This window comes from Pituophis catenifer, unplaced genomic scaffold (assembly GCF_029215685.1).
Source record: "Pituophis catenifer annectens isolate HBS135680 unplaced genomic scaffold, rPitCat1.0.hap2 SCAF_3, whole genome shotgun sequence".
In the NCBI taxonomy this organism is placed as follows: Eukaryota; Metazoa; Chordata; class Lepidosauria; order Squamata; family Colubridae; genus Pituophis; species Pituophis catenifer.
The window spans coordinates 121,255,690-121,399,868 of record NW_027256883.1 but is presented as its reverse complement, the minus strand read 5'-3'; positions in this window follow the sequence as shown (position 1 = coordinate 121,399,868).

The following is a 144,179-nucleotide window of genomic DNA, read 5'->3' as shown; positions in this document are numbered from 1 at the left end:
TGGCCTTGACCCCATTAAAAAAAATGTAAGTTGGTTATCATGTTAACCGGAAATAAGAAGCATCAGTCTATTCCCAGTCCTGTGCTAAATAAGATAATCAGTACTCAAAAGAGCAAAGAATTAGCACTCAGTCAGTACTTGGATTAATGTGAAGCACTACTAGCCATCAGTACTGCAACTAAGACTCAGCTTCTCATGTAGAGCTTAGAGAACTATTAAAAGATATCCAGAGATCCAATCATAGTAATTTTCCTTTCCTCTTATTTTAACCCTGTTATCGTCCATGACCTCTACGGAATCTTCCATCTGAACTTGGGAGGGTCTAGTTCATACACTGTGCAGATGTTCCTGTATAAAATGCCAGTTACTTGGTTGTGCTGTTCATTGTACTAGGTTTCTGCCCTCATCTCAGGGGTGAAATGTTCCCAGTTCGGTCCGGTTCGCCCGAACCAGTAGTAAAAAAGGCTACTGGTTCACCGAACCGGTAGTAAAAAATCCTTTAAAAAGAAAAAAAAAAAGTTCCAAAGATCGCGTGTCGCACAGCTGATTGTCGGAACTTTTTTTTTTTTTTTTTTTTTTTTACTTTTTAGGCATTTTTTTTACTACTGGTTCTCCAGAAGGCATTTTTTTTTACAACCTATTCGGCCGAGTAACTTGTAAAAATGCTTTTAAAAGTAAAAAAAAAAGGCTACGAAGATCACGCACCACAGCTGATCACCCCCCCCCCCCCGCACGCTGTTCTACTTACCTATACCCATCCTTTTGGCATGCATTGTGCATGCACATGTGCACACGTGCACCTCACATTTGGTGCATGGTGCGTACTGTGCATGTGCACACACAGCACTCATTTGTTGCGCAGTGCACATGGACAGCCAGCGAACCGGCTGTGCATGTTCAGATTTCACCACTGTCTCATCTTACTTCCTGCCACTTTGCGTTGGGCTGTCTCTGAGGCCTCTCCACATAATCTGCACCTTGACTTCAGTCTACTGCAGTAGGCACCTACTTCTGTGCATTTAGTGCTTAGGGCTTCCTCTTGTGTGCTGCTATCTTTTAGTCCAACTCTACCTACTCAGCTATCTCTTGACAGTATATCCCATGCAGGTGCTTCTCTTAGCAGGGCTTTTCTTTTTCTTGATCTTCCTCCCATGTCTGCTGCTATCTTGGCATTCTCTTAGCAGTTCACATCTGTATGTTCACAACGGCTTTCTTTTTAAGATTCTTAGAATGAAAAGTGGTATGAACTGGGAAACTAGCATGCTGCAATGCATCCATCTCCAACACTGTCAGAATGCACTTGGAAATAAAAATAATTTCAGGAACTAATATTTGCACGTGGGCTCCCAGGCATTCAGAATAACAGAATAACAGAATTAGAAGGTATTTTGGAGGTCTTCTAGTCCAACCCCCTGCTCAGTCAGGAAGCTCTATATAATTTCAGACAATCTCTTCAAAAAAAGATTGGTTGTTCAATCTCTTCTTAAAAACTTCCAGTGTTGGAGCATTTACAACTTCTAGAATCAAGTTGTTCTATTGAATAATTGTTCTGTCAGTCAGGAAACTTCTCCTTAGTTCTAGGCTGGTTCTCTCCTTGATTAGTTTCCATCAGGGTTGAAATCCAGCAGGTTCTGACAGGTTCTGGAGAACTGGTAGCGGAAATTTTGAGTAGTTCACAGAACTGGTAAATACCATCTCTGGCTGGCCCCAGAGTGGGGTGGGAATGGAGATTTTGCAACATCCTTCCCCCAGGAGTGATGAGGGAATGGAGATTTTGCAGTATCCTTCCCCTGCCATGCCCACCAAGCCATATCCACCAAGCCACACCATGCCCACAAGCCATGCCCACAGAACCAGTAGTAAAAAAAATTGGATTTCACCACTGGTTTCCATCCATTGCTTTTTATTCTACCTTCAAGTGCTTTCGAGAACAAGTTGATACCCTCTTCTTTGTGGCATTCTTAGTTGAGAAAGTCTTTAGATGAGAGTCCACCATCCAGCAAGCAATTCAGTGATGAAGTAAAGATAAAGGAAGCATCCTGGTAGTGAGGCACATCTGCTTTAGCATGCATTCTGGTGCATTGTTAACAGATACCTGGCTACATTTACACTGGTGACTGCTTTGTAAATGGACAAACCCCTCCTCTATTGCAAGCATTTTCTAAAAGCTGTTGATATGCTTGCAATATCCTTGGCATCAAAGGAAAATTGAAGATCTTCTGATGTTTGAAGGTGAAGGAAAGAGGATCCAAGAAGTATCAAGATGTCCCTGGGTAAAGATACCTTAGCAAGATTCTCCATTGCATGGTGGAGGACAATTATTGCTTACCACTTTTTTTGCAGAAAATTTTTTGTCACACTCTGATCCTAGCACTGGATTTTAGTTTTGCATAAATATCTTTTAATTATCTAGATTTAAAGTAATCACAGACTTAATTCTATCAGGAACAATGTTAAATAAAACCATTCTAGAGAATGGTCTCCATAGGAATGAATGAATGAATGAATGAATGAATGAATGATAAATGCAAACTTCCAAAGAAATGTGTCAAGCATCAGGGCTTCCCCATCAGACTCCATTCTATTCCTGTAATCATTAGCATACCATACCTGGGTGAGTCTGAATTGTGAAACTGCATACCACTAGACTGGTAGTTTGTCATTTATTTGTGCAGAGCCATGGCAAATCATAGCTTGGAATATGAGAGGATGAGAGGCAACAGAAATGTCAACTGTGTGCTTTACAACTAAGGTAATGCAACATGGCTGCCTGAAGCAACTGCTACATCCTGCATGACTAAGCTAAAAGTTGCTTAACTGTAACACTCTTGGAAGTCTTTTGAATGGGTAATGGAATGCATTCTGTAAAAATGCAAATTAGCCAGATAGAAAAACTCACTCTTGCTCATTCCCCCCAGACATGTCCTTGCTATAATAAATAAAAGCCCTCTGATGATCCTTTTGAAAGATGGCATTCACATTTGATTATCTCACAATGCATGGCTTTATTACCAATCAACCATCCACCATTACCCTGAGAAGTTCTCCTTTGACTTAGATGAGAAGCAAGACTTTGTACACTTCAGTACCCCTGACACCCAGTTCAACGGCTTGCTAAGCTTAAGCCTTTCAAAGGTACACATATCTCAAGGAATATGAAGAAGAATGTCTTCAAAAGTAACAACTATATTTGTGCCTGTCACTAAAATAAAAATAACGTTCTGCATAAACAGATAAGCCGGGGGAACTGCCCAAGCAATGATCATATTTCAAAATTGTACTGGTGTTCCTGGGAGCCAACAAGTGATGCGTATTCACACTGTACAATCAATATGTGGATGTTTACATTATGACCTGGGAGAGAACTCTTGGCAAACAGGTGAGCATTATCTAAACAGCTGCTGAACGATTTTGCAAATGCTAAGCTGGTTTTAACTGAGCTGAGGGAGTTTGCCCATTATTTCTTTTCCGGAAAGTAGAAAAAAGTAGAACTATGGGAAAGTAGAACTAATAGATCCCAGAGAGGTCGTTGCGATTGCCAAAGCCCCTTGTCCGTAATCTTCCTAAAAATTGTTGCCTATTCATTTCCTATCCTTGTGATGAAATTCAGTGGGCAAAATATCTGTGTCTTTTCTGAATTTTTCTGTTTTTTGAAACAGACATTTTGTTTCATCTGTGACAGCAAGTGATTGAGCTATATACAAGAGCACAGAAATGAGAAAACAGTCACATCATTCCTATGCACTTCCCAAATATAAAGCTCATATTAGAATAGCAAAAGAAGTAAGATGAAGTTTCTGTTTTCAGATGAATGTTTTGTCTTAAGTCTACACTCATGACATTAATGTCATTTTTCTGGATTAATATGTGTGACTTTCAGTCAGGAAATAGGAGAAACCCATGTATTTTCCCGTGCTGTTTTCTCTTTACCTGGAGTCACAAGATACAAGAACTTGCCATAAATTTTGCAATCCCAAATTGCAGTCCTAATTGGTTTCTTTCTTCGTCAGTTTCAAATATCAGCATGACTTCACCACCACCACTCACTCAGTTATCAGCCTGTTATGCAGTTATTTTTCTTTTGTTAAGCACTACTTACTGTGTCTGCAGTAGATTCTAATCATAAATGCCATGTACATTAGTAATAAGATTATAGTAATTTGACTTCCAAGGTGTTTTAAACATCCTGTGATCAGAATCTTAGCTATTCCCCTTTCTGCTAATGCAAGCTATCCCAACATCATCAAAAGGGATGAATAGATCCACCAGTAAAATTAATGCAATCCAAATACTTACAGTAGTAAAACATAATTGTATATTTCTTCCACAGTACAGTTGAATTACTATTGTTATATATTTCCTTCCTCTTCATTAACAAAAAAAATATAATGCAAAAAAGGAAGCCGTATAAATCAAATCTAATTGAAGTGGTGGGAAGTATATCAAAAAGTGAAATTAGTGTTAAAGTTAACAGGTTAGTATATTAACTTTAGACAGCATGGGGTAAAAAAAACCAGCATCTGTCAACTGTTTCAAGCTTCAAGTTCAATAATGCCAGCCAGCATGAAGAATGGCAAGGAATGTTGGGAACTGTACTCCAAGACAGGCCTTAAAGTTATAGTTTAACATTCTGCTAAAAAACTAATCTTGCATGTAAGAGATTGTCTTTCTTCCAATAATTAATTGATCATAACAACCATCTTGTTATGGTTGTTATGGACAATCTTTTTATGGTTCTGGGGATGATATTTTTTTTTGTCTGGAGAAGGCAGAAATATTATAACAGACACTATACATGTACATAATTGATAAATGAGCTGTTGCATTATTGATATCTGCAGTGGTACTGCCAGGGTTGAAAAGGCTCTTGGAAAATGGCCTCAGGAAGCTGTATACATATTCCATGCTAGATTCTTCTGCCCTCTCTGTAGAGAGTAATTAGGATGACCTTGACATGGAGAGGGAAGGTGTGTTACCAAGGCAACAAGGAGATAAACATTGCAGAAGCCCAGTTAAGGAGGGAGCAGTACAAAGATAGGCACCCACTAATTACAGATTAAGATAAAACAGGAAAGAGGATATTTAGACTTGGAAGATTGTAGCCAATCTTAGTAAAAGTAGATTTAGATACACATAGAACCTATTTCGTGATCCTGTCTACCTTGAAGGCTGGCACCATCGTACTTTGCTGTGCAGGCCAGGGACGGAGGGAGGAAGCTGATTTGATGGGAAAATATGCAAGGAAAAAACAATGGGAGAAGAAGTGCATATAGGACTAGGTTGTCAGGATACCAGACCTGTGGTCCATCTTTAGGAATTGTGAACTTTCTGAACAGTCATCCATCACTCAGTAACCATGAATTTGGACAGTGCTGATTTTGGTATCCCAACCGTGAACATATGAACATATGACCCAACAGATGACCTCATCTCTATTATTACTATTTCTATTACAATTGCTATCACATCAAAGTAGATTGCCAATTCCACAGATGTCTATTGGATACTTCTCTCTAATGGTTCACTTATCTTGCCCACTGTCAGTATGTAGCATTCCTCCCTTTATTACGGAGAAAGCCTAGTGAGAAAATCTGAAATTGCTGCAAAATTTCACATCCAAACAAGTCACATTTACTCTTCACTCGTGCTCAATTGTTATAGAAATGGGTGTCTGAAGAAACAAACTGCTCTTTTTTTATATTTTCTTAACATTTATTTTAAGAATAGGATATTTTAATATAACACAGGCCAACAGTTCACAAATCATATCTATATTTAAAACTATTTGGAAATAACAATTTTCTGCCTAACTTTATTTGGCAATGCATGAGGACAATTCACTCCCAAATTCCTTGCAGGCTTCTCCAAAGATTTTAGGAGGTGGGATTCCCCATTTAAATATGAATCAGAACAAGACAAACATAATGTTTGCCCCTTTGGACCTTCCCATATAACAAATAGTGATTATTCCCCCTTCAAGTAAAGGTGAACAATATAAAATGTTCTAAGAACAAATGTTAATTCTTTAAAAATATGGGGAAAGAGTCTTTGAGAAAGTATTTTGCACAATGAAACACAATAGCTTTATTTCACCTACTTATTTTCTACTACTTCGTCACATAGAAGCTTTCTAGAACTTCTTGTAATACTGGCCATATGGAATAATTTGTCAGGTATTAAACTAGGGCAAAATAATTAGGAATGAAAAAGCATTCAAGATCATTTGAGCATGCAGTGTGATAGATATCAGATTTTACAGCTGCCATGGGGGCCTTCATTTTCATTTCTGTCAGTTGGCAGTGAAAGTCTTGTCTAATTTTATAACATCCTGATTGTTCACATTCTCTTTTCTTGACTGATGTGAATGGCACAACAGGAAGAGAATGAAGTACCAAAGTTAGTCTTAAAAGAAATTCAGAGAAGGTCCCATAATACATCTGAACCTGAACCACAACTTTCCATCACAACTCACTGTAATACCTTGGTAGGTAGAATCACAATTTGATTAGAACTGAAAATTTAAGGAAAGAGGGAATAGTTGAATATCTTAAATGCTGTTTTTTTTCTCAAAAACTAAACTAAATCAAAACATTGTTTGGTTTTTTGTTCCGGGGGAAAAAGTCACTAATCATAGGAAAAATCATATTCTGTGATAAATAGGACATTTAGATTAATAATTTATGTAGTAAGCTTATTCATATATACAATATGAATAGTTACAGGCTAAAACAGAGCATTTATCTGTTCAGCTTCATACTTCCCACTTTGGACCACCTACATTGCAATTTCCAGATAATTTTGCAGCATCCAAGACCACCCAAATCAGAGTTTGAGGGCACATAAGGAATTGTGGAAGCCAAAAGAAAAAAATGTTTCCAAGTTCCATTGAGATGTCAATGAAAACACATTATTCCATCTCCCTAAAAATGATGGCATTTTCACATCACATTGAAACATCATAAAGTTAGTTTGGTGACTTCTGCAGGTTGTATGAAGCCAGCCATTCCATTTTGTAAATCAGATTGCATTAGGCATGAACAAGGAAATTTGTTCTACTAATGATTGCCCAAACCAACCATTACTTAATTTAATTTAATTTAATTTAATAACTTTATTGTCATTGTATGTATATACACAGTATACCCATAAATGAAATTCACTTAATACCCAAAGACCAGGCCCAACACACATAACAATCCCCAAACACCCACCACCCACCCACCACAAATTCCCCATCCCTAAACCACCCAAACATCCACACAACAGACCAAGTAATGCTGTCCAACAGCTCACTGATGGTGGCCCTTTAGTTCATTGTTGACTGCAATTATAGCTCTGGGATAAAAACTATTAGAAAATGTGTGGTCCAAGTTTTAATTGTTCTGTATCTTCTGCCAGAAGGCAACAGTCCAAAAAGATTGTAAGCAGTATGGGAAGAGTCTCTGAGAATGTTATGCAACTTCCTCAAACAGTGACATTCGAAGATGTCATCCAGGGCTGGTAGCTGGAGCCCGATGATATTCTGGGCAGTTTTAATGATTCTCTGTAGAGCTTTTTTTTTTTTTTTAATGTGATGTATGAATCCAAGTGGTCTCTTAGCAGAATTTTAGGGGCCAAGTGACTGAGCTGGTGACTATCTCTCAGCCATACCTATATTATAGACCTGATTTTTTGGGGGTGGGGGCAGAATGGGAAAGCATAGCCAGATATGCTGCCTTCCACACCTGGAGAAGTTAGGAAATAAATCTAATATATAATGACATAGTGAATAAATAAAGCTATTTATAACAAAAACAACATGTGTTTTCTCTAATGTATGTGCATATGGTAGAGAAAATGCATGCTGCTTTTGATTGATTTTATATTAATAATATTTATATATATCAATGTAATATAAATATAAAATCAGTGGCACGATCATAGCTAGAGAGTTCTTTAAATCTGAACATCCAGTCTCGAACAGAACAGAAAAATGGTTTGTGGACTCTTCAGGACAAAGACTATTTTTATTTTGCTCAGGCTACTTAATAAATGGTGATAATTCTTGGTCACACTGCATGAAAAACAATATGAAGTGAAGTGAAGTCATCCAGAAGTAGGTAAGGTAAAATGCATGTATCAGTTTAATTGCTATTTATTTATTTATTTATTTATTTATTTATTTATTTATTACATGTATTTATATGCCGCCATTCTCCCGAAGGACTCAGGGCAGCAAACACAAGTTAAGAAACAAGTACAATAAAATCATAATTTAATCCAAATAATTAATTAATAGTAAATAATAAAGCCCGGAATCAGTCTCAGCCCATTTGTTTGAAAAGCCAAGTCTTCAAGTCCCGACGGAAGGAACGGAGATCAGGAGCCATCCAGAGCTCAGTAGGTAATTCATTCCAGAGGGTGGGATCACCCACAGAGAACACCCTATCTCTGCACACAGCAAGGCGACATTGGCTTGCCGTCGGAACCCTGAGGAGAGCGGCCCTATGTGAGCGAACAGGATGGTGAGAGGCAGGCAGGAGAAGGTCATGCAAATATCCTGGACCTAAGTCATGAAGGGCCTTATAGGTGAGGACTAGCACCTTGAAGCGGACCCGGAGAACCACTGGTAACCAGTGCAGCTCACGCAGGAGGGGTGTTATATGGGAGTAACAAGGAGCTCTCATAACAACCCGTGCAGCTGCATTCTGGATCAGCTGGAGTCTCCGGGTGCATCTCAGGGGCAGGCCCATGTACAGGGAATTACAGTAATCCAAGCGGGAAGTAACCAGGGCATGAGTGACTGTGCGAAGGTCATCTCGGTCCAGGAAAGGGCGCAACTGGCACACCAGGCGAACCTGTGTGAAGGCCCCCCTGGTCACGGCCGTTAGATGGTCTTCTAGGGACAGCTGAGCATCCAGGAGGACACCCAAGTTACGAGCCCTATCAACGGGTGCAAGTTTTTCCCCATCTATCAAAAGTGATGGAGCCTCTGAAACCCGAGATGCCGGCATCCACAGCCACTCAGTCTTAGAGGGATTGAGTTTGAGTCTGTTTCTGCCCATCCAGGCCCGTACCTCCTCCAGGCAACGGGACATCACGGAAAGGGCATCTCTGGTCATAATATATGACATTAGTCCTACATCAACTGCATTATTTACTTTTTTTTTTGTCTCTGAGCCAAAATTTAAGAAGCTAATTGTCACCATTAAGCCTTAAATTGCTCTTTGCAAGATTATATGAAGGACTGTTTTGTTTTATTTGATCCTATTAGCTCCTTGAGCCACTTTGGTGCCGTGGACATCAAGCTAGGAACCAGGGGATGGTGAGTTCTAATCCCACTTTAGGTGCAAAGCAAACTGGACACTCTTGGGCAGTCCCTCTCTCAGCCCTAGGAAGCAGGCAATGTCAAGCCACTTCCAAGGACAGGCTTCAACAAGCACTACAATATTGTACTTTATTGCTGTAAGAATACAGTAACAGAATCTTGAATTCCTGGCAGAGGTTCTTTCTCCCCTACCACTTTATATGTAAGATAATCAAGGCAGGGTAATATTAAGTTTCTTTCTCACCCAGTTTTCTCATTCAGGGCTAAGTTTGTGTTTACATAACTGCTTTTGCATGCTCCTTTGCAGATTCTAGTAAACAAGCCAAGCAATCAGCAAACAGTTTATGAGAATGACTGATCTTAGAAGTGTGGCCATGCTTCTTCTTCCACATATTACAGCTGCAAAGGAGAGAAAAAAGATCATAGATGGGCTTTTCTCTTTCCCAGCTTACTTATTTAATTTTGGGTGGATGCATTGCTGTGTTTATTACCTGATCTATTTCCTCTAGTTCAGTTTTAATGCATAATGTTTTATACTTTAATCATAGGCACAAACATGTTCAGAGTGATGGGAATGGCACAATAATCAAGGTCCCAACTTATATGTGTCTACTGACACATTCAAAAGGGGTAGGATTTTGAAAAAAATCATTAGTTTAGGAAATTGCAGGGTTGAACAACATCATATTGTCCCATTGAGTTGCATAATTGCTTCCCAGGGTCTCCTGTTGATCTCAGATCCGTGGTAGGTCAACTGGAAGAAACATTACCATGATTGTTTTGCTTTTTGTTGACTTGAAACACAACATCGACAGCTAGAACCCTTTTGGCATATAATTATATGATGTGCTAAGAAAGTATTGTTTGTATAGCATAATAGTGAGTTCACACCAGATAGCAATGCAGGTCAACAGACTCCAGATCACTAATTGTAAGGCGTAGTTGTCTTCGGCTATTTTAGCAAACAACAGCAAGAATTATATAGTATATAAATCATTCCAGCAGTGGAAAAAGTGTAGCTTTTATGAACAGACACACAGAGAGACAAATTGATTTATTAAACACATTTGTACACCATCACAATCAAAATTACTTTGATGGATCACACAGAATATAAATAGGCAAATACAAAGTATCCGACTATCAGATATAAAACAAACACTAATGAACAAACAATGAACAACAATCAGCCTGAAAAAGAAAAGGCTAAGAATGTCAAAGAAAAGATAAGGTGGCAAACTCAGGGCAAAAGCCTCCAAAACAGCTCTGTCTTCCAATAATGTCTACATCATTAACCAGGTAGCTTTGCTAGACAATGGCCATGGTTTTTTTTTTTTAAAAAGCAATATTGTAAAGAATGGCTAAATGTAAAAAAGCCCCACAATTTTATGGATTTTCAAAAGCCACTTGAAAGGGAAGTAAAAAGGTAACAACAAATATTAAGGGTTTTTCATTTTGAATAACTGTATTCAAAACCTATATTCAGAATGTCAATAATTGTGCATGCATATCTGTATGGGAGAAATGCTCCCTTGTTCCTATTTTATTCACAAATCTTCTATGTCAGAGTCACTTGATCTGAGTTTCCAGGTCTACTTTTATCTCCAAGGGCTTGTGTGTATCCTCTAAATACCTCTAGAAGATATGATCAACTCAACATTTTGAAAGGGATGTGTTAAATGTATAACTGGAGAAAAATTGAGTAAATAAAATTTTGATTTAATATAAATGAAACTTAATGTAATCTTTGTCTCATTAACCACTTTTTTCTCGCAGCAGAAAATAAATTGCAGAATGAACCCTTGTCATAGAAAGGGTTGGTGTCTTTGTTCTTTGTAATTCTGTACTATTATTTATTTATAATATTTGGACAGTTGAGTATATATGTAAGAAGGTATGGGTTTTTTTTTCCAATTCTTTTATGGTGGCTATAATTTATAAGCATAAATTCATCTAATTGCCCTTCTTGCCATTATGAATGATTATACATTTCTACTTATCATGGCCTGTAATTCCCAATGGTCCAAGAAGAAATTTATCAATACTTTATTAGAAAGCCATCTAAACTGCCCCATAGACCTCAAAAGCTCTCTCTGATGGCAAATGTTGATGCCCCTGGTCTTGGAATTGCCATCCTTTGTGTTTTGCGTTGTGGTGATGCGTTGCTGTTCCAGTAAAAAGAATGATAAGGTTGCCTTTATGATTGCAACCCAGATTTTAGGTCAAGCCTATGCCTGCTTTTTTTTAATCATCACATCTCAGTTTGTTATTTCCTGGGCAGAACTTACATAATAGACTTGTGTAATAGACTTACTCCAAGTTTACCACCTATCTGAAATCTATGTTTTGCTCAGTCACTGTGAAATTAAGTGACTCAATATACGCTGTTCCAGTGACAAGGTATTCATTAAAGCATGGTGCTGATTAATTTGGGCTATTGCTTCAGAAACTTCCTATCCCCCATCCCCCCCCCCCCAGTTTCCCTCTGGCATAGGAATAGTCCTAGCTCAGAACTGTGTAAGGTCAAATTCAGTTAGCAAACTCTTCAGCACAGCATAGTAGCAGGAAGTAAGACCTAATAATCCTTTAAGGCATGATTGAAAACCATTCAAGGTCCACAATGCTGTTTTAGCACTTTTTATTTCTGCCATATAATCACTGAAGGATGTGTGTCGCAAGGACAAATGTCTTTGTGAATTGGAATGGATTCCACAGATAACCCTGGGCAATTAAGACTTCACTGGTGCTGTGAATGGGAGGGAAAGGTCTTCAATCTACTGCCACCTAAATATCTGATGGGTTTGCTGCTGCTAAGAAAAAAGTGGGGTTAGCAAAGCCACTCCTTTATGGTTCATAGGTTCATGTTCATGTTCTATAGTAAAGGTTCATGTTCTATAGTAAAAAGGTAAGATAAAGAGAAATTGAGATAGAAGTGCTATTGGTTACTAATAAGAAGCCTGAAGAAACTTTCCATTTTTCCTCTGGCACATTGAGCAAGCAAATTTTCATTTTTCCCTCCTAGAAGATTGTGCTTTTTCCTTCTATCATGCATCGCTGTTCCAAATATATCCTCCGTAGGGAAGATTTCAAAATGGAAAGAGAAATATGAGCAGACTAGAATTGATTAAAAATGGAAAGTTAAATGCTTTTGCAGAAGAAAAAGGCAAGATTTCAGCGAATAATAAGTGTAGATATATAACATTGAAGTTGGACTACTGAAATGTATGGCAGAGTCCCTTGAGAAATAGTGCTAATTTTATTTAAATTATTCTAATCTTCTGCATGAGTTGAAGCTTCTGTCAGCCTTACTTTAGACAAAATTCAACATAACTCAAATATATATATATATATATATATATATATATATATATATATATATATATATATATATATATAAAAATATATGAAAAAACATCATGATCTCTCCCCCAAATAAATTTATATAAAATTAAATTTTCTATAGATTATCATGGTTTCCAAAGTTGCTTTGAGAGTCTAATTTAACAAAGAAATCCCAATGCTAAAATCATTTTAAATGATATTCATACAGTAACAGTTGTCATAATATTTGGTTCTAGAAAAGAACATTAATGGAATCATTAATGGAATAGATACAAATCTCTATACCCATATAGGAGTACCCATGTATGTACATACAGTACCCATATAGGAGAAGTGGACTCTTATAGTAGAATCTGAGTTTGAGCCAAATTAGGCCTCCCTTTATAAATAAGGGATGGGATCTGGCTTGCTGTAGTTGCACCAGTCAAGGAAGAATCTTTCATAAGTGTAACTTTTTAATCTAAACTGAGTTTCCTCTGTGAACAAAACCATTATGTTGGGTTTCCCTTTACCAGGGGTGAATTCCAGCAGGTTCTGACAGGTTCTGGAGAACCAGTAGCAGAAATTTTGAGCAATTCAGAGAACCAGCGAATACCAACTCTGGCTGGCCCCAGAGTGGGGAGGGAATGCGGATTTTGTAGTATCCTTCCCCTGGAGTGGGGTGGGAATGGAGATTTTGCAGTATCCTTTCTCTGGAGTGGGGTGGGAATGGAGATTTTGCAGTATTCTTCTCCTGCCATGCCCACAAAGCCATGCCCACCAAGCCACACCATGCCCACCAAGCCATGCCCACAGAACCAGTAGTAAAAAAATTGGATTTCACCACTGCCCTTTACTATATGTTTTGAAGTTTTTGATCTTCAATATATCAGAAATGTTGTTTCTTTTTATTTTTATGCTGATAGTTGCATCATCTACAGTCCTGTTCATATGTTCTCCTTGAACAAAGTATTCCAACTCTACTAGCTTCAGTAAGCCTCTTCTTCCCCCATCATCTCCATTCCCAAATTTCATGCTTGCTGAGGCAGGAATCTTATTCTTTGTTGATTTGCTGCTAACTGGCACTAGTTTGAGTATAAGGTACCTGACAATTTGGCCACCCAGTCTCTTGTTTGGAACATCTGAGAAATTGGTTGGGGGCAGCTATGAAGTCTCCATTATCCCATAACATTCTATCAAGCCCCCATTGTTATATCTTTCTCTTTCTATCACTGTCCCATTATGAGATCAATCTCTTTACCCCAGATCAGTGATGGGTTTCAAATTCTTTTATTACTGGTTCTGTGGGTGTGGCTTGGTGGGTATGTCATGGCTTGGTGGATGTGGTTGGTGGGCATGGCTTGGTGGGCGTGGCAGGGGAAGGATACTGTAAAATCTCCATTCCCTCCCCACTCCAGGAAGGTTACTGCAAAATCCCCATTTACTCCCAATCATCTGGGACTCGGGAGGTAGAGAATAAATGGGAGCAGGGCCAGTCAGAGGTGGTATTTACCAGTTCTCCGAACTACTCAAAATTTCTGCTACTGGTTCTCCAGAACTGATCAGAACCTGCTGAAACCCACCTCTGCCTCAGATCCCATTCTGGCATTTAATTCAACATTTTTTAGCCTTGTATATATTCTAAGGAAACAACATGGAAACTATCAACTGGCCAAGAACAGAGTTCACCACTGCATATCAATAGAAGAATTCAACCTGAAATTTTCTCAGTTCGTCTTACTCTATTCCTAGCTTGTTAGCCTAAAGTTTATCCCATGCATATGCCTTCCACAATGCCTTCCCTGCTCCCTATATACTCCTGTCATTAATATTTTTACTGAAGAAGTAAGGAACTTCTCTCACCACCCATTTTCACATTCTGGAAGATGCTGTTACCTTTCCTTCCTGTTCCTCACCCTATGAGCAAAACCCTGTTCAAATCTACTCTCTCCTTCCTGATCTCATTCCATATTCATTGAATCAATGTTATTTCCATTTCCACACACCACCATGACAGTTTCAAGGGAACTTCAGAAAAGCCACTTCGAGCCACTGACTCTTTTCTCCTCACTTAATCCTTTTTTTTTTTTTCACTGTCCCAGTGATTACCATTCTCATTGGTATTTGCGGGTAGCAAATAATAACATATGTAGATTCCACACTTAGTTTAGAAATTAATACAGATCTAAATCTGTGCATTTGCATTTAGAGGATAAGGTAAAAACCATGAAGTATTTTTGTTTCATTCTCTGAGGGTGATGTTAATGTTATAGATTTGTTCAGGAACAAAAAAAGATTTCACAGCCACATCTTCGCAAGGCAATTATAATCTGCATTGGAATGATGAACTGTTGCATAAATGGATGAATTTCCAGACATTTAAAAGTGAGATGCCTGTGAAAAAAAAACTTATGTACATGTTTACAGAAAAACCATATGCTGTCCCACCATTTGTTGCTGTGGAAAGAAGCCTTCCCACCCACAGATTGTATTTGCAGATTGGATTGTGAATCAAGCCTTTATGGGATTGTGTTCTCAGATGCTATCTTCATTAAAACTTTACAGAGCAGTGCTTTTTCTCTTTCAATTTCTTTTCCTCCTGCAGTTCCATTTGGTATCAAAGGAAGACCTTCATCAACATCTGCCATGTTTTTAAGGCCTTAAGCCCTGATCCCTGAGTTGGAATCTGCTTGAATAAATATCTAGTCAGTGACCAGAATTGCAAACAAAAAAATTGTAAATATCCTTTTTAAAATAAAGGAAAAATGAAACAAGGTGAAATATTACAATTGGTGGTGGGTTCATCAGTGGATAATTAAAGTCTGTCTAATTTTATTGGCAGTATAGATAAATTTAACTGCAATCAAGGAGATGGGAGTTATAATGATCTTAAGACAGCAATCATACACAAAAAAGATCATGTGCATGTTAAGATACACACTCACACCTACATCCTCCTACTGCAATATATATGTATATATACAATGCTACACACACACACACACATGTACAATTCAAAAGAAATGTGAATGTATGTGTCAGATGTAAATGCCTTATTCTCTATTGTGTAAATAATGTATATATGGGACATCAGGGGTTAACTTATTCTTTGGATTTTAATGTATTCATAATTTACCACTCCCATTCCTGGCTCCACCCCTTGTATATATAAGGAGCCACCCTCACCATTTTCTTTGCTTCTATCTTGAATATTCAGCGAATATAGAATGCCTATTATTATTAAAGAGAAATATATTTAAATCTCTAATTCTTATTATCTTTATTGAGTCTGATCCTGAAAATATTGCAACAAGCTGGTAGCAGAGGATGGTTAATTGACTCAATAAATAATTAAAAATGTCTAAGAAAGATAGGCCCAACACCAGGGCCTACAGCAAGGAAATAGAAACTGAACAAGAGATGATCAACGAATCCACTAACGCGATTTCGAGAGAATCCGAAGAATACACCACTGAAGAAGAAGAACTGATAAATGAAAATAATGACCAGGAAGAAATCGAAATAGAAAATAACGAACTCAGGTCAGAGATATTGAAGATACTAAAAAGCCAGAAGAACGATGAAAGCCTCATCGCGAACCTCCAAGAAATGCTGAAGAACAACGGAGCAGCGAGAGAGAAAAACATCGTTAAAGAAAAACCCAAAGATCAAAAAACTGTGAGTAAAATGAATACTGAGAAAGTCGTTGTGAAAAAGAAAAGATGTGATCCCGCGCGAAATTTTGAATGGCAGCCATCTTGGTTTCAACGAACTTCAAAAGAGAGTGAAGCAGAGCCAATCAAAACGCTCAGTTCAAAATTTCTGGCGCGAAAAACGCTATCAGACGACGAAAGTGAAAAAGAAGACTCAAACTCTTCAGAAGAACCAGAATCAGAAAGTGAAGACGATTTAACAAAGTCTCAAGTAAAGTCAGCAATGAAAACGCTTTTTGCTGCTTTTGGGCCAAGATTGAAAATTTCCAAGGCACCAACGAAGAAGCAAGAGATCAAACCGACAACTCGAGACCTGCACGCTCCCATCCTGACTTCGAAGGCGACGACACCTGAGCCCAGAGAGCCATGCCGATTCCGTCCTACACCGCAGACCGGATCAAGTGCCAACGCACACGAAAGAAAGAGAAGAGCTGTCGCCACCACCAGAACCCCTAAAACCGAACCAGAGACCGACTCATCTGAAGAGGAGCGGAACGAGAGAGCTGAAATAGAGAGAACCTTCCACGACGACGCCAAGGAAGAAATGAGCAACGCGCATGTGCAAAGCTACGTAGACGGCCCCGAAAGACTTGAACTGGCCAGAGAACCGCGCAGACTCGTTGCGAGCATCCCCATGCCGTTCTGTAATTTCCTGCACTTGCGAGACCACGGACTGCCTCAGGTTGTAAGTAATGGACAAAATAATGTGGGGAACTTACCCAGTGACTTCCCAAAACTTAGAATTGATGGCATTAATTTACAAGAGTGGTATCAACAGCTTCAGGTTGTCTTTATGAAAGAAAATTTACTATTCTTTATAACTAGTCCTCCAAGAAGACCTTGGACTTTAAAAATAGATTGTTTACATCATAGAGCATTTTTCATAATAATATCTAGCGTATCTCCTGCAATGTATCATAGCATCAAATCAAACCTAACTGTGTCAGAAATAATTCAATGCATGTTTAATCTATTTCACAGCGATAGCGTAGCTACAACTACAAGAATGTCTAAGGATTTCTTTTCCTCTAGAGTGAAACCAGGGGTTTCTATAAGTGAGCATTTGATATATCTAAACAAAATAAGAGCTGAGCTGCAATTGAGGGGGGAAGTGATTTCAGATCAAACAATGAAAAGTGTTATTATCAATTCACTTGATCCATCATGGGATAGCTTTATGTCACACTTAGATACTATTAATTTAGGATATTTAACCATAGAAAGTCTATCTAACAAATTGATAGCAGAAGACAATTCAAGAAAAAATCGTTACAGTAATCAAACAGAACACAAATCTTTTAGGAAAGTAGCTTTCCAAGAAAAATATAATGAAGCCTTTAGATGCCACAATTGTGGGTCCAGGGAACACAGTAGAAGAGACTGTCCCAAAGTCTCAAGGGAGAGACATAGGCCAGAATATAGGAGCAAATACAATTATAGACAGTCTTCCACAGATAGACACAAATATAGAAGCCCACCAAATTACAGAGAAAGTAGAGGGGGTAGAGAAAATTCAAAAGAGAGAAAATCTGGGTCACTAAATGGACTAAACAAACAAGAAAGCACCAAAACACAACAAAATGAGAACAATAATTGGCTTATTGATTCTGGTGCAACCAATCACACCACTAACAACAAAAGTATATTATCTTCATTTACAGAAGATAAGTTTGTGATAAAGGTAGCTAATCAAGAAAAGGTTCAAGTATTAGGCAGAGGAAATGTGACCTTGCCTGGTTTAGGTAAAATAGAGGGGGTATTATTAATCCCAGAAATACCTCATAACATACTAAGTGCTATAAAACTAAGTAGAGATTCTGACATCAATATAGTTTTCTCAAAGGGGAAAGCAACTTTAGAGAAGGACAAAACAAATATAGGCACTGTGATGATAAAAGGAGGTCTACCCTATCTGATAACAAAAGAAAGATGGTTACATAACATTGATTCAAATATGGAAGATTGTATTGAAGCAGATGATGAAAATGTTAGTAACAGTGACAATGATGAATGTAAAATACCTCATGATCACAAAAATACACACAATGAGAAGAAACCAAAAATAGGTAAACCAATTCATGATGAGTGTGCTCACATCTTACATAGGAAGTTAGGACATGCAAGCTTTCCTGTAGTTCAAAAAATGACTGAACACGCAGAAGGTGTCAAAATAAAAAATTGTGAAAATTATTTGGAATGCTCAGTATGTAAATCCACCAAACTAAAAACCAGTCCCAGACCAAAAAAATCTAACAGATCAACTAACAATATTTTTGACTTAGTACATATGGATTTAGTTGGTCCATTAACTCCATCAATTACCTATAGAAAACGTTACTTTCTAACAATAGTGGATGATTATAGTCGCTATGGTTTTGTTTACACATTAAAGCACAAGGATGAAACCTTTCAGAAATTTAAGGAATTCTACAAACGCATAGAAACACAACATAATATCAGAATAAAACAAATTATGACAGATAGGGGATGTGAATTCATGTCTAAAGAATTCTCCCAATGGTTAAAGGATAGGGGAATGCTACATTTCACGTCCAATCCATTTTCTGCGTTTCAAAACGGGATTGCAGAGAGAAAGAATTCCACACTACAAACCATGATTAGATGCACATTAGAGGATGCTGGTTTAGGCAAACAATTCTGGTCAGAAGCCCTACATTATTCAAATTACACTCAAAATAGAACCTGGTCCAGTATTGTGAATAAGACACCGTATGAGGTGATGTACAATAGGAAACCTAAATTAGCACACATGCACATATTTGGAGTCACTGCAGATGTGCACATACCTAAGCAGTTGAGGAGAAAGGGAGAAAACGTATCCAGAAGATTAAGATTTATGGGATATGAAACTGGAACCAAAGGGTACAGATTCATTGATAATAATAACAAATTTATAGTCTCCAGAACAGCTGTGTTTCATGAGCAGGCCAATTGGTCTAAACTGCACCTTAATGAAATATTTCCAAATAAATGCAAAGATGCGATATCTTGCGAGGAAGGGACAATAGAAAATCAAAACATTAACAAAAATAAGAACAAAACCAAAACTTGGACAAATAGTCAGCATAAAATAAAGACAGACACATTAACAAAAAAGGAAGCTAGATATTTGCACGACAACCATAGCAAACCTGAAAGAGCTATTAGAAACAATAGAAATCAAATACCAAGTAAATACAAAGATTACATAATGCATATGAATGGAGAACAAATAACACCTAATACATATGAGGAAGTATTAAAACTCCCTCGTGAAGAAAGAGAAAAATGGGAACTAGCTATGAAAAAAGAGATGGAAAGTTTGCAAGGATTAAATGTATTCACTCCTGCGATCGCACCTAAGGATAAAACAATTATAGGTACCAGGTGGATTTATAAAATTAAGAACCTAGAAGGAGGCAATACTTTATACAAGGCTAGACTAGTTGCACAAGGTTATGCACAAAAATATCCAGAAGATTATACTGACACATACTCCCCCACGGTGAGGACAGAGAGTGTTAAAACAGCTCTAGTAGTAGCATCTGCACTCAATCTGGACGTATTTCAATATGACATACAGACTGCGTATTTACACGCAAAACTAGATAAGGAAATATATGTAAGAGCACCACATAGTCAATACACTAATAAGAATGAAATTTGGTTATTAAACAAGAGTCTATACGGATTAAAGCAATCTGGCAAGAGATGGTACGATTGCTTGGTAAAAGTACTAAAGACCATGGATTTCAACGCTACCACTGCTGATAACTGTTTCTTTGTAAAAAAGAGTGATGATCACATTGAATTTGTATTAATTTATGTGGATGATATTTTATATATAGGAAAACACAAAGAGAGCAGAGAAATCTTTGTAAATAAGTTAAACGAACATTTCTCGTTGAAATCTCTAGGTAAAGTGAATAAATACCTTGGTGTACAAATTAACAAAACTAGAAGGGGATTCAAACTTACTCAGAAAGATAAGATCATTGAACTTCTAAACAAATGTAATTTAAACAATGCCAAAACCTGTGACACTCCTATGCAAACTGATTTCCTTAGAAACACTGATGAGTCTTCCCCTGAATTTAAAGATAATACATTTTACAGATCAGTTATAGGCTCACTCCTTTATATATCTAATTGGACCAGACCAGATATTGCATTACCTCTCAATTTATTGTCAAGATATGTTAGCAAACCAACCATGTATCATTGGGAAGCTGTCAAAAGAATTCTAAGATATTTGAAAAGTACATTAGATTTTTGTTTAGTATTAGAACCTAATAATGACAAAGAACCAAAAATTACCTGTTATGCGGATGCAGATTGGGCTGGTGATACATCATGCAGAAAGAGTACTTCTGGTTATATTTTTCTATTGAATGATTGTCCAGTTTACTGGTACACTGGTAAACAAGAACTGGTAGCCACTTCAACCACAGAAGCGGAATATGTTTGTTTATCCAAAGCTGCAAATAACCTTGTATGGTTCAATGACTTGATCTCAGATGTTTGGAAAAAACCTGCATTACCTTTTGTTGTGCATGAAGATAATAAAGCAGCCATTGAAATATCCAGATCCGATGCCATTGGACAAAGGTCCAGGCATATTGATATAAAATTTAAGCACGTGAGACAATTATCTCAAGATGGATTCATCAAAGCAATACATTGTGATACTTCTGAACAATTAGCTGACATATTAACGAAGCCTTTACCTTCTAAACAGCACAAATATTTAACTTCTAAATTGTATGTATTATATTGTCCTGAATCTGAATGTAATTGGTGTTGTATAGCGAACCGGCATTTAGAGGGGGATTTGTCAGATGTAAATGCCTTATTCTCTATTGTGTAAATAATGTATATATGGGACATCAGGGGTTAACTTATTCTTTGGATTTTAATGTATTCATAATTTACCACTCCCATTCCTGGCTCCACCCGTTGTATATATAAGGAGCCACCCTCACCATTTTCTTTGCTTCTATCTTGAATATTCAGCGAATATAGAATGCCTATTATTATTAAAGAGAAATATATTTAAATCTCTAATTCTTATTATCTTTATTGAGTCTGATCCTGAAAATATTGCAACAGTATGCATTTATTTATACACACACACACATTTATTTTCTTTTGTATTTTATTCTAATTAAGGAGCCTTGGTGGCGCAGTGGACTAAGTGCTGTTAAAATAGTACTTAGCTGCCAGCTGCCTGCAATTACTGCAAGTTCAAATCTCACCAGGCTCAAGGTTGACTCAGCTTCCAACCTTTCGAGGTAGGTAAAATGAGGACCCGGATTGTGGGGGCAATAAACTGACTTTGTATAAAAAAGAACACCGCTTAGGGAGGGCCGAAAGCCCTACTAAGCAGGTATATACAAAAGTATGAAGGCTATGCTTAATGCACTGTAAGCCACCCTGAGTCTCCGGAAAAGGGCGGCATATAAATCGAACTAATAAATAAATAATAAATAAAACTGCAATTTCACTATTTTATATGTAGTCACTAACCAAGTGAGATTAATCTAATCTAATCTATCCACTGCATCTATCTATCTATCTATCTATCTATCTATCTATCTATCTATCTATCTATCTATCATCTATCTATCTATCTATATTTTAGATATCTAAAATATCTAAAAGGGTTAAAATCAATTTTATGGTAACAAGTGAAAATTACTGAATAGTATTTGACCGACTGTGGACACAGACATGGAGTCAGACTGATCTGATAATAGCATTTTAAGCTAAAACAAATCAGAATGACCAGGGTAAGTGGAAATAATGTTTTCCTGCATAGATAGAGCATGGTGTGTTCCAGTGATTTAATTATTCCACCACCGCATGGATTCAACTTTTGTTCAAAGGGGATTTTTTTGTGTCTTCCTTTAATAATGGCAGTTGGAAGGGCATTGAATCTGGTTAAAGAAGGGTTCTTCTGAATTTTGGGATTGTTATGCAACTGAGATATCTGGGTGGTTGGAGAGGATGTGCAGAGTGGCTCAAGAAGGTATTTCTGAGTAGGGCTGAGAAATCTTCTTGCAGATCTAAATCAATGGTCCACTGTCTAAGATCAATTAGAGCCCACTCATAACTCATTAAGGTGATGGTTAGCCATGAATATAGCCATAGAGCTGTAATTTGGCTTCTATTGCCTGCTCTAAGAGCACTGAAAACTGTTGGTCATCATTAGAGGAGTCAAACCAACTGGAAAAAGGGAATTTTAAGTCAGTGGGCAAGATGTAAATCCAGGAAGATATTTCAATTTTGAGAAGGCCAGCTTCATGGTGAAGTACTATGTTTGAAACATAGGGAGGTGTATGAAAGATGGTTGTTGGAAATTTTGGTTGAACTCTTTCTAATAAGGGAAGGAATGATCTGTAGGGGCCCAATTGAGCTCCAAAAAGAACTGGGGTTGAGTCTTAGCTGAGAACACTTTAATCACTGCAGGTATATGCTGGGTTCCTTTGGAGAAGTAAAAGGATTGCTTTGATATTTCTTCTAATTTTTGATTTGGTTTGAATGATTTTCTGTTCAGAGTTTCATGAGTCTTGGAGAGCTGAAGCAAAGTCTCTCCTTGAGAGGCTAGCTAAACAATTGTCTCATGATTTCAGTTGTACCATTTTTACTGAGCAATCTCAATTGGTTATACCCGGAACAGCATATTTCAGTTCTAATAAGACTATGGGGCTGATGCTATTAAAGAACATCCAGCTGGCTTAAAAACAAGAAGCAAATATTAAAACCAAATAAAATTAACTTCTAAAAATAAATGCTTACAAAAAAGTGGAAAGCTGGAGATATTTTTATAATTAATTATCAGGTTCTTGATTTTTTAAAAAATTGAAACTGATTCTAAATTAAGGCATAAATGTGTTCTCAAAAGGCCAACAGTAGTCACTGTTCTGAAGCATATCAAATGGATAGACAGTACAGTGAAAATAAGCAAGTCTTCCATGGTTTATGACAGAAAAGCAAAACCTGGAGACCAGGGGTGAAATTCAGCAGGTTCTGACAGGTTCTGGAGAACCGGTAGCAGAAAGTTTGAGTAGTTTGGAGAAGGCAAATACCACCTCTGGCTGGTCCCAGAGTGGGATGGGAATGGAGATTTTGCAGTATCCTTCCCCTGCCATGCCCACCAAGCCACACAACAGCCACCAAGCCATGCCCACAGAACTGGTAGTAAAAAAATTTGGATTTCACCACTGCTGGAGACTCAAGGATTCATTTAGCCCCTAGGAACTATGTATATATGGCCTACAAGCTGATTCAGAACGTCCTCCAAAACTGTACTTTGATAACATCCCAAGAAAATTATTTCCAGTTTATTTGGAAAGCAAATATTGGAGACTAACCTATCAATTTAATTTAATTACGGATTCAAATATAAGCTTAATTTAATTTAATTTAATTTAATTTAATTTAATTTAATTTAATTTAATTTAATTTAATTGCTTTGACCTCAATCACTTTTTTTTGCCTGGACGCTGCCACTTTTTGATAGCTCCTACCGCAAAGCGTAGCCTAAGCATGTTGTCCAAACTGATAAAAGAACTCAAAATGCCCGTTTGTAATCTAAAATGTTGATTATGGCTATATCATATTTTGGCATAGTGGCATATCCTGATTAGGAGGTAAGAGTTAATGCAGTTTTCTAAGTTGGATGTAATAGAAAGAAACCATAGAAATTCAAAGAAACCATGTTAATTTATTGTATATATTTTAGTTCATGGGGACAGAATATGAGCATCAATTCATTCTCTGTCAATAAACTATAGATTACCAGCCCAAAGTCCTTATATCTGAACTAGGAATGTGCTTTTTTAATATACTTTAGTTCACTTCATTTTTATTTTATTTTATTTTTGTTTTCATTTATGTAATACAACATAGAATATTCAATGAGGTTGGAAGATCCCTTGGAGGTTTCCTAGTCTAATCAGTTGCCCATGGCAGGAGATAATTCTGTACCATTTGGTACAAATGGCTGTCCAATTTCTTCTCGAAAACCTCCAGTGATGGAGCTAGAGTCATTGCGAGAGTTGACAGGAGCACCCACAACTTCTATTTCCTCATCTAAATCATTTATGCAGATGGTAAAGAGTACTGGACCTAAAACAGATCCCTGAGGTACCTGACTGTATGCTTCCTTCCTTCGTTCATGTAGATGTAGTTCCATTAAGGACTACCCACTGAGTGCAGTAGATTAGTCAGTTGTGTGTCCATCTCATGGTGATACTGTCTAGCCCATGTTGTTCTACCTTACTAAGAAGTAGACTGTGGTCTACTTTGTCAAATGCCTCCATAGCAATTTATCCATCCATAGCAATAGCACTTAGCAATAGCTAAGTAATAGCTTAGCAATAGCTATGTTCATAGCATTTCCCTTATCCATTTCGTTGTCAAAGAAGGCAATAGGGTTTATGTGATATGATCTGTTTTGACAAACCCATACTGACTTCTAATAATTGTCTCATTTGTTTCTGTATGATGACAAATGAACTGCTTGATTATCTTTTCCAGGATTTTCCCAGGTATTGATGTCAAGCAGATTGGTATGACCTTTCCTGGATCCACTTTTTGTAGATTGGAATCACATCAGCTCTTTTCCAGTCCTCTGGTCATTTCCTGGTGCTCCAGGAGCTTTGAAAGCTCTGAAACATCATCTGAATTTTGGTTTCCATTTGATGTTGCCTCTGTTAAATTTAGACTTGCTTTCCCATGCATTTCTTTCCTATATTCACCGATACACAAAATTTTAGTGTTTTACATGCAATTTGACTAAAATTTGATGAAGTGTTAATACCAGTTTATAATGCCCTGTTAAGATCACATTTAGAATATTGTATCCAATTTTGGTCACCATGATACAAAAAAGATATTGAAACTCTAGAAAGAGTGCAGAGAAGAGCAACAAAGATAATTAGGAGACGAAAACATAGAAAGAAAGGTGAATGGTTGCAGGAATTGGGTATGTCTAGTTTAATGAAAAGAAGGACTAGGGGTGACATTTATTTATTTATTATTTATTATTCGAATTTCTATACCGCCCTTCTTCTTTCGGACTCAGGGTGGTGAACAGCCAGATAAAAAACATCTATACAAACATCACAGTTAAAAAATAAAATTAAAATAATTTATAAATTTGGCCCATAATTTAAAACTTGTCAATTAAAATAAATATTAAAATTTTAAAACTAACCCTAAAATCAGGACAGAAACTGAAAAAAATAAATTTTTAGGGCCCGATGAAAAATCCGGAGGTCGGAGATCACTCGTATCTCTGGGGGTAGATTGTTCCATAGGGTAGGTGCCACCACAGAGAAGGCTCTCCTCCTGGGGGTCGTCAGCCGGCATTGTCTGGCCGATGGCACCCTGAGGAGGCCCTCTCTGTGGGAGCGAACCGGCCGGTGGGAGGCTATTGGTGGCAGAAGGCGGTCCCGTAAGTACCCTGGCCCTAAGCCATGATAGCAGTGCTCCAATATCTAAGGAGTTGCCATAAAGAAGAACCAATTTTCCAAACTACTTGAAGGCAGGATGGTAACTAATCAAGGAGAGAACCAACCTAGAACTAAGGAGAAAGTTCCTTCAGTTAGAATAATTTATCAGAAGTTTGCTTTAGATTGGGCAATTATTATCTCACCTCAGAGCTCTCTAAAATCTAGCCTCTCTTCAGGACCATACTGAAATCTATCAGTAATTATTTTAATTAAGCAATGTTCTGGAATATGTTTGCCACTTTGAAGAATTCTTCCTGTGAGAAAAAAAATGACACAAATAAAGGCAAGAAATAAAAGGCTTGTGTTGGTCTTTCACATCCATTTCAACTTACTCTTATATGAATTTAATAATAATAATAATAATAATAATAATAATAATAATAATAATAATAATAATATATGGATGAGAATGGAACATATTTTAAAACTAATTAGAAAATGCAATTTGTTTTGCTTCTCATTCATTTTTTAAAAATACATAGAGATTCCTAACCAGGCTCAGTTTATGCAATGCTTTACAACATATGACAAGAGTGATATAGTTGTCTCTGATATACATATCACTGGTGACATACAGTGAAAAGAAAACATTATGCAATACTCATAATCAAAGTGGCATGTGGCAGGAAATTTATTAAATTAGGGGTAGGCTATTGTATTTGATATAGTCACAGGCAATATTCACCTAATATTAACAATGGCTTAGTTTAAGTGTAAAGAAGCACTTATTTACCAAACAGTCCTATTGAATTAATTTATCACCAAACATGAGTGGAATTAAACAACAGCATCTCAACTATTCTTTTGTAAATTAAAACTAGGTAGCTAAACAATAACAGCTTGATATAGTTTCACCAAAGAAGAATACTACACTTCCAGGAGTAAGTTCCCTCTATCCTTGCTTGTATGTATCCTGCATAGCAAGTCTTCTCTTTGAGGTTAAATCATCAAACAAATATATCCTAAAGTGTTTCCTTTCTACAGTGACTTTGAAATTCCTTTGTTTTATTGATATGACAGAGCAATGCAAGCCATATCCTCAGAGTATAACATGACACTCTTGTATTAGTTGTGATCTGCCTATTCATAAAAACAAAATATCTAACAGTTCCTGATCGTCTGTTTCATATTATTTCCCTGAAATCTGACATATATTTTTTTAAGAAAATTTGTTCTGCTTCACAGGCTTTGGGATAAGAAAATTTGTTTAACAGAGGAAGTGGATAGTTGAAAGCAAACTGAAAAATATGGAATTTCCTATGAGAAACTGCAAAGAATTAAACATTTGGATTTAACAAAATCCAGATCCCTTGGCTTCACATTCTACCAAGGGACAATGGCAGCACAATAGCTGAATTTTTACATTTTATTAGATTAGGTTAAACTTGGGCTGAATAGATAGGATAGTTTATGATTCAGCATTTTTGCAAATTAAAGTATGTTTGGGCATATTAGCATTATGTGTTCTTTAAATGCAGGAATAGTATAACGATAAGCTGAATTTAGGGGTTAGTATGTTATTGTAATGGTAGGAGGTTATGACCTTGGAAACAGGAGAAAGAGTCACAACCTAGATAATGCTTTGATAAACTAAATTTCAGTTTGAAGTAGGAGGTGGTGACAAAAGGAACAATACCTAGTTTTTGGGAGAGTAAAAGTGAAGTAAGGGAGGAGTACTTTCAGACCTCCAAGATTCTGTTGATGCTACCTTTCAATAAAGGCAGAACTAGTTGTGAATCTTGCCTGGACTACATGAAAGGGTTAACAGTTATATGAATATTTTAAAATACAATTTATACTTTTTAGAAAGGCTTTCCAAGTTACTTACTATAGCATGTCTTTTGTTCCTTTCTCCCTTGTGCAAGAGATGAACTATTATGTACCATAATAGAGCCCACAAATTTATGCTGTTCTATGTGATTGCATGCTTTTGTTTCTCTTTATCAGCTAAGCTTATCAGATCATTCCTTCCTCTGGTTCCCGGGCTTAAGCCAGGGGTGAAATCTAAAAAATTTCCCTACCAGTTCTGTGGGCATGGTTTAATTGGTGGGCGTGGTTTGATGGTCAGGTGACGGGGTGGGCGTGGCCAATAATAATAAATACTAAAAATAATAAACAAAGTACACAAAACAATAAGAGTCCCAAAAACCAACTTTCACACTTTAACACACACACAACACAACCAGGGTGAAATGCTCCCGGTTCGGACCGGATCGCCTGATCCGGTAGTGATGGCAGTTTGGAGAACCAGTAGCAGAAATCCCTGCCCCATGTTTAAAAGCATTTTTTTCTACAAATGCTTTTAAAAGTTAAAAAACAAAAGCCTCTGATGATCAGGCAACTCAGCTGGGATTCTCAGAGCCTTTTAAAAGCATTTTTTCTGCAACCTCTTCAGTCCACCTAGTCACATTACCCCCCACCACCAAGCCACGCCCACAGAACCGGTAGTAACAAATTTTACATTTCACTACTGAACACAACACAACACAACTGACTCGCACACAATGTAAAAGCAGCTGTACTTGACCCAAAATGGCCCCTGCAACAAGCAGGAACCTCACAGAGGCACCAAGTTACTTACCAAATTGAAGGCACAAGGCAGGCAAATTGAGTTGCTCACTGATTGGATTCATTGCAGGCAGGCAGATTCAGTTGCTCACCAATTGGATTGATTGCAAGCAGCCAGATTGAGTTGCTAGCTGATGCAATTGATTGCAGCAGCTGAAGCAAGGCAGGAAAAGCAAACGAGTCCAAAAGAAGCAGCAAACTGACAAGTGGGCAAGTGGGGACTGGGCGATCGGGTGGGCATGGGTGAGGGGGGGAGAGATTTTTGCTACTGGTTCTCTGAACTATCTGCTGCCATCGCTACCGGATTGCCCAATCCGGTCCAAACCGGGAGCATTTCACCCCTGGCTTAAGCTGCCTATTAGAGCAGCTTCTTGCTTGGTCCCATGGCTTCTCTTTAGTTGACCAGAAGAAATATGGAGGAATAAATGAACAAGACTCTTATCAGTTTGTCCCTCCTCTTCAGGAAAGATTGAGTTACATGTGGAGGTTGAGAGAAAGAGATAAACCATGAAAGACAGGAAGTTTTTCTTTTCTACTTTTATAAGGTGGAAGCTGAAGGAATTTTGTGTCTGTGGAACCTGTTACAACTTGAACTTGGGCAGTGATTTTTATTCCTTGTTTCCAGTGTTTCTGAATCATGTGGATCATTTTCAAACTCTTACAGGGAGCAAAATATACAAACGGTGGGAGGAGACTTTCTCATTGAGAATACACGTGCTACATATGGCTAAATGGCTTACCAAGTTTCAAATACATTTGTAATCTACTCAGAGAACTCCAATTATTGAGTAGATTAAAATACAACATAACAAATAAAAAATTATTCTACTCAAATAATTAAAAGATAAATTAGGAGGAGGGCTATGTGTGACCTCTTTACTAATAGCAGAGAGCGAGGGCAGTGCAGCTCAGAATAGCAGTTTGCATCATTTGGGAACAGCATCCACTGTATAATAAAATAATTATATATGTAGAATATATTTCATGCTAACTGCTAAAGTACTGCTAATACCCAGAAAATCTGATTACTAAGGGTATAGAGAAAGCTTAGGCTACCTCTATTCCAATTTGTAATACTATATATTATTTGAGAGATATTTCCTTATCTAATCAGAGAAATAGAATAACTCCCAAATCAGTGGGAGTGAGAACAACTTCCAACTTCCTGTCAGCTTCCCCATTGATTTTCCTTGTGCCAAAGCTGGCAATGAGCATTGGAAATCTTCCTTCCTTCCTTCCTTCCTTCCTTCCTTCCTTCCTTCCTTCCTTCCTTCCTTCCTTCCTTCCTGCCTTCCTGCCTTCCTGCCTTCCTGCCTTCCTGCCTTCCTGCCTCCCTCCCTCCCTCTCTCCTTCCTTTTTTTCCTTAGAGAATAGAAAGAATCCCTAAACACCCATGGGGGAAAATTGTTGAATACGTTTGTAAAGGTGTGAAATATGAAATCATATCACACACTTTTATAAAGTATTAATATACAGTATGAAAGGAAACACAAGGAGAAAGAGGTGCGATATTTGATGAAATTTTCAGTATGATGAAAATTTCAGCCTGTGGTACATTAGTGCTTTCACATTTAACCCAGCTGTTGAACTGGATATTGCTGCAAACTTCCCAATATTTTATTCTTAGTATTATTTTATATCATACTTCAATATGTGATATATAAACTTTCCTTTGGTCTATCATAAACACAGGCAGTAGTGACTGTTGAAGCAATTTGCTTTTATCCTTCCATTACAATTTCCTTTGAAGGTTTTGCAAAATAAAGAACTGCTTCTATTTTGTGAATTTAAAACCTTGATCAGATCCAACAAGCTAATTAATGTTTCTCTGTGATGCTCAGAGAAACTTCCTACTAATATATAATACCTATCGCTATCCATGTCATTTAACCCTATAATCTGGCAATGAAAGACTGCAAAAATATGATTAAACATAGAATTTACATTTCACTACAATGATTAATAATCTTTGAGCTTTACCCTTGTAAGTAAAGGAAGTATTTTTTGAATTGTATACTCTCAGGTCCCAATAGTTCATGATGAGACAGTCTAATTTCTTTGTTCTGATTCTGGAATGATGGGCAGATTCAAGGCATAGTCATAAATATCATGACCTTAGGTTTACTATATAGCAGAAATAGACTCAAAATGAGTTACCTTGGCAGCTCAGTCCATATATCTCAGTCCCAGTGGTCCAGTAGCATCAATAGCTTTAGGGAGAAGAGATAATATAACTATCAGGAATAATGCTAAGAGTGTTGGAAGGCATGCTAGATGCCTCTATAAATATCTCACTGTTGGTATCTTGTGACATCCCAGAAGTACAGTTTAGGCAGATTTGGTCATTTTTCTGCCAAGTAGGACTTTTTACTTAATCACACATTGGCCTGATATACGGTAATTTTTCATGTATGATAGCTAAGAAAAAGACAAAGAAAAAAATAGAATGAATAATCAGTCAATGGACCACTATTACTCAATAAGTATGTGCAAATAATGACCTAAGTTGGGGCAAGGATTTGAGAGCACTTTCAGGTGCCTTCACAAGCAAATGCTGAACTCTAAGAAACCTCCATATTTTTTATCTTCCTCATGGAAGAAAAGGAAAAGGAAGGAAAGTACTTATTTACCCAGGAGAAGACAAAGAAATGAACAATCAGGAAGTGTCTTCCTCTTCCCCAAATGCTTCTAACAATCAGTAGGACAAAAAGTTGTATTCCCACTTTTATTCTTCCCAAGTATTTATACACACATGCACACACACACACACACATATATACAGACACACATACACATACACACATACACATACACACACCTGTTTGTTTGTTTTTTTGTCTATCGGTGCGGGTGTGTGTCAGTGGTGAGTTGCCCCCAGTTCTCACCAGTTCTATAGAACCGGTAGTAAAACTGGTGGGAGACCCCGCCCACCAACCCCGATGTTACCAAAATGCTTCTGCACATGCGCAGAAGAGCGTGCGTTTGCGGCCTCGTTGCTACCTTTACCGGTAGTAAAGGTAAGTAGAACCCACCCCTGGTGTGTATTGTGTGCGTGTGAGAGAGATGGATTTATCTTATTTTATTCAAAATGAAGTTACATATTAAATCTATAGGGGGGAAAACTGGAGCATAGCTCTGCAACAAGTCATATGAAAAATATTTTGAGAAACAGAATTAAATCCAAACAAAAATATGCTTATGTTAATATGCTTAATGAAAATAAATGGGTCTGTAGTTGGTGATAAAGAATTTGTGAAATTGACTTTACTATATCCTTCAATTAATAGATTATGCAATCTCATTAATTCTCTTTTTTTGTTTTAGAAATCCAAAACCTATATTTTTAAGGTCATATTGCATTAATGAGGCCCATCTAACAAACAGAAAAATGAAAAAGTGTTAGTGGCAGGCAATGAAGAATATATACTGCAGTGGTTAGAACAAGCTTTAAAAAAAAACAGACAAAAGAAAAAGAAGGTGACCAAAAGGAGCTCCAGCTTCTCATTTTTCAATTAGAAGCAGATTTCAAAAATCGATAAAGAGAATCAGTTCTTCAATATTGGTAGATTTCTTTCCATCTATATTAAATAATTCTCTTTGTAAGCCAAAGGTTTCATAGACTCCAAGTTCTTCATTAAATGTCAAATTCCATATTCTGAGGGTATAAATCAGTATCACATTTACATCTTTAATTAACATACCATCTTTTCTCAAAGCCTTATTAACTTATAACTTGAAACCCAGTCCCAGAGGGAACCATGATTGGACACAACTAAGTTCATATGAGCCATAAATCTATGAATTTCTCATATCAGCAGCACAAGAAATCTAACAGCCAACTTTTAAACATTCTTTGAGGACTTTATTAAACAAATATCCAACATCGAAAGTATAAAAATTGTACATTTAAATGTAATTATTTGTCTAATTGTCATATTCAAATTGAGTTTGCTTTATTTCTTGTAATCGAATATTACTTTGATTTGAATGAACATTTCCTGACCAATAGCCAGTTTTAGAGCTACAAATATTATGCTCGTTTTCATAAACCAGCTCCAGTGTAAGGTTGTATGTGGATGAAAAAATATTTTTAAGTATTCAAATGGTAGAAATGCATATTTTTTTTTCTCAGCACTACTGTGTTTTATAGATTTTATTGACTACTATGAAGACTTCATTCTTTTCTGGCAAAGAACCCATAATTACTATTTTTTTTTAAAAAAGAGAGAAATAAATGAATCTTGGCATTTCACTAAACAGTATTTGACTTGAATCACTCCTGCATTTGCTGTATTACAATTACCTTTTAAGATAATCATTGGATCTTGCTAATAGGAATCCATTTTTAACTCACAGTCAATTTTTGTAATAATCTGAAATAAAGTCATCTTCCAACTGAAAGATCAGGCTGATACTAGTAATTACATTGCTGAATAATAAAAACAAAAACAAAACCTCTTAAATAACAGTTTAATAAAAAAAATGAAGGCTGTCGTCATGTACAAGTTTAATCAGAAAATGCAAAGAATCTCAGTATTTTTGCATTTTTTAAACCAATGTAGTGTTGCCTACATTTTCTTAATTATCTCCACTATGGTATAGTTTTTGGCACTGTTATAATTAGACACTGAATAGTTTGCATTGTCTCACCTGTACCAAAAATTATATCCTGGTTTTTTTTCAACCAGGTGCATTCAGAAGAACTTATGTTTTTTTTTTCATTTTTGAAAGTATTGCTGTTTTACAAAGTGAAGAGATAGATAGATAGATAGATGGATAGATGGATGGATAGATAGATAGATAGATAGATAGATAGATAGATAGATAGATAGATAGATAGATGATAGATAGATAGATATGGAAACATATCATGGTCATTCATAAAAGCAAATATACTATATACAAGACCCTGCTGTTTATATTCTATTTAGCAGGATGGACAATTCCTTAATTATAACCTAATCTAAATCCAGTAAAAATAATATAACACAATAGAGTACAAACTTTTTTTTCTCTCTCTCTTCTCGCCAATATATTCCTTTTTTGCCTTAATAACTAAAGTATGTTTTTTGTAAAGAATCCAACTTTTTTCATAATAGCAATAACACTTAGACTTGTATACCACTTCACAGTGCTTTACAGCCCTCTCTAAGTGGTTTACAGAGTCAGTATATTGCCCCCAACAATCTGGGTCCTCATTTTACCAACCTCAGAAGGATGGAAAGCTGAGTCAACCTTGAGTCTGGTGACATTTGATCTGTTAAATTGTAGGCAGCCGGCAGTCAGCAGAAGTAACCTGCAGTACTGCATTCTAATCACAGCGCCACCATGGCTCCTCCAGTAATAGAATAGAAATCCCAACTATATTTGTACCTTGGTACTCAATTGCTCTGCAACTCATCACATTTGGTACACAATGTAGTTTGGTATAAAATTTTGTCCTGGTACTCATGTGATTCACTACATTATTCTTTATGAGAAAAATTTGTTTGGTACTCATCATTTTTGGTACTCATCACCCAGAACCAATTAATGATGAATACCGAGGTACCACTGTATCTAAATCAGAACCAATACAGTTTGTGAAATTGCATAACGTTACAACACAAGTATAACATTAAAAAGAATGATCACAAGACCCAAGCCTGAGATATTTCAAATATCATTAAGATTCTTTAGAACTTTCAAGAAAATTCATATTATATTGAAAAAGAGGGTGCTTCTGTTAAGCTGTGCTATGTACTTTACTGACAAACCTGACAAAGGAAAAGTAGAGATGGAATATTTTCTTTAGTCCACAGTATAATTAACATTTGCTGTGTTTGCATTTCCTGGCTGTGCATTCAAACTAAAGCATGGCTTTTTGATAATGTCTGCTATTTTCCAGATTTTGCTGTGCAGCTCAGAACTCAGAAACTTTTTCACAAAAATATGTTATGTTAGGAAAAGGGCTAATCAAAATGGATATATCAGAAAAGTTTGCCTGAAAGACATACATATTTTTAAGGAGAGCTTTAAAAAATGATGGGGGAGGGAAGGGGGAACAATGTAGAAATAGATTGGGAAGAAGGAAAAGAGATGAGAAGGGGAAGTTAAATGTGTATTTTGCTACAATAGCAGTCATTTAGTCCAAGGATCACAAGATATTGCTGGCAAATAAGCAAATCTATAACAAAAGAGTTTTGGAAAAGAATGACTATTTTGGAAAAAAGAGACATAATAAAGACAGAGACATAAGTGAAAAATGTACCTACAAAATCTCAGAAACTGTAACTTCTAATCAGTAACCTTCAGATTTGCTAGAGCCTGGAAAAGCATTCAAAATCTGAATATCAGCAAATGCCTGCAAAGAAAAATGTGATGTGGATTTACAATATGAACAATTTGAAATTTGTTATGTCTGCCAATGCAGAAAAAGAAACTAAGGATAATATTTTTCAGTGAAAATGAAGGTGATCCTTAATATCATAAATGTGGTGGACAAACTAGATAAAATCTCATTATTGATTTATTGGTTCACATATATTTCATATTTTGCCTTGAACATGATTAATAGTAAAAATAACAGTACTTTGTTTTGTTTCAGTTGAGAAATCAATAATCAACAGGTTTTTCTCATTAGCACAACTGATGGAAGTTATAGTCCATTGCTACCTGGAAGGTGTTTCAGTTATCTTTGGAAAAATAGAAACTATCTGATTATCAAATAAGTTCAGCTCTCATGCTTCCTTGCTCTGAAAGGAAATGAAAGAAGTGGAAATAAAGAAACTAGAGTGGAAATAAAGGAAAGCTTCCAGATACTTTCCTATTCTGCCAGGCATCTATTTTTTTATCACTACTGCTTCTTCTCTAATCAGTGTTATCAACAGCTTTTGGCTCTTAGAAATATAATTGTTGTTTTTCGTTTTTATGGATAGTAAATCTACAGTGATGACTACAGAATAAATAATCACTTTACAATTTATTCCAAGACTAGATCATCTACCCTACTTGACCTACACAAATGGTAGGTCAATGGAACTACATTGCTAATAAATTTGGAGCTGCTAGATATGGAGAATGGCAACTGGCAATCTGGTGAGATAAGGAAGAGAATGTGACATTCTGCTTCAGATTTCAACCATAGATGCTTGAGCACAATTGCTTTGTGGATACAGCATTTTTTTTCTTCAAGGCTGAAGAAATAACAGCAAACAAAGGAATGTAAACAAAACAGCAGGTTGCCTGGAGAGTATGCTTTGAAACAGGAACGCACAGAAGATTGGTTCAAATCTAATCCAGGGTTATGACAGTCAGGTCAGGAATGTCAGGCAATCTAGAGGTCAGATGTTCAAGGTTTCTTTTACCAACAGCCTTCACAGAAACATCATGCTGTAAACTGTGGTGGCACAGTGGTTAGAGTGCAGTATTGCAGGCTACTTCTTCTGACTGCGGGCTGCCTGCAATTTGGCAGTTCAAATCTCACCAGGCTCAAGGTTGACTCAGCCTTTCACTCTTCTGAGGTCAGTAAAATGAGAACCTAAATTGTTGGGGGCAATATGCTGACTCTGTAAACCACTTAAGAGAGGGCTGTAGAGCACTGTGAAGCGATATATAAGTCTAAGTGCTATTGCTATTGCTATACAACAGCCAGAGGACAAATGTTGTTTTCAGGTAGAAAGAATTGCTTCTTAAACCAGGCTGCAGCTAGCTGTCACTAATTAAAGGTCTTCTTCCCTGTTTGGCAAGAAACCTCATGGAAAATCTTTGCTATGCTCTTTTCTCCACTCACTGAAGCTAGAAGGGTTTACCTTATCTTCATCTGAGTGTTCTACTGTAGCTGTCTAGCTGATGCCTGTGTTTGATCAACCTTGGTTTGGTGTCTTCTGAGGTTGACATTTTGAAGGTTCAGCTAGAACCTCTTATTCAGATTCAGATTCAGAATCTGAACCTGGGTCATGACAGGAGATAAGAGACACAGTGAGTTTTAAATATGGACGGTATGTCCTATAGTGAATACTTTTTTTTCCTTCAGACAATCAATCCTCTGATTTCAGCTGGACATTCCCTCTGCGTATAAAAGCACACTGCAGTATAAGTCTGAATCTTTAGTACACAGCTGTCGCACCATGAGGTTTTTCATCGTTATGGACAAAGAAAACTTTTCAAGCTTGTTTCCGTCCATCATAACAAAGATGTTTTCCCAGAATACCAACATGTTGGCAACAGATAGTTGGCAAGAGCATGACCCTGCCATTTTCATACATTTTCTCTATCAACGTATCACCACAGCCAAAGTTGACACTGTCTACTAAATTTGACTGACTTGCTGTCTTTGGGAAAGCACACACAGCTAATTTGCAAACTGGTAACTGAAAAATATATTTTATTCCTTAAAGAATAAAAACCGCACTAAGGAAAACATATGTTTGTGAGTGTGTCTGCCCATCAACTTGTATTTAATTTGTAGAATATGCAAGGATATATGAAGGAGATGTGCTGCTGGGAACCTGTAGTAGGAGGGTGTCTGTCTGTCTGTCTGTCTGTCTGTCTGTCTGTCTGTCTGTCTGTCTGTATCAGTGGTGGGTTCCTCCTGGTTCGGCCCGGTTCCCCTGAGCCAGTAGCAGGGACGATATGATGTCACCAAACCGGTTCTGCCCCCCCGCCCCACCCAAAATCACTCAGCTGATTTTGTGCCTAAAACTAGAACTCACACTCCCAGTTTCTCTCTTACTGCTTTAATGGCTACATCAAGACAGCTGTCAATAGTAATATAGTTCTGCTTTATAATACCTAGAGATGACTTTTTTTAATGTCACACTAAATTTTGGAAAAGAAATGAAATACTGGAAGCAGAGAAAGTTATCAAATGTTCATTTATTTCTTTTCATAAAATTTATTGACTGCCTCAATCCCAAGGGATTTTGGGCAGTATACAGATCTAAAATACAACAAAAAATACGATACAGAACAAAAGGAACCATTCTGGTGGTCTTAGATCAACTCAAAAGACCTCTCTCCGAAAGCTAAGCTATTACTAGCCACTCTCGCCTCCATCTCCAAAGGGAAAGAAAATCCCCCTCCTCCAGAATATTTGTCATTACATTCCATCAATCATGCCATGCAATAAGAGAAAACTTTTAACAGATGCTTCTGGTTATCTGGGTTTGGCTGGCAGAATCTAACCAGGAAAACTGGCTTCTTAGATATCCAGAATTGGGGCCATAAGAAGCTTTGTAAGTGGTGATGAAAACTACATTTGATAATCTGTGTTTTTCTAGCAGTTGTGTTATTGAATGGTAATACTAATCCTGCCCAATAAAAACTTTTTGGATCACATGACATTTCCAGTTTTTCAACAACAGCCACATGTAATTACAGAAATCTGATTGCAAGATGACCAGGGCAGGAGTAATTGTTTGCAATGCATCCTATTTTGGTTAAGGTTACATCTTGCATATTGGTCAAAGCTTCCACCTGCTCTTCTAACAGAAGACATGAGTCCAAAATGACTTCCAATTTGAGGTCTGCTCTCTTCAGAAGAACACAGTCCCGTCAGATGTCAAAATTGGCATTATCAAAAGAAATCAGTAGCCTTTAAAGTGATATCCATACTGTCTTGTTTGAATGGAATCTGTTTTTCCCCAATCCAGCTTTCAGGCACCAGAATGTATGATCTGAATATTAATGATACTTCACTCCAAATTGGGAACTGACCTCCCCCAATAGATTTATGTAAACATTAAACAGAATTAGAGAAAGGACTGAGCCCTAGAGTGTGCCATTTGACTGCTTGAGTTTCTTTCCTGATCTAATCATAGAATGTTGGCCTCCATTTGGCTAGAGCCAGGAACAAGGGCACTGTTTCAATACGTGTTTGTAAAAATCTTCCTGTTGAGATATGCTAAAGGCATAGGATGTAGATTATATGTAAAAATCCCTCCTCAATGCAATACTGGGTATATTAACCAGAAACTGGAATAAATTTGTCTATTTATTATAATGGTGGTACCAGAGACATCTTTAGTAAATATCATGGTAAAGTGAAAATGGTAAATGCTAAATTTACCATGGTAAATTTTAAATTGCCATGTTAAAAACTAAATTTAGCCATACTATATTAGTGCATCTTTGGTAAAGGCCAGATCAAGTGCAAGCCCATAGTTTTTATGGCAGCCATGAATTCAGAACCATTTCTAATGTCAGAGAGATTAGTGGTGAATCCACAATCATCCTTGCAATATTGTTTATTGTATTATGTAGAGCAGTAACTCTACATAAGCAAGAGTGGGTCAGGTTCAATCTTCTTTAGGGTTTTAAATGTTGTAACATGTGGACACAGGTTGTTATGTCTATTGGATTTTTGAAATGTATTGCTTTTTAAAATTTCTGAATGTTGTATTTAATCTATTCAACTTCTCGAGTGGTTGTTCATGAAGCTAATAAAGCTAATAACTAAATGAATTATAAAATGAACTAAATATCACAACATCTGAGTTTCATCTGATGGATAATTGTGTGTGGATTTAAGTTATTAAAATGATCTCAAACACATGCTCATTTCTCAGGACATAGGACATAATCCTGGACATAATCCAGGACACACATAGCTTTTGACAATTATTTGAATTAATAGTTGGGCTTTAGAAATGCTGAATTTTTCATAAAATGTTTTTTTCCAGTTCACCTGCTGATATAATTTGCTCCCCCCCCAAATGATTTATGTTGTGTTTATTTCTTTTCAAAACAAGAATGAAAAAGAAATACACAAAATCATGAACATGTAAGAAATCTCACATTTCTAATTACAAAACATTCTTTCCTGCAATTGATATATTAAATACTTAATCTGAAATGTTTTATCTCCCATTTTAGAAAAATGCTTAGAGAGTTATCATTCTCAAAAGATATTTTGGGTCGTTTTATTTGGGAACACACAATTTCCTGCAGCTTCTTCTATGACATTTCACTGCTGTAAAGGATGATGCTATGTCACATTCCCACTCATTTTTCGTATTGTAGTGATCTATTTTGCAATATAGTCACTACTAACTAGTGAAAAACAGCATCTCAATACTACCATAATAAAGTTTTTGTAGAAGCCAGTTTCAGGCAGCATTCATGTAAGAAGGATATAGAGAGGCATTATAGAATACAATTTGGAACACAATGAGAATTGTGTGATAAACACATGCAAGAAGATTGAATGGAGCCAAGGGGATAATTTGAGGGGAGTCAATATCCAGATTATTTATTGTGAAACTATTCTTGATTCCAGTAATGCATTTAACAATCTTCTTGTTATTATCAATAACCCCATTGGTTCCCATAATAGCTTTCTTAACAAGATGGTAAAATATGGATCAAACCATATTATTCTTGGGTAGATTGGAAATGATAAAACAAATGGCCATTAAGCAATTAATTTCCCTGGATCAACCTGGAAGGAGGCACATTTTTTATTGGCTGTCACTGGGCGGTTTTCCAAGCTTCTGTTGTTCAATATCATATCAATTTATAGAACCCTATATGGCATTGGGTTACATAATTTGAGGGATTGTCTCTCCTTGGTTACAACCACTCACCCCATCAGGATTGACAGGAGAGGCATGTTATTGATTCCACCATTTGAAGAGCCATGGGGTCCTCATTTTGGAACTTCAAACCTGCCCTTCCCAGAGTTTAGATTGCATCAGCCCTATTTGCCTTCCAGAAAGCTTTGGAAACATGGTTCTACCACTATGCCATAGGAATTGAACATTGTTTAGAGGCTGCTCCTATTGTATGGATTGAAAAAATACCACTGATTAAGCTTTTATAGTTTTTAATCTGATTATATATGAGATGAGTGGCTATATCGAATGAATGAATGAATGAATGAATGAACGAACGAATGAACAAACAGAGATTGTCTTTCAAATCACAGATTATAGATTGCTGGGAGAAGTGGCCTTAACTATTTCAACATTCAAAATAATCTTGAAATCTAAAATGCTGGACCAAATTTACAAGATTAAATTTGATAAACTGTGTTGGATTAAGACACATTGTCCATTTCTCTCACATCCCTACCTCAAATCTCAGGAACAACAAAGGACAATTTTGCTTCTTCTTCTACATGACAACTTTTCAAAAATGTCAAGATTATTGACATTTTCTCTTCCTCTGATTATATTTCCAATATGTGGAAATTACAGGAAATCAGATTGATACAACATTTAATAGCAATTGGCTTGGAAAAAGTTGATTGATTGTCCAGAAGTTTACATATTTATCAGTGGATAGTATCCATAAAGAAAACTTCCTGACATGTTGAAGGTTATTCACTAGAGGAGATCCAGTGCCCTCATGCATTTCTTCTAGGCTTCCAGGGGGGTTCGGTTGGCTTCTATTCCTCAGCAGTCATTTCTTTGTAGAATTAGAATGAAATATTTTGTATGTGTGTTTGTGTGTGTATATATACACCTATTGCAGGCTAGAAATGAATCTAAATATATAATAGAAGCATGAGTCAAATAATTTGAGACTTAAACTAATAACGCAATTTAAGTAATTACTAATCTATTCAGGTACGTAGCATGATGAGACACAGAACTGTCTTCAGGAAACAAGCATGTGACAGAATGCGTGTGGAAAGAGTGTGGAAAGAGAACAGAAATATTGTGAAAACTATTTCATGCACAAAGTCCTACATTTAACTGGGCACATACTGGGGATGGGGGATCCTGTTTTTCAATTCAAACCTGGCAGCAGGCTGTGCAGGAAAATTAGATTCTGTGAAGATCACTGCTATGGACAGCAATGACTATGGGAGAGAAAATATTGAGAAGACCAGGGAGAGGGACAGAAGAATCTGTCAGAGTTCCAAGTAACACCCCCAACGAAAGAAGACTCTGAGGCTCAAAGTTCCTCCAAGTTCCATTTTATTAGAGATGTCATTTTGGCACATCTGGGAAAACCCAAATCTGAAAGCTTCCAGTTTTTCCCCACCAAATGAAAATCCCTGCCCAGCACCCACATGTCCATCACATGGCCCAATCAATGCACTGTCCCAACCGGAGATGCCTCCCAGTCACACTCCTCCAGGTGCAGGGCAGGATGTCCTTGACTCCCAGAGAAAGGAATATTATTATGGCTATATATTTCCCCAGCTCCATAAAATATCCCCTTCCAGTTTCCCACAGCACTAAATGTGGTAGGCCTGAAGGTCCAATGCAAAAGATGACTTCCAGGCCTGACAGAAGCCTTTTTGTGGGTTTTTGGAGTTAGCCTGAAGATCATACATACTCCATAACTAGAAGCTACCTGAAATATCTTCTACCTTGGAGTATTCCAAAGACGGTTTGATGGATCTACTTTTTATATCTTGCTGCAGTTAAATATCTGTCAAGGAAACAGTAAAGTTAAAGGTTTCCCTGTCCAGTTGTGTCCAATTCCATTTCTTGGTCATGGGAGCCAGCATTGTCTGAAGACATTTTTTTTTTGGTAGTCATGTAGCCAGCATGGCTATATGCCAAAAGTGCATGGAATACTGTTACCTTCCCACCAAATGGTACCTATTAATCTACTTGCATTTGCATGTTTTCAAACTGCTAGATGGGCAGGAGCTAATGCAGGAACAGGTGCACAGTGCTTAGATCTCAAATCAGGGCTGTCAGCTTTCTATCTGACAATCTCAGCATTTTTAACTACTGAGCAATTATGCCCCCTCAAGGAAACTGTAGTATATCTCAAAATGGCAGGGGTATGTATCTGCATAGAAATTCATGTGATTGTTTTCAACATGAACCTGTTTGAAGGAGCTTATATCCTAGAATTCTGTTGCCATGACATGTCTTACATGGAAGGCTAATTTCAAGACTCTGAGGCCTTCATTTTAGAAGAATGCAAAAATTGCATGTTTACCATCCTGAGATTGTTGATTATACTGGAAAATGAAAATTTTAATTCAAAGGATGCTTCCTTACATTGACTTTGACCCACGGTCAGTTGTATTCATTATATTTTATCCTATTTGTCTGCAGTACAGTACTTTTTCAGAAATGAGCCTTTCCTGCTTTGATGTGCCAAGAATTAATCTTGAAACCTCTGACATATAAAACATGTGTTTTATCATTGAACTGCTATAGCTATACTGAGCTTCTTATAAATCCACTGGTCATGATCCAGCTGAGAGTAAAATATCATTTTTTCCATCCAATTGTGCCTGATTCTCAGAGACTACCTGGATAAGTCCCTGCAGCTGGCAAGGTATTTTAGATTTTTGTCGTTTTCTCCTTAGTAGTTCTGAGAGAAAGTGACTAACCCAAGGTCGCCCAGCTGGCTTTATGCCTAAAACAGAACTAGAACTCACTAGTCTCCCAGTTTCTAACCTGATGCCCTTAACTACTACTGTAAACTGGTTCTCTAAACATAGTTAAGACTCCTAAAATCATTGGTTCATTGATCGTATAAAATTGTAGTCTCAATGCATAAAGAAAAAAATGGTTGATTTCCTGGTATGATTTAGACAATTCAGGGACGGGGCAGTAGATTATCTTTATAACAACTGGCCTTTTTAAAAATAATATTTTCACTCTCTAGATTAGAATGTTAAAACTTTGTTGTCTTGCTTTTTATGTTAACATTTAGCCACTCTTTTTTCTGGAGATCATAAAGTCTATTAAAAATCATTTTGTTAATGTATTATTCCCTTTTCTGTATTGCTCACCTGATACGTTTTCACCAGCAAATTAATGAAATCAGTCTCAGACTTCACAGGGTGACAAAGCATGAGTCAGTTAGGATGATTTATATTGCAAGGAGAAAGCAGAAATGTCATTTTAGATAAATATGCCAATCAGGATGAAGTCATCTTCTAATAAGATAGGTGTATGGAAGTGATAAGGGCATGTCACTTTGAGTTTTGTGGTATGTTTTAAAATTGCCATTGATGAGACTATAATAGGGGATGCATTGATCAGGCATCTGGATTCCCTTTTTTCCCTCCCAGTAAGTAAGCTCCAATGTTTGTTTATTTATAATTTATTAATTTATGAAGCTCAGAAATATTTTGGAATAATCTTGATTTATTCGCGATAACAAGTGAAGCTTCCCAGTTTACGATACCATGGATAAACTAATCATGTTTATTGGTACAAAGAGCCACTTGATAGGGAAAAGGTAACAACCACTCCAACATTTGACTTTCATTTTTCATTAGGAAAGAGGTGCCCAACCACCATTTTCAGGGTTGCATGCAGCTGCTCAAAACTTTGGGTGTGGTCTGCATAGCCCTCCAAAAGTTGCATCTGAAAATGAATTTTTAATATGTTAGATTATGGAAACCAGTAACTGCACATGGAGTAATATTAACAGTAACAAATCAATTAATTATAATGAATATATCAACTTAATTACATTTTCTTTAATTCTGACCTGCCACCTTTTTGGTTCTAGCTCCCTCCAATTTTTTTTGAGTGCACCCCTCTCCCCAACATATCACTCAGATATCTGGCATGCTGAATCCTTAGCCTAAAAAAAGGATAACATTCCTGCATCAGAATATTTGGGAAATTTTGAGAAAACTTACACTTATATTCTTGCCTTTGGTTTGAAACCAATGTCTACTCAGTCCTCAATCTGATGCTTATGACCAGGGGTGAAACGCTCCCAGTTCGGACCGGATTGCCCGATCTAGTAGCGATGGAGGCGGGTGGTTCGGAGAACTGGTAGCAAAAATCCCCGCCCCCCCATTGCCCAGCTGAGCTGTGCAATCATTAGAAGCTTTTTAATTATTATTTTTAAAAGCATTTTTTCTACAACCTTTTTGGCCGAAAAAATGCTTTTAAAAGTTAAAAAAAAAGCCTCTGATGATCGCACAGCTCAGCTGGGATCATCAGAGGCTATTTTTTTTAAAAAAGAAAGCCTCTGCCAATCAGGCAAGTCAGCTGGGATCATCAGAGGCTTTTAAAAGCATTTTTTTACAACCTCTTCAGCTGAAGAGGTTGTAGAAAAAATGATTTCAAAAGTAAAAACAAAAAAAGTTGGCCACGCCCACTCAGTCATATTACCCCCCCAAGCCATGCCCACAGAACTGGTAGTAACAAATTTTACATTTCACCACTGCTTATGACTTATCACTTCCTCTGGAAACACAAGAAAAATTGCCCTTTATTTTACAGATGTGGGCATGACAAACAGAACAGAACAACAACAATAAAACTACTATATTCATAAATTCACAGGGATCTCTCAGTGAGAACAATGGAGAAGCTTTGCAAAGACTTGAGATTATTCCTGTTCTCTGTTTTATGAAAGTATTGGATGTTCTACGTTTGTGCTTACAGCAAATATAAGCCCAAAGATAAGCTTCCCAAACTCCAAATGAACTGACCAAAAACATGGACCAAATATTTTGCATTATTTCATTAAAAGTATAGATATCTTCATAGGAAGTAGATTGTTTGGAGAGTGACAAACCAAGTGTATTTGAAAATTCCTCCGTGTAAAATAGTGACAGATTGTTGTTCTGTAATAATTCCAAATGCTCATACTGACAAGAAACTCCTAGAAACAATTAATAGTAATAGGATTCTTTTTCCTGCTATAGATATGAAGATAAAGCCAGAGTCTAATATAAAAAGGAGAAGAGAGTCATAGAAGAGGACACATTTGCAGTGAATGCTACAGAAGTCTATGTTTATGAGACATTTCATTAAGAATTCATAGGAGCACAGAACTGAGAAGAAGCCAATGAACCAACCAATAAAACTCATCTTCCCCAAACCAGGGTGTCTTTAGGAAGACCGTATATCATACCTTACAGTTTTTAATGAGAAACATCCTCTAGAATGAAATGCTGCAATTACCAAGCCAAGAGCAATATACAAGAAGAGAGAGAATGAGACTCTTATGCCCATCAACAGTTAGGATATCAGTAGCCAAATGAAAATGTACAGGGATCCCTGGATTGCAGTCTTACCCAGTCTGGTGGCATATCTTGAATTTCTATTACAAGATGAATATCTCTTGCTTACCTTGCTTATAAGGTAAGCAAGAGGTCTGAATTTTCTCACATGTATGAGCTTCCTGCAAATCCCAGGTTGGCCACTATAGGAAAAAAAACATTAAATTAGTAAAGCCTTTCATCTGATCTAACAAGGCAGGGACTTAACATTACCAACTTCCTGTCTCATCTTCCTCTTTAACTGAATGAATTAGCCTATGCAACAAGAACTTCTGAGTTTATTTCTCATTTCTAAGGCCAAGTTCCCAAAGCAGTTCACAATTCTGTAATAAAATAAAGTTATATTATAAATAAGAGACCAATAATACAGTAGTCAACTTCTCAGAGGAATGTCTATTTTCTGCTCCTGTTTTCAGAAAAACTGCTAAACCTTTCTTCTGCCAGCATATACTTTCTTTGCCAAGCATATATTTTTAATGCAACATTTTGGTTTTTTAAAATTTTGCTAAACTTGTTTCCATGCTGTTGTCCCAAGCAATGCAAATGCACTGAAGGGATAAGATGTAAGACTAAACAATAAATAAAAAACATAAAGCAATAAATAAACATCATAAAACAAATTACAGGATGATTTCTGGTAAATCTGTATTTCTTTACTTGGCCTGTCACCACCAGTAAGGGCCATTCCCTTCTTTCTAATTGCAAGAATGGATGACATTGTCTCATCCACTTCATTGGATATCCATCCCAAATCTCTATTTTCCAGCTTCAAATCAAAATAGCTGTTTTTTGATCTAAGATTTTAGGCCCTTCAGCCTGGATAATCTCCAGAAATTTTTTTTGTTCCAGTAGCAATCCCAGTTCTGGTTGCACGCAGTGCCTGGTTTGCCCATTCTCTTGACAGCTGTTTCATCTTGAGTTGCCAGATTGTTCTTGGTTGGTTGGCAGTTGTTTATTTCTTGTTTTTTAAAAAATGTTGATTCAACAATGACTTTTTAAATGAATGAATCAACCGAGAAGCTCATGCTCCATTCAACTTTTATATCTGCAGTGGACACCTTTTCTGTTTCTATCCATTCTGGGTGAAGTAATTTTTTTGCATTCCTAACTCACACCCACCAAATGGCAAACTGGGTGGTTTTAAATTACTAACTCTTAGCCTGAGCACCGCATAATCTAGGCTTAAATATGCAGTTCACAAGTCCCTCTTCCATTCTAAAAGTAATGATACACATTCAGCAGTCTAGTACATAGGCTCAGGAAAAAAAGATTAAATGAACTCAAATTCCAAATTCAGTACATTATTAAAAATTAATCCAAGAGTTTGTAGATGATGCATTTGGATAGTGCTTCTTTTAAACACATTTTATACTTTTTAAGTTTTGGCAGAAAGTACTGGATAACATAAATATAATTGTGTGACAAAAGTCAAAATTTTCAGTTGATGACATTTTTTTTTTCAATTACACACTTAGTATGTAGAATATGACAATGGAACAATGTAAATGGATTCTCTGTACTCATATTATGGCCAAAAGATTGGTTTTGCAGGATTGGAAAGATAAATATATGGTGGTTTTCACAAAATGGATTGAGAACCTGATTGCATTTATTGTGTATGAATAGACTGTCTGTAGACCAGTGGTGGGTTTCTACCAGTTCGCCCCGGTTTGGGTAAACCAGTAGTGGTGGCGGTAGGAGGCTCTGCCCACCACGCCCGGACGTCATCACAGACGCTCTGCGCATGCATGCTCACAGTTCCGAACCAGTAGTGAAGGTAAGTGAAACCCACTACTGCTGTAGACATAGATTTTGCACTGACAAATGCAATGAAATATAGAACTCATTTATACAAAATAAACTATATTTAAAGAAATATTTATATAAATGAAATTGAAATATATGTTTACCTGAATATTAGAATGCAGATTAGATATCTGTATATCTACTGTATACCTACTGTATATCTATCTATCTATCTATCTATCTATCTATCTATCTATCTATCTATCCAACTATCCATCTATCTAAACTATTTTCTGTTGATATATTTTTTTCCTTGGCTGTAGTTTTCATTTTAAAAAAAGAGTTTTTATGCATCTTTTCTTTCTTTGATAAGGTTTGTATTTGTATCTTTGTGTTTTGTTTTTTAAAAAGCAATAAAAGAATATTTTTTTTAAAAAAATCCAGGATGAATCATTCTGGTATGTGGATTCAAGTAGATTTTGGTCTGCACATGCTAAACACGTCCCTTATTTAGAGGAATGGGTTGTCAAATAGGAAGCTCTATCTGTCACAGCTACCCACCCAGAATTATGTTAATCAATTCTGTAGCTGAGGAATTGTTTCACACTAATTTGTTTTCTCCTCCCTTTATGAAAAAGCCTAAGCAAAAATCTATAGATAGTTTTGTCAATAAGACCCCTAGTCTGAGTTCCAGCTCAGTTAAATGATTGCAAAATAAATGAAAGGTCAGAAAATAAATCTATAGAGGATAAACCAAGCTTCTTAGCTGAGATTTCTCATCACTCTAAGATTTAGCTTGATCTGCTTATCTGCCCATCCAATTGAGAATTGCACTGCACATATCAGCAGGATATAGTGCTGATAGATCCTAACTTTGGGAACATCATTATATTTACGATTTAATATCACTGAAGAGATTTTGAAAAGGGGAGTAAATCCCATACTACAGGTGGACTACTAAAATGCAATCCCACACATATCTAATCAGAAGTAAGCAATCACACACATGCACACCCACACACAGAGTGTCCAGATTATCTTTAGGATCTTATTTACTGAAGCTGCTTTATTGGACTCCCTTCCCATATTGCCTTAAAAGGCAATGGATGCATTTTGAAAATTATAGTCAAATGATTCCTGCTTTAAAAATCAAACAAAGAAAGAAACAAAGAACCCCCCCCTCCCCAGCACATCTTCTAACCTCTTGTGGAACTCTCTTGATGCTTACTTTTAATCAGATTTTTATCTGATTAAGAACATAATTCAGAGAGGAGCTGGAGCCTTAACACTCCCCTGCCAATGCCTCCAAAATACTGTAGACTGAACTTTTCAAAATTTTCTTTTCCATTTTCATTAGTCTCAGCACTCAGGATTCACTAGACAGTGAACCTGGCCTCCAAAACAAGACTAGCTTTAAAGAGAATCCCTCTCCCTATGACTTTATCCAAACCAGCATCCTTCCCATGTATCTTCATTTACCAATTTATGGCAGTGTGACTGAGTAAGAAGGGTTTTCCTTATATAACTTTACTGCTGTCAGTGACTAGTCACATATAACACAAAGTTATAAAGTGGCATAAAAAACATTTCTTTAAACATAGCTATAAAATCCTAATATTAAGACAATATTTTCTTGCAAAAACAAGTGACAGCTGTAAGAAGTTCCATAATGCCTCTGGAAATATTGAGGCACTGAGCCCTAAATTAAACCAAATAAAATAATCATCCAAACAAATTTACTAGAGTAGAATGCTTCCTTCCTTCCTTCCTTCCTTCCTTCCTTCCTTCCTTCCTTCCTTCCTTCCTTCCTCCCTCCCTCCCCTCCCCTCCCCTCCCCTCCCCTCCCCTCCCCTTCCTGATTTAATACATTGATTTGGTTCACTCATGATGCTAAGTCATTAAAATGACTGTTTGGTTTTAACATTTTGTTTACGCTCAGCCATTTGCAACACATTCAACAAAATGTGGCTAAAAGAAATTATGATTAAAAGGAATGCTTAGTGTAAACTCAGCCATTACAAATATCTGTTTTTTTTCACAAAACTTTATTGAGTTTCAAAGGGTTTTAGTTATCAAATCCAAACCTTAAATTTCATTTCTTCAGTTTCTAGAAAATAGTCCAAATATGGTTTCCAAGAAGAAACAAATTTCAAATCTTTTCTATAATGCAGGCAGTTGGTTTTGCCATCTCTGACAATTCTATTAGCGTTACCCTCCATTTTTCCATTGTAAAAATCTGACAGCCCTTCTACCTCTGCACATAAAGAAATGTTGTTAGTTATTATTTTAAAAACAAAGTTCTATGACAGTTTTTTTCATTTATTTGTGCATCAAATTTATATGTTTTAGTTTCAGTTTTACATTTAATTTGAGTATTCTCTGAATCAAAATACATATCTGATCCCAAGATTTCTTAGCTTTCTTGCATGCCCACCAAAGATGATAAAAAGTACACACAGTTTGATTACATTCCCAACATCTGTATGACAGACCCTTATACTAAGGTGACCAGATTTTAACATTGGTAAAGAGGGACATTGTGGGCGTGGCTTATTTTGTGGGTGTGGCTAGCTCGTCATGTGACTTGGTGGGCGTGGCTAGCTGGTCATGTGACTGGGTGGCCATGGCTATGTGTATAGGGTAAGGTGAACAGATTTTAACATTGGTAAGAAGGACAGCATGGTGGGCGTGGCTTATTGTGTGGGCGTGGCTTGGAGGCCATGTGACTGGGTGGGCATGGCTAGCTGGTCATGTGACCGGGTGGCCATGGCTATGTGTATAGGGACTACTCAGAGGGCTGAAAAGTCATTTCTGACAGGTCCTCACACTTTTGACTGGTCCTCACACTTATGACCATCCTCACATTTATGCCCGTGCAGCATTCTTAACAACCATGTCACTCATTTCACAACTGCTTCTCTTCACCATGATGACAAGATAGGGCAAAAATGTAAAATGTGAGGACAGTCGTAAGTTCGAGGACTGGTCAAAAGTATGAGGACCAGTCAAAAATAACTTTTTCAGCCCTCTGAGTAGTCCATATGCACAAAAGGACTAACCAGAGGGCTGAAAAAAGTCATTTCTGACAGGTCCTCGCACTTTTGACTGGTCCTCACACTTATGACCATCCTCACATTTATGCCCATGCAGCATTCTTAACAACCATGTCACTCATTTCACAACTGCTTCTCTTCACCATGATGACAAGATAGGGCAAAAATGTAAAATGTGAGGACAGTCGTAAGTTCGAGGACTGGTCAAAAGTGTGAGGACCAGTCAAAAATAACTTTTTCAGCCCTCTGAGTAGTCCATATGCACAAAAGGACTAACCAGAGGGCTGAAAAAAGTCATTTCTGACAGGTCCTCGCACTTTTGACTGGTCCTCACACTTATGACCATCCTCACATTTATGCCCATGCAGCATTCTTAACAACCATGTCACTCATTTCACAACTGCTTCTCTTCACCATGATGACAAGATAGGGCAAAAATGTAAAATGTGAGGACAGTCATAAGTTCGAGGACTGGTCAAAAGTGTGAGGACCAGTCAAAAATAACTTTTTCAGCCCTCTGAGTAGTCCATATGCATTAAAGGATACAGCAATAGAGAGGGATGAAGGAATGGAAATTAGAGTAGGAGTGAGGGTAAGAGAGGGAGGAAGAGAGGAGGAGAAGGAGAAAGGAAGAGGAAGTAGGGAGGAGAAAAAGAGGGTGGGGGGAAGAGAAAGTAAGAAGGAAAGAAAAGAGAGAGGTGGTAGGTTTGAGGAGAAAGATTGCTGTACAATAAAAAAGATGAAAGGGAAGAAAGCCAACCCCAAGCAAATATAAAGATATTAAGATAAAGAATGAATTGTTAAACTTTAAAGAATAAAAGAGAACAAATATGAATAAATAGCAATAATTAGAAACACACATACAAACATACAATGTATTTTCTTTGAACAGAATATTTGGCTTTTTCACAAATTTAAACAGCGTTTAGTCATTTCAATTAAATTTACAATTTTTATATTTCCTTTTTGCCATATTTATTCCTCATCTATTTTTTTTACAAAAACAATATTACCCTTCATCCTCATCTCTAATCTTAATCAAATTCAATTTTTCTCTTGTATTCTATATTAAACCCCTTCCCATTGTCATCTATTTTTATATCCATCCTCACATTGGTTAATGATGTAATTATGTAATACAGTTGTTTAATACAAATTCAACATTTTAATATAAATCAATTAGTTATATAACTACCTTTTTTGTATATTAATCAATATGAACATGAATATTCCAATTATTTCCATGCAATCCAATTTCTTACAAATCAATTAATTATATTTACCAATAATAATAAACCAAATAATTTCCCCCATATATTCCTCCAAACTACAACTTAACCATTTCTGCTTTCAACACAATATACAATTATTAATAGTATCTCAATTATTACAATTTCCTAGTTAAATAGAGCTTTTTTTCTTTTGTGTTTTAAAATCTTGAACTCTCCTCTTTTGCCCTAAATTTCCCATTGTTTGCAGTTTTGCACGTACCTTTTTTGGTGAGGAAAAAGAAAAAGAAAAAGAAAGAAATCTCTCTCTGCCTCATTTTGTCACGTTGCAGCTTTACTTTCGCTTTCGCCTTTGTTTTCAGCATAGCTAGGGGGAAAAAAATCTGCTCCAGGAACTTTTTGCAGCTAATTAACCTAGCGGAAGCTGTAGGGGCTGTTTTTTCTATTTTTGCAGGCATGGGTCTACTCATTTTTTTTAACACTGATCAGCTGTAGGTCGGCCCTTTGAAGCCCCGCGGCAAGAGTTTAAACAGTTTTTTTTCCCTCTAGCCATCAGCGGGGACTCAGGAGGCAGCCGGGACTCAGGAGGCAGAATGAAAAATCGGGACTTTTTTAAAACGTCGCGGGACGCGGGACAAATTGCTCAAAAGCAGGACTGTCCCGCCAAAAGCGGGACGTCTGGTCACCTTACCTTATACATCTTCAATAATTTATCAGGTGTTAAATACCAATGATACATCATTGTATAAAAATATCTTTCAAGTTACAGTTCAATTTAAGAATATTTGTGCTTCTACTGAAGTGAGTCTCTGGGAGTTTTGTTGTGTTAAAGAAATAGTGACAAAATATCCTGGAAGAAAATAATGCAAGACGACTTCCAATTTGTTGCTATGTCCATGGAGGGACAAGGAATTCAATCTGGAGAAGGAGCCTTTGCCCATGTCACTGCATACAGATTGGTCTACAGTAAATGGATTGCAATTTATTATCTAATTGCATAGAGCTTGATTATAGCTCATTCTTTCTCTGAAACAAGAACTTTAGTCTAACTTCCAGCTCCTGTCTTTCCATAGAAGCTAAACAATTTAATAATGCTTCTGCTACTCAGTTATTGCAACAAAACATTGCAGAAACACACTATTACAAGTGCTTGATATCTGTTAGTGTGTAAAATGTGATAACAACATAGAGGTTAAAAGGACTGAAATTGTAATAGAGAGGCCTGAAATGGGATTCACAATTTAGGTTCATTTTTTTTTCTTTCTTAGACAGAAATCAGCTAAGACAAATCTTTAAAAGTATGATTACTAGAACCTAGAAGGATCATTTGTTTTGGTAACCTCAAGGCAGATGTGACATGCTGCAAATAACATCCTAGGGTTTCTGCATAGCACCACATAGTACTCCCTGCTCCTTTGGGACATTGATTCATAGTTTTTAAAAGACATACGACCATCAGATTGTGGAGAAACAGACTTGATGGTCTAAATGATTGCTATTTTTTTCTCCTTGCACTATTTCCAATTGGAGCAGTGTTACATTTCTTTTACAATTAGCTACAGGATGTTTCACATAAATATGCATCTCTGTGAGTAGAAAAGCAAGGCCACCTGCAGCTTTTTGAAACTTGGCTTGGTTTTTCCTTATCTATAATCTAGCTGCTCTTCCAGCAGCTTTAGAAAAGGGCGAGATCAGGAAAAAAAAGATGAACCATCTTTTTTTAAGATTAACCAAGTTAAGAAACCAGCAATGTTTGGGTCATTCACTTTCTGAATGGCGGTAATTGTAGCTGTTCATGTTTTGTTTTGTTTTGTTTTGTTTTATGACTAATAATGCCTCATTTCCTTATATTTGGATCACATTAGAAATATAACATCTAGTACAAAGCAGGGGTGGATTCTACTTACCTTTACTACCAGTTCACATCGCGCCCAAAGGTTCTGCACATGCACAAATCACCTATGATGACGTCCTGGTCAGTGGGTGGAGCCTCCCGCCGGTTTTACTACCAGTTCTTGCGAACCGGTCCAAACTGGGGGCAATCCACCACTGGTACAAAGAAATTTCCAGAGAAGATGAGTATTTCCTAACAAATTAAGCTTTTACAATAACAGCTATCAATATTAACAGTAAGATAAATTGAAATAAAAATGAACTATTTAAATCTAATATGAGTTTTCAATCAAACTAGGGAAAAGGTTGGCAGATAAATTACAAAAAGAAAAAGAAAAGAAAATGATACTGTAAGAACAAGAGTGAGATACTGCATTAATGGATAATGTGGCTATGCAAAAAGCATTTCATCAATCTTATTCCAATTTGTATAAAGAACAAGACATTTTTCTAGAGAAAATAGATGAAAACGTAAAACAATATTTATTGAGCATTACAGAAGAACAGATTATGAGTGGACCTATAATAATAAGTTTGTGAAGCTGTAAAAAAGAGTAAACCAAGAAAAATTCCTGGACCAGACAAATTATCAGATTCTTATTGTAAATGTTTTGAGGATGAACTTTTATAACCTTTTCAAGATACAATGAATTCTATTTTATAGGAGGAAAAATGCCAGACAGTTGGAAGGAGACCCCTATAGAATTAACACCTAAAGAAGAACTAATTTTTATTTTGACAAGAAACTATAGGCCAATATTATTATTGAATAATGACTACAAGTTGTTTACAAAGATTTTGGCTGATAGGCTGAAAATATTTTTTTAAGAATTCATTCATAGGGATCAATGTGGATTTTTTACCTAAAAGAGTTAAGGGACAATATAATCGTGTGTGGGACATTCTGGAATATTTGGAGCAACTTAATGAAAAAGAAGTTTCACTGATTTTCTCAGATGTAGAGAAGACTTTTTATAATTTGAACTGGCCTGGTTTTGGAAGATGCAGACTTTGGGAAGAACTTTATAAAATGGATAAGATCAATTTGTACTACAGAAAAAAAAATTAATTGTTAATGGTGATCTAACAAAGCCTTGTGAGAAACAAGAAGGAACCTACTTTCCATTAGTGTCTGTTAATTTGTGTGTTTGTGTGTTTGTGTGTTTGTGTGTGTGTGTGTGTGTGTGTTTGTGTAGTACAAGAACCTTACGACATTAGAAGCTAAAGATCAATTTCCCATATTTCTTTTTCCTACCAATCTCCTTTTCCTTCTGTGTCATGCTTTTCTTAGGTTCAATTGCTGAATGTATGGGCATGTGCTAAACAAGTGTTCTTTATTGGAATTAATTCTGTGAAAGTATGCATTTTTAATCTGTTTACCTTGTCTTGTGCTTGCTGGACTGTTCATGAAAAAACACTTGTATGTATTTATTACTATTTATTAAACAAATTTATATGACCATCCAAGTCATAAATGTTGTAAGTTTATTGCTTACAACATTTAAAAATCTACAACTTAAAACCCATTAAGTTTCCCACCACCACCACCACCACCACCACACACACACACACACACACACACACACACACACACACACACACACACATCCCACCCCGTGGCAGCAGCCACTTGATCAACTTTGGAATTTGGAATTCTTTGGCCAAAAAACAGTAAAAGGATCTTCTTTTACCTATACACATCAATCAAGTGCAGATTAAGTAATTAGCAGTAAGGTTTAATCAGAAAACAGAAACTGGAAAACCTAGAAATCACAACCAGTGCAACAGATTGGTTGTGAAATGTTTAGCAACATATTTTCTTTTATGCTTAATTCAATGAAATTCCATCTTTTCTCTCAGGAACTCTACTACAATTTGCCTATTTCCAAACCCCCTTTTCAATCTCACAATAATCTGACAAAAGAAATTAGACTGAGACTACATAATGAGCCAAGGTCATTAAGCAAGCCTCATGTCTAAGTAGGGATTTGATCCAAAGTCTCCCCATTTCCTGTCTGATTATCTAGACATGACAAGATTTGACATGTCTGAATTAGCCTCCAAACCACTCTAATGTTTCTAATTGTAACCACATGATTTTGAATAATTTTCCATCTTATGTCAAAGATACTGTCTAATTTGGTTTCCACATCACTGTGCTTGTTCCCACTTCAAACCTAATTCCATCACTGTTTCTATGAAGGTGAGAAAAGGCTGTTTATTTAAAAAAAAACAAAAAAACCCACACAATTTATTGGTAACAGCCTCTTCCGAGCCTAGCAGAGATATTGCTATGCAAGAGAACACAAGAAAATTACTGTCAACTCTTTGACAGTCACCAAGTTTGTTTCTGTGAATTTAAAACTTGGCTGCCAGTTGCATCTGAAAATTAATTTCACACATTTGAATCAGAACAAGCATAATAGCAGGGCCGTTGTGATCATAACTCCCTTGCAATAAAAATCGAGAAGCAAAGAAGCCTATTATTTCAAACATGAGAATGCAGTTCAGTAATGCAAAAGGGCATCATTGCATTAAAAATAATAATTTTTGATTCAGCACAATTTTAGGGTAGGTGGCTGGCTATTTTGATAATATTAAAAAGAATTCCTGTTTTTTTTTTTTTAAAAAAAAAGATGTGCCAGTCCTATTGGAAATGTTGTCAAAGGTTGTCTTTTGCAAATGAAGAATACACAAACTCACATCCTTTAGTGTCAAAGCAAATCAGGAGCAGTTAACCCTTAATCCTTCTGAAAAAAAATGTGAAAAAGGCAAAGTGACTAGGAAAGAAATCATAATGGGGCACTTTGGGATTTCTAGTTTACAAAAAAAAAAAAGAAAGAAAGAAAGGACATTCAGGGTCAGCAGCTAGAAACAACAACAAATGAGGCTTGGCTTATGTATGCATCAGCAAAAAGGACTATTTCAATAAATATGAGAAAAAGCTTTCTCAGCAGTGGCCCCATCTTTGGGAAATGATTTATCAGCTGGGCTCCTTTTCAAGCCTTTTAATCTATATTTAAATGTTAAATGTATCTAAATGTATATGCTGCCTAGGCATTTTTAAGTATTCTGGCTGCTGTTTTTAGTGGCACAGTGGTTAGAGTGCAGTATTGCAGGCTATTTCTGCTGACTGCTGGCTGCCTGCAATTTGGCAGCTCAAATCTCACCAGGATCAAGGTTGACTTAGCCTTCCATCCTTCTGAAGTGGGTAAAATGAGGACCCAGATTGTTGGGGGCAATATGCCAATTCTGTAAACCACTTAGAGAGGGCTGTAGAGCACTGTAAAGTGGTATATAAGTCTAAGTGCTATTGCTATTGCTATTAAAACCAATGTTTTTACCTTTGATTTTAGTAGATTGTAGGCCATTCCAGAAAAGCATAACTTTGACAGTGGCATACAAATTTTCCAATGAATTAAGGAATTGAAATAGTATATAATAATAGTATAGGAGCAGTGATGGCACAGTGATTGGAATGCAGTATTGCAGGCTAACTCTGCCCACTGCTAAGAGTTCAATCTGTAAAATGTTTAGCACTATGTTTAGTTCAATCTGTAAAATGTAAAGCACTATGAAGCAGTATAAAGGTCTAAGTGCTACTGTTATTGCTATAATGCTTTGATCCTGTAGTCCTTGGCAGAAATCTGAAGATATATAATGGTTTTTCATTTATTTATTTTTTTATGAGACTTCTCAGTTTTTTTTTTTGTTTTGTTTTTTTTTGCTATATTTATGAATTGACTTTCAATACTCCCCCATCCCAGGTTGTACATATTGCACATCATTAAAGTTGTTATGACCAGTTTTTTTTTTTTTTTTTTTTTTTACTAAATTAAATAGTTGGAGTTATCACTACTTATTTTTAGAGAATTCTGACTCTGCAAGCAAGCGTGTCTATTTTTTTAAAATAGTAATTAATTTTGGCATTTTTTTTTTAAAGTGCACTTCCGAACCAGTAGGGAAAGTAAGTAGATTTCACCCCTGGGAGGGCCCAACTGCTGGAGCTGCAAATGCAGATCATAAATAGTCCTCAAATAGTTCCAGTGTAACTTGGAACAGTCCCTAAACAAACAAACAAACAAACAAACAAACAAACAAACAAACAAAGTCAAGAATTACCTGTACTTGAAAGTACAATTGAAAAGATTTTGTTTTGCAATATGTAGCTTACCCGGCATAAATTCCCTTAAAGGTTGCAGGATCCAATCTGAGTCAGTCACTGGGATCAAAGGTTTTGTTTTATGAGCTTTTGGACTCATGCTGGAGCCCATCCTTGGAACTTCTCCGTGTTCCTTGAGGATGGACTTCTCTTCATACAGAGAAGTTATCTGAGGATGGGCTCCATCATGAGTCTGAAAGCTCAGAAGACAAAACCTCTGGTCCTGATGACCGACCCAGATTGGATCCTGCAACAGGGACATGTTGGATCCCAGGGACACGTATATTCGCCGTCATTTCCTTAACAGTAGCTGCTGATTTTAGGGAAGCCTCATATCCTCTCACATTATATTTTTAGGGTTTATAGTTCCCACACTGACTGCAACAGTCCCAATCAGGAAGAATTGGGTAGCACCTTTTCCAATTAATAAACATGATTAAAAGGCATACATTTTCATTAGCTACTGCTTGTTTTATCATAAAAGCTTTTGGACTTTAATAACAACTTTTGGACTCTTTTGAAAAAGGTGCTCAACTCTTTCTGTTTTTTGGCTATCATAGACTAGCATAGCTCTCTTATTACAATAATCCCCTTATCAAATCCCCAATTTTCAGCAGTACTTAACTATTGGCTGCTACATGCATCTGGAGAACTAATAGGTGGCCGTTAAATGATACATTTCCCATCCCCCTGCCCCTCATCTTGCTGCCATGTTATGATCAATGCATCAAACAGTCAACTCTCAATCTATAATTTCAAAAAAGCTTCTCAAGTTAATGGTACAACATGAAAAAATAAAGAAAAAATATTGCAGTGCATGGAGTAAGTACAGCATTATCCATTTCAAGTGGAAGATGTATTTCATGTATTTCATGCATGAGATTGGGTGGGGCTAGAAACAGAGGGAAACACCAATTATGGCCCTCAGAAAGTTGTGTGTTAAAGTTGTATAGAATGTTACATATTAATTCAACGTAGTATAGATCCATTGCCAGTAAGCAGTAAGGACATGCTGTGGAACAAGATTTAGAGTGGCACAATTTCCTGCTAGCTCTGGATGAGATAGTAGCATGGCAATCCAAATCTGGATTGAATGACAGTCAAACAGCCCATTGTTGAGAAGTAGATTTAGGTAGAAATTGATTTAGGGCTTCAATGAAATTACCTTCTTATGTGTGTACATGACCCAGGCATCATTATCCTTTCAGGGATCATAAGACTGAAACAGGATAAACACTCAGTTAGTAATAAAAAATTTAAGGCTTAAAAATTGAATTAATTCTTAAAACAGCAGAATACTTTATTACTAATGTAAAGCCAGATAGAGCTTGGGGGACTGTAAAAAGAAGCCACATGTGGCCTGCAATCAACTGTTTGCCCATCTGTGTTCTATAACAACATTCTAACACTATAATCAAATCACTATCCAACAGTAGTGTTGACTCAGGTTTTTAGTAGACTTACAAAATGGTATAGGAAGGAGAGAAATTTTTGTTGGTGTTATGGGCTACATGCAATGTAGTTATATTTTTCTTGAGCTACTGTCACATAATGGGTATTTATGACATATACACAATGTCATCATCCCTTTTCAAGGTGACATTACTGGTACCATACTTCTAATTTAAGCAAACTTAGGTGCATGTCTTTGCACTATAAACCAAATCTCAGTTGATCTCTCCCAATACTTTTAGATTATAACAGATAGCTTTTCTTTAACCATCAATTGTTTTGAAATCCATTCCAAATTATAAACTATTATACTGGAAGGAACTCTGGAGTATTTCGGTATCTTTTCTTATAAACAGTTTTATTAAATAGTTATATGTTTATTAAAACGTGGCTTACAAAGGAAAAAAAATGTTCCCTCTCTAACAAATGTAACAAATTCTAATTGTACCAAGAGATTTACCAGGGTAGATAGTTTAATTTGACAGATTAAAAGCCTATTATAACCTTGCATCATAAAGAGGGATTAATTGTGGCATTATTAAGGCATGTCTTCTGGTTTGATGGAACTTAATACCTTTTTAGAAATAAATGCAAGGCAGTAATATTTACAAGAAAATTAAAAGCTGCTGGACAGGAAATGTCATGCTCCAGCATTATACAACCCTAAAAGAGGTTTCTGTTTATAGATTTCATTATCAACCGGATTTATGTTCAAAATGTCTAATCTGTCCTTTTATTGAAAACTCTGTATTGACCTTCATTATCTGGAGGCGGATTTAAATTGCCCACAATGTTACATTTTAATCGGCTTGACTTTAGTGTCTCCAAAAGCAGTCTAGAGGCTTAAAAGAGACCCCATTTAAAACCAAATGAAACATGGGCATTTCTTTTATCTTCTTACATGGTCATAGAAGAATTAGTCATAGATCTAACATTTAGACTTTCTTGAAAGTTATAAAAAAGGCAACAGTCATACATGCCCTCCCAATGTGTACTGCGTGCAGAAGTTTAAAGTGCACTCTCTGTGTTTCAAACACATTCATCAGAAATCTCCAACAGCACTTGGAGCAAGGAAGCAATTGAGTCATGTGCAATCAAAGTGATTGATTCTTCTTACCAAAATGAGACTCAGATCAAAAGGCATTGGATAGGGTCACTTTTCCACTATAATCATGATATCTTATGACACCTAGGGATATGCTGAGAAAAAGACTTTCATTGAACAAATTACCTGCAAGTATTTCCTCTATTAAACCATTACTTAACAAGTTTGCCAAACCAAAGAGAATTGGTAAAGTTATCTCTAAAGTATTTCCATTGAGAGACAATTCTCCAGGGGCCAGAACAAAATGTTAGAATTTAATATATAAGCATTATTACATCTCAGAGTAGATTGCTTAGAGCAAGTGTGGTAACCATACACAGACTAGAAGAAGGAGGAAGAATTGAGTATGCTGGATGAACCAGAGGCATTTGGTGGCTCGTGGCTTTAACTTTTCTCATTGCTAGAATGTTTTCTTTCTTAACTCATAAAACTGAACAGAATATTCTATCTTGTAAATAAACCAGAACCTGGCGCAGTTGTCCAAGAATGGCATTTTGTTTTGGTATGATCATCAGGTTTAGCAATAGTTGTAATATCCAACATTTTTCAGTAGCAGTCCCACATGGAGTAATACATGGCAGCAATATAAATTAGAAACAACTAAAGCTTAATCTTCCTTCCACATGAAGAAGCATATTTTGTACACCTGTTGAAACTGAGAAGAGAAAATCCTGGCTATAGAGGAGTAATGCAAATTCTAAGAGCATGTTCAAATTGTGGATCTGATCCCTCAGAGTTCGTGTTCCTACCCAATTCCCAGATCACTTTTTCAGATGGAAGCTTAATTTGTTGGCTAACATTTTCACTTGGCACAGTCAGGAACTCATGTGTAAGTTTGTTTTTCTGATTTAAATTAAGCTTCAAGCTGCTGGAACAGTTTAATATGAAAAGGCCAGCTATCTGGCAACCAAAATCATTCCAAATTTCTTTTCTTTCTACATTGAAAGTGAATATGTAGGACTTGTCTCCCACGAAACTGGTTGTTCATTCTACAACACATGCATATTGTATGACCTGTCATGCTCTTGTAAAACTAGTCCCAGAAGTGCCTCATACAAACAGGTTATTTGGGGCATGCTATGTGCATGCTGATTTAAAGCATCAACTGAATTTGATTGGAATCAGTTGCCAAAATAGGTCTCAACTGCAGTAATTTGATTTGATATATCCATTTAATTTGAAAACAATAGAAAGACATCTGATTAAATTCAGCTATATGGTCTGAATTGTTAACCTAGAATGAAAAATCAGTTTGAGTATGGAATAAAATTGCTTTCAAATTAAATATCCGAATTAAAACTTCAAACAGATCTACAATTTATCAAACTATTAATGGTCTGTCATAAATTAATGGATTGCATTTTGTGACACTTCAAGGCTTAGACAGCCACATAGTAGGAAGATGGAAAAACTCAGAAGGCCAATAGTATGTAACTAATATGTTTAAGCATGTGCAAAAGCAAAACAAGAAAAACATGATCAGGGAAATTGTTCAAAAACAGGGATGGGTAGTGCATCAGTGTGATGTGATCCTATACTTGAGGAGTGTTTCTACAATACCAACTATTGCATTGCGTTTTGAAATGTATTTATTTTCTTCACTAGAGGTCAGAATTGTGCTGATGGATTCACAGCAACCAAGCCACAATATTTTATGTAAATTAATTGTATCCTGATATAGGAAGGACAAAGGAAGAGATATTTTAAAAATGGTCTGAAAAACTTACATAGTACAAGAATTTGCAGAAGATTTAGGAACTAGGAGTCACTAGATGAGATGGGTGAGGTAGAAATACGATGAGTAAATAAATAAAAGCTATGTATGGTTATGTAGCATGCTGTAGAGACCAATTTTCTTCTACGACTCATTATTTTCACAAATATGTACAATACAGAAACCACACCGAATATCCATGCTGGAGAGAAAAATGTTTCACATCATTGTTCATTAATTATCATATTTTTAATACAGTGGTCAGATGTTTTAATAATTTCATTAATCAACCCATTAGAAACTGTTAAAAAATTTTCTAGAAACATCAAAAAAAAATTTTTTTGAGATTCTCCTTGATTTTCTAAGATTTCTTTAGAGAAAAATACATATGGTATGAGAAAATGCTCAAAAAATATGCATTGAAACATTTATACATCTACTTACTTTATTGGGAGATATTGTACCACTGCCATTAAATGTTTCATCCAGCTTCAAGGATTTTGTTGTAGTGTTATACTTAGCAGTGATCACACTTACAGATATGCTACCTTGAGCTTTCAATGAAAAGGTGAAATGCAAATTCAAATTAGGATTTCAATACAGATTATAGAGACAGATCACAATGGATTCATAATTAAAAGATGCAAAGGCACCATGGCCCAAACCAATGATCCTTCCAGCCATTTCCATCTATCGTGTTATTTCAGCAATGAGAAAAGATATTATTTGCATATTATAAGATGATGATGATGATGATGATGATGATGATGATGATGATGATGATGATGAAGCATCTGACTCTCGGAGATTCTATGGGCCAGGTCTCTCTCTGTCTTCTGATCTTGCACTCCTTCTTTGAGTTATTCTATGCTCTGGCTGTTGTCAGCTTTGATGGTGTATAAGAAATTATACTAGAGTAAAACTCTATGATGAGAAGAAAACAGGGCTTGCTTTACTTACTGACCTAAGGTAATTCTTGACCATGATTAAAAGAACCAAAGGAAATGCACTGTGAAAAGGAGTTATGGGACCTCCTCACAACTATTATGCTATATGGGAACCCGCTATTTCTTGTAAAATTAAAATGAACTCCTCCTTGTTTCAAGGGACTTCTCCTTTTGTTCACTTAAGATGACAGCTGTTATTGTCAAAATAGATAGCAGTGCACTTTAAAAAATAAACAGTGAATAACATGAACATTTCCTCAAGTTATGCTTAGCACCTGGTGATTTGCACCATATGCTTTTGGAAGCAAATATGCTGTTGTTTTCTTCTTTGATGTATTTTCAAACTCTCAAGCTGGTCTTCACCTCAAGAATTGCCGCGTAGATTTTATTTATCTTTAACTAAGTCTGATCCCATGAAGCTTTTTGGACTTTATCAAAATCTTGAGATCTTTGCAGAAAATATTTACCTTTAATAAATAAATGGGGTGAGGTAGGGAAACACTGCTCTTCCACAAGGCCTCTGGGAAATTAATGTTAATGTTATTTTCTGTGCTGTGATTGTATTATCTAGTGACTCACATGAGACTGTTGATTTATTATTATGATTATTATGGTTTGTTGCACAGTCAGCCAATGATGATGATGATGATATTGACACTGATAACGTATTATGTATTTGATATGGCAGTTATTGATTTTTCTCTTATTTAGCATTCTTGTACTATATTATACTGCAAGGCTCTTAAAATCAAAACCTGAGTTGGCAAATAAATCCTAGTAAAACATGATCATTAAACATTAAACATGATCATTAAAGGCAAAATATATGATGGTTAAAGCTGGCCTCCATGTGCTGTACTTGTAGATTCTGGGATCATTCCACTGGCATATTTATAGCTGCCTTCTCCAACCAATTGTTCTCCAGATGAAATTAAAGATGTGAAGCCCTTTTGAAAAGGGCCCTTCCTGAAGAAACTAGAAAAAATTGACTCCCTCCCCCCACAATTGTTTTTCTCTCTCCTTTACCTCTGTTTAGGAGAACGGATTCCCAGAATGGGAATATGCCCATAAACCATGGATGTCAAACTCGTGTCTTCACGTTGTCATAATGTGACATATCATAATGTTTTTCCACTTTGCGGAGCTGGAGTGGGTGTGGTCTGTGCGTGACGCATTGGCCTGTGGGCCTCCAGTTTGACACCCCTGCCATAAACCAATATGGACAATGAGTATATTGGATGACATATCTGAATATTGAGATTCCAACATAGCTAAAGGATTTGGAAAGCCAATTTATTGTGAATAGTTTATTCTACTCTATGTCGTAGGAGATTTATTTCCTGTTTGATCCTGACTTTTGCCTTTGCCCAATGATTTTTATTTACAAGTTCATGGCAGTTGCTTGCTTGCATTTTTCTAATATCTGTTGTGCAAGTCTCTAGATAGTAGAAAATCCCTGGAACCTGATATGTGCAAAATATCAGTGTAAAAATGTCTTTATTTATTCTTTTTCTATGTTTGAAAAGTACACTAATGATTTGCAATTGGAGTCCTAGTAAGACATCTGGAGGCACTATTATGATTGTTGATATACCTCTTTTGACATAGACCAAACTAACCCTGACTACTACTTTTAGTAGTAGTTCATGGCTTCCATGACACCATGGACCTGACCCAATTAATTCATGGACCCACTCACACAGGAGGACACACTCTGGACTTGATTTTTGTCTCTGGTCAGTGGATGAATGATCTTGAGATAGGGGAGATAGTGACTGAGCCCTTGTCATGGTCAGATCATTCCCTTCCTAGGCTTAACTTTCTAACCACCACATCCTGCCACAGGGAGGCGGAACAGCCTAGATGGTTCCGCCCCAGGCACCTGATGGACCCTGATAGGTTCCAGATGGAGCTTGGGCCATTCCCTGAGGCTATGACTCACGGCTTGGCTGAAGAGCTGGTGGCTGCCTTGGATAGGGCGGCCGCTGATGCTTTGGACCGAGTCGGGCCTTTGTGGCCTCTGACTCGTCGCCAAGTTTACCTGGCTCCTTGGTTCTCCAAGGAGCTGAGGGAGATGAAGCGCCGGAAAAGATGCCTGGAGAGCAGTTGGAGGTCTAGCCATTCCGAATCTGACCGAACACTGGTAAGGTCTCATATTAAGATCTACCTAGTGGCGATAAAAGTGGCAAAATGTAATTATTTTTCCACTCTTATCGCATCTGTAGATAACCACCCAGCCACCCTGTTTAGGGTGACCCGCTCCCTCCTCCATCTGGGAGCGCGGGAGGATCCCTTGCAGGGTCGGGCTGAGGATTTTGTTCAGTATCTGCATGATAAAATCACTCAGATTCGGGAAGGCTTGGTCTCTGACTGGGTGGGTACAGACAGGATGATGGAGGCCGGTCTTGAGAATGTCATTTGGGAAGAGTTCGACCCTGTCGCTCCCAAGGATGTGGACAGGATACTGGGACTGCTGAATGTGACAACATGTTTATTGGACCCATGTCCCTCCGGGTTGGTGCTGGCCTCCCGGGAGGTTACGTGAGGCTGGCTCCAGGAGATTATTAACGCTTCTTTGAGTGAGGGTGTCTTGCCATCCACCTTGAAAGAGATGGTGGTGAGGCCCCTCCTCAATAAGCCCTCTCTGGATCCAGCTGTTTTGGCTAACTATCATCCAGTCTCCAACCTTTGCTTTGCGGTGAAGGTTGTTGAGAGTGTGATGGCATGACAGCTTCCTCAGTCCCTGGATGAAGCTGTCTATCTAGATCCGCTCCAGTCTGGCTTCAGGCCTGGGCACAGCACGGAAGCTGCATTGGTCGCATTGGTGGATGATTTCTGGAGGGCTCGGGATAGGGGTTGTTCCTCTATCCTAGTCCTGTTAGATCTCTCAGTGGCTTTTGATATCATCAACCATGGTATCATGCTGCACTGGTTGGAGGGGTTGGGGTTGGGGGGCACCATCCTATGGTGATTCTCCTCCTATCTCTCTGACCGGTTGCAATCGGTGTTGGCAGGGGGGCAGAGGTCAACCCCGAGGCGCCTTGTTTGTGGCGTGCCGCAGGGGTCGGTCCTCTCACACCTTCTGTTCAACATTTATGTGAAGCCACTGGGTGAGATCATCCGTGGTTTTGGGGTAGAGTTCCATCAGTACGCTGACGACACTCAGCTGTACATCTCCACCCCAGGCCATCCCAATGATACCCTTGAAGTGATGTTCCAGTGCCTAGAGGCCGTGTGGGTCTGGATGGGGAGAAACAGGCTTCGACTCAACCCTTCCGAGTGGCTGTGGCTTCTGGCATCCCGTTATAGCCAGCTGGTGCCATCGCTGGCTATTGGGGGCAAGTTACTGGCCCCCACGGAGAGGGCTCACAACTTGGGCATCCTCCTGGATGCACTGCTGGCTTTAGAAGAGCATATGACAGCTGTGGCCAGGGGGGCTTTTCATCAGATTTGCCTGATTCACCAGATGCGTCCCTTTCTGGATCAGGACTCCTTACGCATAGTCACTCAGGCACTCGTCACTTCCCGCCTGGACTACTGCAATGCTCTCTACATGGGGTTCCCCTTGAGGAGAACCCGGAGGCTCCAACTGGTGCAGAATGCGGCCGTGCAGGGGATTATGGGAGTGATAGGTCGCTCCCATGTGACATCCCTCCTGTGCGAGCTGCATTGGCTTCCGATGGTCTTCCAGGTGCGCTTCAAGGTGTTGGTTAACACCTTTAAAGCGCTCCATGGCATAGGGCCTGGGTACTTACGGGACCGCCTTCTGCCGCCGATAGCCTCCCACCGGCCAGTTCGCTCCCACAGAGAGGGACTCCTCAGGGTGCTGTCAGCCAGGCAATGTCGGCTAGTGACCCCCAAATTATGTATTTATTTATAAATAAATACATAAATACATAAATAAATAGATATAGAGATATAGATATAGATGATATAGATATACATACATACATACATACATACATACATACATACATACATATCAATTGGAACTTGGCATCTTTATTTCCAATGGGTTTCAAGTAAAACCCCTGAGTTTTCTTAGGAGAGAAAAAAAATGATAGTAGGCTGCAACTGAGTAAAATCTTGGGACTGAGCCCACTTACCCAGAAAAAAAAACAAAGACAAGCAAAGGTTCCAGGTACATTCTCCTGAAGGCAATGTTCTTTGTCATTTTGTCACTCATAGCAGCCATGTTGTGAATGGAAAACCACCCTGCAGCCATTTTGTGAAAGCCTCCCCCTCTCCCCATGGGCAAAGCTACCAACCGACATTTTGATTTCTTGTACTAAGCTGCCTCCTCTTATTTGCCACAAGAAATAGAATCCCAGCTGAGCAAAGAGCTGAAGAGAGAAGCACTTTGTGCTTTCTCTCTCTTTTTTTACCTCTTGCATTCTCCCTAGTAGCCTCTCTGTCACTCTTGTTTTAAAGTTTTATTTCCCTCATCTACTTAAGCTGTTGCTTTCTAGTTAAGCTTCTTTTCTTTTTCCTAGCCATTGCTCCTGGCTAAATGTCTCTTTCTCTCCTTTCTCCCCTGTGCATGAATGTATTTCACATTTCCACAACTTTTTATATCTTTCCTGGCTTTCAATGTTGTTTCTTTCCTCTCTACTGAGTGGAACATATCTTTCCCTTGCCAGAGGCCACCTAATTCTGATTTCCTGACTGATTCCAGTCCGCCTATCAGGAGTCATTTTATAACTCCCCCTCTTTTTATCTTAGCATCTTCAGGGACTCAATGTTCTTTGCTTCACTTACAGTTCACTCCAACAGAAATCTAGCACTCACATTAACTTGCTTTCTTCTCAACTCTACTGGAACCAACTCAGTTGCAACTGTAGGAAGTTAAAACCCACCCCTCTCCTAGAAAAATGAAATGTTTTAGGAAATATTAAAAGGGCAGAATATTTCCCCTAAAAGGGAGGCAGAAACTCACCCCCCCACACACTGTGCCAACAATGGCACATTGTTAATGGGCCATTAAGGCCTGAGCCAGTCTATTCTACATAACAAAGATCTACCTCTTTTGGGCAGAGCCATTTAATTGCCCTTCATTGGATCACCCAGCAAGATTCAACCAAACGTAACCCACAGACAAACTAAAAAGCTAGCTATGACCTCTGACAGCAACCAATCAGGATACTCTTCCTGTGCCCCAGGAAGTTCAAAGCCAGAGAGGGTATAAAACCCAGGGACTCTCAGCATCTCTTCCCTTTTTTTTGCCTAAGATCTCCAAGGCATGTGATCCCGTTCATCAATAAACCTTCTTTCCAAGCAACTTCCATGAATCCAGTGTCTTTTTCCCCACTTGGAACTGAACCCAGAAGGATATTTATTCCAATACAACCAACAAATGAATGCTACAAAATATCTTATTTTGAAAGTCTCCTATATTTGTGTAATAGCTTCTTTTATTATTCTATACTCAACTTCAGTCAAGGTATTGTAGGAAGAAATTTCTGGTTTCAAACTCAGAGACAAATACAATGAGGTTAAGGACTGTAAAAACATCTAGGGGCATTAATCTGTGAATTTTGCCCTCATGTTCTTTTTTTTTTAAGGCCAATCTTTTCTCTCATCACAATGCACATTAACAGTGCCATGTATGCATTGCTATTCATTTGCAATATCCTACCTAACAAAGATATTCAAAGTAAGGAATAATGGAATGAAAGTATAATTTAAAAGGCATATATTGGTAATAAAATGCTTGCTAAAACAATTCAAAAGAGCTAAGTTAAAGAAGTGTGTCTTGACAGCCTTCCTGACAGAAAGAGTTTGAGATCAAAACACAACTCCTGAAAGAATGCACTTGATAGGCTATATGCTCGTTATGAAGTCTTTTTTTTAGAATTTTTCAACCATTACTGTGCTGATATGCTAGTAGTAAAAACAGGAGTTATACTGAGATAGTGATGGATGGCATCATTAGATGCTATATGTTATTAATAGAAACTGATTATGGTTTGGAAATCTATAGGCAGAGCCTTTTTAAGTGGGACAATGAGGGAGCCATAGATGAAGGGACTCTCATCCAAACTATATTTGCAGCTTTTTAATGCATTGCAACTTGACTAAAAGACTGTGTGAGGGGTGTCCAAATTGAAAACTAAACTTTCTCATATGGTTCTGTTAAAAGAAATATCCTTCTGGATTCAGTTCCAAGTGGGGAAAAAGACACTGGATTCATGGAAGTTGCTTGGAAAGAAGGTTTATTGATGAACAGAATCACATGCCTTGGAGATCATGGGCAAAAAAAGGGAAGAGTCCCTGGATTTTATACCCTCTCTGGCTTTGAACTTCCTGAGGCACAGGATGAGTATCCTGATTGGTTGCTGTCAGAGGTTATAGCTAGCTTTTTAGGTTGTCTATGTGCTAAGTTTGGTTGAATCTTGCTGGGTGATGCAATGAAGGGCAATTAAATTGGTCTGCCTGAAGGAGGTAGATCTTTGTTATGTAGAATGGACTGGCTCAGGCTTTAATGGCACATTAACAGAGGTGGGGGGGTGAATTTCTGCCTCCCTTTTTGGGAAAATATTCTGCCCTTTTAATATTTCCTAAAATATTTCATTTTTCTAGGAGAGGGGTGGGTTTTAACTTTCTACAGTTCAATGGGATTTGGTTTCCTAAAATTAGTTTGTAATAGCTCCTCAGCATTTAAAAATTCCCTACATCCCTATAACCTATATATTCGCATGTCTTTAAAATGTAGCTAAACAAAGCAACCACAACCACAAGAAAATACAAACAAAAAAATCAATGAGACAAACTAGACTCAAGGGCAAGCCACAAGTTGGCAAGAGTTTCACTTTTGGTGGATGTGAAGTTTGATGATCCTATTATCAGTGCCTTCTTGTTCCATATAATTAACTGTACTGTTTTTTGGTCTGCTTCTAAGGTTACAAAATTATTAAGAATATGTGACATGAAACAGAGTTGGCAAGACTCCCATTCTCACTCAAAGATTGTTGAAAATTGCTAAAAGTAAAGTTCACTTGCTGGAACAATTCTATCCTTACAATGACAACAAACTAAATTGGTACAGGAAGGTTAAAAATAACTTCTCTGCTTAGAGATTATAGTGAGGGAGATGATGCTTGATGAAGTAAGTTGAAAGAACACCAAGGGTAATTATAGCTCAACACACAGAAAATCCAAATTATCTAATGAAGAAAGTTGTTTTCTGTGGTCTGTGTTTTCTATGCAACTTGAAATTATTGGTATGATATATTTTATGTATTTTGTTTGAGGTATTTATTCTTTTACAAAATTCATTCTGACTGTGCTAGCTATAGGAAAGGACAGTGAACTTTGCTGAAGACTGAACAGTGCCAATTTTGTGGTTTTTGAAATCTAAGAAGGCATTATGACTTCTCGGGTAATTTGTAACCACAATAAAGATTAAATGCTTACATTAACCTGATGTATTATATACTTTTTCTATGTTCCTATTTAATTATTTATCCAAATTTAGAGGCCACCCAACTTGTTACTAACTTTGGATGGCTTACAAATAATAATAATAATAATAATAATAATAATAATAATAATAATAATAACAACAACAACAACAACAACAACAACAACAACAACAACAACAGTAAATAGAGATGTTAAAAAGAGATTCTGTCTGATTGGAAAACAATATACTATATAAAGCTACTGAAGAAACAAAATTAACATAATGAAAGGTAGCTCACCAACCTTCCAAACTCTATCCCTATGAATTACAGTTCATAGATACTCTAACCATTGTAGGGTTCTCTGAAGAGGACAATTGAGGAACCATTGTGTGGGGACAGGGAAGAATTTACCTTCTAAGAGCTGTCTGAAAATTCAGGTGGGATTACCATGCCATTTTTCATCTTAAAATTATCCTCTTGGGAACAAAAACAAGGAAATTGTCATGTGTGAATAACCAGGCCCACATGTGTAGAAAATAAACTAGCTACTTCATTGCTTAAGCTTATTTCACAGCAATCTTCTTAGAGTGGCAATTTGTCCAGGGAAAGACCAGTTCAATGGCCTTTGGCGGGAGAGGGAGTCTCCCCCCAAAGGCCTCTTGTGAGTATGTAATGATTCCAGACCGATCTACCACTTGACTCCTCCTCCCAACTAGGATAGTCCAGGGGTGAAATCCAGCAGGTTCTAAACAGGTTCTGGAGAACCGGTAGTGGAAATTTTGAGTAGTTCAGAGAACCAGCAAATACCACCTCTGGCTGGCCCCAGAATGGGGTGGGAATGGAAATTTTGCAATATCCTTCTCCCAGGGGTGGGGAGGAAATGGGGATATTGCAATATCCTTCCCCTGCCATGCCCGCCAAGCCACGCCACAGAACCGGTAGGGAAAAATGTTGAATTTCACCCCTGGGATAGTCCCTTTCTGACAGATATCTGCTTCCACAAAAAAATGTATTGGATGTCAAAGATAGTTTTTAAAATTATATGAAATTGCCAGTAAAATGTCTAAAACTTACCATGAATCCATAAGATAGAAAGAGAAGAAAACCAAATATGTTCTATAAGATGAATCCTTTTGAATGGAATTTGAACTCCATTACAGTCGTCTCAGACAGTGAGATGGGCAGCACATAAATGTAATAAATAAATAAATGCTGGGCAATGGTATTTGCTTACTTATTTCTGTGCTGGTTTTTAGAAAGACCATTAAAATATGTTTTCTTTTGAGAAGACACAACCTTGGGAGTTAGAATGACTATGAGAAGTGTAACCTTCTTATTATGGGGCTTTTCTTTTCTTGTATATAAGTTGTACTGTATGTCTTCCCTGAGTTATTGTAGTTGTAGTTTAATCATAACCTGTTGTTTTGTTTATTTTAAATTCCCTTCCTATATCTCTAAAATATAATATATTTTGGTTTGGAGTAGCATTTAAGCTCAGTTTAGCAGTTAAGTAAATAAATAAATCTTGGTCAGCCTGAAAACTTGTTTCAAGTGAAGACAGTTCCTGTAAATATACATCAAATAGTCTTAGCCCCAGTTTCAACTTAAGTGATTCCATTGTTGTAAAAAGTAATGCAAATCTGAATTGCGGAGGAATTATAAAATAACCCTTTGACAGTCAGGTAGTAATACTGTGTTTCCCCAAAACTAAGACCCTGTCTTATATTTTTTGAATCCCTGAAATAAGCACTTGGCCTTATTTTCGGGGAGGTCTTATTATTTTGAGGTGCGTGGAGCAAGATGGGGCTCCTCTTGCCATCTTACCTGATTTCCATCTCTGTCTCCCTAACCCTAACCAGAGGAAATGGCGAGGACCGGCTGCGCATACATTTAAATATTTTCAAGGAGGGCTTATTTTTTGGGGGGCGGGCTTATTTTAGTACATGCACTCAAAAGCCCGATTGGGCTTATTATCTGGCAGGTCTTATTTTCGAGGAAACATGATAATAGGTGGAAGACCACAGTGATTCAAACACTGTCCCAAGGCCAAATCAGTTCAAGCACATTAGAATATTCTCAGCTTTATTTCCAGTTCTGAAGTCTTTACCCCCCTCCCCAAAACAAAGTTCTGAAGAGAAGAACCCACTAAATAAATAAGCTCCTGATTAAGTGTATTTCCCATCTATCCCCTTCCAACTCATTTTAATGTAGTAATCTCTCAAGATTATATTTCTTACTTTAATGGCTAACAGAGTCCATAACCTTTTCTTCATTTTTTATATGTGTTCATCTTCTACCTCATATATTTATGTGTGTGTGAGACAGAGAGCCTATTCAGAAGTAAATACTGTATATTCAGAGCACAAAGAGGCACACATTTAATCAGTGGGAACTATCCCTGAGCACAATGAGAGTCAAGGAGACAATATTACCAAAACAATATTGGATCTTCTTTCTAACAGCATGTCTGATCATTATGTTAATAGGTGAGTGTTAAATGCAAAGATGGCCAAATCTTATATCATCCATATCTTGTGGATTGTACCAATTTAAATTTCCTAGTAGATCTCAAGGCAGCAAACATAATGCAAGTTAGAAATTTTCCAACCAAGGGATGATCATGCTTTATAAATTCCACAATTTGCTTTATTATTTGCTTTCATATTATCATCCTGATCTACTATCAGTCTTGTTGAAAACAGATGCAGAGCTGAATCCTGTGAAGTTCCCCAAACTTTGCAATGTAGTGTTCTAGCTGCTGCTAAAAGCATTCTGTGGACATTCTAGCACACTAGAGTGACATTGAATGTAGGCTGGTATCCTGCTGCTTCATGATAGAAGGAAAAGGGGAACAGCAGTAGCTTCTTGGCTAAACTTACATGTTTACTGATGGGCATGCTGACTGATAATCTAAAGGGCAAGATTCGTATGGCGTTCCTGCAGATTAATATTGATTTCTCTTTGCCTTCCCTTGTATGCTCATCTGAGCCTTAGAAGTGGTTCTGAATTCTCTTGCAATTTTTCCAGAGATGTGGAGAGCTTATGTGAGATGTCAGTAAAGTCTTGGGAGATTTGAGCTAGCATCACTGAAGGTCTGCAGCAAGGCGTTGCTGGCAGTGCAGCAGAGTGGGAGAAGTTATTTGACAAGCAAAGCAGCTTGCTGTGACCTAAAATAGGCCAGAAGATGAGACTGAAGTTCATACAGCAAACATTCCAAAGTCTGAAAACTGAAGTTCCAACAGTGTGGACAAGTGAAATTTTCAGATTTGTTCAAATACAAACAAGTAAGCTGTTATTTTTTCTTCTCACAGAAATATGCTAATTGCAAGCCTTTTTTAAGCTACTGTCTTCCAGCAGCAGGGTAGTCTTCTTTTGAATTACGAACATTTTTCTAATGAGTAAGGTGGTAACATTCTTTAGCAGAGCAGAAAGGGCAGGCTAACCCTACAACTGGAGTCAAAATTCACAAGACATTTTATCATCAACTTTTATGCCCTGCAGATGTTTAGCTTTAGAGAGATTTGAGAAAAAAATGACAGCACAAAAACTCTTTTTTTATTGTACTTTCCCCCTCTCTGTTTGAACAAAAAGCAAATATAATAGTAGCACAAGTTCACAAGTTGTGGCAGTAATGGCAACATTCCAACAACCTTCTTAAACTATCTATAAATAAAGATGGTTCATTTTCTTATGAGGATTGAACACTTTGTTTTAAAAGACCTGTTTTCACAGGTAATATTCAACTAAGATGATCTTGGAGAATGATTAAATTATAATCATTGATTTGATTCATGGCATCTTTCAAAAGCAAAAACAAAAAACAAACAAACCCACCTCCTCTCTGATATTATTTCAAGCTAAAAAGAATATCTGAGAACTGGTTGTTTAGCTGTCACTCCAAGCATTTAGAGAAATGATACTTGGGTCAGAGCTTCTACTTCCTCCAGGGAAGGAAAAAGATTGACTCTATAAATCAGTTTTCCCAACCTTGTGTCCTCAAGATGAGTGAGCTTACATCTCTCATCATCACTAAGCAGCACAGATATAAGACATATAATTTTTTTTTAAAAAATGAAGCCCAAATATTCAAAGAATTATTCCAGTTTGGCTCTGGGATATGAATGGGAACAGACAATCTTTTGTCATTCACCTCCAAAAACAAAATATATAATGTTTAATTCAGTAAACAGAGAGTCTGTAACAACATGTGTCTGACCGGGATCAGAATGCTAAGATTGGAAGATCTGGGCCATATGAGAAGACCATGTAACATGGATCTTCAGGATAACAATGTAATAATTTGGAAGTATATCCATTTGGCATGATTTTTTTAGACCACTACCTGATGTTTTCCATTAATGTAATTGGTCCCTTCATTTCATTTCATTTCATTTCATTTCATTTCATTTCATTTCATTTCATTTCATTATTTCACCTTTCAATATATCTTTAGTATACTGAAGGCCAAAGACCTTCAGCCCTGGAAGAAATGGGCTGAAGGTCTTTGGCCTGTTTGAAGTGGGGAAGTTGGAGTTGGTTAGGAACTCTCTTAGAACTCTCTCTATTTCCATCACTACTCTTAATTCCATGCCCCTTCTTGAAGTCATATCAAAACATCAAATTTTGGCAGTGCAACCTGGGAGTGCTAAGTAACTCTTAATGGGAAATACTTACCTATATGTGCCATACAGGATCCAGATTGCTGAGCTGTATGTTAAATAACATAGCTTTCTTCTGATATAAAGAGAAGCTTTGACATTCAAACAAAGCTATTAACTCTTTAAGTAGGTCTTTGAAGAAATTGTTTTTGTTCCTGCCTAGTGGGTAAATAGTTTATATGTATGGATATTTCTTGGAGTTGGGAAAGTATATTGATGGTGTTGCATAAACCTCTTGAGTCAGCTATATTGGCATTATAAGCCTAATATGAATAAATACATCAATTAGAGTTTACATACAGATTTCCTCATCAATAGTGTTAAAATAGGGAACATAATTGGGTGATGAAAGCTTCACTCATTTGAAATTATAGATATTAAAAAGGAGTGGAACTTTGAATATCTCATCATGTCCACATTTTGATCTGTTGAACAACCCCACCCAATACTCCTGTAATACAGTGTCTTTGTTTGCTTATTTTGAATATCAGGATACACATTCATTAACATATTCACATTGTAGAAGCACAAATATAAAATTCATTGTTGTAACTTCCTATACTACTTTAGAATCAAATAGTGTAATACATATACATATACATAGAGAGAGAGAGAGAAAGAAAGAAAGGAAGGAAGGGAAGGGAAGGGAAGAGAGGAAGGAAGGAAGGAAGGAAGGAAGGAAGGAAGGAAGGAAGGAAGGAAGGAAGGATGGATTACAAAAAAGTGGATCCTTTTTCTACCAAATTTTAGCTCTCTGCTCAGATATATTCTATGGAAACACAATCTTATTAACTATCTGTAACTCTGATTCTATTAGTCTTGATATCAAGGAGTGCCTTGCTTGGACATTATTTATCTGGTTTCATTGTCAGAAGTGACCTAGTAGCTGTTTGTTTGTTTGTTTAATTGATTTACTGTATATGGCTGCCCACCTTGTAAATACAACTTCTGAGTGGCTCAGAACACATTATAAACAATAAAAAGAACAAAATCAATGAAACATAAAGTTATAATGATGCTGAGATTAAACTCCAAACAATCAGCAAGACAGCAATGCATAGGCCACCTAACCTCCCAACTCCCATACTCTGGAGCACATCCAGCTCTCCTATGCCTTGCAAAAGGCTGGTAGAGTTGTGGTCGATTTAATCTCAGGGAGTACAGTGTTGTCTTGTTTCATTCTATCAGGGAAAGACCTGCCTCATTTCATATTTGCTTTCTCTCTTTAAAGCTGTTTCTGTCATGAGGATTTTAGAACTTTCTGTACATACAGTATGTGTGTTTCAAAATTTGGTTCCGTTGTCACAGGGGAAAAAGGGAAGTGTTTTAAACACACTCAGAGAGAAAATGCTTCAGGTGCATTGCCTGAATTTTTTTAAAATGACAAGCCTATCCTTCCAGTTCCAAAATGGACAAAGATTTATCCCCACCCCAATCCTGGTATCCAAATAATGTGGTTGTAGAAAAGAAAAGGAGAAATGGTGCCAGAAAGATGCATAATGCCACAATTGCTTATAGGTAGTTAAAACAAAACATTCTGGGGATATTAAAGGTATAGACAATTTAGTATCGCAGATAATTTTTATACAGTATGGGAAGGAGAAATGTAGTGGTTTGGTATTCTGATTAAAATGCCAGGCTAAAAACTGGGAGACAATGATTTCTAGTCCTGCTTTAGCACAGAGCCAGCTGGGTGACTTTTTGTCACTCACTGTCAGTTCTAAGAAGGCAATGGCAAACCACTTCTGAAAAGCTTGCCAAGAAAACTGTGTGGAACTTGCCAACATACAGTAGTTGCTAAGAGTCAAGATTGACTTGAAGGCACCAAATTGTTATTATTATAGGAGGGAAAAGCTGAATTGCTCCCTGCTGAAAACACTAATTACAGGCAGAAACAGGCAGAAACAGAGTCATCCTTTGGTAAGATGGGCAGCCAATACATTTTATAAATAAAATAAATGAAAAGCAAATCTATTTCCTGGCTGCAAAGAAGATGTGATGGTAACAATTGGCAGCTGTTTGATCCACTTTTTTTTTTTAAGAGTAAGACCATTTGGTCTTTATATGATTTATTAAAAAGTTCTCCTTGAATTTCCCCCTGCTTTGACTTTGGCAATGGTTCTTGGTTAACCAAATGCATTGAAAAGTGCATATATTAGGAGACAACACAGAGAAATGCTTATTTTAGAATGTACAATTTAAACATCCAATGTTCTTTTTTTTAAAAAAAAATAAAATAAAATTGCTTTGGCTGATGAGGAAATGGGCTGGAACGGGTGCATGACTGACACAGACCAGAAATAGACTGATTAGTCCATTGTGGGGGAAGGCGGAGGGAGCAGTAAGACTAATCTTGCTATCAAGATTGCCTACAAGATAACATTTGAATACAGCTTCTGCAGTGCCAGTGCTGTAAAGTGAAAGAAATATTCAGATGATTACCTGCTTTAAGTATTTGAAGCTGTAGTTTTGTGTTAGATTTATGTTCCTCTTAAAATTTAACCTGTGCATTACCTTTGATTTCAACATAGGTTAGCACCACTGCATTTTGCTGTTGCTTTGTAGTAATCAGACCACAATGGACAAAAATATACAATCTAATGGTATTGCAGACTCCAATCCTGTAAGCAGAAACAGCCTGCATTTCAAATGGATTCTATTTCAAGGTAAATAAAGGGCCATTTAGCAACCTTGGTTTGGATACGTTTTACAATTCATTTCTCTAGGGTTTTGCATTATATGGGAGCTTATCTAGCTTGCTTGCCCTTCCATAAAATGGTGTTTTACAATGAGTAAAACAAAACAACTTAATCCAGGCAATCACTGGATACTGGAAATCTTGGCACTAACACAAGACAGAATGCCAATTTCAAGGTAAAAGGATCTACTGCTATATTTTTAAATGCATCTTCATGAGAACAATACAGATTTGAGGCTTTCATCTTTTGCATTGCCCATCTAAAGAAGTAACTCCCTGGAAGAAATACTAAAGATACCTTAATTCATTTTCAATGTGAGTATGGGAATTGAATTGATTGTATATACGTACACAATCTTTTATTGGGTTAGCTAGCAGGTTTTTGTCAATTCTGTCAACCCAAGATCTGGTTGTTAACACAGTAATAGTTTGAATTACTCTGAGTTCATGAAGCTGATTCCCCAGAGGATTTCCATACAGGATTCCTTCAGCTTTTCCCCAATTTATTTTAAGCAAGTGATACTCAATTCTTCATTTAGCAGCACGGGGGCTTTAAAAGTTGATTGACTCTGGGATGTAATCTATCAGGTCCCAGTGATTTGAACGAGGGTAGAGCAGACAGGTGTTCTCTTACCATTTTCTTGCTTATTTTAATTTGCATTCCTAATCAAAACCTGTTTTTAGTAGGTTGGCTATATTTTCTTTTTGCGTGAAGATGCAAAGAATGAATTAAGCATCTCTGCTTTCTCTCTACTGCTCTAATTCCTCACAATCTTCTCCCATTAGTGGACCGATTGTTTCCTTGGCTTTTTTCTTGTTTTTTATAAGTTGAAAGAAACCTTTTTTATTATTATTTTTGACATTTGTTACAATCCTTGCTTCATTCTGAGCCTTAGCTTTCCTGATTTCATCTTTGCAAGTTTGGACTATTTGTTGGTATTCTTCCTTAGATACGTGTTCTTTTGATTTTTTATACTTATCCATTTTTCTTTCAGTTTATCAGACAGTTCTTTGTGCAACCATGCTGGTGGAAAAATCTCTGATAAAAGGGTTGGTAAAGACCTCTGGTAAAATGATCCAAAGAACTTCCATTATAAATAACTCCAAGTAACTGAGGCAGAGACATTCCCCTAATAGCCATGGTGGTGCAGTGTTAGAAAGCAGTACTGCAAGCTACTTCTGCTGCCTGCTGGCTGCCTGCAATTTGGCAGTTCAAATCTCACCAAGCTCAAGATTGACTCAGCCTTCCATCCTTCCAAGGTCAGTAAAATGAGGACCCAGATTGTTGCTAACTCTGTAAACTGCTTAGAGAGGGCTATAAAGCGCCGTGAAGCAGTATAGAAGATTAAATGCTATTGCTTTTGCTATTTGCTTTGGTTTTTGTTTTGTTTTGTTTAATCTAGACTAGTTTTTAAGGTGCCCTTTTGACATCTAGGTTGTTCTTGCTTCTTTGATCTTGTCGAGATACATGAGCCTTGACAATCATTCTTGTACTTCCTTTCTCTGGATCTGTCTGATCTCTACCTCTTGACTTGTTAAGTCAGGATCCTGCCCCTGTCCAAATCCACTGGGCTATCCATTGCACATAAACATTGTCAACCCCTTTATTCATAGGATGTATATGAGCTGAATCTTTCTTAGCACCCTAAGATGCCAACTTCCTTTAGATGTGCTGGGAGTAAATTGTTAACTGAGCATGGTGCTGCAATCTGCTTTCAATCTTTTATTTTCATTCATCTTGTTCACCTCCCACTCATGAATAATCTTTGTGGCTCCTCCTTAACTTGACAATTCTCTCCAAGCTGCTTCCTACTCTAGGCAAGCCAGTTTTCCTTCCTTCCTTCCTTCCTTCCTTCCTTCCTTCCTTCCTTCCTTCCTTCCTTCCTCCCTCCCTCCCTCCCTCCCTCCCTCACTCACTCCCTCTCTCTCATGGGTCCTAGCACTAATTTCAGCTGTGGCCCAATTTCAAAATTCCAGTGTCAAACAGCCATTTTAATTTAATTCAGCATGTTGTTCAGAACACAACTATTGTCACCAGTGCTGCTTATTATTCTATGGGCAGGTAAGCCCATTAGAAACAATCAAGAAAGAACTGAGTTTTGTCCTCCTCAAATTGAGGAGCTTTTCATCAACCTTGGAATGATGTTGCTCCTACAAGGAATCCTCATTAGGACTAGATCAACAAATCATAGTAGCATAAGGGTATTTGGAATCAGTACTTTTGTATATGCCATTCAATTTTCTTTGCCAAAGAGCAGACTACAGACTACAGAGAGATGGGAAAACATTGCCCCAAATCTGCCACAGCTACAAATAAAAAGGGGAAAAAAAACTGGTTGCTTTGTTGACCTTTACTAAAATATTTGTCTGATTCCCTAATATATTTAGCAAGAGAAATGTGCAAAAATAACATTCTAAGTAATTCCCAGTGTCAATCTATTAGCATAAAATAAGTATGCTTACCTGGCCAACAAGTAATATTACAACAGAATAGGACTGTACGGCAACATAAATGTAAGAAACTCATTAAAAAGCATAATTTATCAGTTATAATAAATATTTCTAGGTTCATCTATACCACATAACAGGCTCTTGCTAATGTTAATTGATGCCAACTGCTGGAGAAATTCCCTTGGAAAAATGTGCAGAGATGTGTGTTGATAGTACAGATCTTATGTAGTGTTCTTGTAGTACAACATATTTTGCAGCTGAAGTGAACATGTCTAAAATAAATTGTGTGATTGTAATACAATTTGGAGGATTCCTGAAAGATTTTGTTAAGTGTCTATTCAGTAGCTGGTAACTTGCCGCTGAAATATTTTTATGGAAAATGGGATACCAATCTTGTTTTCTTCATCGGACTAAATAGTTTTACATTTCTTTTGCCTGGCCCCATGAACACTTGAAACGGCTTAAAATGGTTATTAAAATATACATCAGCCATTATGTTTTCAAATCAATATCAACTGGTATACAAACAAAGCAAAAGAGATATATGACAGCCCTGATAGAAGTAGAATTGCTTTTGTAATAAAAATAATGAAAAAAAAAAGGCAATATATTAATTTGGGAAAGTTCACTTTGCTTTGCTTCATTGAGTCAACATAGCACTTTACCATATTTTTCAGAGTATAAGACGCGCCTTCCCCCCCCAAAAGGGGGTGAAAATTTAGGTGCGTCTTATACACTGAATGTGGCCCCACCCACCCACTGGCTCCCACCCTTTGGTCTCTGCCTCCCAGCAGTTTACCTTCTTGCAGCAAGCAGCAAGAAGAAACAGCTCGTTTCAGCTTCAGCACAGCCTAATTAGCACAAGTTGATTGTCTCTTGGATCGGCCTCCTGACTCTCAGCTGTTTTGCTCCCAGCTGTTTTGCCCGGGCCTCTGCTGCTTGCTGCAAGGAGGTAAATTGCTGGGAGCAGATTTTTTTTTTCTTGTGCTAATCAAGCTATGCTGAAAACGAAAATGAAAGTAAAGCAGGCTATTTGCTGTTTGCTGCAATGAGGCAAAATTACTGTGAGGCAGAGGCAAATTTCTTTTTCTTGTTTTTCTCACCAAAAAAGGTAGGTGCTTCTTATAGTCCGGAGCACCTTATACTCCAAAAAATATGATATTGAGCACATAGTTGACCTATTTCAATAGAAAACATTTTGCATGGGATAGAGACATTTAAAGCTCCCTTTCACTACTATTATGTTTCATGACCCTCCATGAAAACAATAGTAATAAAAAAGAACATGTTGCAACATTATTCCATTGTAATGATGTCAGTGAACATCTATTTTGTAAGGACTTATTTTGAGAGCCGTGAGGTCCTGTGGAAAGATGCAGCTGCTTTAAAGTGTTGAAGACTAGTGCAATGTTGCTTCCTTTACTCATTTGGAAGCACTTATTTTGGACTTGAAGCTGAAGCATTGCCCACTCCTGTAAATATATAATGCAGTTGCAGACCTTTCCCAAATGTATGTGGTTTTGCGTGCCTTTTTGCAAATTGTATCATTCAGAAAAACGTGGATTCAGGCATATACATACAGTCCAGTTCTTTAAAAATCATTTAAATATGACTTGTGGATGCATTACACAGAACATTCTTCTATGTAAAATAGTAGCATCAAAATGATAGCATCAAAAACCCTATCACACAAGAGAGTTACAAGGGTAAAAATAGTATGCTGTCCTGAGTTTCAGAGAGGAATGGAAAGAGGTGGAAGAAGAGATGAAAGGAGAATACAAATATGATAAATAAGTGTTTAATGAGAGAAAGCTTTGAACAAGCTATAGCATATGAGATTTTATTCTGGTTCCTATCCAAGTCAGATGTCACTGTTATTTTGACAGTAGATCTTCAGAGGCCTTTCGGCAGCAAGAGATTGTTTTATGATTAAGCTTCCTGCTGGCTTGCTAGAAAGTGAAAAAAAGAAGCAATATCCGACGCACATTATAAAAGGCAGTGGGAGATTAAACCCTGCTCATCACAGATATGTAAAATGAGTCTCTGCCTGTCACTGCTGAGACATTTTTTTATTATTCATACAACCTGTCTTCTCTCTCCTGTTTTTTGCTCTTCCTACTGGATTGTTGTTCTAAGTGAACTTGTACTCTCTCATGCAGTGTGAAGGGTAAGTACTAAAAATAGGAACCATTTAAATAGATCCTTCAGAAGTTGTGTTGTACTAAATATTCTCCTATTAGCAAGAAAATCCCATTCTTTTCAGGTTCATTATAGAAAGTCACTCATCGTAATTTGCTCTAAGGGACAATTATATTTCAAAAGAGCATTGCTAAGAAAGAGTGCCATTCCCCCTATGCCAGAGAACAAATTATGGTCCTTTATATCAATTGGATCTAACCTATGTCCATTCATGACCTGGAGTGACACATTTGGAGGAACTGTGGGAAATTAAACCATCTACTAGATAAATCTAATCCTAATGGCTTATTGAGAAGATAAATAGTTCAATTCTAGATCTGTTGTAGAGAACTTTCATATAGTGGTGAAATGCTCCCGGTTCGGACCTGATCGCTCGATCTGGTAGCGATGGAGGCGGGTGGTTCAGAGAACCGGTAGCAGAAATCCCTGAGCTGTGCAATCATCAGAGGCTTTTTTTTTACTTTTAAAAGCATTTTTTTTTCGGCCAAAAAAATGCTTTTAAAAGTAAAAAAAAAAAAAAAAAGGCCTCTGATGATTGTGTGTCTCAGCTGGGATCAGCTGAATAGGTTGTAGAAAAAATGCTTTTAAAAGTTAAAAAAAAAAAAGTTGGCCATGCCCACCCAGTCACAATACCACCCCCACCAAGCCACGCCCACAGAACCGGTAGTAACAAATTTTACATTTTACCACAGGGCTCTACTATGCGACTTTTAAATTGGCATGACAAGTCTTTGATATTGTTTTTGACATGCTCATTTTCTTCTGAGATTTCAGTTGGCTATTTAGATGATATTGATATGTATCTTCTTAGGGGTCTTCTGTTTCCTGTCACAGATGATCCCACTATGAGTATTTCATTATTCTAATTAGCTTTTTTTTCCCACTGAAAGTAGCATTTCCTTTTTTTTTTTCTGTAAAGCAGCTCCGCATAATTATGTAGTGTCTTTTTTAAATCAGTAAATTCTTCCATTCCCTTATAACAATTTGTATGAAAAAAAATATTTGACAGATTTTTTTCCTTTTCTCTTGTATTTCATTTCATTTGTTTGTTTTTTCCTAAGGAAAAAAATATGTAGAAAAAGACCCAAAATTGTTAGAGATTTGCTCCCAAAGAGATATCACTGTTTTCATTTTTATAGAAAAAAAAAATCTAATGAAAATGGAGAATGGCCTTTATACAGCTTTAGTGATGGTGATGATAGTGATGATATAACAAAATCTGTTTTGCAATTTCTCAGATGTTTCCTTCCCTTCCTACCAAAACAAGGAGCCATGGAGGCTTCAAATGACTGGAAAGTTGACTTAGCTAAATGAATAATTACCAGAAGCCCATACTCTACCCTTAAGAAATTTACAAAATTGTCTTCTCATTTGAAATAAAATTTTCTTTCATCAACTGAATGAGGCTAATCTTAAAAATGCAGGGACTTTTTTCTGCTCACTGAGGAAAAGATTAAAAAGAAGACTTAACACATTCACACAGAAAGCCATAATTCTTCTTGCATGTCCTCTAGCTGTATATTTGCTTTTATTGCAAGAATTGACAGTAGATATAACAACTCTGATCCATTTTAGATGGGAGTAGACACAGAACATTGTTGTATCAGTCAGAAATGGTGAGCTTGCAAACTGTCCCCTAGGAAAAACAAAACAGCTTTGCTTACCATCTGGAATAGTCTTTCAAGAGTGGCTTGCAAACTGTCCTCAGTGAATATTATGGAAGTCTGGGAATTGGCAGCCGTGGGGAGCCAACCATTTTTCCAATTGAGAAATTTTCCAATTCCAGTGATTTGGAGAAACACAAAGCAGTTGTGTTTTCCCCCAGCTTGATTCTTGTAGGAACTATTTGCAATATCTTGGATGCATTGCCATTACTCTACTGGCAACTCCATGGAAACAACCAAAGGAGACACCAATGTCCAACACCTTTTCAATTTTTGTTTGCTACATGTAGTGAATTTCAGTAGTGGTTTCTCCTTTATAAATCTTCCCCTCTTTTTTCTTTTAAACTTTTGTTTTGTTTTGTTTTGTTTTGTTTTACTTTTCCATAGCAACAGCAGTTCTTGAGCCATTAGCATCCTTCTCCATCATGTAATTGAGAAGGATGCATCACATAATAGTAGACCTGAGACTGTAATGGAAACCACTAGCAAGTGCTGTTTAAGAGGGGCAGATGTTTAAATATAGACAACATTGCCTTACTTTCTTGAAACTGTTTCTGTTATGAAGAAGGTGTTGGATTAAGACTGGGAAGATCTAATTCAAATCTACATTCAACTACTGAAACTCAGTCTGGAGAACTTTCTCAAACCAACCTATCTCATGGGATTGCTTTAGGGGAAAAGAAGAAGAGAGAACCCACATAAAATGCCTGGAGCCTTTAGAGGGGTGGTAGAGATACAAATGTACACATAAAACAATACATCATTTTTCACTTCCTTGTATGTAAAAATTAATTTACCTTAGTCCACACAAGAAAGCACCTATAATTTTATAATGTAACTATCACTATCAGCTATAGAATGAAGCTATATACAGTATTCAGAGGTTACCCTGAAAATATGTGAAAATCTTCATACATTCGTTAGTTTCTCCCCTGCAGCTCCTCATCAATCTTCTTCAGTAGTGGGCTGTGACATACAGTATGTGCAATATCAAGGGCAAAGCTATTGCCCCACCCCCCCTTTTTTTTTTGCATGTTTAATTATTTTAAGAGTGACATTTTTGTTGGTTCCACTTACAAAGTCAAATGTTGATCAGTTTCAAAAGCTGTTGTATAAGTAAATGACATGTAACAATAATTCAAATCTGGGTTATGGTGCTTGAAAAGATGTTGAATAACGAACATGTTGCATAATTAATCCAAATGCAGATAATGACTTGCATGAATTAATCAAAAATTACTGCAAGAATTGCTTAAATGCCCTTATGGATATCCCAAACAAGCTGCTAAAGGTACAGGTTCATTGTTAAGATAACAGTGTGTAGCCTCTTCAGTGTATGTCAGGGGTATTTATTTAAATATTGTAATGAAGCATCAGGATTTTATAGAGCAGATGTCATTTTATGAAAAGTAGTTTCCTGACAAGCAAGATGTACTGCTTATGTTTTAGAGTTTATATATTAAATCACTTATGTGCATTATTCATAGACTCTATTACATGGTTTGTACAAGGTAAAATGGTGAACCATTTTATATCATACACATATTTTGAGTGCTCTGTCCAAACAATAGGATGTGGAAACCATTACAAAGTTTTAATTCTCTATTCATCTCATCTTTCATCATCAAATATGCATCCAATTCACTTGTAATGATTAATATGCACTTAAAATATATTGAGGGAAGGATCTAAGCTAATTCCTCTTGATGTAAAATTTCCGATGCAATTCACAGTTTGCTTGAAGCTTTGGGGGGAGGGGGTGTTCAACTAAAAAAACTCCAGGGATATAAATGAATAGGGGAAGAAAGAATGAATTTGGTGAAGTACTGAGTTACCTGTTTCATAATAGCTATAGCTAAGAATTGGAGAAGAGCATTCTGAAGACAATGCATTTGTGCCTTTGCATCATTATCAACTACTGGTGACTGCCTGGACAAGTTCCTGCAGCTTTCTTGGCAAGATTTTCAAAGGACGTTTTTCATTGTCTTCAACTATGGTGAAACAGAGGAGGGCACTACATCAATTATTTTTTGGTGGGGGAAAAATTCTAACATGACAACTCATTGTGAAAATCCTTCCTTCCTTCCTTCCTTCCTTCCTTCCTTCCTTCCTTCCTTCCTTCCTTCCTTCCTTCCTGGCCATATTTTTGGAAATTTTTTTGGAAAAGATTTGTTTTAAAAGGCTGAAATAAAGAGACTGTTCCAGGGTCATCCAGCTGGCTTATGTGACCTGAAGACGGACCAGAATGGATGTTCTCTGGAGAGCAATGCTTTAACCCCTATATTAAACTGAAGACAATATCTGAAGATGAATCCTGAGAGACACTCTACTATCTTGAAGAGTAAGCTAATGTAATATGCCAGGTTAGATCAGCTGCTACCTATCTATTCACTAACTTGCAAAGGAAAAGAATTTCAACAGCTTCATGTACCAACTGACAATATCTACCAACAGTTGCTCCAGCATCAATAAATTAAAATACCTCACTTTTATCATTATGTGAAGGAATTTCCTTACTTTTTCAAAGTACACCATTCAACTACAATTTCCAAATTAGGAAATTTACTCATAGTGGAGAAGAATTCCCCATTCTTATCTGTTGGAAACATAAGGAGATTATCTGCAATGAAGGGGTAATCATGGCTACAATTTTGATCTAATTTCCCTCCAGACTAATACAAAATACAGGCAGAGGCATATATCCAAGGAAGGTAAAAGTTAAGATGATGCTACTTCCAAACAGTCAATGCCAAAGCTTCTTTTTATTAGATCTGTTATGGTAAAATGCATGTAAAAGTGAGGTAGGGGTTGAATTTAACAATGGGGCTGTAGCTGTAGTTTTGGCTGTAGTTTTGGGGTTTTTTTTTTTTTTGGTTTTTTTTTTACATTTTTGACTCACTGAAGAGATTTTTAACTACAGGTATTTTCATTTCTTAAAAACAAAAGCCTGATTAGCTTTGTTCCTTTAATTAGTCAGACTGATCTTTTTAATCTCATTCTGTCATAACTACAAGTATTCCAGTACCAAGTTTCTGAAAATCAGTTCAGATTAAGTTAAAGTAGAATAGTTCTAAATCAGTTTGTGTTAAACTAAGATATTTGGATCATGCACCAAATTTGTAGTCTATGTCCAGGGGTGGGCTTCAGATCCTTTAGCAATGAGTTTGCTGCCCCATTGCTGGCTGGGTGTGGCCATAGTGGGTGTGGCCTAGTCAGCCACCTGCACCACAGCAGGGGCATTTTTCACCCTCCCCAGGCTCTGGAGGCTCTCTTCAAGCCTCCGGGAGGGCGAAAACTGCTTTCCCTGGGCTCTGGAGGCCCTCCAGAGGCCAGAAACAGGCCCAAATCTGGACTTCCAGAATTTCCAGTAGGCCTATTTTTTGCCCTCCCAGATCCTCTGCGTGGCCCCTGTACATACCTGGAATCATGAACTGGCTGTGTGGAGACTCCTGGGAGTTGCGGGGATGGGTGGGACAGGGTGGCTGTGGCCAGCCAGGGGTGGCAATTGGGGGTTTGCCAAACCCCGGTGATCCTTAGCTAGAGGATTGGCCAAACCCTGCACTAAATATTAACAATATAATATTTTCTCTAAATAGTAAAATAAAATAAAATTTCTGAGTAGGACCAGACTCTCTTGTCATTGTTTCTGATTTTTTTTAAAAAAAGTTAACATGGTCATTTTTCATCTATCTATTCTTTAGTTCAAAAAACATATATGAACACCCTTTCTAGCATGATAGTGTGTAATACAGATTTCTCTTGTTTTCATGGCAATCCTGCAGAACATAGAGGGCAAGGCCATCTATTTATCTTGGGCTGTTGAGGAGAAAAAGAAAAAGAAAAGGAAATATTGATTAATGTAGGTCTGTTCTCAGATCAAAGTGACTCTTGTGATCAGGCCACCATTAATTGGCCCAGTTGTAGCCTTTAAGGTGAGTATTATAATCATTTGGTTTTTAAAAAAGGCTATATACTGTAAAAGCTTTCATTCACAATCACCCTGATAAGATGAAGGATGGACAGTTTGAGTATATTTCATTAAAATATGGTCCCAAATCAGTGGTGGGATTCAGCCAGTTTGCACCACTTTGGGAGAACCGGTTGTTAACTTTCTGAGCAGTTTGGTGAACTGGTTGTTGGAAGAAATCATTAAGGCAGAGAACCGGTTGTTAAATTATTTGAATCTCACCACTGTCCCAAATGATTATTGGAAGATTTGGAAATAATGCAGAAGTCAGCTGAACAAATTCTTGCTTTGTTCAAAAGGCATGCAAACAAACAATAGCAGGTGAAATGCCTATGGTGTGGTGTGTTTTGCTCAGACAAAGGACTGGTTTTGGAAATTAGAGCAATGATCACCTGAAGAGACTGCCATTGTTTATCTCTATGAGAGCTTCCAGACTGGGCTAAAGGGAAATTAATTTTCCCCTCCCCTCTCCAAACAATTAGCCTCTTTCTAGAATCTCAGAAGTTTTCATTGTGAAATGCTGGAGGTTAATTGTAAGAGAGAGAGAGAGAGAGGGAGGGAGGGAGGGAGGGAGGGAGGGAGAGATTCTGTGTCACTGTATTTGTATGGAGTTTCTCTCTGGAAACCATAAACAGTTGGCTATGGGTCTATGCAATTTTTTCTCTTCTTAAAATTTTGAAAAACTGTTTTTATTCAAATAGACAACATCATTAGTCTATGAGAACAAGTTTAACATAAATTATGAAGCCACCAGCATTTCTGATAGCTTTTATTTTTTTGCATCAAGGATAATGGATGCTTTGTCATGATTAAAGGAGACCCTCAAATTAACTGAATTTAACTGAGTAGCCATTGATTTCAGAGAATCTACTTTAAGTATGACAAGGACTGGATGCAATCCAATGTGTTTTTGTAATGCTGAATCTTTCAAATTCAGTGTTCAGATGATAATTGCTATTTGGAACATTTGCTTTTATTACACACAGCTATATATTGTGGAGATGGTATCAGCTGCTTGGCTATATAAGAAGAATGGTGGACAATTGTAAAAACAAACAAAATAATCAATGAGATATCACATTCTTGGAGTCTATTCTCTACCAAATAATTCCTGCCAAATATTCCAGATGTTAATCAAGATCTCAGAATGAATAGATAACAGCATGATGCAAACATTTCCATTTTTACTGCTTTTGTTCCTACTGAATTTTAAATATCCACTGAATATATTGGTTTTCTTTTTACTGTTTGTGGGAAATTACATAGGCAATAATTGTTCTGGAAAATAGTCCACATTACTTTTTACAAAATTTTATCCAACAAACAGTGCACAGTTGGTGCTAATTTTCTAACTTTCCAGTCAGAAGTTTACATTGCTTTAATTAATTTCCTATCAGCATGTATATTTTTTACTAATAAATACACATCCTCAGAACTAACTTGTTTTGCCTGGGAATAAATAATTCTTAAAAACTTATCATACAATTACCCATTAAAATGCTTAATAAAATTCAGAAGATATAAATGTTCTTGACAAACATGGGATCGTAAAATGGAGGAGACTTTTGGACAGACAAGAAAACAAACTAATCGATCATCAAACAGATCAACCCAAGTTCTTACTTGACTCACCAATGATTAGGCTCAAATTAACCTACTGCAGACAGGTTATGTGAAGAATCAGCTTTCTGAAATGAGAAAGATGGAAGGAAAAGGTGGAAGGAAAGAGAAGAGAATGACGATCACCAAGGTGGTCAGATACAGTGGTGATGAGTGCACACTGGAAATCATGAAAGACCAGATTAGGGACCGATCATCATGGACAAAAAATATCTACATAGTCACTAAGATTGATAACAATGTCAAATCATAATTATGCATCAAATTGGTCAAAATGTATATGGATGTATGTGTATGTATGTATATATAAAGATACAGATACAATCTACAAAAACAGATACAGTATATATACATATATCTGTGTGCATTTTTCTTTCTCTCTCCACACACACCCACACTAACATAGACCCATTCACATATATGTTATCACCAGAATTATTGTAAACCCAATACCCATGGTCTGCATGGGGCTACCTTTGAAAAAAATCCGGAAGTATTCAACTGGTGTAGAATGCAGCCATGTGAACCATACTGGGTGTCTAAAGAAGGTTACATGCTTCATGAATTGCACTGGATGTCAGTTTGCTTCAAGTCAAGGTATCTGTTATTAACTATAAAGACCTACATGGTATAGGGCTAGGTTATCTATGGAACTAGCTTCACCCTATTACATCAGCCAATTCCACTCATTCAGACAGGGACAGTATGCCAAGACTTAATTGGTCAAAGAATTTCAACTGGCAGGGTCAAGGAAGAGGGCCTTTTCTGTCACTGCCCCTGCATTGTGGAACATTTTGCCCTCAGATTTGAGGAAAGCCCCAATTTTGGGGCTTCTGCAAAGGAGTCAAAACTTGGCTGTGTAACCTTGAGCCTAACCTTCCAAACATTGTAATTAGGAGATTGGAGGAAGAGCCAGAGGCTAGTTAACTATCACTCAAAAGCTATCTCGGCCCTGAGAATAATGGCATGGGAAGTGTCTCAGAAGGGACCCTCCTAATTTCCATCTAATGTTTTCAGACTTGTGGGATTCTATTGCTGTAACCTCACAATAATGGTGATATTAATACTCCTGGTTTGTGCTTCTTCTCTGGACTACCTGTAAGGACTTATAGTACTCCCCCTCTGACACTGCCTTCATTCATCTCACCAGTCATGTTCCCCACCTTAATATTTCTGTCCTCCATCATTTATTTATTATTTATTGAAACACTACTTCTTGCTATTTTAAATAAAGCACCAACTGTCTAATAAAATTAATACAGAGAGTGTTTGCAATGAATGGTTCAATGAAGCAATCATAGCACACTTGCCCATTTGCCCTTTTGTTTTTTTAGAAATGGCATTTTCATGATACAGAATAGGACCTTTAAATAACCTGCCTCTCTTAATTCAAATGCTGATTAAGGAAACATAGGAAGACATTATTTTACACAACATAGTTGACATTTCTGGTATGCCTATTTTTCCCAGCCTGAACCCCTGCCCACTATCAGCTGTATGACAATGACTCCTATTTGTAATTTACATTCTGATGGCAAACATTCAAATTATTTTATCATCTAAAATGAATACTGTAGATTGATTTTAGTCTACCAATTGAAATGAGCTAGCAGTGAATGATCAAGGTTGCCAATTGGAAGAGGCTTCTAGGCTCACCAGATGATAATAAATATTGCCATATTTTTCAAAAAAAAGGCATAAAATGCTCATTGTTCTCCCTTCCCTTTCAGTTTGGGGTAGGTGGATTAATTCAATATTTGCAAAGGCTCAAGGAATATATAGAAATAGCAAAAGCATTTAGAGTGATATACTACCCCACAGTGCTTTACAGCACTTTCTGGGTGGTTTATAAAGTAAGCATTATTTGCATATTGCCCCCAACAATCTGGATCCTTAGTTTACTGACCATGGAAGGATGGAAGGCTGAGCCAATCTTGAGTCCCTTCAGGATTGAACTCCAATCTTGAGTCCCTTCAGGATCGAACTCTGCGGGCAAAGTTTGCCTGCAATGCTACACTTTAACCACTGTGCTACCAGGGTTCCTGGTGTATCAATATATATTTATGCATGCATTACAGATTAGTGCAATGGAACAGAATGAACATGAACCAAAATTGGCACTGTAAATTATTGCCTTGGGGTAGAAAGGCATGAAGTTTCATATTATACCAAAGTTCAATTCAGGCATTTCCTGTCTCATACAAGAGGAGATAATCCTGAACAGAAGAACTTACTTTAGAGTTAGAGGATTTTTGCATGAATCAAAACTCTGAATGTCCAGTTTTCTACATTTTGTGGGAAATCTATATAAGAACAGTGGCAGGGTCTCCTCACAAGTTTAGCCCTGCTCCATAGAGGTCCTTGAAATGAGTTATTGAGACCACAAAATTAGTGATTTCTCTATATGCAAAGGGATATGTATATGTATCAGAAAAGGAACATTTGAAAAGAAATAATAGGCTTAAGTATACAAAGAAAGGTGGAGCTACCAAATTATCCAATCTGTCCCTATATTACTATCAATTTCATTGGAATCCTGGTTGAAGTCTTTCTTTGACTAATACAATTTTTGCTGTTATTTAATCAGCAGGGTATTCTCTGCTTCTAATTTCCATATCATTTGCTGTGACAATTTTTCAGATTTGATCTTCATCTACTTATTAAAGGGAATAAAGAAACAAAAAGTCACTGTTAAAAGCAGCCAGTTATATTTCCCAAGCCAGATTTATGACCCCATTCAAGATTCATTAGCATTTTTTTTTTATGTATAACTATATGCAGAAGTGAATTCCTGATTTAAATATACATATATTTATTGTCAGATAATACTTTACAAATTCGCTATTAGGCACTAAGAATGAAGTTAAATTTCCTCAGCCTTTATAATGTAATCCTTGCAAAATGTGTGAACCAGAAGTATACGAGGTTATATTTGATTTGTGAATGTATTGGGTGCGATTACAGAAATCCTCCACAAGTTGTCACAAAAATGCCATTTAAAAAATGTGATAGAGAAAATCAATAAATGCATAGCAAATGCATCATACTAACTTAGTTTAAGATATATTGAATTAAATGAACATAATGTTGTTTATTTCAGCTATATTTTTAAAGTATGTGCTCCAGCTATTATCAAAAGATTGCTAAGTATGAGCAAAGCTCTTCTAAGTGCAATCTTTTACTTATAGCATTAATTTACACAGCCATAGCTATATCTAGATTTGTATATCATCAACCCATTGTTGTTAACAGCTACCTCTTTAGCACTTTTCATACCTCTGTGGCTTAACTTATTGTCATGATTACATATTATGTATCTTTTATGCATCTTTTTATTGCTAATTTGTTTTCCACTTTTCCCCCATCTACTGACATAATTCTAAGGTAGAAAAACTTGATTGTAAAATCCTTGAGACCAAGACCATTTCCTTCCTTCCTTCCTTCCTTCCTTCCTTCCTTCCTTCCTTCCTTCCTTCCTTCCTTCCTCCTTCCTTCCTTCCTCCTTCCTTCCTTCCTTCCTTCCTTCCTTCCTTCCTTCCTTCCTTCCTTCCTTCCTTCCTTCCTTCTTTCCTTCCTATGCACACAAACAGAGAGAAAGAGAGAGAGGAGAGAGGAGAGAGAGAGAGAGATTTCTGATATATCAGAAATAACATGTGCCATTTTTAGTGATGACAGGAAGGGCATAAGGCCATTAAACACTCTGCTAGCTCTATTCAGTTGCCCACCCTGCAAGGGATTATGAGGTCATTAAAAAAAGATGATGATGTGCCATCTTAAGGAATTCATTGATTGGCAGATAAAAATATTAGGAAAGGACCCCCTGAAGCAAATGTTTTTAGTGGGGCTCATATTAGAATAGGAATACAAGTGAAAATGATAGCAACCATGGTATAAAACATAATATCGTAGGGTCTTTACATTTTATTTTCTCCATAGACTGAATGAGAATATCTAATTTTTCATACATTACCAAAATCACTTTGAAACAGTGACATTGAGGTGGGGAGGAGAGGAGACAGGTTAAAATCAGGAAGTTGGCAAGTGGTGCATTGGGATATAAGCATATTTGGGTATGTGTGCCTTGTGGTACAACATGCTTCATTTAAATCAACACTTTGTTCTACAGCCTAGTTGTCTTTTACTTTAAGAAAAACCATACAATGTTGTTTGCAGATCTTTTATGGTATATTTGGTTTGGTTTATAGAGTTCTTTCCCACCCCCCACCCCACAACACTACTTTTATACAAAGTCTAAACAATGGATTGGAATTATGAAAACTGTGTCTTCAATAGAATTGTCTGGCAATCCTGGCCATTGATGAAAGTAAGTCTGTTACAGGCTGAAGTATAATGTTTTTTTTTTTTAAATAACATAAAGACCTAATACGCCGGAAATTAAATGAGAACGACACAATAATATTATCCAAGTGTCACAGAGGCTGCAACAGAATTCAGTAAATGCAATTTATAATACTTTCTGCAGGTAGTAAACAAATCTAAATTAAAATACAGTATAGAATTTGCAAAAAGCTTCTTGAGTAAATGGAACTCTTTGAAAGATTGTGTTTGCTCTGGATAAAGAGTGCATCCCAATTTGGAGCAGTTAAGTATGGAATAATATCAAAGAGATAATAAACTCATACTAATACATGCAGCATAGTGAACAGAAAAGCACAATAGGGTAGATCCATTAGATTAGCATAATTTTATTCTGCTGCTCAAATATGTAACTTGGAAATGGATTTTGTTTCAATTACTGAATTTCTCCATGGGGTTTAAACACTTTTATTCAAAATGCAGGGCTTTTTCATTTTGTTTTATTCATTATACACCACTGACATTTGCCCAGCTTCTTTGTTTCAGTAGCTGCATTTCACTAATCTGTCCCTAAATATTAATGCTGTTGCAAGCTAGGGCTGCAAATCCTGATTATTACATTTATCTTAGGGATATTTCCAAAGTTTGATTGAATAATTCTGCTGCCTTTAGTGAACAGCTATGTTCACTGAATACCAAGAGTGTTATTTTTCTACTTTCCCCCTGTCTGGGATTAAAAGATATTTGTTTTCAAGAAAATGATAATAAAATTTATCCTATTGTCATCACTGAAGGTTAAATAATGAAACTCCTAAACATATGAAAAATAACAATGTAAATGATTTAAAGGCTTTCATAATAAGGATACTTACCTGCTGGACACAGTTGCTATAGAGGTTAAAGCATCAGGCTAAAAACCAGGGGACTGTAGATTCTGCCTTAAGCATAAAGCCAGCTGGATGACCTTGTGCCACTCTTTCTTTCTCAGCCCTAGGAGGGAGACAGTGGCAAACTACCTCTGGAAGGGAAAAAAAAAAAAACTACAGAAACTTGTCCAGGGGGTCTTTGAGAACTGGAAATGATTGAATGGGGAAAAAAAAAACAACAGTAAGAATACTCTATCTTCTGCAGACATCAAGATCACCTAATCATGGTAGCCAAGATTCAGAAAATCTTGCAAACTATGTGTAGTAGCACTAATCTACACAGGGTGAACAGAAATTCTTGACTGTTCTCACATACCAAGCCAGGGTCAGATCCCTTTTCTCATTCCTGCCAATTGATTGATTGATTGATTGGTTCGATTTATATGCCGCCCTTCTCCGGAGACTCAAGGCGGCTTACAATGTATTAAGCAATAGCCTTCATACTTTTGTATATACCTGCTTAGTAGGGGTTTTGGCCCCCTCTAAGCCGTGTTCTTTTTTATACAAAGTCAGCTTATTGCCCCACAATCCAGGTCCTCATTTTACCTACCTCGAAAGGATGGAAGGCTGAGTCAATCTTTAGCCTGGTGAGATTTGAACTTGCAGTAATTGCAGGCAGCTGGTGTTACTTAACAGCACTTTAGTCTGCTGCGCCACCAAGGCTCTTCATTCATTTCTAGGATAAGAAATCATCCTAAATGCATGCGTGTTATTTTATAACTTTTATAACCTATGAAATGAGATCACAATAGTATTGGGTATGTGTGATAATTGCTGGGAGCTTAACATATGGAAAGGGTTTAGGTTTTTCTTATCCCTCACAGCTCTACTGTTGAAAACCATAGCTCCAAAGCTTTAATTGTTTCCGTTGTGGAAGTAGAGTTACCAGATATCTGAACAGGCAGGACAGTGAGAAAGGTGTCAGCTTTGGAAGCCATATTATGGCTTCCAAAGCCATGCTGCCACCTTTTCATGTGAGGGAAAGTAGGAGGGGGGATTTAGTAGAGGGGTTGTCTGTAGACATAATAGCATTCTTCCTGTCGGTCAAGGTCCGGCTGATCCTGCATCTGGAGAACAAGTGGTCGGAGTGATGTCTCGAGATGGGACGGCGGTTGATTGGAGCATGTGATCGAATGAGGACTGAGGGGATGGTTTGGGGGGTTTTGATTTACTGAGGGAAAACCCGGGCCTCTCAGATTTGGGTTTTCCCAGATGTGCCAGTTTACTTATTCTAGTAAATAGAACTTTGAAAATGCTTGCTTCAGAGTCTTTACTTGGAGTTGAGGGTTTTTCTTGAGCGCTGACAAAAGGAGGACAAATGGGGAGGAAAGGGGAACATACTATTTGTTTTACTTTCTTGGCATCTGCACCAACAGTTACAGTGAATAACTGAAAAACAGTACATAACCCTACATTTCATGTGAAATTACTTTTTCCAATATCAGAAAGACTGATTTTTCAATTCCAGGAATATGTTAGAGCAGATTAGGAGGCAAACACCTTTACTGTGCAACTGATTAAAGGCTTGTCATATCAGGCAAGCTACTTGGGTGTAGTGATTTAAGACATCAGGTTGGAACCCATGTGGCTGTGAGTTATAGTTCTGATTTAGGCACAAAACTGGGTGACTTTCAACCAGCCACTCTCTCTTCAACCTAAGAAGGAAGCAATGGCCAACTATTTCTGAAGAACCCTGCCAAGAAAACTGCAGGGACTAGTCCTGCCAGTCACCAGGAGTCAAAAGCTAACTTGAAGTTGCATGCATATGTGCATACACAAACACACACACATTTCAGACAGCAGCATAATTAACTAATGAAGACTACAAGATTAACAAGCCATGCTTGTTAACTTGCAGTTGGCATTCATTAGGGAAGGGCTGTGCCACATAGAAAAGCTACTCAGGAACATATACTGTATACCATGTTAGATACTCAAAAAGCCCGACGACATCTGATCTTAATGTTATGCCTGCCAGACAGAGGACCACATCAGGAGAAAAAGGACAACATGTCCTCCTTTTGCTGAATGTCTGGTAAGCCTAAGGTAAATGAAAGCTTTCTTTCCGTTGCTAATTGGATTCAGAGAAAGAAAAGTCCACAGCTCCTCCTTGCCTTCTGCTGTTCTGACCAAGGCTTCCTGAGACAGTAACAATCACACAATTAGTCCCCAAAACCCTCTTTTTATTTCAACGGCTGTGAATGATGTTCATTCACAGCCCATAATGAGTCCCAAGCAGTTTGTGAATAGTCTGACAGAAGTCTTCCACAGTCTTTCGGGCTAAGGCTGATAAGTACCCACCTTTATCTCCCTTGAAACACTGCCAAATACTTAATTGTCAATTAGCTTTGCAAGGCCAAATGGAGCACAAAGTCAAAACGGAGCTTCAGAATTTAAACCAACCAGAACAAATAAAGTTGCTTCTTGCAAAGGCTCATGTTCCTTTGCTCCACCTTTATGTCTTATGGGAGGGGCCAATCATCTCCAAGCCTTATCCTGAGTCGCCCCTTTTGTCTTCACTGTTCTTGCCTTCTAGCAGCTCTGCGCATGTATGCACTGGGAACAGGCTCCCCTGTTCCTCTGACTCACTGATATCAGACTCTGGAAGCTCCAGAGTCAGCACACATAACTCCCAGATGGCCCTAGCCCCATCTCTGCCTCCAACACAGAGCCCTCGTCCGAGCCTTCCGCAGATTCCAGGACTGGCCCATGTTCCTCCCCAGCTTCCTCACTGTCTGACTCTGCTGCCAGCTCTTCATGCTGCTGGTGGACCACAACATCTGCAATCTGGATTGTAAATCCTATCTTCACCTTTTATTTGTGCTTTTACAAACATGGGGTCCTTTGATGCTCTCTGAGCTTGGTTGTTTTCTTGCAGACAATTCATTACCCAAATTAGGTAACATCATCAGTGCTAGTAAGGAGAGCACCAAAGACCTTTCATCTCAAGCCAAGCTACAAATATTCTCCTTGCTTTTTATCCATGTGTATGTTTACTGTGGCTCTATCTCATCCTCCCAAAAAAAACTGCTAGCTTTATCAAAGGCAAATAGGTTGGTGGAATCTTGTTCCTATGTGAGTTTTTTTTTTTAATCTAACATTTAAAGAAGGACATTTAAGTTCCCATTTTCATATCTTTTAAAATACAGCAGTAGGCACACATTTATCCTTTTCCCTCCAAGGATACATATGTATATGTGTCTTATATTTAGATATTTGTAATGGGGAGAATGTGTCAAGTGCATCTTTGCCCTCTTCAAATAAAGACAAAGAATTTGATATTTGTGCATAAAACACATCTTGCTTTGTCTATAGGCAACTAATAAAAAAAAGATACTGAAATGTGTTTTAAAGCCAGAAAACAGTGTTCCTTATTGCACTAATGTCTTTAGAATGACTCTATTAAATTGATTCCATTTCTGCTGCTACACTCAAATTCTCATTTATAGACTCCCAAATTTCTCATCTTCTAAAGATTTAATATCAACATCATGGTGCCACCAGGATATCCTTATGTAAGGATGTGTAATTTATTCCTTTATTTCTGGTTTTGGAAACCATTTTATTGGAATTGTTGGAAGAGGATTTAGTATTTGGCTCCAATTTTCATACTGTTAGGCCGGGTTGCAAGTGGTCAACAGATGGCTGTTTATCTTTCTCATTCAGAGATTAAAACATGTCAAGGGCCATTTTAGGACCTTGATGTACACAATACTGAGATTTTCTATCCATTGCACAGCTGAATTAGATCTAGTCTCTTAATTTGTTTTAAAAATAGAATAGGTTTTTATGAAACCAAACCATGTATCCCCTGAGATACATTACTTCATAGACAAAAGACTGTTTTCTAACCAGGTAAAACTAAAAGTAAATCAAGAAATTTGTCCTCAACAGTTCAGTGAGTATAAAACAGATTATATCGATAATCATATTGAAGCTTAGTTTAAAAGGTTTTCTAATCGGGATGATTCACAATAGACATATGTTGAAAAATAAAACTTTTGTAATATATATATCATTAAACTAGCGGGCACTTACATCTCATGGGATGTAACTGCCCTCCAGTTTAATTATTTAAATAATATAAGAGAAATTTAACAAATAGAAGTTCATTTACCTCTCTCAAGAATTCTGGACTTACTTTATGTATGTTTGCTTGTGGTAACTATTTTCCTCCAGATCAAAGGTGTCAGAGATTATAAAATGCCTAATATAAAACCAAAGACAAAAAGTGCATGAATTTACATATTTATATGTTTACTTTTCTATTTTGTAAGGAAAAAATATATTTAAAAAAAAGCAAATGTGAAGAGTGAGGCCATGTACAACATTTGGTGCAGATTCTATTTCTGTTTATATTTACTTTGTAATAGTTCAGTCTCCACTTCTTCCCTTACTCTGGTTGGCCAAAAACTAAATACTGATTTGCAATACCAATCTCTAATCTGACTGTCAATTTTCATAGGAAATCAACAAGTAGCTAAAACTTTTTTCCTATTTGATAGGATTAGTAATATTTGCAGACATATTACTTTTATGTAGAAATAAAACTTGTACTAGACTCTTTTCTTAAATGGAAAAATAATTGTTAGTATTTTTATTTATTATTATAATTGGATAAAAAGCCTCAAGCAATGCTGACTTGTCAATATTTTGCCAAGAATCAAAGAAAATATCTAAAAGGCTCTCTGCAGTTCTATGGAAGCTTTCAAGAAAGCATATGCATATTTTCTTGTTTCCATTAGCATTTGCTAATTTTTTCTACAATGTGTTTCATTAAACTTCAAAAGTATTACAATTAACATTTTGAAAAATATAAGTTTTAAAATTCAACTTACATGTATTTATAACTATCGAGAAATAAAAGACAAAAAAAAAATAACCTTAGGAAATAAGAAGGGGAAACCAACTATAAACTAAACTGTTTGCAGTCCCTGTGAATTTATAAAGAATATCTGAATGGAAACTGCACAAATAAGAGGCATAGGTCTAGAATACATATCTCCAAATATGTCGAATGATGTCAGATGGGAATTCCTGAGAGCCTTTCTGTTATGGCACCCAGCCTCTAAAACATCATTTCCCTAGAACCTAGAAATTAAACCTTGCAGGTCTTCTGTAAAGCTCTGAAAATCTTGGTTTTACTACCTAGCCTGGTACCCTGGGTATATGATTGAGCTTTTATCATGGCTATGTTAATTGATGTGTTGGTTAGTTTTCCATCTCAACTGCCATATATGTTAATTGATGTGTTATCTTCTTATTTAGTTTTTAGTCATAGTTAGTCATCCAGATTTATGTATTTATATAGATGGTCTACAAATTGAATCTCTCTTTCTCTCAACCTTTCTCTCTCTCCCGTCCTCCTTCCCCCTCTTTTTATCTAATAGATTTACTAACTCAAGTATTACACTGTATGAAAAAAATAATTTTCAGCATTTTTATGTTCTGTTTGATATGAACAGTATACATAAGAAGAGAGTCTGAATCACATTTATTGACAATATCATTTGTAAAGCAAATACTGATTTCTACCCTTCTGAAAACTTTTTAAAAGTTCCTGAATTTGAGAGACAACTAGCAAGGAGTGTCACTGGCACAATCATGTAATATATTGTGCTTCTCCTCAAAGCATTTTGATTTGAAAGGCCTATTATAACCAGGCACCATAATTAGAAGCTAAAACTATTTTTGACAAAAAAAAATATCATCTGCTTCTCTCTCAGCCTTGAATTTTCCTTATACAAAGTGCTTGAGGAGAAATTTTTCTTTATGTCATTGTTTTTAGCCAGAACTTCAAATGTATTCAAATCTAATCCTTATCAGAAAATCCCATTAATATATACCAGAAACAGAAATAAAATAAATTACTCTGAGATAAATTTGTATCTTCCAAATCAACCTGATTCCATTCTAGGCTTGGGATTCAGTTCGAATAGTCTGATTTTCATTATCCTGTCCTGTCCCCTCCTGACCCGTCCCATCCCGTCCCATCCCGACCCACCCCACCCTACCCTACCCTACCTGTTAGAATACAAGAGATTCCCTTTGACCTGTACAAATATGTATTTTATCTTTCCAAAATATTCCAAATATTGTTTTATTTGTGGGTATTCCAGAGGCAAATGAGAGGGTATTCCATTTTAAAGGCATCTTCTTTGGGATATTTTGCAAAAATAAAATAGTGCTGTTAGAAACTGATCATCAGAATATCAAAGCTACAAATACTGGCAGTAGCTAAGAATAAATGTACAAATAAAATTAAATAAGCATAAAATCACTGGGCATACTTGTGTGCATGTGCTTTTTAGAAATGAATGGTTTCTTAGTAACAATAAATAAATAAATGTTCTGTTAGCATATACTGCATTAGATGTTTTTCCACTGATGTCAGCAGCAAGCAAATTCAGTGTTACAGTTGATGGAAAAGAAGTACCACCTATTTGCAAAGACACGCATCAAAAAAAGGCATAGTGATGCCATTTCCAAGAGGAAGAATAACCTGCAGGGTTTCTTTTGGACTGTATACTAACTCAAAGTGCCCAAATAGAACAGAATAACTTGATTTTGAAAAAGATGTATGATAGAAGATTGGGCAAATAATGCTCACAACACACTGCAAATGTTCCAGTTATCTTACTATCAAGACATTGACTATAAAAGAAACGTTCAGCTTTACTAATCTAATTGTGTATTGAAATCACTTACAGTAATATAAAGCAACCAGGTGGCAAGGGATTAATAAACCCATGAAACCAATACACTTAAAAACAAATAAAAACTACAATTATTGCAATCAGACACTTCCGTATTTCCCTAGATTTCAGCATTGTACTCATCTAAACTAATACCTCAGAGGCAGGTTTTAGTTGTTGTTGCGTTTTTTGGGTGTTTTTGTTTTTTGTTTTTTGCAAGATAGGAGAAGATAATCTCATTTTCATTTTCCACGCAGTCAAAGCAACAAAGTATTAAGAGTTGAAATGGCCAATTATTTACCATGCTAAATAAAATTTCCTGTGCCACTTGTCTGCTGTGTTGAAACAAACAGATTCTCATTAGGTTACCTTCAGCAATTGGTAATGTACGATTGGGCACAGCTTGAAACCACAGAAGTATTTCCACACCAGAATGCAAGCATTTTATCAGTGTGTATTTCTTTTGCTAAGCCAGCACTGGTCACTTTGTTTTGTACTGTATTGTTTTGTAAAGGTGTCAGTGAGAAGAGAATGCTGCACTTCATCCTTTCCTTTGATTTGTGCTGGATCCTTTTCAGTTCATTAAACCAGAAAGCATGGAGGTTGCACAGCAGAAAGAAGACAGTTGATGCTCAGGTCAAAAGCTACTCACAGCCTATTATACTATCATGGTAGTATATAAATCTGATCAACAAATGAACACAATTGCAGAGGAATTTATATGTTAATTTGTGTGCAATTTTACTTGATACATATTTCTGCTGATAGTTTTCCACAATACAGTGTTGTCTCCTGCAGTTTTGAGTGTACACATTTTTATGTGCATGGTTTCCTCCAACCTACATTTTAATGTCTGTTTCATAATTTAGATAACTATATCACCAAGTCCCAGCGTACAACAAACAAAAATAAATAAAAGAAGTGAGAGTGAGCAAGCAAGTGTGCAAGTGATATATTTGATCCCTGTCAAAGTCTAATTCAGTGAAATCATTATCTTCATATGGGAGGGGAACTTTACACATATTCATTGATCATGTTGGTGGTCATTATATTTTCAAAAATAAAAGAACCCCTAAATCATCAAAATGCAGAGATAATTCTTCTTCACCTCTGCCCCAAACCTACTTGGAGTTTTCCAGGACAGAATGGGGAGAATTTTACCTATTTTTTAATTGATGACATACTCATAGATGGTTTCAGGAGCCAGACTTATCTTTAATAGTATTGCCTAGGGAGGGGAGAGGGTTAATAATTGTAAAGATAAATACATCAGGGTAGTGTCATTCTTTTGATTTGTTTGCTTATGAAGTTACATTTTCAATCTGGAAGTGAAATTTATAAGAGGCAGTAGCTAAAGATCTTTTCCAGCTTTCTTTCAATTTTAAAAATCCCTTTTCCCCCCAGAAGTGTGAGGATTTTGCAGGGTCAAAATCTTATCTTTGCCATATCCTGAATTAGATATCGTATTCAGATAACATAGTTCCCCCCCCACCTTCATATATTTTGGAAATGGATAATTGATTATATTCCATTAGGCTGGTGTTGACACTTAACAACCACACAGCTAGTTTTTCTCCATGACAATGTATCTATCATTTTTATTATTTTAAGATTTGTTCTTCCTTCTTCACCAAGTTTATTATTATAGTAGTATGTACTTAGGGAATGTATTTTTTGCACTAGATGTTAGAAAAGTGGTTAAGTAATAAGATATTTGTCTCAAGATTTGTCTCATCCTATGAAGTTACAAGATGCAGGCAGAAAGGTGACATGCAAATCAAATAAATCACAAAGAGCAATATTGTTGAAGCACGACTTGAAATGACCAAATTAGGATGAGATTCCTGTTAGAGAAAGGTTATGGGCTTTGTAGAGGAAGACTACCAAGTAATTTTTAAGAATACTTTAAAGTGCAAAACTTTATAGCAATGTTTCTCGACTTCAGCAACAAGAAATTAGAAGAAAGCCCTGGATGGTAATTTCAATACATGATCACACTAGTGAGTGTGTTGTATGCACAGAGATGGAAACTTTGACACTACACACTAACTTCCCACTATGGAAGAATGATTGAAAAAGTTGACATTTTTTGCTGAAATGGATAAAGTGGCTTATTTGATTAGGCAGGGGAAAAAAAACATTGTCTACATTTTAATGGTGACCATTAAATTATCTTATTACGTAAATATATAAAAAAGGAACTTGTGATATCGGATTTTGAAAATTAAATAGTACAGTTTATAGAAAGAAGAAGAATATGATGCAACATTAGAGAGAGAGGTTAAAATACTTGCAATAATTGTGAAGAAGATCAGAAGCCACTTCTTTACACCTTTTTTCTTTGCTATATTTATTTTTTCTTTTTTTTACACTTTTTTTCTTTTTCTTTAGTTTCTTTCTTTCTTTTTCCCTGCTTACTACCTATTACATTGTCTTAATTTTTATCTACTTAATCAAACATTTGATCAAATAGATTTTAATTTAATATTTTAAATTTTACTAAAAATATTTTAAACCAAAGATGAAAAAAAGAAAAGAAGGGTATGCTAACCAAAAGCCTCTCCCTGTGGAATTGTTCATGCTAATTATCCAGTAATTCTGAAAAATTCTGTGCCATTTAGATTAGATAGGATAGGATAGGATAGGATAGGATAGGATAGGATAGGATAAAATAGGAAAGGATCTTTGTGGATTTTACTCTGTTAGTCATTGCCGACTGTAAGAGACAATGCTGATTTCCATTTCAAGGCTATGAGCCAGCATTGCCCAAATACATTTCCATGATCATTTCCATGACATCATGAAGCAATGTTTCCTCTCCACTAAAGTGGTACCTATTTATCTACTCACATGTGCATGCTTTCAAACTGCTAGGTGAGCAGCAGCAAGGCAAAGACGGACACTCACCCCATCGTGCGACACTATTGAACCTGGGCTATCAGCTTTCCAGTCAACTAGTCCAGCGCCTTAACCACTAAGCCATTATGCCACCATTTATATAGATATAATGTAAACATTGGCTTGCATATTCTCTCTCTCCCTCCCTCCCTCCCTCCCTCCCTCCCTCTCTCTCTCTCCTTAATTTTTATCTACTTGGTAAAAAAATTTGCATTGTGCTAACTGACCATTAGCTGATATTTAAAAAAACCCTGATCCATATTTTTTGCTAAATGAACTGAGGTGTATGGGTGCTTGTTCTGATCTGGAATGAAAGATTGACTCGAAAGGTGCACTGTGCACACTAAAGTGGACATCAGTCCCAGAACTTTTCTAACAGTCAGTGTATTGTTGGGAAGAAAAATAAGGGTTTAACAGCCTGGCTATGGTATTAAATCACATATTTAAAAATTTAGAATGTATTGAAGTATGAAGAACTCTGGATTTATCATTTGTAGTTTATCATGTGTAGCTAAAAAGATTATTTCACCGTAATAAGAAATACTCAGCTGTACCTGATTTGAATCTCTGGACGAAAGTCATGTCTACACTATTAACATATGAAGCAGCTTTTACCAATATTGTGGAAACAATTGTACTTTGTACCATCAGAGTTTAATTCACAGTTGTTTACTTCAAGTATTGTTTCTGTTTTGTCCTCCCCTTCTATTTACTTAAGGTTTATTTTCTTTTTGCCTTTATATGAAAATGATTTTTTTTTTTAAAAAAACCAAGATATATTCTTAAGTAAAATTTCCAGGAAACTGGTACAAATGTATAAATAAGAAGTTACGCTTTAAAAATATTTAGGTTGGTGAATACTTAACTGAATAAGGGCAAAAGATTAGTATTTTGCTTTTTTTGTGCAAGTTTGTTTAGTCTCTTTTGACTCTTCCTGTTCCAATGAATATGATTTTGCCAGGATGGTATGTGAGTAATCGCATTTTAAGATTGTGCTTGGATTCAAAGTGCACCCATCAATAGGCACATAGATATAAATCACATTTACATAACTTCAAAAGAGATAATTAAAAATAATTAAGGATGGAGACAAAAAGATTAGAACACATGGCCTCCAACAGCCAATATTCAGATAAACAGGAATTAACACCAAAGGAACAATCAGGCAGAAAGCAATACTCTAATCCAGGAGCCATCAAGGAGAAAGCCAAAACTGGCAGGGCAAGCTACTATATATAAACAGATGGCAAATCTGACACTTGCACGTTGATTATGTTACATAGATGGGTAATGAAACATCTGAAAGCAAACAAACAAGCTCTGAGAAACAGCTGTCTTTTTGTTAGGTGTTATCAAACTTAATATTCCTACAAATAAAATAGAGTTGTCTCTGTTGTGTAATATTTGTTAAGATTCTCTTAGTGGAAATTGTACATAATTCCTTCTTTAGAGGAATAGAAATCTAAGCTAAAGTGGAATGCATCAATGTAAAAAATAATTTTGTATTTTAACAATACTAATGCTAGATTGATTTGTACCAGATCTAAACTTTGTTTCCTCTTCATACAGGGCAGCGATGGCTACTCTTTTTCTCATTGTGTGCTGAAAGCGCGCGAGCATGTGCCAGCACCCATAATGCAATGTGTGTGCCCCCTGCACATGTGTGCATGACCCCCCCCACGCTCCCCTGTGCATGTGCATGTGACACCCCCACGCTCCCCCTGCCCCCACGCTCTCCCACCGCCACCCCCCACATGCACAACCCCCACCCCCCATTTTTGGCTTAGCCCCTCCCTCCCTGCAGCCTCCTGGGCCCAAAAACAGACTGTGGAAGTGGGGCGGGCTGCACCCCCCACGCTCTGCCCCAATCCTCGCATATGCGTGCATGACCCCTACCCCCACATGCATGCACATGACCACCACTGTGCATGTGCATGCATCTCCCGCATGCGCCCACCTCCACGCATCCCAAAAATCAGCTGGCCAGGGGGAGGCGTGCGCGTGCATGCGCAGTGGAGCTGACCTGGGCGACAGCTTGCATGCCTGCAGAGAGGGCTCTGCGTGCCAGCTGTGGTATGCGTGCCATAGGTTCACCATCACAGATATAGGGCTTTAAAATACTAGGTTTTGCCCAATATGATAAGGAAAAAGAATTTCAGATTAGATTGAAGCTCCAACTGTTTATTCTCATCTATGATTCTTACAACATTGGTTCCCTTTACTAATTATAGTATATAGAGTTGATTTTAATAACAGTTTTAAATTTATTGAAATAACATTTTTACATGCAGTTCTTATCTAGAGTTGCTTTAAAAAGTTTTTCAGTTTTATGCAGCTAATAAATCTCTTCTTTATTTTGCCTTTCTTTTTTGTTTTGTTTTCTTGATTACACTTTCAAAAATTTGTTAAAATAAAATAGGATCAGAAGGAGGAGGAAGGAGGAGGGAGAGAAGGAGCTAGTAGTATATAAAATGATGTAAATCTAACATTCATCCACAAAAAGCAAAGGATTCTTAAGAATTATCTGTCCAAATAAATTCAACAAAAACATTTTTGTTTTATCAGTAGAATATGCTGAAGTACCATTGTTTGCAATCCTTTAAAACTTATTTGCAGTTCTAAACAGTCATTTGTTTTCATTTTCATCTCCATGTTCCTCAGCAAGGATGATTGCGTTATTCGCTGGTTCTTTGGATGCATTAATTAGCACACTCCAAAAAAGAATTAATACTTAATCAAAATATATTATGATTTTTTTAAAAAAATGATGCTGAAAAACTCAATACTGCTTCCTAAAAAAAACCAATTAGAAGTAAAATGTGGATCAGTTGTTACCACAGATCTACTTTGCCCTCACTGTGAATGATTGGAGGTTTCCTTTTAGTTTAAACATCTGACTATGCAGTAGGTTTGGGATCAGTCTTAGAAGTGTGTTAACTAGGGTAGAAGATGGGGACATTATCTTTTTTAGTTGCTTCTATATTGTAAAATATTTAGACAGTAAAATATACTGTCTCAAATACTCAAATACTTTGGCCACCTAATGAGAAGGAAGGACTCACTGGAGAAAAACCTAATGCTGGGAAAGATTGAGGGCAAAAGAAGAATAGGACGACAGAGAATGAAGTGGCTGGATGGAGTCACCGAAGCAGTAGGCATGAGCTTAAATGGACTCCAGAGGATGGTAGAGGACAGGAAAGCATGGAGGAATGTCGTCCATGGGATTGTGATGGATCAGACATGACTTCACAACTAACAACAACAAATAGTTTGTGGTGTCAGGCCCAAAAAAACCAAGATTGACACATGAAATTACTTCTGAGTAGCTCTTTATTGTATTCATATACTAACAAAATCTTAGACTAAAGTAACTATCCACATAACTATTAGATATAATCCTGTGAATTGGTTGGGAAGTTTTGCCTTCATCTTCTTCCAGCCTGCCAGACATTTCAAGCTCTACTGTCTCTTTGCCCTCTGAGGAAGAGCCTGTAACCACCTATGCTGTGGTGGGTTGCTACTGGTTCACCCCGGATCGGGTGAATCAGTAACGGGGGTGGTGGGAGGCTCTGCCCACCCACCCAGATGTCTCTGCATGCCTACGAGTGAACCGGTAGTGATGGGATTTGAAATCCACTACTGCTCCAATGACTCCAGACTACATTCCATGACATGTGGTTATTTATAATACACTTTATTAGATCTGTCAGTAATGGCTCCCTTTGCCAATGCTTTTTGTCCTTAAAGTCGCTGATATAATAATGCCAGCCTTACCAGGTAGACCAACAGGAAACATGATCAAATGAGCTAATTCTACTTTATTGTAAAGCTATACCAGTGGAATCTTGCAACTCTGAAAGCACAATCCTCCCACCATCCCCTTTACATCCAGTAACATAGGGACTGTCCCCCTTTCTCCACCCACTATGCAGCCACAGGCTCTGTACTCTGTTATCTTGCCAGTCCCTAGGTAGCATCCCTTTGCCTAGTCTCTCAAGGTCAATCCCATATACTATTAAAATGCAGATTAAACTTCTTTGAACAGTTAATTTTTACTATCATATGTCATGAGTTTTTAAGATGCTTTCACAGAAATAAAAAAAAAACAATTTTCTAGGCAAGTTACACAGATTGCAAGTGGAATGGAGTGTACACTCATAATTTTGGTATACAAGGTCATGTTGTGAGAATCTGTAATAACTATTTTACATGACTACAGTAGCCTTAAAAGGCAGAATTCAGAAACAAAGACAAGCTGTATGTCACAGTCTCCTCCCTAATTAAAGGTTGAAAGCACTTTCTACACAATTCTGTATGTCCTAGAAATGTCAGCATATGCTGCAAGGAAGACATCATTTAAAGCTAGATAAATGAGCTTTGTAGGTCTATTTTTTTTTCTTTGTGATGTGCTAAGAATCATTATGAAGGCTGCAACATGGAAACTAAGGTTATAGGAAATAACCTATTTTTCAATTTGAACCCCAGAATGAGTTCTATTATTCAAAGCTTGTGCCATAAGCCAAGCCAGACAGAAAGGAAAAAAGTATCTCAGACATTGATTCATGATCTTTGAAGACAAATGCAACCCACCAGCTATACTTTGAATGATTAGTAAATTTAACACGATAGCTACTCCATCTCATTTTAGACAAATTCTCAAAGTTATTACATTCTTTCTTAGTCTTCTCCCCATATTTATTTTTAGGGATTAGATATTGTGCACAAAATGAGCTTTGAGTAGTTATCTATACTGGAAACTGGACAGGAGAAGTATGACCCTATTTTTGCTTTTGGATTAACTTTCTTAAACACATGATGAGAGTGGCCTGGGGGGGGGGGTTATTTCCGCAGTGATAACAGCTCTTTCCTAGGGTCTCCTGTTTGAGATGTTCAGTACTATACAAAAGTGTTAGGCAGTGGTGCAAAAATGGTGTTAATTAAGAATGCTTTCAGAAATAGAAGTGTTAATAGTTTATTTTTATCAAATAACAAAATGGAAAGTAAACGAACAGAAGAGAAACCAAACCAAATCAATATTTGGTGTGACCACACTTTGCTTTCAAAATAGCATCAATTCTTCTGGGTACACTTGCATACAGTGTTTGAAGGAACTTGGAAGGTTCCTTCAAAGTTGTTCCAAACATCTTGGAGAACTAACCATAGATGTTCTGTGGATGCAGGCTGCCTCAAATCCTTTTGTCTCTTCATGTAATCCCAAACAGACTTGCTGATAACAAGATCAAGGCTCTGTGAGGGCCAAACCATCACTTCCAGGACTTCTGGTTCTTCTTTACACTGAAGATAGTTCTTAATGTCATTGGCTGTATGTTTGGTGCCATTATCTGGCTGCAAAATAAAATTGAGGCCAATCACATGCCTCCCTGATGGTATGGCATGATGGATAAGTATCTGCCTGTATTTCTGAGCACTGAGAACACTATTGTCCCTGACCAGATCTCCAACTCCATTGGAGAAATGTAGCCCCAAACTTACAAGGAACCTCTACCATGCTTCCCTGTTGCCTGCAGATACTCATTATAATACTGCTCTCCAGCCACTTGGCAAACAAACTGCCTCCCGCTACACCCAAATATTTTAAATTTTGACTCATCAATCCAGAGCACTTACTGCCATTTTTCTGCAGCCCAGTTTGTATTTTTTTGTCCATAGTTGTGCACGGTCTTGTTTCCACATCGGAGATTTAGCTTTTTGGTCACAATTCTTGCATGAAGTCCACTTCTGGTCAGACTTCTCTGGATGGTAGATAGGACTATCCGGGTCCCACTGGTTTCTGCCAGTTCTGTGCTGATGGCCCTATTGGATATCTTCTGATGTCAAAGGGAATTAAGCATGATGTGTTTTTCATCTGCTGCATTAAGTTTCCTTGGCTGGTCACTGTGTCTATATCTTGAAACACCCAGTCTGCTTTGAAATCTTTGCTTGGGTTGATGCAGTATAACTATCTTGTGTCTTATTCCCATGCTCAGTTTTGTCATGAAACTGACATAAAACTATCTTCCACAACCTCACTTTAGTAGCAGAATTTGGCTGTTCCTCACCCAGTTGTAAGCCTCTTACACAGCTGTTTCTGTTTCAGTTGATGACTATTTTTCAACATACATATGTTGATGATCATTAGCACCTCCTTGGTATAATGATTAATCATACACATGACTCTAATTCTACAAAATCCCTGACAAAGTATGAAAATTTAAGAATTGAGGCTATTTTGAAGGCAAAGGGGGACCACACCAAATATTGATTTGATTTGATTTGATTTGGATTTCTCTTCTGTTCATTTACTTTCTATTTTGTTAATTGGTAAAAATAAACTATTAACACTTCTATTTCTGAAAGCATTCTTAATTTACAGCATTTTTGCCCAACTGCCTAACACTTTTGCACTGTACTATAGGTTCTGTATTCGTCTCCCTGATGGTTTACTGTATTTCTATATAAGATAATTGCACCAAAATATATGAGATGGTCAACCTTGATTTTTTCAGAATGCCTGGACAATAGCTTTGTAAACATCTATAAAGCTTCATATACATCAACCCTATGGTTTCCCCAAATACAGTTTACAAGGGCAGTATAAGCAACTCCCTCACTGTTCATTTTGTTTATCTGTTTAATTTAGAGATGTTTCAGCATTACCAGGAACTAATTTATCTCCAGGTTCATTGGAAGACTAAGCTGTATGAGACTGTGTTTGCATATTTATGGGAAGGATTTCTTAACTGCACCAACAATCTATTAAGCACAGCATAAATACTGGAAATAAATCAAGAATAAATAGACTCTACTGTTGATTTACTTAGCTTATAACATCTTCCAGCATCCCTTTTTAGACAAGGTAAATAAACTTGGTTTTCCGTGATCCATTACATGTTAGTTCAACATTTTGGTTGGATGCTTCTATAAAATTTGCATTAGGCAAGTCAGTAGAAATAGGGAATTCACAGCACATACAGAGCAACCTAGCTATCTTTACACTATAGTTACTAAGAAAGAAATTCAATTTATTCAAATGAGGCTTACTTCAACATGATTTTAATATAGAAATAAATCTCATTCTGATGGATGAGGACTCTTCCAAAGAAATGTTGATAGGATTGAATCCAACATTTGCAGAACCTATCAACCTTGTTGATGTTGAACAATGACTCTCAGCATTGCTCACCATTGACCATTTTCAGGAGCCAGTTCAGCAATAGCTGGAGGGCTAAAGTTTCCCACCCTTATTTTAGATCAGGGGTGGTGGCCCACGGGCTGGATGCATCATGCACAGGCCACGCTCTCTCCGGCTCCGCAAAGGCAAAAAACAATGCGATATGTGAGTCACATGACGCGATCGAGTTTGACACCAGTCTGTGCTTTAGATGATAGCAAATACTGCTTCCTCATATTTTATATCATGATCTAATTCAAGAGATGTAGAATAATGAAATATAGCTATCCTCTTTGAGTACTACTTTTTCAGAATCTTTGAGGAATGAAAAGAAGATTAGTTACAGTTTGTTATCACATAGATTGAGCTAGGCAAATGTCAGTTTAGCTGAGACACAAATCTCTTACAACTGATGTGAACAAGGAAGTAGGATGATGAAAGATGGACAGAAGCAGGGCAGATGCAAGTTAAGAATCTGAGCAAAGAGAATTAACAAAAGGGCAAGAATAAAGTGAAATTGTTGTCAGAAAGGGATGACAAAAAGGTACAAGCTGAAACAGGGGGTAAGGATTGGTAACAATGAAAAAAAGCTTGTTCCATTAATAAATGGAACAAGTACAAAGTTTGTGAGAACAGAAAAGAGGGATAGAAGAAATTGTGAAAGAAGGAGAATTGATATGGAAAAAATCTTTATGGGGTAGCAAGAACCCCTTAGAACTGAAAAATCTAATGGCTGCCTTTACTAGCTGCAGTTTCTCAAGTACATATTGAAACATTTTGCTTATCACCAGATTTATTTTGCTTTTCATTACTTCAAGAGAAATTCTAAACATTTCCCACAGTAGAATGTGATTTAAATATTAAAATTTCTTCATGCATTCTTGCGTCAGACACCCACAGACATCACTGCTCAAGCTATATTGAACACTCCTTTTTCCCCCCGCGTTTGTTCACTCCAAGGTGTAGAAATGGTATGTATTCTTGAAAAGCACAAATTCAAAGTTTCTTTAAGAACACTATAGTTTTAAATTTAAATATTTAAATCACAATCTACTTTTTTTTTTAGATCTTTCCCATTATGTGAAATGAGGCTTCAGGAAATCCTATGTTCCTTATTGCAGCCAAACGGTAGAAAGGAATGTTGGATGGGATCTTTCTTCAACATTTCTTACCCACAGTAAGAAAATAGATATTGTACCTTTACAGGGAGGTAAATGAGATGTGGGTGTGGCTTACTGATGATGGCTAATGAGCCAGAAATAGATCTATATAAGTCTCTCACTAGGCAGCATAGGGCAGCATAGGGCCTGCTGGCTGCCATAAGAAAAAAGCCCAGAATCGAGTGGATATGACTCCACTGAGCTAGGGCTGTAGAAAAATCTTGGTTACGTAGGAAAAACCTGGCTAAAAGAAAAACACACATAAAACCTACGAAAAGTAAGAAAATAGATATTGTACCTTTACAGGGAGAATACATGAGATATGGGTGTGGCTTACTGATGATGGCTAATGAGCCAGAAATAGATCTATATAAGTCTCTCACTAGGCAGCATAGGGCAGCATAGGGCCTGCTGGCTGCCATAAGAAAAAAGCCCAGAATCGAGTGGATGTGACTCCACTGAGCTAGGGCTGTAGGAAAATCTTGGTTACATAGGAAAAACCTGGCTAAAAGAAAAACACACATAAAACCTACGAAAAGTAAGAAAATAGATATTGTACCTTTACAGGGAGAATACATGAGATATGGGTGTGGCTTACTGATGATGGCTAATGAGCCAGAAATAGATCTATATAAGTCTCTCACTAGGCAGCATAGGGCAGCATAGGGCTTGCTGGCTGCCATAAGAAAAAAGCCCAGAATCGAGTGGATATGACTCCACTGAGCTAGGGCTGTAGGAAAATCTTGGTTACATAGGAAAAACCTGGCTAAAAGAAAAACACACATAAAACCTATGAAAAGTAAGAAAATATATACATATTTTCAATATATACATATTTACAAGTTGCCTGGAGGCTGTGCGGATCTGGATGGGGAGAAACAAGCTCAGACTCAACCCCTCCAAGACCGAGTGGCTGTGGCTTCCGGCGTCCCAGTATAGTCAGCTGGTACCATCACTGACAATATGGGATGAGATCTTGCTCCCCACAGAGACGGCCCGCAACTTGGGTGTCCTCCTGGATTCACGGCTATCTTTAGAAGATCATTTGACGGCCGTGGCCAGGGGTGCCTTTTATCAGGTTCACCTGATCCATCAGTTGCGTCCCTTTCTGGATCAGGACGCCTTGAGCACTCATGCCCTAGTTACCTCCTGTATGGACTACTGTAATGCTCTCTACATGGGGCTCCCCTTGAAAAGCACCTGGAGGCTCCAACTGGTCCAGAACGTAGCTGCGCGGGTGATTATGGGTGCAGCTCGTTACGCCCATGTAACACCTCTCCTACGCAAGCCACACTGGCTCCCGGTGGTCTTCGGGGTGCGATTCAAGGTGTTAGTTATCACCTTTAAAGCGCTCCATGGCTTAGGACCTGGGTGCCTACGAGACCGTCTTTTGCCACCAATAGCCTCCCACTGACCAGTTCGTTCTCACAGGGAGGGACGACTCAGGGTACCGTCAGTCAAATTATGTCGACTGGCGACTCCCAAGGGGAGGGCCTTCTCTATGAGGGCTCCAATCCTTTGGAATGAACTGCCCCCGGAGATACAGAATATCCCTGATCTCCGTGCTTTCCGCCGTGCCCTCAAGACCCTGATGTTCCAACAGGCGGGGCTAAACATATGAACATGTGAATGATTTTTAAATGTTATCTAATTCTGGGTTTTTATTTAATTGACCAAAGTAAGTAATAATTTTAATTAGCAATTTTATGATCTTTGTGTGTCTATATTTTTCTTGACTGTACACCGCCTTGAGTCCTAAGGGGGAAAGGCGGTATAGAAATATAATAAATATAACCAGAATTTTAAACATTTTAACCAACTTATTTACAATGACGCAGGAAAATACCCGAGATTTTAATTTTTTGCATATGCACACCCGCAAAAACTTAAGATATATATATATATATATATATATATATATATATATATATATATATATATATATTACATACATACATACATACATACATACATACATACATACATACACATATGTATGTATGTATGTATGTATATTAAAGTGAACAAAATATTCTGGTAATTTGGTCATTTAAACTGTGCCAGACAACATCTCCTCTTTCAAATTTACTTGTTTTGTGGATCTCTATATATTTAGTCATGTAACACAACCAGTTCTGAGGTATCAGATCTAGATTATAAAGTCTTTGTCATGGTGGGCTCAGATTCAGAGCTCCAGAAATGCTGGCAGATGACAAACAGCCAACTCTAGAGCCATCAAACAGACTTCTATCTTAGCAACCAGAGGAGGTGGGCCTGGCATACAATCAAGAAACACAGCTGCTATTGCTCTCCAAAAATGAAGGCACAGAATTATCATCCCAACCCAACACAAGGCCAGCTACAAAGAAAGTAGATCAATGAGACTGCTTGTGTGGAAGGAGTCTCACCCCACTAAATGAACTATATCAGGACTGCTTCTTTTAAAATGGAGCAGCAAGCTCTACATTGGAAAAAACCCTTCATTTTTCATGTGCCTTGACTTCTGACTTGAATTCTCATGATCATGACTCTGGACCAGCTCCAGCGGATGACCTTTCTACAACATATGGACTCTTGGACTTCACTTGCCCACTCTTGCGCCTGCTGTTTTGAATTTCAACTCACTCAAGACAAGCCTGCTGGATATTTCTGGACCTGATTTTCCTAGTGTCTGTGAGTTTGCATTCACATTTTGTTTGCTGTTTTTTTGCTTTACAAATTTCCCAATAAAGTTTGCAACCACCTCTCTTTGTGTATTTGTATGTCTTTGGCTTAAAACAAAATCATCTTTTTCGATTGCTTGCTTAATCATTGCAAGTAATGTGTGATGGAATTTGTTGCCAGTAAATTAGAATAAATTATTATCAATCATATAATATTTATTTCATGTAAAAATCATACAGAAATTGCAAAGAACCTTATATCTAATTAGGCCAAAGCTGTTATATGATATTCTACTGCAATACCAATAGATTCTATATTCATTCAGCACAGGAGGACGGAAGAAAATTATCCATTTGAAAAATTCTGGGAAAACTGCCTTAGAAATATGATTTGGGGCCAGCATAAATACACATGTCAAGCAAATGTTGACAAGCAGCTGTGAATTAACATCAGGACCACTTGGTTAAAACAGAATTACTACCCAGGCATGCAGCTTTTAAGTCAGTGAGAAGAAATGTCAGCCAAAGACTGTTCTCAGAAGCAAGTGAGATGTAGTTGGTTCTACCATTGGACAAAATGAGTCAATTGGTGGCCAATTTTGGGTAGGGGCCAGCACTGTGTTGGAGAACAGTATTATGGATGCTTTGCAATCTATCCATCCCCTAAATTGTGTTTTGGCCTCATAAACTGTTGAGGATGCTATAAAATCACAAATACTAAACAAAGACCCAATTATTCAGTGAAATTTTACCTTGCACTTCTATTTCTACGGCTGATCCAGGGGTGAAATGCTCCCAGTTCGGACCGGATCGCCCGATCCAGTAGCGATGGAGGCAGGTGGTTCAGAGAACCAGTAGCAAAATCCCTGCGCCCACCACCCCATGCCCAGCTGAGCAGCGCGATCATCAGAGGCTGGTTTTTTTACTTTTAAAAGCATTTTTTCTACAACCTCTTCAGCCGAAAAAAATGCTTTTAAAAGTTAAAAAAAAAAGCCTCTGATGATCGTGCGGCTCAGCTGGGATCGTCAGAGGCTTTTAAAAGCATTTTTTCTACAACCTCTTTGACCTAAGAGGTTTTAGGGAAAAAAATGCTTTTAAAAGTAAAAAAAAAAAAAAAGTTGGCCACGCCCACCCAGTCACATTACCCCCCCACCAAGCCACTCCCACAGAACCGGTAGTAACAAATTTTATATTTCACCACTGGGCTGATCCCAAGAAAAGCTAAAAAGGTAGGTATTCTCCTTCCTGAGAGAAATCCAGTATTATTATGCATACTATTATTATAAATAATACTTTTCATTGTAGTCCTTGCAATGGAAACATTAACAATTGCCAGGATTGTCTTCCTGTTGCAAGGTAGCAAGGATAGAATCAAAGGCCACAGTGAGGTTGAGGCAGTAATAATAGCTGTTGACATAAAGGCCTCCTCCTTTCAGAGAGGGGAACAAAATATGAATGGGGAGGAAACTCTCAGGTTTTTTCCCAGTTCTTTTTCAAGGAGAGACACATGTCAAACTACTGGTTATCTATCTCAGGACTCTCTGCAATAATGACAAGTTTCACAGAGCATTAGCTAAAGTTCCTGGATATGGGGAAAAAATATTTGCCTGAAGAGTATCTCCTCTGGCCACTGGCTGTGGTTCTTCCCTTCCTCGATGCTGCTTGTCAAAAAGTTTGTAATATTGTAGGAAAAGAGGAAGGAAGGAAGGAAATCTGTGACATGATATAGTATCCTACTGAATATAACTGCTATTTTTACGGGGAAACTTTAGTGGTATATCTTTAAGTTAGGAATGAATTGAAGGAGCTTTCCAAATTTTGCCTATTATTCAATTGATGTTGGTAATGAACAGAGATGAGAGATCAGACCAAAAAAGTGTCAACATGGATGCAAATGAGATATACACCTGACTATGGAAATCATTGATTAAGGCTGCCTGAACTAATTTTTGCTGATAAATACAAATCTTGCCTCTGGATTTACAAGCCTGTCAGTCTGTATATTCAGACCAGTCATTGCCAAGCTGAGCCAGGAGGTTGTTTCAAAATGTACTTTAACAGATACTCTAAATGAATGGAATCTTAGCTAACTAGGTTTTAAATCACTATAGCATATGTAGAAGGCAGCATGACCATGAATCACCTATTAAATATAAATTAAGCTTGTATAATATTGCCTAATAAAATATTTGAAGTATCCAGCTACCCTAAATTCTCTCCCTCTTTTGTTTTGTCTGATAGATTTGCAAAGTCAGGGAAGGCAAGTTTAAAGGCCACTTGATTAAAAACTCAACATGTTAGGATTAGATCACCCCAAATGCAAGATTAGAGCTGGAGTGCATATAACCAAAACAGAAATTTCAGATTGTTATAATAAAGTTATTAGCATTCTTTAGCACTGGGGGATCTGAGCTTATCTCCTTTTCTTTCTCGACACTCATTGGATAAGTCAGGGGTCGGCAACCTTAAACACTCAAAGAGCCACAAAGGTCCTAACCAGAAGCCCCCATTCGATTCTGGAGCCGACTGGAAGTCCAGTTCCCCCATCATAGTCTCCTCCTAACACGGCATCCTTTTTCCTCTACCTGTCCTAACTGAAAGCCCTATCAATTGTGGAGCCGACCAGCAACAGGGAACCACAGCAGAGAGATGAAAGAGCCACATGCAGCTCCAGAGCTGTGGGTTGCTGACACCTGGGATAACTCAATCAACCTTCAGTGTAAAGCAGTTCGTGGAGTTGCTCTAATGCAGGCTGTCAAACTCCCAGCCCGCAAGCTGGATGTGTCATGCACTGGCTATGTCCATGACCAGTTAAGCAAAGAGGAAAAAAAGTCCTGATATATCACATGATGCTGCTGTGATGATATGAGTTTGACACCCCTGCTCTAAGGAATACGAAGGGGTGAGGGATTTTCCCCCAAATTTTAAAATAAACAATTTTACAGCTTGATTGAGAAGTCTAACTTGGCTACAGTTTGCATATGAAACCTGGAACATGCGCTGTGTTCTAACTAGAGCAATGACAACAGGCTGATCTTCACATAGCCCCTATTTTAATTATTTGTATATATGTATATAAGTTTAATATTTAGACTTTCAGCCTGCCTGAATTTGTGGTTACAACACAAAGCAGTTAAGCCTGTGGGTCCAACACAAAGCAATTAAAAATAGAATGATAGAACAAACCTACAAAACAAACATCTAGAAAAGAACACTAACATCTCCAAAATAAACATCCCACAAGGGTTCATTTAAATAAGATGAGCATATGAATTTCTGTAAAGATATCATTCCAGAGGGCAGGCATAGCAACAGAGAAAAACTGCTTCCTGGATCCCATTAGGTGACACTCTTGAACTAGTGAAACCTGAAACATACTTACTCTACCTATTCATATAGGATGTGTTGAAGCATAAAAACAGAGGTGGGCAATTAACTTTCCAAAGGAGCCACTTGAAAAACTGGGACTATTCTGGATGCCACCACTGCTGTTGCTCCACCTGTTGTTTATTTATTTACTAGTTCAATTTATATGCCACCCTTCTCCGAAGACTCAGGGCAGCTTACAATGCATTTATAGCAATAGCCTCCATTCTTTTGTATATACCTGATTATTAGGGCTTTTGGCCCCCCATAAGCGGTGTTTCTACAAAGTCAGCTTATTGCCCCCACAATCCGGTCCTCAATTTACCTACCTTGGAAGGATGGAAGGCTGAGTCAACCCTGAACCTGGTGAGATTTGAACTCGCACTAATTGCAGGCAGTTGGCAACTAAGTGCTACATAACAGCACTTAGTCCGCTGCACCACCAAGGCTCTTATTGCCCTGCCTATCACCATGCCCTGGCCCCCACCATCACCACAATGCCCCCCATCCCAATGATACCTCATCTCTCTGCCAACACCACCTGATGCCATGGGCTGGACTAGAACAGTCCATGAGCCAGATCTGGCCTGTGGGCCATAAAATGCCCAGGTCTGCATAAGAACATGCATGGAAGCCCCAAAATTGGCAAAATAGTCATTTTAGAATTTTTAAAAACCCGCTAAGAAAATTGTATACATGAGGTACACGGTAGTCTCATTCTAATGACTTCCTAGATATCATCCACATTATGGAAGGGCTTCAGCTTGATTACCTTTCTAAGAGCCCTTGAGATAGGTGTAGCAGTGAAATCCGGCCAGCTCTATCTAGCTTGTGTGAACCGGTAGCGCCAGCAGCGGGAGGCTCCGCCCATCCATCGGGATGTCATTATGTCCATTTTTGACCGTCTATGCATGCACAGAAGCCTCTGCACATACGCAGAAGAGGCATGCATGCTCCTGTTCCCGAACCAGTAGGGAAGGTAAGCAGTTTTCACCACTGGATGGATGCCATTTAAACTCAGGGATAAAGCAGGGGGTGGGGGGGGCAGAAAGTTTATTCCCTGGTTTCTACCCTGAATCACATGAAAATGGGAAACCTTTAACATCAGTATTTAAGAGTACAGAAGAGTGCAGATTGGTGTCACCAAAAGGATGTGATTTTGAAAGATCAGAGCACCAAACTACATAGCCTTTGCAGCTATGGCATATATGATTTTTCACTTTAAAACCATCCCCTGGAATTATGCTCTGAAGCTTATTGGGGGGAAAAGCCAGTGCTTTTGCTTTTTAATGGCAAAGGAAGGGCTTAGCACATATATTTTCAATGTTTTACTCCCATTTAAACAACAACAAAAAAGTTTTATACTGGTTATGTTATTGGTTACCAAAGAAGCCTTTGCAAAATTCACATTATCAGAAATAAAATCATTTTTTTTGTGTGTGTGTCCCTAGGTTAAAAAAAATTGTCCTCCACTGACTTTGAACTGAAGAAGGGAGACATACGATTTTCCAGACATGAGAAATAAGCAAAGTCTCCTTGAGCCACACAGCTCTGCAGGGTTTAAATATGGAATTGATACTTATTCAGAGATTGATTCAGCAGAGAGAAAACAAATGCCCTTCTATTACATGACAGCATCAATGTTTTGCTCATTAATTCCTCTCCTCCCTTCTTTTTCTTTTGACACACCAAGAAGAAAGAATCTGATGAAATGCATTTCCTTACAAGCAGCATAAGAGCAATTTAGATTGCTCTGCTTAATGGACCAAATCAAATAGCTTTGCCTTTCTATGAACAAACCTCTAATAATATGTCGCGGGTGAGGCTTTTATCTCTATTTCTTACAGTTCTAATTTTTCTTAAACAAATGTTTTAGCTTGGAAAAAAAATCTATTTCTTGCACTTTCACTGTACAGTCTAGCAGTTATGCTTCCCATTTGTGAAACTAATTAGAAGAGATAATATAGCTGTATCAAAGATGATTCTTTGAAGGTCCTATTTTGCCATTTGGTTCCTAGAATTCAGTGATATCTACCTCAAACCACAGGAAGAGGAACAATGCTATATTGCACTAATTCATGTCAAAAGACTTCTATTAAAGACTTCAAAATCTTTTAGAGGATGCTTTAAGACCACACTACTCTGTTCCCCATAATATACATGGGAAGATGAAGTTTGCTGAATCTGAGAACTGCTTCCCTGAAAGCTACATTAATGCCAATTCTGGTGGTAAAACTCATTATTTGTCTTCACTCATGATTTGTGAAGGCAAAATGTACATTTACTCTAATTTTTCAGCATTGTTCCCCAGTTAAAAATGACCGCATGAGTTTGCATTATTGTGCATTAAGACAGAAAAATCCAAAAACAAAATCTAACAAAATGAAATTCAATGTAGAGAAAAGTAAGGTTTTATATTTGGGCAAGAAAAACCAAATGAACAGGTACAGCTCAGGTACAAACCTTGCTCAATAGCAGTAACTGTGAGAGGGATCTCTCAGACAAATTCCTTGTGTATCCAATCTCACTTGGCCAATAAAGAATTGAATTGAATTGAATTGAATTGAATTGAATTGAGTTCTGTTCTGTTCTGTTCTGTTCTGTTCTGTTCTGTTCTGTTCTGTTCTGTTCTATTCTATTCTATTCTATCCTATCTTGGAGTTCTAATGGACAGTCACTTAAATATGAGCCAGCAATGTGCAGTAGCAGCTAAAAATGCCAATGCAATCCTAAATTGCATTAACAGAGTAATAAAATCAAGATCATGTGAATATTAGTACCACTTTATAAAGTCTTAATAAGGCTTTATAAAGACTTAACACACTTAGAATAGTGCACCTGGTTCTGATCACCATATTATAAAAAAGATGTTGAGATTCTGGAAGAGTGCAGAAAAGAGCAACAAAGATGATTAGGAGTCTGGAGGCTAAAATATATGAATAATAGTTGCAGGAATTGGATATTTCTGTAGACTAGTAGACTAGTGACTACTTTTCACTAGTTTAGTGAAAAGAAGGACTGGGGTGACATTGTAGCAGTGTTCTAATATTTGAGGGGCTACCATAAAGAAGAGAGGTCAACCAATTTTCCAAAGTACCAGAAGGCAATACAAGAAACAATGGATGAAAATTAATCAAGTTTGCTCAGTTTCCAGATAATGAAGCAAAGGGCAACCGTTGTAAACAAGAAATGGCATACTGGTTAAAAATATACGAGGACTTCACTGACTGAAGGTATAAAAAGCACTGAAATGCCCAGTTTTGAATATATTTCTAAAAATGCATGATCTCTGCCCCTTTAAATGACTAATGGACCTCTAGCCATATCACTGATTTCCAGGTTCCACATAATTGTTTCCAAATTCCAAAGAATACTAACTTTAGTATGTTTCAACAGTCTTCCCACCACAGGTTTGTAGAACTACAAATAAAAGGGAATATTAGAACAGGGATGGTAGGCACGCTGGTGCGCTTATGCATGCCCCTTAAAGACCTCTTAGGAATGGGGTGAGGTCAACAGTAGACAGTAGACAGACAGTTTGGTGTGGTTTACCATAAGTTTTTGTATCTATTGTGGGCTTGTGTATTGTTGTGGTTGAAGCTGAAGTAGTCATTGACAGGTAGGACATTGTAGCATATAATTTTATGTACTACGCTAAGGTCGGACCAAAGATGGCAAAGTTCTAAGTTGTCTAAGCCAAAAATTTCAAGTCTGGTGGCATAAGATATTCTATTGCGAGCAGAGGAGTGGAGGACTCTTCTTGTGAACTATCTCGGGACTCGTTTGATTGTATTAGTGTCCAATATGCAGTGTGGGTTCCAGACAGATGAGCTGTATTCAAGAATTGGTCTAGCAAAAGTTTTATATGCTCTAGTTTGCAGTTCAATATTACTGGAGAATAAACTACGCAAGATTAGGTTAACAACTCTTAATGCCTTTTTGTCAATGCTGTTACAGTGAGCTCTGGCACTTAGATCATTTGAGATGAGTACTCCAAGGTCCTTGACAGAGTGAGGGTGGTCCATGAGGTCGTATCCATCCAGCTTGTATTTTGTGTTCTGATTTTTTTTCCCAATGTGTAAGACAGAGCATTTGTTGGTTGAGATTTGGAGTTGCCAATTGTTTGAACATTCTGACACATAGTCAAGGTCTTTTTGTAGGGTAGCAGCATTGTTGGTGGTGTTGAATTGTTTTACATCATCAGCGAAGAGAACACAGTTGCTTATAATATGATTGCAGAAGTCATTTATGTAAAGTATAAAGAGTGTGGGTCCTAAAAAGCTACCTTGGGGGACACTGCTGTTAACAGGTGCAGGGTTTGATAGGGCATTCCCTATTTTGACTACTTGTTGCCTGTTAGATAGGAATGCATCTATCCATTTATGCAGGGATCCGGAAATGCCATAAGATTTTAGTTTTAGAAGTCATTTGCCATGTACTCAAAGGCTTTACAGAAGTCTATATAAATTGCATCTATTGCTTTACCCTGGTCAAGTTGTGAAGTCCATATGTTTTTGCAGTGTAAGAGTTGCAGCTTGCAGGACAATTTTTTTCTGAAGGCAAACTGCTTGTTAGAGAGTAGGTTGTTTGTCTCTACGTAGAGGGTAATGACTTTGCAGGTGACGCAACATAATGAGATTGGTCTGTAATTTTCAATTAGGCTGGGGTTACCCTTTTTGAAGATAGGGATGACCATGGCTAGTGACCATAAGTTAGGCAAAGAACTGATACAAAAAAGTCCCCTATGAGCTGAGACTGTAGTCCCATGGACAAGGGGCTATTGAAACTACAGCTCATGTCCTGCTATACTGTCTATAAGGCTTCAAGTACCTGGTAAAACATCCAAGAGACACTGATCTCATGAGTCCCTAGGGAGTTGGGCAGCATAGAAATGCGACTAATAAATAAATAAATAAATAAATAAATCTATTTTATGTATAATTGTTACCTGATCAGTATGATTTAGTCTCCTTGAACATAGCTAAATTTTATTACACTGCGTGTGAAATTAAATAGATTTTGAGTGTCCACCCATAAACCTATCACAAATTGTAATATTTTATCTTGTTTTGGTTTTAAATTTTTATTTTAATGTGTTTCTTTCTATAATTCTCATCAATGACTGTAATAAAAGTTCTACTTTCAATTTTAATTTTTGTCCTGGTTCCAAAAATATTTACCCCTTTCCCTTGCACCTTTATTAAGGCTTTGTCCTGGTAGAATACGAGAGGAACAGTATATTTACTGTTCCTCCTCTGTAGCTAAAAGAAAACAACTTATCAGGTCGTAATGGCACAGTACTTAGAATGCAGTATTGCAGATTAACTCTACTCACAGTCAGGAGTTCAGTCCTGACCGGCTCAAGATTGACTCAACCTTCTATCCTTCTGAGATCAGCAAAATGAGGACCTAGATTGTTGAAGGCAATATGCTGACATTGGTAAACCACTCAGAGAGTGCTGTAAAGCACCATGGAGTGGTATATAAACCCAAGTGCTATTGCTATTAACTTCAAGGATTTCTATTAGGCAGCTACTACCTTAGTAGCTACCTGCCCTATCTCCAGATTCATCCATGGAACTCTGCCCTAAGATACCATTTGAGAGGAGGGAGAGAGATACAATAATTATAAATCATATACCTGTTTGTGTGTTTGTTTGTGTCTGTCTGTGTCTGTATGCATGTTTATGTGTGTGCCTGTGTGTGTGTGTGTGCACTTGCTCATGCTTTAGCATATTAGGAAAAAGGAAGAATATGAAATGGTATAGGGTTTCCTGCCTGAGCAGGGGGTTGGACTAGAAGACCCCCCAAAGACCCTTCCAACTCAGTTATTCTGTTATAATGTCAAGGGATAAACAAGCCCATTCTCAAATCACAGAATTAGTTACCCCAATTTCAATATTTTTTGCTTGGAAAGCCTTACTGCAGTCATATTTTGTTATTACCAGACGATGGTCATACCTTCTGTCAAGAACAATTATTTTATTTTCCCCCTTTTTTGTCCTAATTCCTATTCTTATTCAAACTTTCTTCAGTTTGCTCCTCCAATTTTCCATTTTCTCTTTTCCAATCTAATATAGTCTTCTTCCTTTAACAATATATTCCATTTTTTTCCTCTTGTTTAAGGACAATAGTATTTCAATTATACTTCATTGTTTTTTATTTAGTCTTCTCGCTTCATTCATTTATCATTTCCAGTAACCTTTCGCTACTTTTTTGATCTTCTGTTTATATAAATTGATAAATTGTTGTCTTGTGTATGGAATTTTTTATTTTTATAGCTTTTTGGACTGTGATAAAAATATCCATTTATTTATAATGGTAAACAACGTACTGTGGAATATGTCTATTAATAATTTAAAACTATCCTCCCAAGGTTCCTATATAGTTAATGTATGCTGCCACCAATCAGGATGAATCTCCTGATTCATCCCAGTTGTCCAACTAAGGAGTTTGCAGGTCTTCCACTCGGGACCTCTTCTTTCAATCCAGTTCTAAGAAAGTAGAAAGGTTAATTCAAGTGTGGGGATTATCCCTGGATTTAACATATACACATTGTAAGCAAGATGGTTGGCAGAGAGGATTTTAGCCTCCTTCTTGATGTTTGTGGCAAGCTCTTCCCTCCCTCCCTTTCTGTTTTATTCAAAGTAGGGGAAAAATAAAAGCCAGCCTCTTTAGGAACACTGAATATTGGCTTCCACGTCAAAGACAATCTTCTATAACATCCTGAATCTAGACAGCAGATCAGAAATTATCTTAGAAATCATCCTCTCATTTTCCTTAGAAAATAATACAGTGCACTCCAATTTGTACTAGTTTTCCATCAGGGTTTCGGGCAAAATAAAAACTTAATTCCATCAGACAGAGACAGAGAGAGTGTAGTGTGAATAGTGTGAATGGTGTATGCAATGTGACTGAAAAACGTAGGAACAGGTAAGTGGGAAGAGCCTCAGACAAATGCCTTGGCAAAATATTACTTTGCTGCTGCTAGGGATTTCATGGCAGGACTTGGCTGCTAGAGGGTCATCAGAACTAAGCATGGATATGCACACTGTTCATTGTCCTTCAAGAAACTGTATCTTTTCCTGAATTCACATGGTAGCTGTACAGTCCCCCCAAAAATGTTTTTTTTTAAATTAGGAATGTACTGACATGGGTGAAATAGAGAAGACATGAGGATGCTAATTGTACCTCCATAGCTCAAATGCACATTTTTCTGGGATTATGAAAGCCCAAGAAAATACACAGCTTGCTTAGGAGGCATCGACAGGTAAGTATGCAAGCCCATGCCTCTCCAGTGTCCGCATTCCTAGCTGATATGTTCAAAGGGCTGTAATCTGAAAACATCAGACTAATGTCATTTGATATACTTCAGCCTCTTCTATTGATATTTGATATATTTCTACCCGTACCTTTCTTGTTGCATTATTCTTTCCTGAGGAATGAATGAATGATCCTTGCACAGTTCTCTGTGAAATTTGACAGCACACATTTCATCATAATGATCTAACTTTCTAGCAAAACTTTAGTTGTACAAAAAACAATCAAGCAAGCTAACCAACCAACCAAAACCTAATAGGTTTTGGATTAGCAAAGTCATGTCTCATCCACAATGCCTGCAGGGAGCTGTCATCATTACAAAAACATTGGAGTTTAAGCCTAAGATAATTTCTGATTTATTGTCTAGATTCAGCACATCATAGAAGATTGTCCTTGATGTGGAAACCAATATTTAGTGTTCCTAAAGATTCTGTTTTCACTTTTTTCCCCATATTGTATAAAGCTGGGAAGGAATGCTAAGGAGGAAGAGGCAATGAGTGTGATTTAACCAGAGCCTTTACACAGTGCATGTTCCAGTACAAAATCTCTGAATGGAGTTTTTCAGTGCTATATTTCTGCCTGACATGTAACTGTTAAAAGCACTATAAACCTATCAAGATTATCTAACTATCCATGTTCCAAAAAAGCTCAGTACTTTTTCAAGTTATGATTATGCAGATGAATAATCAATATATCATCATCTATTATTTGAACATTACTTCAAAGGGAAAAAAAAGGTCACTCAATTAACTGATGAAATGAAATTTCGTTCAGATAAGAAGCACAACATAATCTATTATCAGTTTTCCTTTGCAGAAGATCAAAGGTTGGATATTGAAGAAGGAAATTGCTTTTATCTCCATTGGGGATGGTCCAAGTAGGTTAAATATATGTAGCACTATAAGAATTTGACCTGTGACTCAGTAAGGTTCTTGTTTCTGAGGATATGAGTAAAATGCATTAAGTGAAATAAGACTATGTATTACAGCACTGCAACAATATATATTAATTTAATGTACTGGCTTGCCTGAAATATTAATGTAAAGATGCCTCTCAGGATGCTAGTTCAGAGAAGGATGAGCTGGCAGCAGAGGGCTAGGAGCCAGGAGTGGAGCGGCCAACCACAGGGAAGCAACCAGATGAGCAGCTGTCTGAGCTAGAGACAGGAGAAGTTCTGCTGCAACTGGTCAGTGGAGATAAAAAACCACCTCCTCCTCCAGATCAGAGAACATGTAGAACTGAGAGGAGGCAGGCATAAAGAATGGTAGCCTCCCCCCTCTTAATGAGCTGCACCAGGAAGCCATTATTTGTCCTGTGGATTTGCCTTATCTTCAACCACAACAATACATGAACACACAATAGATACAAACTTAAAGTGAATCGCTCCAAACTCGATTGGCTCGATTGAAATATGACTTCAACAGTTGTCAATGCCTGGAATACACTACCTGACTCTGTGGTTTCATCTCCAAACCCCCAAAATGTTAACCTTAAACTGTCTTCTGTTGACCTCATCCCATTCCTAAGAGGTCTGTAAGGGGCGGGCATAAGCGTACCAGTGTGCCTACCATCCCTGTCCTAATGTTCCCTTTTATTTGTATCCATTTCATGTATTCAAATCATGTTTATACTTATATATGTTATCTAATACATGCTTGACAAAATCAATCAATCAATCAATCAATCAATCAATCTTGCAGACATGCCTTTGCTTTGGAATCTTTGCCTTTGTCTTGGGAACTTGCTTTTGCCCAGTGGACCTCAAGGCCTTTGCCTTGAGGATTAGTATGGGCTTCATTTGAGTAGCCTGGAGAAATAATTGGGATTGAACTAGTGCTGGCACAGGGAATTGCTGGGGAATATCAATTCAGACTTGGAAGCCTCAATAAAGACTCCTAACACCTGTGATATGTGGGGAATATCAATATCAACTATGAGGTACCAATTACCTGGTAGTTTGCAAAATCAGTGAGATTGTTGCTTCTTACCTAGTAAGGTGTACGAAAGAAAAATAAATATCACCTTACTAAAATGATAAAAATGAAAACTCTATATGCAATATTGTAGCCTCCTGTTTATTCAATATATATATATATAGGCTACAGGTTAAAATTCTTTTTCCCCTTTCTCTACCCCTATAAATAAAATCAAATACTATTGTGAAAAATATAAACTGTCAAAAAAAATCTAACTATCCAAAATACAGACATTTGATGTTGGAGAAAATAAAGACCTCTTGATCAACAAAGAAAATACAGTGTAAAATGGAATGCTTCAAGTAAAATTAGATCCGCTACAAACCGTTTGCTGTCAGAATATTACAGGTCTCCAGGCTATTCTACAGAACCTATTTTCTATAATATTTTAAAGCAAAGATTATGAACACTGCATGAAATACGAATAAATATTAAATTACATACAATTAACAGGGAAATTAAAAACAAAACCCTAGTAATATCATAGAGAAAAAAATAGTTTAATGCAGGGGTGAAATTCAGCCGGTTCTATCTGGCTCAGGTGAACCGTAGCGGCGGCTGTGGGAGGCTCTGCCCACCCGCCCACCTGCACAGACATCATTACATCACTTTTTTGAGACATTTTAAGCCTCTGCGCATGCGCAGAAGGCTTTGCGCATGTGTGGACGACGGCACGGGTGAGCGAAGTGAACATGCGCATGGCACACACACATTTGCAAACGGGTAGGGAAGGTAAGTGAATTTCACCCCTGGTTTAATGGAAATCAGAAGTATTTTTGTATACTTATTTCTAAAGAAATAGCCATTCTCTTGAAAGAAATACACTCTGTTTTTACCTGAGATATACCAGGATGATTAATATCATTAAAGGCAGAGCAAAAATTCAAGAGGCTCTTAAGACAGTAGAAATAGTTTGCCATATCCTCCTTAGGGCTGAGAGAAAGTGTCTTGTCAAGATATCTAGCTGGCCTTGGCAAGACTAGAACTCACAATCTCCTGGTTTCTAGCCTGATAGCTTAACCCCTACACCAAACTGACTTGCCTGAAATAGTCAAGTCCTACAGTATATAACTTGATATGATAGTGAACAGAAGCTGTGTAAGGATCAGCAATATGGTATGGCTGTAAAAACATGAAGTGGAAGAAGAAGAAAAAAGAAAAAAAATTAGGTTGTAAAATTATAAATATTATTTTCACTATCTATTGCATTAACCATTACAAGCCCACTTTTGACACTATAGTTTTAAAACTTCACAGAAATTAGAACAGGTGCAAAGAAAGTCAGTAAGAAAACTAAACTTAACAAGGAATTGCTAACAGATATATTTGCTCTTGAGAAAACAAGACGCAATAGCAATAGCAATAGCATTTAGACTTATATACTGCTTAACAGGGCTTTATAATCCTCTTTAAACGGTTTATAGGGTCAGCATATTGCCCCCAACAATCTGGGTCCTCATTTTACCGACCTCGGAAGGATGGAAGGCTGAGTCAACCTTGAGCTGGCCAGGCTTGAACTGCTGGCAGTCGGCAGGGTTAGCCGGCACTACTGCATTCTAACCACTGTACCACCACCAGAAGGGAATATGATATTATTTTTCAAGTACTTTAAGGAAATCCTAGATCTGTATCCTTATTCCGGACTGCAAGAAACAGGACACTGGGTGTAAATGATAGAAAAAGCAGATTCCAGTTAAATGTTGAGCAAAATGGCCTAAGAGCTACTTTCCCAGGGGGGTGAAGGACTCCCTTTCACGGGATATGTTCAAGCAGAGGTTGAACAAGCATGATTTTAATTTGGAGTCCCGCACTGAGCAGAAGGGTTATTTGATTGCATACATGGTCCTTTCCACCTCTCTTATTCTATGTGCTTTCACATTTCTTCAAAATGAATAAGGAAACACAACCTGACACAAGAGAGTTTAAAGGTTGATAGGTCTACAGATTGCAAGTAGCATTTTAAAATCTGCAGATAAGGTATTTGGGTGATTGATTTGGCCTGTTTAATATGCTGCAAGTACCTTTCTAGGAACACAGATGGACAAGACCCTTATCATGGATTCTTGAAGAGAAACACCGGCAATGTTGGACAGTTTATTTTTTTTTCCCCTAAAAGACAAATGGTCCACTGTTTCAAATCTTTCTCTGCAATGTGTTTCTGTGGGAAAAGATTGTAGACATTTTAGGATTCATTAAGTCTGTGAGAACTGAATTTTTTCCTTAGAATATATCTCAATATTCTTTAAAGTATGTAGCAATGATTTCGTATGGTCATGAAAATAAACAATAACAGTGCAAAAGACTTAATGCTAGCCTTGGACAGAAAGTCTTGAGTTTTAAATTCATACTGAAGCTGGGTTTATAGTCTTGCAGAAGTCACTATGTGACATCCAAATCAAATTCCTTGCATTATTATTATTATGGGTCATTGCACAGTCAACCAGATATTTTGACTGATCTGAAATGTATAGAGTCCTTCCAGTGGTGGGCTGCTGCCAGTTTATACCAGTTTGGGCGAACCGGTAGTTGTGATCTGCAGGTGGATCAATTTCTTAAGAACCTAGAACGTCATAAAGTATCAGTGTATTATATGAGTAGTTCCCACCAGTGTAGCCTTTTGTAATTGATGGATGAAAATTTTGTCTATGTTCAGATTTTCTAAGTGTTATCCAAGTTTTTTTAAATATGGCACCTGTGTTGAGATCATCATAGCCAGTTTATGCCATAATCTTTCAATTTTAATTTTCAGATCTTAATAATTATGATATTCCCAAATTCTTTGTCTTCTACTATCTCTTAGCATTGTTACATCAATTATACACACTTTCTTCTTTTCAACTATAGTTAAATGATATGTGCTTTAAGCTAAGACTCTCAGAATATTTTAACCTGCTCTTATTTTATTACTTTTCAACTAGATGTCTGCACCAATTTTTCATTCCTGAACATAATAATTTTTACAGATGTCCCAGTGAATGATTTTGGCAATTGTCATGTTATTGTTGCTTGTTCTTGACTGTCTTTTACATAAACAGCCAATGTGAACAAAATTTGGGTGTTTGGAAATCTGCATGCCCTCATGACCAACCACAAGGATACCACATCTGCTTCCACCTACCTGTCTTTCCCCCCATTCTCTGTTGGATGTGGAGACAGCACACCTGCCTGGGTCCTTACAGGTCTTGGGCCTGCTTCCCTCCCCATGCCTTGCTTTACTTACTTAAATTTATATAATGAATATTAATATTTGGATTAATTTTACAATTACTATATTAATTACTCTTTTAAAGTAAATCTTAACCCATTATGTAGATTAAAAGTGGATTATAAAGTATAATTATACTTTATAAATTAATTATAAATTAATTAAAACTGGTGAAGACATACCTTTGTCTCTGAAACATCCTGAGGAAATAGTAGACTAAGTAGACTGTGTATAAATATTACATAAAAGAGAATTCTTACTGATCTTTTAGAAGTATTTTTGCTATGTTTCTGCAAATCATATTCCTTATAATTCACTTTCAGTTTTGCTTTGGATGAAATGAGATAGGCATTCTAACTGAAAAGAAAAATAGCAGAAATTGCATTATGTGAATTTGACCAGCCAAATAAAATTTAGAGAAACAATAACTTCAGAATTTAGTAATACATGTAAATTATATCTCCTATGTTAGTTGCAAAGACCATTTTTATTTTCCTGGGGAATGGGAGACTTCTATGTTTTTAATTGCTTCATGATAGGGAACTATCCAACACCTAACATTTTTTAATTCACTAACTGTACATATTAGGAAAATTATTTCCAATTGCATTTCTGCTTATCATCTGGCTAGCAAATGTAGGAGTTCTATTTGATAACACAGTAGCAACATCCAAATTGTCTTGGATATAATTCTGAAAGAATGAATTACAGTTTTCATCATGTAGCTACTGCTGGAAGAATGGGTGAGAATCACTATTGATGTCAAACACATACAATTTTTAAAAAATGTTTTTCATAAACCAAATAATATGGAAGCAAATTTACCTCCAATCATCTTGGTACCTTTTAATATTCTTCACAAAACTTTTCCTTTCTAGAGAGGGAAGCTGTCATCATCCTTTTCACTTACCTCATGTTTACTTCAGCACAGGCAATTTCAGTTTCAAGGACTGTTCTGAAAGATCCCTTTACAATTTCTAGCTTTTTTACTTCAGGCCAATATCCAACTAAGTCCTTGAGGCTGGTTTAGTTGAGCAAACACAAAAGAAGAAGAAGAGCTCCAAAACTTCATCCCCCTTTTTTTTTTCATTATTAGAGATAGTTAAAAAATGAACATGGCTCCTTCTGAAATGAAATCAAAACTCCTCCAGGCATTATAATAATATTAACAACTGTCCTTGTTGCAGAGGTGGGTTTCAGCAGGTTCTGACCAGTTCTGGAGAACCGGTAGTGGAAATTTTGAGTAGGTTCAGAGAAATGGCAAATATCACCTCTGACTGGCCCCGCCCCCATCTATTCTCTGCCTCCTGAGTCCCAGCTGATTGGGAGGAAATGGGGATTTTGCAGTATCCTTCCCCTGGAGTGGGGTGGGAATGGAGATTTACAGTATCCTTCCCCTGCCACGCCCACCAAGCCATGTCACACCCACCAAGCCACACCCACAGAACAGGTAGTAAAAAATTTTGAAACCCACCACTACCTGTTGGTTTTGTTATTTTTAAATACTTGAAAGTTTTGTATCTTTGTATTTCATAAAATGAAAAAAGAAGGGATACTTTAATAAAGAGCAGAGAATTAGTGTGGTCATCGAAAGCAGTTATTCCCAATCATTTTTGAAACAGGTACTGATCTAAAATATATGTGTGTCTTAAGTTTACATTCCATATTTGTAGCAAAACTGGAAATGATCATGATTTCAGACCTGATTTCTTGCTCTAAGCAATCAATGTATAGTGACACCTATTGCAGTGGAGACAGGTCTTTTATGCATTTAATTAGGTGTGTGAATTGGAGTCAGATTAAGCCTAGATGCAAAAGCAATGGAGTAATTCAGACAGTGCTTATAGGAGCTTGCAGTGAAGCAGGACCAGCCAATTCAAATCTAAATTTCCATACTGCTCTGATCTTAGTTCATATTTCTAGAACTTTGTGGCCTGGTACAGCAACATCTTTAAAAAAGAGATTTCTCAGAAGTAGTCCAGGGGAAACAGTAGGAGGTGATGGAAAAAGTATTTACCTAAATCATATTGATCCTTTTGCTGAAGTGAGCAGAACCAATCCAATCCCAATTAAGTGGAAAGTAGACTAAAAGGTAATCTAAAAAAAGAAAATGTAGAAGTAAGTAGCAATCAGATCTAAATAGTTTTAAAAATCAGTAGCTTGAAAATATCAGGATTGAAGGCTCTATAAAACTGTACTCCTCTACATGGAAGAAATTTGGAACTTCTTCTTGTAGTCATCATGTGAAACAATATTATGTTAACTAATTCATATTAGTTAAGAGGAAGAGCTTGCTGGCTGCTAGAAAGGAAAAAAGCCCAGAATGGGGGCACCTACTATCTGGAACGAGCTCCCCCCGGAGATACGGAGGATCCCGGATCTGCGCACCTTCCGCCGTGCTTTGAAGACACTCCTATTCCAGCAGGCCGGCCTGGCCTAATTTTCTCCCCTTCTTTTAAATTTTTAAATTGAAATTTTAATTGGTTTTAAATTATTGGGAATTTTAATTGTCTCGGGCAAAATTATTTAATTTGGTTTTAATTATGTTTTTTAACTTTTGTATTTATGTGTTTTATTTTGTGCCTGTTCACCGCCCTGAGTCCTTCGGGAGTAGGGCGGTATACAAATTTAATAAAATGAAATGAAATGAAATGAAATATATATGTATGTATGTATGTATGTATGTATGTATGTATGTATGTATATATATATATATATATATATATATATATATATATATATATATATATATATGTATGTATGTATAAAGAATTGTCCTGAAGATGCGAGTTCCAGGTATAGTTATAAAAGAAGCGATAGACATCACGATCTCCAGAACGTTTAAAAGTTTTAAAAAAAATTATTTTAAAACTTGTGCTAAGCTTTCGTCGGCCCCTACTGACTTCGTCAGAATATAAAATCACCATTGAAGAGCTGCTTGCTTTTATGTAATGCTGATCAATTTGGTCATTGCGCGTGTAACAGGCCCACACCCTTGCCTTCCCCCTGTAATTATCTTATTTTCTGCCTTAGTCATGCTGACAGATGATGATGCACTTTCCCCTGCCTCCTGCCCCATTGTGTGTTGCCTCTTTCTCTCCCTGGGGGGTAACGCAGGGTTATCAGGCATTGCTTTGAAGGTATTACTCCTGGCTCCCTCTCCCTCATTGTTATGCCTTTCCCTTTTAGGTGCACACGTTGCTTCCTCTAAACCCATTTGTTTTACCCATGATCTTGTGATGGGTCTGCATTGTTCCTCCTTACCACCCCTATCTCCCTCATTCTGCTGTCTCCTTAACCTACTCTCTTGCCCTCTGTCAGGGTTTGTCACCCCTCCATTGGGCCAATCTCTATGCCTAGAGGAGGAGATTTGTCCCTGATCTCCATTCAGTCTTAGTGATCGGTCCTCCTTAAGTCTTTCCTGATGCCGTAAAGCCTGCTATGCCGGTGGTATGTCAATATGTCTATTGAGGGAGTTGTTGTTAGAGAACAAGGCTTCTTTCAAGAGGCGCCCTCCTTTTGTTTCATCGTAGGCAACAACTTCGGTCTCTTGGAAGTTGAACTCGTGACCATACTCCTCCATATGCATCCAAATCTGGGAGCGCTGTTCCTTACGTCTGACCGCTAGTTTGTGCTCATGCACCCTCGTTTTCAGTTGTTTTGATGTTTTTCCTATGTAGAACATCAACGTGAAGGGTGCTCCCATACATACAGGGGGTGTCCAAAACTGCGGCACACATCCTTGCACCACATGGGGTTAAAGTGGCACACAGACCTGACCAAACACTGAGGAAGAGAGTAATGCGCCCAAAAGAAGCTTTGCCGAAAGAGGAGACTTCCTCAATAATCTATCATATTAACTGCAGCAATTGCGCAGGTCATTACATAGGAGAAACATCAAAATGACTGAAAACGAGGGTTGGTAGGGGCCGACAAAAGCTTAGCACAAGTTTTAAAATAAAAAATTTTTAAACTTTTAAACGTTCCGGAGATCATGATGTCTATCGCTTCATATATATATATATATATATATAATCACAATTCACAATATGTTATGAATGACTCATGCAGTAGGCAAAGCGCTTTTATAGATTTAATTCATGTAACTCCTTCCTCCCTTTTATACAAGTAGTAATCATATGAATGAAACATACCATCTTTCACAAGAAGACCTGGGGACCTTTTTCATTAGATAGAAGAGAGAGGGGGGGAGAGGGGAGGGAGGGAGAGAGAGAGAGATGCAGTACTAAAATCCAAACCATGCAGAAAATCACAAAGAATTTTTGGACTGTATATCAAATATATATGCATAAACACAAAGCACATTAGATTTAGCATATTTAGTTCCAATTGAAATGCAACCTTCAAGGATCTGTTAACAGGAAAGAATGCTTGTTGAGTAGATGGGGTAGACAATCGGACTCTCTTGCAAAGCAAAATAAAGTTTCATATAGCAGGTTCAGAGGGACAGAGGATCAGGATTAGAATTTCTATTTGTTGCCATTATCTACTGTCCTTATTCTCTCAGAGTACCGGCCTACACTAATCTTCACTCTGTGCCTCAAATCCAAGTACCTTACTCAAAGAAATATACAGTATCAGGTGAGACAATAGCTATGCCTGTGGAACACAAATATTCATTACAGTCATGCACCTATAACTTAGGCCTCCTGATAAGAAGATTCTTGTATCCTCAGAATGGAAGACATCTTGGGCTATCTCTAAATAGGATTTCTTCTTTCACCCAGGGAAAGAGTTATCTTAATTAGATGTACAATTTAAATATATACAAACACATACCCACTTGTATCACGTGCATTTGGAAGCCAGTGTACCAAATAATTACAGATTCATTCAAAAAATGTAGGCACCAGGTCAAATTGTACGTTTCAATTAATTCTTAATTGAACAGAAATAGATACAATCTTTAGATGATGGAAAGTTAAGCCTAATACTTCTTCTACATCTTTCAGTGCATGCTTATAATTTATAGGCATTTTGGGTAAACAGCAATTTATCAAGATGATACTTTTATTTTATTTTGTACCCAATATTGCTGTCTTTGAAATGCTAGACAAAAATAAAATTTTGGGAATTTAAGGTAATTCAGTAATATCTGCTAGCACAGATTCTCTTCCCTCCTCAAGTTTAAAGTTTTTGACTTTAAAACTTAGTCTTGCTATAAATACACAAATGTTTGGCTAATACAAATATTTGACACTCTTTAAAGAAAAGGCAGAGGGATCTTTTCTGAACTAATAATAATGTGTCCATAGAGATATGGATCATATCAAGAGTTTTGTTGTATTTATTCTTAAATCTAGCCTGACCAATTTCTTCACTCCATAGTTTTTATGTTTTTGTTTTTGTTTTTAAATAGGACATTCTTATTTAAGAGCAAATAGATTTTCCAGTTCTACAAAGTTTCCACCCAAACATATTTAAATAAACATTTTAATTTCAAATGTTTAGTTGGATTAAATTGAAATTTAATTTCAAATGGATTCCTAAAATTTCAACATTACCTGGATTATAGTTAATGTTTTAGCTTGTAGTATGTCACAGAAAAAGAATAACACAATTTACTACTTTTCTAGCAAAATCAAAACAGATGTTCCATTATCAGCGTTCAGAATCTGCATTTGGGGTTATTGTATGCTCTAAGGATTGTGAAATGCATCTAACCACTTGATGTAGGTTTGAATTGTATGCATGGGCTGTATTTTAAGGAAGGGAATGACAGAGCCACAGCAAAGTATCTGAACAAAAATGAAACTGAATTTATATTAAATTTCAGATAATATCATTACTCCAGTCATGTGAATAATTATTTAGTAGCATGCTTATGGAGGATGACATGCAAGTTTTTTGAAGTATGCCTCCAACCCAAGGCCTAGCTCAACAAGTACCCTTTTGTTTGACCATATTTTTTTCAATCTTTTCCATCTGTAGAAGCTTGACAAGAGTTAGTATCCAAGATTTCCAGTGCTAATAAGAACTCTGATAAGATTACTTTTCAAAGATAATCAGCTTGATTCAAAGCTCTGAATTAATACACAGAACAAGACACAATACTTATTCATATGTCATCATTTAAATTATTTAACATAGTTTTAATTTTTTAAAAATGGATATAGAGAAAAGTTTAAAAACAAACAGGAGCAATTACATCAAAAGTATGTACTGTATAAAATACATAGCTTATGCATCACTTGTGATAATGTGTTAAAAATGAATGGGTGTAACTTTAAATATTTCTTTTAAAGGGGAAAGTAAGATGGAAAAAAGGTGAATCAATATCTATGGACACAGACACTGACATGATCTGGAAATTGAGTAACCAATGGATTCTACTAATCGCTAAACCTGTGCCTTGAAAGTTTCCATACTCCCCAAGTACAGCTTGAATAGAAGTTTGTATTTCAATAAAGTGCAATAATCTCTCCAATTATTGCAATATTATGTTTTAACCCTTGAATTTTGAACAGGGACAGATCACTATGGAATAGTAAGTTGGACACCCACACTATGCTTTGTATAAATGACAGTCTACCTCAAATCATTCTAACCTCTCCTAGATTTTGATCTTCATTCAGATAATTTCCACCAATGACTATCCAAATTACTATAAGATGACTTAATTAAATAGGCTTGTGTGTTTGCATGTACTGTTTACATCATGTTCTCCTCTTTGTATAATTACTTTCTAGGTTTTAAGTGGATTGAAGCTGCTCTGAGATTAATTTTGCTCAATGTTTAGCTTTAGGCTTCTCATTAGTTTTGTTTTAGTCTGTAGCAGCAATGTTGAAGCATGCTAGAATAGAATTTTTGGATTCCAACCAATGTCTTTCCTTTGAGTCTTGTGAAGTGGGATCAGTTATGACTCTTTTGAACCAGATTGGGTATCACTTTATTTCTTTGTTTTATATTAACTCATCATAGATTGTATTTTTTTTTAAAAAAAAAATAGTAGCTCAGATTTTTGGAGGCTCTTCCATTTTAAAGAGACAGCTTAATCAGGCCCTCAAATCTTTATGCTTATTTTTAACATTTAATTAGAAATGACAAAATTACCCTGTTCTCATCTGGTATTATTTTACAATTCTGTTATTCTTCAATTTCAGGTTAAAGAAATGTTTAAGTATTTTATATCTACCACTAGAAGTTGTTCTTGCATCTTTATACTTTGATAGCTATAGATTCTCTTTAAAATATTAGTATTTAATTTTTTTGTAACCCACCAGAGTTTCTATTTTATTTTTATTTCATTTTTCCTAATTTAATCAAAATGTTATGTATTTCTATCTAATATATCAATAAATGTAATATAGATTTTTTTTAAAAAAATATTTATCTATAAATATTGCTTAGCTGTCCCTTAGAGGTCCCTTCAAACTCTATTATTCTATGTTCTAAACATACTTATCAAAATCAAGCAAGAATGGTTCTTCTATAGACACAGCAAGGCAAGCTAAGCCATGTTCTTTCTTTCTTTCTTTCTTTCTTTCTTTCTTTCTTTCTTTCTTTCTTTCTTTCTTTCTTTCTTTCTTTCTTTCTTTCTCTCTCTCTTTCTTTCTTTCTTTCTCTCTCTCTCTCTCTCACTCTCTTTCTTTCTTTCTTTGAAAATTTTAAAAAAATGATAATAATCAAAATGATCCAAATAAAAACTAGTAATAATATCCAAAGTATAAAAATATTCAAGCAGCAATTTGTGGCTAGGAAAAAAGAAAAACTGGAAGGGAGAGAAAGAGAGGGAGTTCTCAGAATGCCATATATATCTATTTCTCTATATCTATAAATAGTTTTGTTTGTTTGTTTGTTTGTTTGTTCCAAAGTATTACTACAATTTATGTGTCTTTTTTCTTTCACTCTGTTTTTGCATTTTTGCTGTTTGCATGTTTTACAACCAATAAAAAAACAATAACCAAAAGTTCAATAGTTTTTTTTTCAATACATTTCTTTCAAGAAGAAATAATATTTTAGAAACAAACCTCATTGCATTTGTATTTTGGGAGATGCAGTAAAATTAATGCTTTACTTAAATATAGCATTCTACTTAGGAAAAACATTAATAATACATTTATCTTTAAGATGCAATGTTTTAAGGTGTTTATATTCTTTGGAAGTTTATCTCTGCCATAAGGGAGTTGACATCCAAACACTGAAACTGGATTTTCTGTATTTTACTTATAGCCAAAAGACATACTATTCAGTATTGGAAAGTGAAACAAATGGTTCTAACCATTCAGTGGTCTACAAAATTGATTAATATAGATTAGCTATGATGATTGTAATGAATTATGGCTTCCATTTATGTAAACATTTATTACACAACTTTATACAGGTCTGTATGTCTGTGAATATATACACTTTTTGTCTTTCTTTCTTTCTTTCTTTCTTTCTTTCTTTCTTTCTTTCTTTCTTTCTTTCTTTCTTTCTTCCCTTTTTTGGTTTTCTTTATTTTTTGTATTTAGCAAATAAAATAAAAATAAAACAAATAAAACAAAAGTTACTGAATGTGGATCCATGTCTACAGGTGGAAACCCTAAATCTTTCCAGTTCTTATCTAGCATCCATGAACCATGGTGGTGCAGTGGTTAGAATGCAGTATTGTAGTATTGCAGGCTAACTCTGCCCACTGTCAGGAGTTCAATTCTGATTGGTTCAAGATTGACTCAGCCTTTCATCCTTTCTAGGTTGGTAAAATGAGGACCCAGATTTTGGGGGCAATATGCTGACTTTTAAAACTGCTTAGAGAGGGCTGTAAAGCATTATGAAGCGGTATATAAGTCTAAGTGCTATTGCTAAATGTCTATGGAGATTCTCAGTCATCCAGGTCATGGTTGTCCCAAAGGTGCTTTTTCAAGAGGCAACTGGACTCTTTGAAGACTTCTCATCAAGAAGTTTCTCATCAAGAAGCTTCTTCAGCTCTGATGCTATTGCTATTGCTATCTTAACTCCTACATTACACTGGCTCTCAAATGTGGATATATTTGCATGTGTTCATTAAATTGTAAGAATAAGAACGGAAGGGTGAGCAAGTTGCTGATATGACAGAAGAAATTTAAAAAAATGAACGTCTTAAAATGAACGTTGCTTTGGAATCATTCTCACTTAAGACTAACAATAAAAATGGAAGATAATAAATTATTCTCCTATTCAGACCACCAGCAGAAGAAAGTTGCATTTAATAAATAGTAAAGTAATTCAGATTCTGTGCAGAAGATAGACAATCTCTTACTTCAGTTGCCCAAAATTGTTTATTGGATTGTTGCTTCACTGAAGCAGCAAAACCCTACAAGGACTGACATATCTGTGACAGAAAGTGCCAGAATGGAAGGAAGCTTTGTACTAAATAACAACTCATGTACTCATGATAGTCAAGCTAGTCAAAACAAAGTGAAATGTTTTAAAATAATTTCCCACTTGTCTACTTGAAACTCTTATGTAAATTCCACTGTTTCATTGTACTCTGTTCCAAATCTCTGTGCGTATCACTAAAGGCAGAGGTCATTTTTCTAAGTGCTAAACTGGCATAAAGAAATTTCCTGCTAGTATGAAACTATATCACAATACTCATCTGGTCTGTAGAGAAGAGAGATTTGCATGCACTGTGAAGTTCTACAACCTATTTGGAGCTATTACACATCGGCCAAAAAAACCAAAAAACCAGTGAAGCTGGATTTGTTCTATGCATTTTTTGTAGAAGTGCATAGACATCTTCAGGTATAACATCTGAATGCCTAGTGTAATCAAATAGGATTTGAACTGAATATACAAACTTAACACAAAAGAGCCCATTCTTATGACCTCCAGTGTTGTGCATAATTCTGGGTGCAAAGGTGACAATATAATGATTTATAAAATATTGTTTATCTGCATACTGTGCTTGGAATGGCATAGAATAGAATAGAATAGAATAGAATAGAATAGAATAGAATAGAATAGAATAGAATAGAATAGAATAGAATAGAATAGAATTCTTTTTATTGGCCAAGTGTGATTGGACACACAAGGAATTTATCTTGGTGCATACTCTCTCGGTATACATAAAAGAAAAGATTCATTCATCAAGAATCATAAGGTATAACACTTAATGATAGTCATAGGGAAACAGTCAATATAAATCTTAAGGATACCAGCAACAAGGTTACAGTCTTACAGTCATAAGTGGGAGAAGATGGGTGATAGGAACCATAAGAAGATTAATAGTAATGCAGACTTAGTGAATAGTTTGACAGTGTTGAGGGAATTATTTATTTAGCAGAGTGATGGCGTTTGGGAAAAAACTGTTCTTGTGTCTGGTTGTTCCGGTGTACAGTGCTCTATAGCGTCATTTTGAGGGTAGGAGTTGAAACAGTTTATGTCCGGGATGCGAGGGGTCTGTAAATATTTTCACAGCCCTCTTTTTGACTCGTACAGTATACAGGTGCTCAATGGAAGGCAGGCTGGTAGTAATGGTTTTTTTCTGCAGTTCTAATTATCCTCTGAAGTCTGTGTCTGAAGCATGTATAGGTATGTCTCTGTGTTTGTGTTTGTGTGTGTTTATGTGTATGCTAATGTAGTATAATGGTTAAGATGCTGAATTAGAAGCAGGGAGACTTATGTTCTAGTGCACAAAGCATGGAAATGGCTGGATGAGTTGGTGGCCATTCACTTGTTCTCAGCCATACACAGGGAAGTTGAAAAAAAAAATCTATCTACAGTAACAGCCTGCACTGGACCAGCATGGTAGATCACAGTTCATAGCTTTCATTGAAGAGGCCTTCATCCTGCATTTGATTGATTTGGATCAAAACAAGGAAACATCAAGCATAAGATGCTATGGCAATCCTAGTGCTTTTTTTTAAAGGAAGCTCAGAAACTCAAAAAACCCATTCTTTTTTATATTCAGCTTTTGGCACTGAGTTAGAGCATTGCTTCTCTGGGCTGCTCTTGTCAATCCACTCCACTGAAATCTTTGTAAAAGTTTCTTTTTAAATTAAATTTAATTAAAATTAAACAAAAAAAAGGCCCTCCTACAATGGTCCTGATATTTGTGATTTTTTTAAATTAAACAACATTTCACAAATATTAGGAGCCTTTTCAAAACAAGTAGTTCTTATTTAATGATTGCCTTCTTTAGCAACCATTCAGTTACAAAGGTAACTTTGTGATGAAATCCTTGAATGTACAACCTTCACAGGTCTGTAAAGCAAAGGTCAGCTGAAGTAAGATCATAAGCAGTCATGGGTTCATTTAGTGATCACTTTGCTTAATGATCAAGTTGTGGATCCCAGTTGTAGTTGCCATATGAGGACTACCATATTTATTTCTTAAGTGATGTTATTTTCAGTTAATGAACACTGGCACTTAACAGAATAAATTGAATGTAGTATATAATAGGAGTTGGGCAACTTGCAGCTCCAGATTACATGCAATTCACATGCCCCATTTTCTATGTAATTCCTGAATCTCTTTATGGCTGCCATTTTGAGAATATAAACATACTTTAAACTGCATTCTATTAGAAAGAGACCATTCCCCCCCCCCCAAAAAAAGAGAGAATGATACTTTCTGTACAAAAGTCTAATGTGCCCATCCATCATCATCCAGGTTAATTTAGCATGTATTCTCTTTCAAAACATGTACATGACATGTATTTCTGCTTATAGTACCAAAAGATCGCCCATTTGTTCATATATGTTTTTAAGAATGTATAAACTTTTTTTTTATTTTTTCATAGCCCAAGACATGAGCACTTTTTTTGAGTGTAACCTTGGGAATCAGTTATATGTTAAATACATTAAAGATCATTCTATTTATAGGTATGATTTCTAGAGTTACCTCTATTTTCCCTTCTGTTGCTGCAGATAAGCCCAAGTTCATTGCAAGGAACAAGAGGCCAAGAGAGAGAATCACCCCATTTATAATATTCATTGTTTTGAGTGGTATCTATGTTTTGTTTTTTTTTATTTCTGTTACAGGTGTCCTCATGCCTTGAGGGAAAAAACACTAAAAACTCATTGGCTCATTGGAATGATCTCCTCTGTCTTTCACATTTAAACTCACAGCTTGTTTTTAGAATTAGTTCAAGGATGTTTCATTTCATCCTAGAGGCCAGAGACAGCCCGAAGGAAAAGATCTGAAGGCACATCCTAAAACTGTCTCTCATTATACTGTGGAATGTATTTCAAGATGAAAAAGAGAAAGAGAAAGAGAGAGAAGGGGGTGTAGGAAGAAGAGAGACACATGCCAGTTGTGTAAAGATATATATAGATAGATGATAGATAGATAGATAGATAGATAGATAGATAGATAGATAGATAGATAGATAGATAGATGATAGATAGATATAGATATAGATATATATAGAGAGATATAGAGATATAGAGATATATATGAAATATGTCCTTTTCTTATATATTTGTGCATATAACTAACTATTGTAACTGCAAAGGCATGAAGAAGTGCATAATATATAAAAATAAGCGATTAAATCTGGCCATTTTGGAAATGGGGAACAGAGAGTAATAGCAATGTTCTGTACTCTAAAAGCAATGCCAATTGTTTGCTTGGTGGACTTTTAATTCTGAGGATCCTTCTTCAGTGGTAGCTATTATGAGAAGTTCATGTGTGTCATGCACTATCATATGCAGTATCATTCCTATAGCTGGATGCACTCAAAGCTAAAACATAACTGTACATCTGGCAAAAAATATATTTAATAGGTATGGGCTTGAAATATAGTCTTCTAAACCATACTTTCTATACTGTGGAATTATCCCCTTGGGTAAGTTGCACTGAGAATTTATAGTTACTCTTTTGATAAAAATTATTTACCATTTAAGCAGGCATGACACTCAGTATTGATTCCTTTCTTGATTAATATTTCATTGGATGCTGATGCTATTTTCATTTTTTTAAAATTTTAATAGAAATCCACCTCAGCATGGCCCATGATATAAAGTTTGTTATGTAAATAGGTTTGTTTGGCGGGAAGTTCGAATTAACTGACCATCAGCTGATTGGCTGACCACCACAGCTGCAAGGTATATAAAGGGAGCTGGCTCCCTGGGTCAGTTGCTGGAGTCTCACTATATAATAAAGAGCTGTTGTCACTAACTACTCTGGCTTGCTGCGTCCTCATTCACCCAACTTAACATTGGCGATGAAGGTGGGATTTTG